General features: G+C 36.2%; 7 protein-coding genes and 3 pseudogenes across 9 annotated transcripts; 7 read left to right on the forward strand and 3 right to left on the reverse strand.

Annotated features, from left to right (window-relative positions):
- Positions 1-2,783: 2,783 nt before the first annotated feature.
- On the reverse strand, positions 2,784-3,737 carry LOC130873218 (olfactory receptor 145-like; annotated as a pseudogene).
- An 11,157-nt stretch (positions 3,738-14,894) lies between these two features.
- Positions 14,895-19,848, forward strand: LOC130872723 (olfactory receptor 8B8-like). Of its 2 annotated transcripts, none has more exons than XM_057766936.1 (2): positions 14,895-14,902; positions 18,909-19,848. In XM_057766936.1, the coding sequence occupies exons 1-2, from the start codon at positions 14,895-14,897 to the stop codon at positions 19,846-19,848; spliced, it is 948 nt and encodes a 315-aa protein (XP_057622919.1). The 2 variants fall into 2 exon arrangements, with proteins under 2 accessions (XP_057622919.1, XP_057622920.1); XM_057766937.1 differs by lacking the exon at positions 14,895-14,902 and adding an exon at positions 15,918-15,940.
- Positions 19,849-34,325: 14,477 nt separating this feature from the next.
- Positions 34,326-39,333, forward strand: LOC130873027 (olfactory receptor 145-like). Its single transcript, XM_057767527.1, has 2 exons — positions 34,326-34,335; positions 38,393-39,333. The coding sequence occupies exons 1-2, from the start codon at positions 34,326-34,328 to the stop codon at positions 39,331-39,333; spliced, it is 951 nt and encodes a 316-aa protein (XP_057623510.1).
- A 19,546-nt stretch (positions 39,334-58,879) lies between these two features.
- LOC130873658 (olfactory receptor 8D2-like) lies at positions 58,880-59,812 on the forward strand. The gene has a single exon (XM_057768529.1). The coding sequence runs from the start codon at positions 58,886-58,888 to the stop codon at positions 59,810-59,812; it is 927 nt and encodes a 308-aa protein (XP_057624512.1). The 5' UTR covers positions 58,880-58,885.
- A 5,549-nt stretch (positions 59,813-65,361) lies between these two features.
- Positions 65,362-66,289, forward strand: LOC130873706 (olfactory receptor 8D1-like). The gene is given in 2 exon segments (XM_057768605.1): positions 65,362-65,718; positions 65,720-66,289. Coding segments are annotated over 2 exon segments (927 nt in total).
- Positions 66,290-84,826: 18,537 nt separating this feature from the next.
- Positions 84,827-85,759, forward strand: LOC130873677 (olfactory receptor 8D2-like). Its single transcript, XM_057768560.1, has one exon. The coding sequence runs from the start codon at positions 84,833-84,835 to the stop codon at positions 85,757-85,759; it is 927 nt and encodes a 308-aa protein (XP_057624543.1). The 5' UTR covers positions 84,827-84,832.
- Positions 85,760-91,104: 5,345 nt separating this feature from the next.
- LOC130872744 (olfactory receptor 8D1-like) lies at positions 91,105-94,757 on the forward strand (annotated as a pseudogene).
- Positions 94,758-97,781: 3,024 nt separating this feature from the next.
- Positions 97,782-107,080, reverse strand: LOC130873417 (olfactory receptor 149-like). 2 transcript variants are annotated; one of them, XM_057768249.1, is made up of 2 exons: positions 106,184-107,080; positions 97,782-97,811 (listed from the first exon to the last, which is right to left on the reverse strand). In XM_057768249.1, exons 1-2 carry the CDS (start codon positions 107,078-107,080, stop codon positions 97,782-97,784), a joined length of 927 nt encoding a protein of 308 aa, XP_057624232.1. The 2 variants fall into 2 exon arrangements, with proteins under 2 accessions (XP_057624232.1, XP_057624231.1); XM_057768248.1 differs by lacking the exon at positions 97,782-97,811 and having other exon boundaries at positions 106,148-107,080.
- Positions 107,081-114,972: 7,892 nt separating this feature from the next.
- On the forward strand, positions 114,973-115,902 carry LOC130873679 (olfactory receptor 8D1-like). The gene has a single exon (XM_057768562.1). It carries the CDS (start codon positions 114,976-114,978, stop codon positions 115,900-115,902), a length of 927 nt encoding a protein of 308 aa, XP_057624545.1. The 5' UTR covers positions 114,973-114,975.
- Positions 115,903-138,189: 22,287 nt separating this feature from the next.
- Positions 138,190-139,125, reverse strand: LOC130872745 (olfactory receptor 149-like; annotated as a pseudogene).
- Between the last annotated feature and the right edge of the window lie 5,054 nt (positions 139,126-144,179).

A 144,179-nucleotide genomic window follows, 5' to 3' on the forward strand; every position in this document is an offset into this window, starting at 1 on the left:
AATTTACCCAAACTTATTTTCTAAAGATTTGTAGTTTAAGTTTTTGTGGCTTCATAAAAAGAATTAGGAAATGGTCCTTCAATGTATTTCTTATGGAATACTTTGAGGAACAAGATGTTAGTTTTGCTTTCTATATTTGGTAGAATTCTGCATTGAATTTAAGTGACTCAAGACTTTTTTTAGTTGAGATAATTTTAATTATCACTTTAATTTCAACATGAGTTATGGGTTTAAGTTGATTATCTGTTGCTAATCGACAGAAACTGAAAATCGTCTAGTCACTTTGTGAAATATCCAATTTAACAATAACAATGATATAACATGTATACATATATATATATTAAAGAACTGAACAATTATCAACAAAAATGAATAGTGTTCATAGGATTATCATCTTAATGTATAAAACCCAAGTATGTATCATTAAATGAATGAATAAACAAATTGTAGTATATAGATTTATATATTAGAATTTTATTCTGGCTTTTAAACAATAAATACTGTATTATTGTTCTATATGAATTAACTTTGAAAATATATTGCTGTATATAATGAGAAAATACAACACATATCATTTAACTTTAGAAATACAATAATAATATTCATCTTTGCTACAGGTTGGTAGTGGATTGGAGGTGAATGATAAGAATTGACTCCAAATTAACCTAAATTTTATTTGATTGATGATCATAAACATAGAAATTATAAAATGTAATGTTTTACAAGTTTATATATTAAGTATCACAGTTGTCTATGTATAATTTGAACAAGAGAGTTCTCCTTTCCTCATATCCTGGTCAAATTTTCTTTGGTTGCTTTCTCCCTCCTCCCTCCCTCCCTCCCTCCCTCCCTCCCTCCCTCCCTCCCTCCCTCCCTCCTTTCTTTCTTTCTTTCTTTCTTTCTTTCTTTCTTTCTTTCTTTCTTTCTATCTTTGTTTCCTTTTGCCTTTTTTTCCTTTCTTCTTTCTTTGTTCTTATTTTGTTGTTTTTCTTAGTTGTAGCCTAGTTTCTTAAAATTGTGACATTCAAATCTCTTAAGAGCATCCATTGTATTAAAAGGCCATTTCTAAAGCTTAAAACTGCTTACTTTTTTATGTCATAAGCCTTTCAATATGCTTCACCTGGTCAAGGTGGTTTCAATACTAACTTTTCACTAATTATTACTTAGAAATTCCATTAATCAAATTCAGAGTTTTGTTAGGAAATTTTCTTAAGGTTTTGTGAGACAGGGTTTCTCCGTGTTTGGCTGTCCTGGAACTCACTAAGTAGATAAGGCTGGCCTTGATCCCAAGGAGACCCACCTATCTCATCCTCCCAAGTGCTGAGATCAAAGGCATGTGTGATCACCACCCATCAGGACTGTCATATTCCTATTGAATCAGTAGTCAATTTTTCTTCAGTAAGTAGAAACATTCACCTCTGTTGATGGGCTGGGCTTCAGAGCTGATACCCCAATAAGCCAGGCCCAGCCATTGATCTTCCAAACCCAATTAACAAATACATATTAGAACACTATAACAATTGATAAACAAAGAGTCCATGAAGGGGAGCTGGGAGGGATATATAGAAGGGATTGGAGGGAGTAATGTCAAAATAAACAGAAACAGCCAAATTGATAGTAAAATGCAGAATACAGAGATCTTCAAATGAGGCAAGTTTGGGAAGATAGACAAAAAGTTTCAGTGACACTTGTTCCACAAATTCATCTTCAGGGGAACCTAACATGATATTATAGTAAAATTTAAACAAGAGACAAGAAACATGTATACCTAAGCAGCCTGGTTAATGTGTGATCCTACCTATCATAGTCTAAACTCTAAGTCTCTCTTTAAAATTCATTCTTTCTTACAACGTAATATGAAAATTGTTCATCTTTCTACATGAGACAATTCCTCTTCTGGCAGAAAAATATCTCCAATATTTCTATCATTTACTCTCCAAGCAGGAGTTTCCTAGAGAAACATTTATTGTAGTCTATTCTGACAATATTGTGATACCCCAAGAAATAGGGACAGGTGTCTGCTTAGAGTGCATTCAAAGGGTGGCCTGGAAATCCTAATTCTTCTGTTCCTTCCATATTTAGCATTCCTGATAGGCAGGTTGGGTGTATTACTTATGAATCTTGTCAAATGTTAATTATATGATTTCTAATGTAACTCTCAGATGGGATGGCTTCAGTGTAATTATATTTTCTTCATATTTTCTATAATGTCATTCAAACAACTAACAACAACAAAAAATATTATGTAACTCCCAACTATGAAGTGCCCCAGACTTGGCTCTTTGATTTTGCAAAGAACCTGAAAATATGAGATGGAACTGCTAAGAAATTTAACTCTGTTGCTTTCTATAAAATGTCTCAGACATTGAAAAATGAATGTGTGACATACTTTTTGCACCTACAAAAGTCAAGTCACTAATAGCATTATGTATCAATCACTAACATTTGAGAGTAATATATTCATGCACAGGAGAGGATGAAAAAACACAGACACATGTCAGATTACTATTTAATTTCTGCTGCTGTCATGACTGTTTTTTCACAAGGGCATTCTTCAGCCTAGCATTATTTGCAAAGATAGAGTAGTATTCTTTATATTATAGGGTAAAGTATATAATGATAATTACTAAAACATACCTTAAAATGAAGAGCATGCAAACAATGCAACTTCAAACTTATGAACCCATGGAAGAAAGAAATGTGACAATAAGGCTGCACTCAAAAAGCACTAGGCACTGATAATTTCTCCGAGGTTTAACTACAAAGTTTACATCGAATTCTGATCAAAACATTCTCCTATTCAGGGATCTCCTCAGGGCAACTTTAACATCTTTGTTCCTCAAACTGTAGATTAAGGGATTCATCATGGGAATTATGATAGTATAGAAGATTGAAGAAATTTTCCCCTCATTCATAGACTCAGTTGAGGAGGGTTGAAGATACATAAATGTGCTTGATCTGAAAAATAGAGAAACAGCAAATAAATGGGAACTGCAGGTACTGAACGCTTTGTACTTGCTCTCAGCTGACCTCACCTGGAATATGGTGCAAAGAATGAAGGCATAAGAGATTATAATGATGGCAGTAGGAACAACAATGTCCTTCCCTGCTACAATGACTAGCTCCATCTCATTAACATAGGTGTTGGTGCAAGAGAGCTGCAGCAAAGGGAGGATGTCACAGAAATAGTGGTTGATGGTGTTCAAATCACAGAATGTCAGTCTCAGCATGAATCCAGTATGGATCATGGCACCAGAAAATCCCATCAAGTATTAACCAAGCATCAGATAGAAGCACATCATAGGGGACATAGTTATTTTATACAAGAGTGGATTACAGATAGCCACATAACGATCATAGGCCATTGCTGTCAGTACATAATATTCAGAAATGGCAATAAAGCAGAACAAGTAGAGCTGGGTCATGCACCCAGTGTAAGAGATAACATTCTTCTCCAGTAAGAAGTTCATCAGCATTTTGGGTGTAATCACTGAAGAGTAACAGAGGTCTATAAGGGACAAGTTAAAGAGGAAAAAGTACATGGGAGTGTGAAGGTGAGAATTCAGCACAATTAGAATGATCAAGGCTAAATTTCCTAGTGTAGTTACCATATATATTGCTAGAAAGAGTAAGAAGAGGGGAATTTGGAGGCCAGGCTCTTCAGTTATCCCCAAAAGAATGAATTCCATCAACAAGGAGCCATTTGCTACAGCCATTGTTCTCCAAGAAAATCTGGGGAGACATAAAAGGCAAAATTATAGGAAAAAGCGTAACTGACAACTATCTGTGATGATCTTCAGGAATGTCCTGGAAATGCACTGACCCACTTGAAAACATTGTGCCCACCTTTGATTTTACCATGATATAAAGTGGCATCCTTCCCTAGTAAATATATATAAAGCCTGTCTTTACTATTAGTGTTGGGAAACAAAGGCAGATAGATATCTGTGAGTGTAACATTAGCCTGTTCTACAGAGTTACACAGTGATGCCTCCCTTCTATACATACAGACAAATATACGTGCAAATAAACACACACAATCTCTCAAGTAGTCTGCACAATTGGTCAATGCATTCTCATTTTAAAATTATTGTTAGAAAAATCAAGAGAAATAGTACAAACATGTAGCTACCTAACACTGACCCCAGTTTGTGTTCTATGACGTAAAAATCAAGAGAATTGTTTCTACATGAAACAAAAGAGCCAGAATCTAAGAACAGTTAATATACTCAGGAACATTCATGATCTGGAAAAATTTTAGATTTGTCATGGAAAAGTAACTTGTTAAGTAAGGCACTGGAACTTAAATGTCTACTGGATCTCTGGATGATATCAATTTACTCTTCTCAGACATTCTTCTTTGAATTTCACTTTTTAATCATAGGCCTGTCCTAAATAGAGAGAAAGATGTACAACATGGATCCTTGGACTAGTCTCAATCTGAACATACTGGGCAAACAGAAAAGGCAGCACACTCCAGGGGAAAGCCTGCATAATCTTCCCTGAATATGAAATTGGTAATGGGTGTATTCATATCAGGAGAAAGAAGAATGTTTATTGTTGAAACCCATAGGAAAGAAAAACAGTTGAGACTTGGCCAAGTTGAAGAATGCTCAATTATGAAACAAAAAAGGTTCTTGATTTCAAATGTTAACTATGTTAAACAAGTTAATAGTGCTATATTTTATACCTGAATTTGTTTAAACGTTTTCACTTTATATATACACATTGATCTCTACAAAAACACACAAACGTACAAAGAACATAGATGGACTAGCTTCATCATTGGGTCATTTCAACATTGCATTTCTTGGTAAAAGCTAAGAATTTTATGACATACATACTATTTTGCATATTAGTACTAATTCAATAAATATGTTTAATAAAAATCAAAATGCTAGTTTGAATACATTTTAAAACTTACCTTACTTAGAAGAGAAAAATGAGTGGATTAATTGTAATTATTATTTATTTTTTTGTCTTAGGAAGTCAATACCAGGTTAAATTCTATGAGAATGCTGAAAAACAATATTTTCATGCATTTCCCAGACACCTTTCTGAATTATTATTTTAGGTAATAATAATAATTTGTAATTTAGTAGAATAATACGAGGAAAACAAACCAATTTTCTTCCATCACATTTTTCATTTGAAACCCCAGGTTCTATAGGATTTAATTCGTAGTTCCTTCTCAGAATACTCCAGAAGCTTTCTCAGGCTCTTCCAAAGAACTGAAAACAGATATAAAAAAGAACTGAAGTGATTGTTTGTAGATGCTAGATCAATATGTATTCTTATTGCCTTGGAGATTCAATCAACACCTACCCTGGTCTTTTGGGACTGTATATCCTCAGCACTTGAGTCAAAATTAAATGCCCATCTTCTGATCACCTACTTCACAGAAATCCATTGCTGCTTCTTTCCCTCATCCCAGATTGTCACAGAACAGTTCCACATAAGTGACCCAATGGCTTTCTTACCTTATCATAACAATTATGCCAGGAGTATAGTAACGCTTCAGTTTAATATCCCTTGATAATTTTTCCAAATCATTTTTAATATGTGCTATTTTTGTTTGTTGTTCTAGGCATGTATCTTAAGTCTTTAAGGGTATTATATGAGAGTTCAAACATACAAATACTTTCCTCAGTCCACTAAAATTAAATTTTACATGTATATAGGCATCAAGTTATGCCAATATCTTAGCATATTCCATAAAATCTCCTAGAAGTTGCACCAGGCCTGGGGTAGTGACAGGTTTCTGTACTTGTAGCAAGTAAATTTTTAATACAGGCATATAAGAAACTTCCAATGAATTCTGGGCCAAATATTGAAAGTAAGTACCCCAAAACTCAAATGGGAAAAATAAATTTAGAGTAAAAATGGAATCATGTGGTTGTCTCCATACTGTAATAAAAATTACTAAAGTATATGTGCAAAAATCCAGAAAATGTCTAATTTGCACTTAATGAACCATAAAACCTGATTGCTGATTTTAAAGATTAGTTCCAAATAAAAGTAGATAAACTCTAAATAAATTTTTATTTTTCAAAGGTTCACTACATGAATTAAATACTGGCACAGTACATGTAGCCACTGTGGCTTTAGAACCATCTGTAAAGTTTCAACATGGAAACTAAATTATTTAATGACATTGGCTTACTCTTTTTTCTTTTTATTAAGAATTTCCACCTCTTCCCCTCCTCCCAATTCCTTCCCACTTCCTCTTTCCCCTCCCCCTCCCTCTCCACTTCAAAGAGCAGTCAGGGTTCCCTGCCCTGTGGGAAGTCCAAGGTCCTCCCCCCTCTATCCAGGTCTAGGAAGGTGAGCATACAAACTGGTTAGGCTCCCACAAAGCCAGTACATGCAGTAGAATCAAAACTCAGTGCCATTGTCCTTAGCTTCTCAGTCAGCCCTCATTGTCAGCCACATTCAGAGAGTCCGGTTTAATCACATGCTCCATCAGTCCCAGTCCAGCTGGCCTTGGTGAGCGCCCATTAGATCAGCCCCACTGTCTCAGTGCGCGGGCTCACCCCTCTCGGTCCTAACGTCCTTGCTCATGTTCTCCATCCTTCTGCTGCTCATTGGGACCTTGGAAGCTCAAATGTGGATCTCTGTCTCTATCTCCATCCATCGCCAGATGAAGCTTCTGTGGTGAAATGCAAGATATTCATCAGTGTGGCTATAGGATAGGGCCAGTTCAGGCATCCTCTCCTCAGCTGCCCAATGAACAAGCTGGGAACATCTCCTTGGACACCTGGGAACCTCTCTAGAGTCAAGTCTCTTGCCACCCCTAAAATTGCTCCCTTAATTAAGATATCTACTTCCCTGCTCCCATATCCACCCTTCCTCCATCTCAACCATTTCATTCCCCCAAGCTCTACCTATCCTCCCCTTCTCCCTTCTTTCTCCCCCTCTCCTCTTAACCCACCCCACCCCCAAGTTCCCATTTTTGCCTGACAATCTTGTCTACTTCCAATATCCAGGAGGATAACTATATGTTTTTCTTTGGATTCACCTTCTTATTTAGCTTCTCTAGGATCCCGAATTATAGGCTCAATGTCCTTTATTTATGGCTAGAATCCACTAAGGAGTGAGTACATACCATATTCATCTTTTTGGGTCTGGGTTACCTCACTTAGGATAGTGTTTTCTATTTCCATCCATTTGCATGCGAAATTCGAGATGTCATCGTTTTTTACCGCTGAGTAGTACTCTAATGCATATGTATTCCACAATTTCTTTATCCATTCTTCCATTGAGGGGCATCTAGGTCGCTTACAGGTTCTGGCTATTACAAATAATGTTGCTATGAACATAGTTGAACAAATGCTTTTGTGGTATGATAGGGCATCACTTGGGTATATTCCCAAGAGTGATATTGCTGGATCCTGAAGTAGGTTGATCCCGAATTTCCTGACAAACCGCCACAATGATTTCCAAAGTGGTTGCACAAGTTTGCATGATCACCAGCAATGGATAAGTGTTCCCCTTACTCCACATCCTCTCCAGAAAAGGCTATCATTAGTGTTTTATATTTTAGCCATTCTGACAGGAGTACCATGGTTAAGCATCATAAAAGTAGTAAGATTGTGTGATGTCAAAGTAAAGCTTTCTTTCTTATTGAAACAGATTATTTCCTTCTCTTTCTTTCTTCCCTCCCTCCATTCATCCATCCCTTCTTTCTTACGTTATTTGTTTTACATCCAGAGAGCAGGTTTCCTTTTTTCCTATCCTCCTAGTTCCCAAGTCACCCCCATTCCCTGCTCCTAAAACTTAATCCACTCCTCCTCCATTTATGTTTATAAAAGGGTAGGTTTCCAATCAGTCTCAAAAAAAAAAAAAAAAAGGCTGGGACGGGGTGCTGAGGGCAACTGGGCTAGCAGGAATTGCTTTGCTTCAATAGCCTCTCTGCAGCGAGGTAGGCCCTTTGTTAGTGAGGTTCCTGGCCACCAAGGGAACCTGATCCTGTTCCATAAGATCCATAGGATAGCATTTGAAGGAAGAGATGGGCAGGCACCAAGGCACGAATTCTTCCATCAATTTGAAAAACAACATGAAAACAGCAGAACCCAGTGATCAGACAACAGAAGGTCTTGAACACCCTAATCCAGAAGAAGGGGAAAAATTGACATTATGAAAGCGATAGAGTCCCTTAAACAGCATGTAAAAAACGCCCTTATAGAAATGGATGAGAAGTATAACAAAAAGTTTGAAGAAATGAATAAATACCTAAATGATACCCTGGGAAACCAAGAAAAAACAATCAAACAGGTAATGGAAACAATTCAAGAATTGAAAACTGAAATGGAGGCAAGGAAGAAAACACAAACCGAGGGCAGACTGGATATGGAAAATCTAGGGCAATGAACAAAGACTATAGAAAGAAGCATAACTAATAGAATACAAGAGACAGAAGAAAGAATGTCAGACTCTGAAGATACCATTGAGAAAATAAACACACTGATCAAAGAAAATAGCAAATCCATCAAATTCTCTTCACAAAACATTCAGGAAATATGGGACCCAATAAAAAGACCAAACCTAAGAATAATAGGGATAGAAGAAGGAGAAGAATTACAACTCAAAGTCCCAGAAAATCTATTTAACAAAATTATGGAAGAAAACTTTCCCAACATAAAGAAAGATATTCCTATGAATATTCAAGAAGCATACAAAACACCAAATAGACTGGATAAAAAAGAAATCCCCTCCCCATATAATAATCAAAACACAAAACATACAGATTAAAGAAAAAATATTAAGAGGTGCAAAGGAAAAAGTTCAAGTTACTTATAAAGGTAAACCTGTCAGACTTACACCGGACTTCTCTACAGAAACCACGAAAGCCAGAAGGTCCTGGATAGAGGTACTGCAGAAACTAAGAGACCATGGATGCAAGCCCAGACTACTCTACCAGGCCAAGCTATTGTTCACTATCAATGGAGAAAACAAAATATTCCAGGATAAGAACAAATTTAAACAATACATAGCCACAAACCCAGCCTTACAGAAAGTAATAGAAGGAAAATCACAACCCAAGGAATCCAACATTGCCAACACTGCCTATAATGACTTAGACAACTAGCGACCCTTCACCAGCACAATTCAAAGAAGGGAAACACACAAACTTTACTACCAAAAAAATAATAACAACTGGAGTCAACAACCACTGGTCATTAATATCACTTAATATCAATGGACTCAATTCACCTATAAAAAGGCACAGGCTAAGAAATTGGATATGAAAACAGGATCCAACATTCTGCTGTTTACAAGAAACACACCTCAACCACAAAGATAGATATCTACTCAGAGTCAAGGGTTGAGAAAAGGTTTTTCAAGCAAATGGACCTAAGAAACAAGCAGGTATAGCCATACTAATTTCTAACAAATCTGACTTCAAACTAAAATCAATCAGAAAAGATAGAGATGGTCATTTTTATACGTATAACAGGAACAATTTATCAAAATGAAGTCTCAATCCTGAATATCTATGCCCCTAATATAAAAGCACCCACTTATGTAAAAGAAACATTACTAGAACTCAAGGCAGATATCAAACCACACACACTGATATTAAGAGACTTCAACACACCTCTCTCACCAATGGACAGGTCAATCAGACAGAAACCTAATAGAGAAATAAGAGAATTAATGGAGGTAATGAAGCAAATGGACTTAACAGATATCTTAGGACATTCCACCCAAATAGGAAAGAATATACCTTTTTCTCTGCAGCCCATGGAACCTTCTCGAAAATTGACCACATACTCTGTTACAAAGCAAACCTCCACAGATAGAAAAAAATTTTAGTGACCACCTGTGGTTTATTGGATCACCATGGATTAAAGTTAGAATTCAACAATGAGGCTACCCCCAGAAAGCCGACAAACTCATGGAAACTGAAAGAAAAAAAAACATATGATCATTTCATTAGATGCTGAGAAAACATTTGACAAAATTGAACATTCCTTTATGATAAAGGTCTTGGAGACATTAGGGATACAAGGGTCATATCTAAATATAATAAAAGCTATTTACAGGAAGCCGACAGCTAACATCAAATTAAATGGAGAGCTACTCAAAGCCATCCCACTAAAATCAGGAACATGACAAGGCTGTCCACTCTCTTCATACCTCTTCAATATAGTGCTTGAAGTTCTAGCAATAGCAATAAGACAACATAAGGGGATCAAGGGAATTCGAATTGGAAATAATTTAAACTTTCATTATTTGCAGATGATATGATAGTATACATAAGCAACCCCAAAAACTCTACCAAAGAACTCCTACAGCTGATAAACACCTTTAGTGATGTGGCAGGATACAAGATCAACTCCAAAAAAATCAGTTGCCCTCCTATACACTATGGATAAGGATGCAGATAGGGAATTCAGAGAAGCATCACCTTTCACAATAGCCACAAATAGCATAAAATATCTTGGGGTAACTCTGACCAATGAGGTGAAAGATCTATTTGACAAGAACTTTAAGTCTTTGAAGAAAGAAATCGAAGAGGATACCAGAAAATGGAAGGATCTCCCTTGCTCTTGGATTGGGAGGATGAACATAGTAAAACTGGCAATTCTCCTAAAAGCAATCTATAGATTCAATACAATGCCCATTAAAATCCCATCAAAATTCTTCACAGACCTTGAGAGGACAATAATCAACTTTATATGTAAAAACAAAAAACCCAGGATAGCCAAAACAATCTTATACAATAAAGGATTGTCTGGAGGCATTACCATCCCTGACTTCAAACTCTATTACAGAGCTTCAGTATTGAAAACAGCTTAGTATTGGCATAAAAACAGAGAAGTTGATCAATGGAATCGAGTAGAAGACCCGGATTTTAACCCACAAACCTATGAACACCTGATTTTTGATAAAGGAGCTAAAAGCATAGGATGGAAGAAAGAGAGCATCTTCAACAAATGGTGCTGGCAGAACTGGTTGTCAACCTGTAGAAGAATGAAAATAGACCCATATCTATCACCATGCACAAAACTCAAGTCCAAATGGATTAAAGACCTCAATATCAGTCTGAACACACTGAACCTGATAGAAGAGAAAGTGGGAAGTACTCTACAACATATGGGCACAGGAGATCACTTCCTACGTATATCCCCAGCAGCACAGACATTAAGGGCAACATGGAATAAATGGAACCTCCTGAAACTGAGAAGCTTCTGTAAAGCAAAGGACACTGTCACTAAGACAGAAAGGCAACCCACTGACTGGGAGAAGATCTTCACCAACCCCGCAACAGACAAAGATCTGATCTCCAAAATATATAAAGAACTCAAGAAACTGGACATTAAAATGCTAATTAACCCAATTAAAAAATGGGACACTGAACTGAACAGAGAATTCTCAGCAGAAGAAGTTCAAATGGCCAAAAGACTCTTAAGGTCGTGCTCAACCTCCTTAGCTATCAGGGAAATGCAAATCAAAACAACTTTGAGATACGATCTTACACCTGTCAAAATGGCTAAAGTCAAAAACACCAACGATAGCCTTTGCTGGAGAGGTTGTGGAGTAAGGGGTACACTCATCCATTGCTAGTGGTCATGCAAACTTGTGCAACCACTATGGAAAGCAGTGTGGCGGTTTCTCAGGAAATTTGGGATCAGCCTACCCCAGGACCCAGCAATACCACTCTTGGGAATATACACAAGAGATGCCCTATCATACTACAAAAATATTTGTTCAACTATGTTCATAGCAGCATTATTTGTAATGGCCAGAACCTGGAAACAACCTAGATGCCCTTCCATGGAAGAATGGATGAAGAAAGTATGGAATATATACATATTAGAATACTACTCAGTGGTAAAAATCTATGACTTCTTGAATTTTACATGCAAATGGATGGAAATAGAAAACACTCTCCTGAGTGAGGTAACCCAGACCCCAAAAGATGAACATGGGATGTACTCACTCATAATTGGTTTTTAGCCATAAATATAGGACATTGATCTTATAATTCGCGATCCTAGAGAAGCTAAATAAGAAGGTGAACCCAAAGAAAAACATACAGTTATCGTCCTGGATATTGGAAGTAGACAATATTGCTGGGCCAAAATTGGGAACTGGGGGGTGGGGTGGGATGGGGGAAAGGGGAGATGCGGAGAGACAAGTGAGAAGGGGAGAATAGGGAGAGCTTGAGGGAATGGGATGGTTGGGATAATGGAAGGATAGATATGGGAGCAGGGAAGTAGATATCTTAATTAAGGGAGCCATTTTAGGGTTGGCAAGAGCCTTGACTCTAGAGGGGTTCCCAGGGGTCCAGAGAGATGTACTCAACTAGGTCTTTGGGCAGCTGAGGAGAGGGAGCCTGAAATGGCCCAATCCTATAGCCATACTAATGGATATCTTGCATATCACCATAGAACCTTCATCTGGCGATGGATGGAGATAGAGACAGAGACCCACATTGGAGCAATGGACTGAGCTCCCAAGGTCCAAATGAGGAACAGGAGGGAGAACATGAGCAAGGAAGTCAATACCGCGAGGGGGGCACCCACCCACTGAGACATTGTGGCTGATCTATTGGGAGATCACCAAGGCCAGTTGGACTGGGACTGAAAATGCATGGGATAAAAACGGACTCTCTGAATATGGTGGACAATGAGGGCTGTTGAGAAGCCAAGGACAATGGCACTGAGTTTTGACCCTACTGCATGTACTGGCTTTGTGGGAGCCTAGCCAGTTTGGATGTTCACCTTCCTAGAGCTGGATGGAGGGGGGAGGACCTTGGCCTGCCCACAGGGCAGGGAACTCTGACTGCTCTTTGGACTGGAGATGGAGGGGGAGGGGAGTGAGTGTGGGGAGTGGGGGAAGGGGGAGGGAAAAGGGAGGTGGGGAGGAGGCTGAAATTTTTTTTTCTACCATTTATCTTTTATAGGCTCTTGATAACTTTATAATGTAAAACATACAGTCCAGTATGAAAAGTCCCTATAGCTACTAAAAGTTTCAACAGTTTAAAGGTTAAAATTTCTTAATGTGAGCTCCAATAAAATAAAGAAAATTACATAACCAACATATAATGGCACAGAGTAAACATTCCTATTCCAAAATGAAAGAATCAGAGTACAGAAAGCAGTTGTATAAAATCTATTAAACAAAAGAAGTACAAAATTAATGATAATGTATTGGACATGCAAATTAAATTGGAAAAACAACTTAAATGCAAAGCAATTACTTACACTTTTAATATTAGCCAGACTAATAAAGAAGCAATTAGATCTCATTATATGGCTATAAAATTGGTTTGCTATAGATTGATTGTAGATTGATTGTACCAACTGTTTCTAGTGGGTTTTGATGGTCTAATGGACAGGAGGTCTATTCTTTCTTTTTTGTTTGCTTGTTTATTTGCTTCATCTTTATGGTCAACTTGAAAAGAACTCAGATTGAAACTTTTAGAATTTTTTCCTCCAAATAAAATAAGAGAAATATCCTATGTACTGGTGCGTATTTACTTTTCCTAAGGGATGATCACTTCTTTTAAAACCAATGAGACAGATTCATAGCTGGATGTCTATTTGTTCATACTTATGTATATTCATGCGCAATGGTGAATCAATTTTCTCAATCACACAATCAAATAACTGACTGAAAATTCCCAGCATCAGGTAATATGATCCTAGGGGACAAGAAAACCCCACAAATACACAATTCTCTCAAATATCCTGCCTTCCTTCCCAGACAGCACCAACCAAAATGGTAAAATTAACTGATCTGATATTAAATAGAGAGTAAAACATCAGGTCTGCCATGGTCGTAAAGTTCAGAGAAACATTTTCTTTTCTAGAAAAGGTAGTTAGGCTGACAAGACCCACATTTCGAATCCCCTCCCCATTTCCCATTCCACAAATTAGATTAGCCAATCACATCAGATTAAGAAATCAAGCTCCAGCCAGTGGGAGGAGAGGCAGTCATGACCTAGGTCATGGATTAAAGACAGAAGCCATTTTGACCAAGCATGCATTTTATTAGCCTAGTTTGGGTTCAAGAACTGTCCTTTTTACAAACAGTATTCCCTTGCCCAAACGACTTTAGCTTTATTCATGAGTGCCTTTGTCTAACAACGAGATTGTTCTTTTCTGACAGAGTAGCTTGGACAGGATTACCAAGACCTGTCTCAAGAGAAAGATTTTGAAATCAGTTCTTTACACTAAGACTTCCTGGAGTGACTGCATTCTTCTTAAACTTCCCCTGCCCTGTTTATCTCTCTTCCATACTTTTCCTACCTTGAAGCATGCTAGGACAAGGATGTTTTCTGGCTTATCTCTGTTTCTACAGAATATGACTTGAAAGGGAACTCTTATTGATTCTTTGAAGCATTTGGCATTCCCATATTTCCTCTGCAATGCCAACACTGCACATGGGCCTCTTAGAAAATAGGTTGCATTTCCCAGTGTACTTTAAAGCTCAGTGTGTTTATAAATTGAAGGGCTTTTGTTGGTGGTGGTGTTTTGTTGTTTGTTTAAGTAGGAAATAAAAACAGACTTGATAGTTTCTGGAATCAGGTTTCTTGTAATCTTCTCTACTGCTGAGAATGGGGCCATCAACATCCTAAGTCAAAGGCATGGAGATTGCTCCTTATGCATAACAGTGTGGTGGGACAGTGGTTAGGTTTCTGAGAGCTTCATAAAACTGAGCAACAAATCAGATTAGGAATGAATATCTCCAAGGTTTATACAACAGAAAATAAAATAGATGTTGTTTTATTTAAATCACTGATATTTGGGGTTTTCAAAATTTGGAATCTGATTCTGACTTATTTATGACAGATCTAGAACTGTCATAAATTTTATGTCAGTCCGCCTGATCTGGCCAACATATCCAACATACCCTTCCCCCCAAAAAAACTCATGTGGCAAATGATTCAGTGATCAGAGAAGTATTCTGTTTCTCACTGGCCAAAAGAAGTTTCCATGAGGATGGTAACTTAGTAATATTGACAAAGCTGTGTGTTGTAACAGGAGAACTCTATCTGGGCAGTATATCTTATACTCACATCTTGCAAAGTAGATTATATCATGGTCTGTAATATACTGTGTGTATGTACACATTCTATAGTGAAATATAAAGACCTTAAAAGTTATCCATATACTATTGATAAAATAAACTTTATAATTGTTAAAAAAAAAAAGAAAAGCAAAGAAAAAGAAAAAACATGAAATACCAAGTTGCAGTAAGACTAAGCACCTCACCAGGTAATGAGACTGGGCAAGGCGACTCATTATGAGGAGTAGGGTCCCAATAACCAATAAAAGGATGTTCCTACTCTTGGGAGTTCTATAAGTGGATAACGCTACACAACTATAACATATAACACAAATGCAGAGAGCCTAGGTCAGTCCCATGCAGACTTCCTGGTTAAAGGTTCTGTCTTTGTGAGTCCTTATGCGCCCAAGTGGAACAAAATAATTTTACAGTTGGGAGTCACTGCAACATGATGAACTATATTAAAAGACTGCAACATGAGGAAAGTTGAGAAGCTCTGCTCTAAAAGTTTTCTTGCAGTCTGATCTTATGGAGGCAATGTCTCAATTGAGGTCACTTCCTCTCAGGTGGCTCTAGCTTGTGTCAAATTGACATTAAAACAGTCAGTTACCTAAGGGCAGGTTGACTACATTGGACTACATCCTTCATAGAAAGGACAATACTTTGTCCATATTGGAGACTTAGATCGTTTTATGGTCTTCTGAGCACCTCTAAATGGCTTTCCACAGCATGTACAGCTTGTCTGATAGGCTCAGGCATACTCTACTTCTTGGCTACTGCTTTCCTTAGCAGTCATTCCATGGTTCTTGTAGGCTGCACTTTACCAATAATTTCTCTTGTGCTTTTTCCATAGTGCAAAACCTCAATGTCTCTGTATGTCCCCTTCTATCCTAGGGCTTCAACTGCTGCATCTTCAACAGTAGTCTCTTCTGGACTCTTACAGAGCCATCCATGAGCTCTAATATTTGGTTGTCCGATACAAAGTGCTCAAGAACAAAAAGATTCAGCAGGTTGTAATTTTGTGTGTGTGTGTGTGTGTGAGAGAGAGAGAGAGAGAGAGAGAGAGAGAGAGAGAGAGAGAGAGAGAGAGAGGCAATAATAATCTGGCAAGAAGTGGTTATCAGTTTGAGAAAGAGGGTGTAACGTGGAAGGTGTTGGCAGAAGTACATTTTAAAGGGAGACACTGGAGGGAGGAAAGAAAATGGGGAAATAATGTAGTTATATTTTAATTAAAATGTTTCCTTAAAGGAAACACATTGTTAAATAAAAAAAAATGTCATATTGGATGACTGTGAATGTAACCCAGTCATAGAAGGATCATATTCAAGAATTGAGTTTGACCCAGAACACTGTAAACATATTACTACAAACAATAGAAAAATTAACTTAAAAGTAATTTTGAAAAATGTCAGTGAGTTCCTTCCCTTAAATGTATTAATATAATGCTGGAAAGAAAACGTCGATGAAGTAATATGAAAATATGGGGACAGACTTTGAAGCATTACCAATTTCCTTTAATAAATAAAATATATTGGAAGATTGAAGTTCACTGTTGCTCATGACTGGACAATCCCTGAAGAGAAGATCAGACCAGATTAAAGTTTTGAGTCCCCAGGGAACTAAAGAGATGCAATTGCCCAGTATATAAATGCAACTGCATCATATTCTGTCTATATCGAACATCTCCTCTCTTGGAAGGCAAAACTCTTTACCGACCTTTCTCATAGTAAAAGGTACATTAGACATTTAATGTACCATGAAACTCTTTTTTCAGGGGGGCCTCATAAACTGTCATTAGTAATAATAAGAAAGGGTATTTCAATTTCCTATGCTTAATAATTTTCTTATATGTTAGGATTAGTAGCTCAAAAAATATCCTGGGATATGAGAGGTTATTTTATTCTGTATCATTTTATAATTAAAGGAATTGAAGACTCATAGCAAAATATGACACTTATAGAATGATAGGAGTGAATTTCAGATCTAAGGAAACATCAAAGTTTTCTCTTACATGAAGGATAAGTTTTCAATTAAAAATTTCAATTAGCAATTCATACTAATTATTGTGCTTTTTATTTACCAACTTTATTAATATACCACTAACATTTAAAATGATATATGTGACATTTAGATCATCATATTTTAACTAAAATATTCATTGTGAAGTGACTCAACAATAAAGTTAATTCAAATATGCTTCCCTGTTTATAAGATACTGTTTATGTATATTTTGTGCACACACTCAGTGAGAAGATATTTAAAGATATGTCTTGTTAGTCAATCTTAAATATATAATATCATTTTATCCATAGTCAACGTGCTGAACATTAGAACACAGTTATGTTACATTATTTGAAATTTTTAAATTTTGGTTTTTTTTAATTAACTTATTTCCTTACACCAGCAACCAACATTCTACTTTTTGCTTATGTAAATATAAGACTGCAATTCAGTGTATATCATGAGCTGTTTCTGCCTCAGTGTCTTATCTTTTATATTTGCATAGTAGTCCCAATGATATGATGTACATTGCTTTACGATACAAAGTTTACTTTCCATCATTTGCTAAAATTCTGTGGCTTTCCTGAGCATCATGCAGGTGATCAGAGAACATTCTGACTCTGAACAGAGTGTTTGCAGGGGTTTCAGCAGTAATTTTTAACTCCACAGGCATTTCTCACACTATTCCACATTCAAGACTTTCTTTGTAACAGACAGTACCTTAATGTTCCCTAAAATCAGTGTTCCTGCTTCTAACTCTATTGAGTCCAATCTGGTGCCTCATCATCAGGTTTTTATAATTTATATTTTTGCCAGGGAAGCTGTGGCAGGTTCTATAACTTACAACTTTGCCAAAGCAGAGGCATGAAACTATGGTAAGTGAGTGCTGTATGAACTTTTTCAAGGAATATGTGAACCAATGACTTCTTAGCTCAGAGAGGGCACCAAAACTGGACTAAAGTAATGATTCTACTAAAGTATAATTGGAATAAACAATGAATTCATTGGACTTACTTACTGCAGCATGGATAAAGTGTGTGACAAACAGAGATATAGATGACCCTGAACACATCTACATTAGGGAAAAGTTTATCACAGGCTGGATTATGACGTCTCCAAAGCTGCACAGGTGGAGTGCCCCTTTAGTTAACCTTCCACTCTACATAATGAGCACTTCAAAACACTGTGTAAAACTGAGGCAAAATTACACGCAGCTGAGAATTTAGCACAGAGTGAATAACTGGTATTTCATGTGATGGTCTGCTTACCCTCTCTTCATTCTTCTGTGAGGAGATGTCATGGCAGAAACTTGAGGATCATTCCCAGGTAATCGTAGCTTCTCTTAATAAGATAGTAAAGACTATTGTATTTTGAAGCCAGCATGCTACAACAAATAGATTAGGAGAACTCTGTTTTGGTCAATCCTACTTCATCCTTTTCACCTGAATTTTCTAGAAGTTACATTAGAATATTGCAAATGGCAACACCGGGATCATCTTTGAGGGTGAAATTAGTGATAATCTGTTGTTTCTAATGTTTAAGATGCTAACACGGGATGTAAGACATTATAATTAATATGTAACATGAAAGATTTCTCCAATGATTCTTTTTTGACACAGGATCTCTTTTAACCTATGCTGAACTTGAAGTTACTGCATAACCTAGGACAACTTTGGGTGCCTGTGTTTCCTGCGTCTACCTCTTGAGTACTGGAATAACAGGCATGTACCACCATACTTGGCATGGTATTCTTTAATTTCATGCTAAGCATTTTCAGATATTGACAGCTTATACTTCATTCTTTGGGGAGAATCTACTGCTAGAAGGTTTATTCTCTCCTCCAATTTTTCTATATTCTTTTCTCTCCACAAATTCTCTTAGGGAAGAATGGTTCTGGCAAATAGCTCTTCCGTGACTGAATTCATTCTTTTGGGATTAACAGACCAGCCACAACTCCAAATACCTCTATTCTTACTGTTTCTGTTAATGTATACAATCACAGTATTGGGGAATTTGACTTTAATAATTTTAATTGTGTTAAATGTTCATCTACACACTCCCATGTATTTTTTCCTCTTTAATTTGTCATTTGTAGATTTCTGTTATTCTTCTGTGATTACACCCAAAATGATGATGAATTTTGTACTAAAGAAAAATCTCATATCTTATATGGGCTGTATGTCCCAACTCTACTTCTTTTGTTTTTTTATAATTTCTGAGTGTTATGTACTGATGTCAATGGCTTATGATCGATATGTAGCTATCTGCAATCCACTCTTGTATAACACTACCATGTCCCCAAAGGTGTGTGTTTATCTTATGCTTGGTTCATATTTGATGGGATTTTCTGATGCAATGATTCACACTGGTTGCATGCTCAGACTGACGTTCTGTGATGGAAACATCATCAACCACTATTTCTGTGATGTCCTTCCTTTGCTGCAACTCTCCTGCACCAGCACCTATGTCAATGAAACGGAAATTTTCATTGTAGGGGGGAAAGACATAATTTTGCCTAGTGTTATCATCTTTGTCTCTTATGGCTTCATCCTCTCCAGCATCCTCCAAATAAAGTCCAATGTGGGCAGATCCAAGGCCTTTAGCACTTGCAGTTCCCACATAATTGCTGTGTCTCTGTTCTTTGGATCATGTGGATTTATGTACTTGAAACCCTCATCTGCTATATCAATTGATCAAGGAAAAATATCTTCCATTTTTTATACCATTGTCGTTCCAATGTTGAACCCCTTAATATATAGCTTGAGAAACAAAGATGTTAAAGTTGCCCTAAGAAAGATCCTGAACAGGAAGAAGTTTCTTACATAGTTACAACATAGATATTTTCGGTGTTTCACACATATTTTTAGTCACACCTTTTATATAGGACTCATAGATATTCCCATCATTATTGTTCTTTATTAGCTTTTTGCCTTTTTATAAATACAAATAAGTGAATGTTTTTTCTTAATGTTATTATAAACAATTTCTAAGAAAATAAGAATGAATCTGATTTCGAGTTAAGTAACAATTGGTTGCCAACATTTCACTGAAGATAGTTCTTATTTTCATTTGAAATGAATTCCAGATCAGGCATTCTTCCTGTACCATTCTCTACCTTTCCTTTACGAGGGAAGAATATGTTGCTTTCAAATATGAGAATAGAATTGACAGAGATCCTTCCTCATTCAGTTAAATACAGCATACCTTAAAACTGTAAATTCTGTGAAGTCAATATTCTTGTGAGATGTATTATACTTACCCTATGCAGGTAAAACAATGTTTATTACAATGTGAATATATGTCTACTTTATAAACAGGATTTTGAAACTTAAGAGAGATTGGCAGCTTCATTATCTCATACAGCTATTTATGGTAAAAAAAAATCAAGAAGAACTATCATTCGTCAGAATTCAAGCCCACCATATTGTTTATTATATACTGTGTCTGCTTTTCCTGCAAATCAATTAAAAGACAGATTTAAATATTTCTGCTTAATAATTTAATTTCTTTGTTTTATAAGTTAAAATTCACTAAATAACTATAACATTTCCAACTTATTATTTGACTGTCCTTTTGGTTTTTATAAATCCATATAAGAGTTTCGTCAAGGTGAGAGGGCCTGGGAGGAGTGGAAAAAGAAAACACTGTGGTTGGTATGTATTATATGAGAGAAATATTTCACTTTATACATTGACCAGGGGAAAGAGTTGCATCACTTTTGGTTGAAGAAAGCTTTTTTATTGGAGGTCCCTTTCTTTTGGAAAAAGAATGAATGTGACTAAGTATAGTTCTGGGATGACTGACTCAAGTTAGAAACAGAGTTCTTTTGTGAATGTGTTTTCAGCCTGTTTTCATTATGATAATAAAGACACGGAAGAAAAAGAGCACATTGTATGCAGGTGCAAGAGATATACAGTGTGAAAATAAAAGATCTCAATGTAGAGAATCACCTGTGAAAATTGAAACAGCATTTTGATCTGATTTTGTGTTACTTTGTGAATCTTCAGTTACTGTAATTTCTCTCTTCAAGTGTTTACAGAAGCCCCTGATGTGATTCAAATCTCAGCACACTTTAATTTTTTTCTCAAATTTTATTTATTTAAAAGAGTCGAATTTTAGAGTAGTTTCTTTTCATTTTTTCCCTTTACATACAATAACTTTTGGTAAAAATCATTTTCATTATCCCTGGTTAATTTACAAATGATGTTAAGGTAAAGTTGGTCTTAAAATTAATTGGATTAGCCTAATATAGAGCTTGAGGACTAATATAGAATTTCTCTATGATTCTGACATGGGTGGGTTTTGGGTCTATTTTGGGATATTTCATTACTAAGGCCAGCAAGTTGAAGGGAATAGACAGGTCATCAGATGGTTTCTGGTGTACAAATATGTGCCTTTATACATTAAAATCCCACCCAGCAACGATTTACATCCTGAAGGCAGGTGCACTGTTCTCCTCAGTGTGGAATCTAATGTAATCATCTGCAAGATTTAAAATCTTTCTCAGAGAGAATTAAGCTAACCACTGACAAACATCATTGGCCTACACTACTAATATATTGTCCCAGAAGGAATGTTATGCACTGCTTCCATTTCAGTAACTTATCTGTCAATCTTTGTGCTAACTAGGAACATTTCAGAAGTTAAAGCAGAAGAGAGTCTCACCCAGCTTCTTAAATGCTGAATGATGCTCAGAGATGTCCCGAACTTGCTCTAAATCACAATCAATAGTGCTATGATTGAGACATACACTTTGCATTCAAAATCAACAGTTTATAAAACAAAATAAAGGAATTGTAATTAACACAGAAGTCCACATATGGTTTAAGTTCAGAGAATTAGAAACCATGGAATGCTCAGCCCTATTGGAACAACTAAATCACATTCCTCCCCCCAAGGCTCAGAGGTCATTCTAGAAAAAGCAGAATTATTTTAAGAACAAGAGGTGGTAGATGACTATAAGAAAAGCATATTTTATGAACATAGAAGGGCAGTTATACATTAATTCCAACTAATTGTGACAGTACAATATGCCCAAGAACTGGTAAGACAGAATCCCGGCATTAAGAAAAAAAGTGGATGTGAAGTCTCTTTATTACCCATCAACCTGTTAGATCCTAATAGCTGAAGAGATAAAGTTTTCTTTGGGAGGGCGGCTGAAAGGTTGAATATGTTCCAGTGGAAAGCCACACACCTCAGAATGTATGGGCAGCACAAACTGGATGTGATGGACTTAAAAAAATACAAAGGAAAAGGGGAAATTGAAATGGTAAGGAAGGGGAAGTGAGGCTTGGAGAACTTGGGGGAAGAGAGTTAACATGGTCAAAATACATTATGTAAAAGTTGCAACTAATATTATAAAAATAATAAATTAGGGTAGTAATAACTGTTTAAGGAATAAAAGTGCTGATGTGAACAGTTAAGAACAAATACAAACCTAGAAAAATGTTAAGGAAGCAGTTTTAGTAGTTCATATGTTAGAACTTTATTTCTCAATTTTGACGAATGAAATATCCATAATTTACACTGGCAGGCATGATAAATGGAAATATAAGGTAACATATGTCATCATCCTTTCTTTGTGTTTTTACCCTATCCTAGAATCAGCAATATATACTTGAGTACAATATTTCACTTTATTTCCTATCACAGTTATAACAGCTATATGATATAATATCATATCAGCCCAAATGAGGCTAACATGGCTGCTTCTCTCTTTCCTCTAGAACATATATTTATTCCAAGAGTCCTACAGTGATGTGGCTTACAACAGCCACACATTTCATAGATGCCATTCCTAGTATACTGCCTTTTCTACATTTTCTTTATATTTGTAACTTGAGGACAGATGACAATCAGGACTTGTTTGAGTGATGACACTCCAAAAATTCCAGAGAAGCTTTTGAGTAGAATCAACATGGAAAAATAAAAAGAATAGATTTAGCTGTGTTCACAAAGAAATACAGAGAGGATTGTGGATTTATGCTACCATTCTAGTTATAGGTTTGAATGGTGGTTAAAAGTTTTCATCTTCTCACACATGGAAACATGTTTATATTTTAAATAATTTTATACATATGATATTTTATAATATAATGAGGTTAAATCTTTAGTTAGAAATCTATTCAAATGAGCAACATATAAATCCATCGATATTAGAAAAAGGCACTAATATTTGAAATGTATAAATGTCAATTAGAATGTGTCTCACCTTAGAATAGAACAATAAAAAAAGTCCATTGAGAAATCTACACTGAGTAAAGGCACTGAATTATTCCTTGTACCATGACAGGTATGGATTCACAGGACACTCAGATTCTGTAATGGAAAGAAAATCGTTGCATCAGTGTTGTAGCTTTGTACCATGTTTAGAGCAAAGATGTAGTAAAAAGGGTGTTTGACATGTTCAATGATTATATTTTCTCAACTGCTTCATCATGCTTGATAAATCTCATTATGTATATACACAAACATTGCTGCAACTTTTCTAACCTTTTTTTCAACCTTTGCCTGATGCTTTCTCTTTTGTCTGTTATTTTCACTTTGCTGTTGTTGTTTGTTTATTTTAAATACCAAAGATTTCTTTATGTCAAAATCTTCCTGTCCTGAATATTCTACTGCTCAGATTATTTATACATGCCACTATATTGAGCTTGAAATAACCTAGTGTGAAAGCACACATACACACACATACACTAAATAAAATTTATAACATTATCTATTTTGTATTTTTATTGAAATATATTTATTCATATAATATATTCTGATTATGGTTCCCCCTCTAAAAATTCCTCCTAGACCATAAAACATTTTGTCTACCCAAATACATGTTTTTATCTTTCTCTTACATTAGAAAACAAAGTTATCTTTAAAATATAGAAAAAATAATAAAATAAGATAAAAACAAACACAAAAGCCTAGGACAAAACTAAAAATTAAATAGAAATACAAAAAGCCTGATGTGGAGTCCCCTCCGTGTGCTGTGATTAGCCTTAATGAATAAAGAAACTGCTTGGAACCTATAGCAAAGCAGAACTTAGGTAAACAGGGAAAGCTAGGCTGAATGCTGGGAGAATGAAGGGCAGAGTCAGGGAGAAGCCATGGAAGTTTGACAGCCAGAGTCAGACATGTCAAAACTTTGTTAGTAAGCCACTGCCACGTCGTGATACCCAGATTAATAGAAATGGGTTAAATTAATATGTAAGAGCCAATAAAAAGCTAAAGCTAATGGGCCAAGTGGTGATTTAATTAATACAGTTTCTGTGTGATTATTTCTCATCTAAGCTAGTCAGGTAGCTGGAAACCAGCAAGCAGCCTCCTACTACATGCAACAACATGGTCAACTAAATCTATGTAAAACCTTTAAAAAAAAAAGCTGGAAAAGGAACCCTAGATACAGGAAAAACAAAGTTTAGCCTCATTTTTTTCAGCTGGCAGCATGCTGCTGCTCCTTTAAGGGAGGTTTTCCTGATTCAGCTATAGTAGGGGGAAAAACCCACACCATTTTGAAATTCCAGCTTTCTGGGCCTTGATGCCAGTGTGACCTCTGGCTCTTTCAGGAGATGGAGCATTTGGATGAGGTTTGCGAGCTAACTGCTGAAGCTTGTTTGATCATGACATGAACTGGCTGTGTGCCTGAGAATGGGGCTGTGTTCACGGTTCTCAGAGGCAGGAGTGGCTATCCATGCTGGATTGGGCAGACAAGCAGGAAGTACCTTATTTACCATAGTAACGGTACAGCTTAAGTTTTAGACTGGGTGGGAAAGTAGGTAGTACTTTATATACCATAGTAATGATGCAGCTTAAGTTTTATGAAGCACTTAGCATTTTAAAGACCATACCTAGACAGTAAAGAATTACAGATATCCAATAAAGATTAATCCAGATGAGTCATAGTGTTTGCTAAATGTACATAGGCTTGGAAAAGAGAAGAAAAAAGTATAAAGATTCATAAAATAAAGTTAATGCTTTAAAAAAAGGAGTAAAGTCTTTAAAGATTCAGAGTACAGATAGTCATAGAAAGATAATAAAATAAATATTAAGAAGTAATAAAGTAAAAAAAAATAAGCCATGCATTGGACTATAAACAGAATCTGGATTATGTATATTATTGTGTTTTCTTTATATTTTTAACTGTATAGGAGCTAAGTACAGAAAGACATTTCATTGTATGGGATGCTAAATTAAACCAACATAAAGATATCTTGACTTCGGAATTCAGAAATAAGGATTTATAAATGAGATTCTTCTTTTGTTTCCACACAGAATGAAAACCTGTGGATTCATTCCAGGCTAATATGGTTTGATGGTCCAAAATCCCCTGAAAGGCTGCCTTGAACACCCTCAAAAAATTACTTTACCCAATAAACAGCAAGAAGAAGTTCGGACAGAACTATGCTCATATTTCTAAATATTGTCTATAAATGTTTGCTTATATTTAAAGGGGGATATGATATAAATATTAATAATTTGCATTGGTATGGATCTTGATTTAGTTACACAAATTTAAAGTCAATTTTGTTATATGTATATTTCTGCCCTTGATTAAGGTATTGTACTTGTGCAGCTCTTTTAAAAAATGTAATGTATAATTAAGAAATACAGGTTAATAAATACTCATCTATAAAAGTCAAGCTTGTAGTCATATTAATTAGATTTTCTAAATGTACAGAGATATATTTTGGATAGATAGGTTTTCTTCAAATCTTGCAAAGACTACAGAATATGGAGTTTTAAATGTTTTAAGAACTTAGAACTTTTCATGACAGTGAGACACCTGGCAGCAAGCTACTTCAAGAGGATGATGGGCATTGAAGATGCTCCTTATGGAGTTTTTTGACTATTTGGCAGGAAAGTGCCCTTGCATGTACTGCTTAATAAGATGGACATGCTTGACCCACAGAGAAATGACTGCTAAACTTACCTAAAGGTGAGACAATCCTTTGGGGTTCCTGTTTCATGAAAGCATCTGCTACACATTCTATAGGACACAGAAAAATGTGATGGTGATTTAATTAATATGGTTTCTGTGGGTTATTTCAGTCTAAGCTAGCCAGGCAGCCAGGAACCAACAAGCATCCTCCCATTACAAAAGCCAAAGAAAACTCAGAAGAAGATATAGATGTAAAGACACACAAAACGAGAAACAGTAGTATGTAAAGAATGTACATGTATGTCAAGGAAAACATACTCAAAGCAGTATGAAAAAAATACAAAGGAAGGAAGTAAAATGAATAAATAATGCTGGATTTATTTTGTGTTTCTATCTAAGGCCAAGCATGGTGCCTGATATTAAGAGTTTCTTTTTTTTTTTGAACTTAGTAAGAACCCGTTAGAGAAAATTAATTTTTTTATCAGTACAGATAGTAGTAGTTATCAGTAGTGATAGCATCTGGGTTAGGGATATTGGATCTGTGCAGGCCCTATGCATACTGCTATAGTCTCTTTGAATTCAAATGTGTCTGTCTTGATGGATTTAAAAGCCCCTGTTTCCTTGGCATTCTCCTTACCCTCTGGCTCTTAAAATCTTTCAGTCAACTTCTTCCTAGGGTTTCCTGAGCAGTGAGAGGGAAGTAACTGTCAGAGACATTCCACTTGGGACCAAGTGTTCTGTGGTTTCTCACAGAACCATCTGTGAGTCTTTGTATTTATTCCTACCTACTTCAGGAAGAAGTTTCTCTAATGATGTCTGACCAAGACATTAATTGATGAGTATATCATTAGGAGTCATTTTGTTGTAGCATTCCTTTAGTGGGACAGCAATATTTGGTTTTTCCTAGGTCTCTAGCCTATCTTGCCCTCAAGTTTTGGCCAAGAAAGCAGTGTTCGTGATGGGTCCCATCTCATAGAGTCTTAAATCCAAATGGATATTGGATAGTTAATCCCATAGACTTTGAGTCAGTAATTGTCTGAATATTCTTCTTACTCTACATCCTTGTTACCATGAGTTGTCATTTGTTTTGTTGAACTTAGTCATTCTGTTATATTCAAGATGAAATGTCAAAGTAGTTTTTTTTTGATTTGCATTTCCCTGATAGCTAAGATAGTGAACAATTTTTTGGACATTTCTCAGTTTGGATTTTCTCTATTTAGATATACCTCACTTAAATTTGGTTATTTACATTCTTGAAGTCCAGTTTTTTAGTTCTTTATATATTTGTAAAATGAGTCAACTAATGGATTTGTAGTTGGTAAAAAAAAAAAATTGCCCATTCAATGAGCTGCTGTTTTGTTCAAATGATGGTGTTCTTTACTGTGTAGAAGCTTCAAAGTTTCATGAAGTCCCATTAACTGTTGTTCTTAGTGCCTGTATATTGGTGTTCTGTTCAGAAAGTCCCTTCTTGCACCAGTGAGTTCAAGAGTATTCTCCATGTTCTCCTCTGTCAGATTCAGCGCACTTGGTTTTATTTTGAGGACTTTTATACGTTTAGAGTTGAGTTCTGTGCAGGGTGATAAGTATCAACAACTTGGATTCTTATACATGCACCCAGTCAGTTCAACTAGCACCATTTGTTGAGGATGGTATCTATTTTACAGTGTGTATTTCTGACTTCTTTGACAAAAATAGGTTTATGGATTTACACCTGCATCTTCAGTTTGATTCACTTGACCAATGTGTCTGCTTTTTGCCAAGACCATGTTGTTTCACTACCATAGTTGTTGTAGGAGGCCACTTGTTTATTCCTGGCTGCTCACCTCTGAAATAATCACACAGAAACTATATTATTTAAATACTGCTTGTCCAATCACTATAGCATATTCCTATCAAGCTCTTAGATATTAAATTAACACATTTCTATTATTTTACATTTTACCACAAGGTTCGTGGCCTTCCCTGCAAGGTTCCAGCTGGTAGCTTGCATCTTTCTCATCTTGCGGCTCCATGGTGTCTCACTGACTCTGCCTTCTTTCTCCCAGCATTCAGCTTAGGTTTCCCCACGTACCTCTGTTTTTCACCGCTAAGCCACTGGCCAAAACAGATTCTTTATTCATTAACCAATAAAAGCAACACATATACAGAAGAAATTCCCATACCACATCACTTTATAGTAAAATTTCAGGGATGAAGATATCTGGCAGTTATCCTATTATTCAGATCTTTTTAGCTCTTGTGCTTCTGTTTGTTTGCTTGTTTTTCTATGAAGCTGAAAATTGTCCTTTCATGATCTGTAAAAAATTGTATTGGAATTTGATTGGGATTGCTTTGAATCTGTAGATTGCTTTTGGTAGGATGGTCATTTTTATTGTATCAATCCTACTAATCCATCTTCTTATAACTTCTTCAATTTCTTTCTTAAATGGCTTGAAATTTTTATTTTTCAAGTTTTTCATTTGTTTGGTTAGAATCACCTTAAAATATGCTATGTTTCTGAGACTACTGTGAAATATATTGCTTCTCTGATTTCCTTCTTAGTCTGTTTTCCTTTTTACATATGATTTCTTTTGCTATTGCTTATTTTATATTAATTTTGTATCTTGATACTTTAATGAAAGTGTTTTTAGGTTTAAGTATTTTTTTTTAATTTTTAGGGCCACCCATGTATACTATCATATTATCTTAAGATGAAGATGCTTGTCCTTTTCCTTTTTTTTTTTTTGTTTTTTTTATTATTTTTATTCTTTTTTTAATTAAAATTTCCACCTGCTCCCCGTTTCCCATTTCCCTCTCCTCCTCCCAAATATTGCCCCCTCCCCCACTTCCCTCCCCCTATCCCCACTCCTCTTCTCCTCCCCCCACACCATTCCCCCTCCCTCTCGATACTGAAGAGCAGTCCAAATTCTCTGCCCTGCGGGAAGACGAAGGTCTTCTATCTACTTCCAGGAAGGTGAGCGTCTAAACAGGCTAAGCTCCCACAAAGCCGGTTCATGTATTAGGATCGAAACCTAGTGCCATTGTCCATGTCCTTTGTTATCTTCAATTCTGTTAATTTGAACCTCCTCCCTATGCCTTTTAGTTAATTTGGATAAGGGTTTGTCAGTCTTATTAGTTTTCTCAAAGAATCAACTCTTCATTTAACTGATTATTTGAAATATTTTATTTATTTGTTTCTGTTTTATTGATTTCAGAACCAAGTTTCATTTTTCTTACTCTCTCATCCTTTTGGACGTTAGCTACTTGGTTTGTTTAAGAGATTTTAAGTATACCATTAAGTTTCTAATTTTTTCAATGTAGGCCCTTAATGCTTTGAACTTGACTCATAACTACCTTCATTATGTCCCATAAATTTGGATAGTTTTATTTTAATTTTTTAAAATTACAAAAAGGTTTTAATTTTTTACATTCTATCTTGAACAATATTTCATACACTAGTGAGTTTTTCAGTATTAACATGTTTATAAATCTTTCATTGATTCTGTAATTGTTGATATTCAGCTTTAATTGGTAGTAGTCAGAGAAGATACAGGATGTTATTTCAATTTTCTTATATCTATTGAGACTTGCTTTATGTCTAGGTATGTAATTAGCTTTGGAGGAGTTTCCCTGACCTGCTAAAAAGAAGTTAGAATTTTGGGGGGAAGTGAAATAATCTGTAAATATTTGTTATGTGCATTTATTTTATTATGTAATTTAAATAAAGCAATTCTCTATTTTTGTGTGGATGACCTATTTATTGGCTAGAGTTGTGTATTGGATGCAGACATTATCTCTGTATGAGGGTCAGTATATGATTTTAACTCTCATAGTGTTTCTTTTTATGAACTTGGGCACTCGTGTTTGTTGCATGGATGTTTAGAATTGTAATACCCTCTTAGTGATGTTTTCCTTTGAAGAATATATAGTGTCCTTCCCTATATCTTTGATTTAGTTTTAATTTGAATCCTAATTTGTCAGGTATCACAATGGTTAAACCAGCTTTATTTTAGTATCCGTTTGCTTAGAGTATCTTTTCCATGCTTTTACTCTAAGGTGATTTTACTCTGTTCTTGATGTGGAGATGTGGTTCTTGGATGCAGCATAAGGATGGCTTCTGCCTCCATTTCCAATCTGTTGGTCTGTGTCTTTTTATTGGAGGATTTGAGTCCAATGATATTTAGAGTTTTTCATGAACACTATTTGTGGATTCCCATTATTTTGCCATTGTCATGTGGTCCCCTTCCCTTTTTGAAATGTTATTCTGAGATTATTTATTCCTTGTGTTTTCTTGAGTGTAGTTAAGTGGTCAATCTTTTCAGCTTGAAGTTTTCTTTCTAGTACCTCCTGTAAAGATTGATTTGTAGAATATACTATTTAAATTTGTTACTATATGGTAGCCTTTATTTCTCCATTTATTGTGATTGAAAATTTGTCTGAGTATTGTAGTACAGGCTGGCATCAGTGGTCTCTTGAGTTCATAGGAAATTGATCCAGGCTTTTCTGACTTTTAGGGTTTTCATTGAAAAGTTAAATGTTCTTCTAATAGATCTGTCTTTGTATGTTATGTGGGATTTTTTCCTTTAGAGATTTTAGCATTCTTTCTTTTTTCTGTACATACATTGTTTTGGTTATTATCTGTCATGGGGAATTCTTTTTCTGTTCCATTCTATTTGGTATACTGTATGCTTCTTATCCATTGATAGAAAACTTCTTCTTTAGGTTATGGAAACTTTCTTTTATAATTTTGGTAAAAATATTTCCTGTCTTTGATTTGGATTTGTCTCCGTCATTTATTCTTATTATTCTTAGGTTTTGTCCTTTCACAGTATTCCACATTTCCTGGCTGCTTTGTGCCAGGAATTTTTTAGATTTAACCTTTATTTTGAGCTATTGATTTTTGTTATCAAGTCTTCAATGCCTGTGATTCTCTTTTCCATCTTTGTCAGGAATGTTTAATATGAGCTATTGTGGGCCATGAAGAAATTGCATTATTTATAGCATTGATAATTGAGATGTCAATCTGCCAGAGGAATTACTTCCGAGTGGGGAAACCTCAAGCAAGGCTCACAGACCACTGAATCTGAAAGCTGTTGCTTTTGTCTGTAATTTCTCTTCTGCAATAATAGGTATATTACCTCTCAATTACCATGCATTTTCTTGTAATGTGTACAAGTAATCTTATAGTTACATCTCAATCTTAAGGGCACACATATTTGTGATTGATCAGAAATATGATTTCTCTCTACACTGTATTCTCCCCATTACAGTGAGAAACTTAGAAGCTTGTTCTCAATCATTAACCTTAGTGACAGAGCACTAAGACAGAGTTGGCTAGACATCTGTCCTTCTGAACAGATCACACACAGAACTTTCATAGATATTTCTCATGAAATTGCAGGTGTCTGGACTTGTAGGATCTAAATCCTTCAGATGACTTACAGTAAACTAGGGCAGTATTGCAGGTATCTGTCCTTGTTACAGCACAGTCCTCTTGGAGCTCTGTAACACCTACATTTTCCTAAGTTTCCTTCAGTGAGGTGAACCAATTCAAAATAGCAATTAACACTTTGTACTAGCTTTAAAGACAAGATTTGATTCAGTAGACAATACTTTTGTTTAGTTCCTGAGAGTCAGGTGATAAGAAAGACTGTTAACTGACTATATCTAGTTATTATTAGTCATACTTAATAAATGTAATAAATGTGTGTATTCTTTGACTTCTTTTTAAACCTCTCAATGGTTTAGTTTTCCCTTTGTAATCTGTAGTGGCCCCTTTCAAAGATGTCTAGGACCTCCCCATAACTGCAGCTGTGGTTAGCTACAAACTAGCTGATAAGTTTTTCTACCCATCTTTTAAAAATTCCTGTGTCCCAGAGAATTTTCCTTGTAGTGATTTATTTACTAATAATTTTCCAATAAATGGAGGTGTATATACTTAGGGTTTTATAACAGCAAAAAGAATGAGAATAGAGAAATAAAATTAAGAATGTAAAAGAATAAGATTGGAAGAATAAGATTGGAAGAATATAGAATGTAGAGAAATAAGAATGTATAATAAATAAGTGTGCTAGAATTGGAACAGAATATTAGAGCTAAAAAATTTAGAGAGGACAAGAAAATTTGAACTAAAGAAGAAATAAAGAAAATTACCTCTGATGCTGTGTCAAGTTATTATAGAAGTCATTCCATCTCCACTTTTGAGGAACACTACTCTGATAAACCCTGGACATGGGGCTGAGAGTTGGTCTCTTGACCTTTATTCTTCTCTTACACTTCTGGTAAGCCTTCCCTCTGAGATTCCCTATCAAGTGTCTATTTTTGTTTTTATTTTCAGTTTCCTCAATTTGGGATTTCTTAATTGATTTTATTTATACTTTCATGTCTTGAACAGTTTTTTTTATTTCATTCCACTGTTTTTATTTTGAAGACTTTATTAATGTTTCATTCATATCCTTTTTGAGGTCCTTGAACATATTCATAATAGTTGTTTTGAAGTCTTTTTCTTGTACATCAGAAATGAAATTACATTTAATTTCTCAGAACCTATTATAGTACAATTACCAGGCTCCAGTGGAGACATGCTGTGAAATAATCCTTTTGTACATTGTGAAACTGTGTATTGCTATGATTGCTAACTAATCAATAGCTAAAGTTAGGTGGGAAAGAAAAACTGAGAATGATGGGATAAGGATGAGCAAAGTCAAAAGAGTTGTGAGCCAGACTGAGAATGAGTCAGGCACACAAAATGGGATAGAGGTAAAATCCCCAAGCCTTGGGCCAGCACAACAGATTAATAGAAATGTGTTAAGTTCTAAGAGCTAGTTAGTAATAAGCTAGAGCTATTGGCCAAGCATTTATAATTTATATCTCTGAGGAAGTTATGGGAAGCAGATGATAGTTACTTGGGAGTTGACAATTAGGACAGGAAAATCCTGCCTATAAATGTTACTCACTGTCTAGTGTAACTCCACATAAGACATTAAAAAACTTTAAAAAGTTTCTAAACACATAAAAATGGAGTTAAACTCAACTTCCTATTTTTCTATCTCTCATGCCATCCACAGAACAGAGACACATCTCTTGACAGCTGTCTTTGAGTTGTAGAGATTGGGTGTAGGAGGATACTTGGATAAAGAAGGAGTTACCAGTGAGATGGAGAGGAAACAGGACATGCCAGAGAGATAAATTACTTGACCCTTAGGGCATCAGATAGATGAATAGAAATTGATTAAGTTTGAAGAGTTAGTTAATAATATGCCTGAGCTATTGACTAAGTATTTATAATTAAAATGTCTTAGTTTGTTTATTTGGGAGCTGCAGTACAGAAACTCTCACCTACAGACATGTTCAAGCTGTTACTGTGTTTTTAAACAGCTGTCTAGGCATCTAAGTTTGCAATAATTGTAACTCTAGAAGTTCATTTCTGATCTTGTCTTTTTTGTTTAGTTTTCTGATCCTTGGGTTTGGCTTTGCTTTCTCAATCTCAATAGCATGTTGTGGTTCTGGGTTGCTTGGTTTGGAGTAACTCTGTGTCCTTGCCAGATATGACTGCTAGGAGTACTGGATAGAACTTGTTTTTAAATACTAGGAGCTGTTTGTTTTTAGTTGTTGGAATATGGGGATGGGTTAGAAGGAAAGGGAGAATGCTTGAGAGGATCTGTATGAAGGAGGGGAGATGGCTCTTCTATGAGGATCTGTAAGTCTATAGAGAATGGAGAAAGAAAGGGAAGACATTCCCTTATCAGTGGTCTGCTGCTGGAGAATTGGAATTGAAGAAATGGAAGGGGAGTGAAGATCACTTACCTGTTTCCCTGACCAGGTGTGCTCCTACCAGGATTGGGTATTTCACCTACTGGGAAAAGAGAAAATCCTTCCACATCTTCTTCCATCTCTTGGCTTCTCTTGACTGTTAGACATTTAAGGAATTGAAAGTAATTAATTCTTTAGTGGAGAGTGAGAAACCTCCCTAACACCTCAGAAAGAAATGTACTAGAACAGAAGTTCCATGGTGTCAGGAACTGCACTTGATGGATAGGTTTTAGTATTGGAAGAAATTGTAGCTGGAAGGGGAAAAACTCAGCACAAGAAGAAGAAAATTTTCAACCTTGTCATGGAGAGAGACATGAGAGATATTACACAATGTATTTTAAGTTTCTTATTTGTCTTCTATTACCAATATTAGTTTCTCTTTTTCCAGGTCTTTTTTTATTTTTATTTTTTTCTGAACGTAATATTTCTTTTTTTAACTTTTTAAAATTGATTTTATTGAGTTATATATTTTTATTTGTTCCCCTCTTTTCCTCCCCCTTCCCCTCTACCCCATTCTCCCAATTTACTCAGCAGATCTTGTCTTTTTCTACTCCTTGTGTAGGTTAGATCCATGTATGTCTCTCTTAGGGTTCTCATTGTTTTCTGGGATTGTTAATTGTAGGCTGGTTTTCTTTGCTTTATGTCTAAAAGTCACTTATGAGTGAGTACATATGATTTTTGTCTTTCATTCTTCTCCACATTGAGATTTCAATTTTCCAAAGTATTTTGTACAACAAATCTCTGCAGATGATTCACTCCTTAGTGTTCAGCTTAACAGTGAAATGTCCCAGTCCTTGAGACAAAACTGAACCAGACTTACTTTAAGCAAAAAGAAAGAAAAAGGTGGGAGAGGAAGGGGAGAAGGGGAGCGAAGCAGGGGAGAAAGAGAAAGAAAGAAAGAGAGAGAGAGAGAGAGAGAGAGAGAGAGAGAGAGAGAAGAAAGAAAGGAAGGAAGGAAGGAAGGAAGGAAGGAAGGAAGAAAGAAAGAAAGAAAGAAAGAAAGAAAGAAAGAAAGAAAGAAAGAAAGAAAGAAAGGAAGGAAGAAAACCTAGGGCTCAGGAGATAGTTAAGTCAGTATACTTCCCACGACACAAGAATGAGAACTTGAGGTCAAGTGTCAGCACACACATGAGGTGTTTTCATGGTGGCATAAACTCTAAGAGGTCTGTAAAGGGGAAACAAAAGCTCTGGCTTTGTACTTAGGATTTATTTAAACAAAGTCATTTGTTAATTTTATGCTTTTCATGTTCTCAACTCTGATGTAGAGCTATTGTGGGGATTTAATTACAAACACAAAGACCCTATCCATATTTATATATAAGACCTTCTTTTAAAAAAATGAAATTAAAATTTCTGATACACACAGGATGGAGCGGAAGGAGCAGGAAATTTAAAAATCAAAGACTTGTCTTTTTTCTTTCCTATCTACCATCTCCTGGATGAAAACATAGAGGTAGACCTGGAGGCTTATTGGAAGGGAAAGAACAACCCTACAGGCCTGTTACCACATAACTTTTATTTTAAGATTAAAATATTGCGCAATGGTGGCACTTAATCTCAGCACTCAAGAGGCAGAGGCAGGCAGATCTCTGTGAATTCTAGGTCAGTCTGGTCTACAGAGTGAGTTCCTGGACTTCCAGCACTGCTGCACGGAGAAACCCTGTCTCAAAAATTCAAAAACAAAACAAAACAAAAACAACAACAAAAATCACTATTTACTGCTAGTTTTTAAGTGTTATCCTGAACTAGAATATTTTATATTCAAATAAATCAACATTTAAAGTCACAAGCCACTATCTCTCCTATGTCCTCTGAGAGGGAAAATGGACCCCCAAACAGGGACAGTCCATACCAAAGATGACAGGCTGAAAATGTAAAGATAGATTTTTTTTTACATCAAAATGAGAACATGTCATTTAAGCAGCTTAATAAGAAAATAGCTTTTTACATCAGTAATGGAAATAAAAACAGCAAGGTGAAACTGTGCATTCTGTTGTGAATGCAATAAGTGAGTGAGAGTTGGGGGAATGGAGAAGAGATGGAATGTAAGACAGGCAATTTTGGATGCTGTGGACTTTTGTAACACTTGGGAGTTTTCCTTAAGTGCATGGCAGTGCCAGGGATTAAACCACATTCTGATTTAATGATTTAAAAAAAAAGAAAGAAAAGATCCTGACTGCTATTTGGGGAATAAAGAAAGAAAGCAATATATGAAGCAGGTATTTAGTTTTGAAGGCTTTATAGTAATGTAGACAAGAGGCAATGACCTACCAAATAAATGTTAGATTATCCAATAAGTGATTTTAAGTTAATCATGTGCATATTTCAAACGGTTCAAGGCATGCATCTGATGCTAGGGTTTAAAAACTTTTACTTAATATAAAAAGATTATATAGCTCAGTAGACTGATGACAACTTAGGAAAATACATAGTTTGATTGCAGGTGACATTTGGCATCCTTGATTTTTATCATTCTAATGTACAAAGACAGAATGATTCTAGAGAAATCAGTAATAAACATAAGAAGTCAATACATCTAAAAAATTTCATAAGTTTACAGGTTTATGAAAAAATATGCAAGCTTAGTAACAGATAGAACAAATAGGGTAATTTGGTGTAAAGGAATAGTGATATGTCACTTGCTATATAGTCACACTTTTAAAAAAATTGTTCCTTTTATTTTTTTCAAATTATAATATAATTAGATCAATTTCCCCTTCTTTTTCATCTCCTAGCCCTCCAATATACTTTTACATGCTCTCTTCAATATTCATGACTTTTTTCATTAACTGTTGTTATATACATATGTTAATATATACAACATATACATATTCCTAAATACATAAGTACAATCTCTTTAGTGCGTATAATTTTACCTGAATGCATATTTCCAGAGTTGAACATTTGATAGTGGATAATCAATTGTGCTCATCTCTGGGAGAGACTAATTCTTCTGTTTTCAGCATTTCTTAGTTCTTGTAGTTCTTTGTGTAGGATTGAGGTTGTGTGTACAAGTTCAAAGATAATGAATAATCATTTCATATGTTCCATTTGGTGACTTCATTATAGCATTTACAAAACAGTTTAATATCAAGCTGAAAGACAAATTCTGAACATTTATTACAGAGAAAAACAGGCATGGGCATATTGATATCTATAGAAAAATCTGAGTGCATAATTTTAATGATAAAATGGAAAAAGCTCGTTCTATTTTGACATAGATTAATTGGTTAAGTTATAATTTTGGCAACACATTAGTTAAGTTCTTTTAGATCATGAAAGTAACCGATCAATTGTTAATTTTGTAAAGTAAGTGCAATGCCCAATAAAAGTATTTGGTTATATGAAAAAACTGGAAAATACAGAATGTGTGTGCTAAGATATAAAAAGGAATAACTGGAGAGAGCTTGCAAAGGAAAATTCTAAGGCAAAATTAAAATAAAGTGCCTGTTATAAAATATGCATCATCTAATCATATTGGACTCACCATGATATTATACGTGGAAAGATGCTCATGAGCCTCTAATGTTTTAATAGTTGTTTACAATGGCATTAGTCATGTACAATTGCATTTTTAGCTATAAATCAAAGAAACCCAATGAGAAAGATGAGGGAAGTGCAAAGTTTTCTACCACTCCTGCTCTGGGGAATGTATAATCCCTGAAGTGAGATTTGAGTTGAATATTATCTCCAAGGACACCAGGGTGAAATCATCTTCATTTCTGTATAAATAATAACTTGGAATTGTCCTTCCTAAAGCATTTTAATTAAGGAAGAGGATCTTAGAGAGGTTTTTATATTAAATCCTAAAGATAATACACTTAGATAAAATTATTTGTGTAATGCTACATGGATGGTATTATGTAGAGACAAGAAATGAGAATGATTTACATTTATGTTCTCTAATGTAGAAAGTAGTTTGACAAAAATCATAGCAAAGCATGATTGCCTTTAACTCTCATATGGTGTCAGAGATTGTGATTCACAAATGCTCGGAGCCTTTCTGTAGAAAAAGGGAGAGGCATTAGTTGAGAATTGCCATTTATTTTTCCAGAGGCAGAGGCAGAGCTGTTTCTGTGCAGAGAGCAAGGACAAGGGGCAGAGATTTCTAGACAGAAGGGTAAGCATCATCTTTATGCTTGTATTTCCTTTCATGTGCTTCACTTTGTGCATCTTTGGCTATGAAGTTTAGATGGTTGAAAGGTTCATGTACACGTAGTGCAGATCCAAAGTTTGTCATTTCTCCAGGATGTTTTGAAATCAGAGAATGCTCTGTGAAGGTGATTCCAATCTCCTGCCAACTATACATGCTTGCTATACATGCTGATGAAACCAATGGACTATTGTCAGTCTCTGCTCTAGTTCAGGTCTCCAGATCTCCATCCATAATGACACACAATCTTAATAGGCTGTAACACACGGTAACTAGACTGTAGTGAGGGAAGGTTGACAAGCATAAACTGGAATGAGAGAGACAAATAGAAGCAGAAGGATGAGAATGCCTGTGTGTATTCTTGGCACATTGCTCACATGTGTTTTCTCTATTCTTAACTTTCCATATATATCTCCCTCATAGGACTAGCAATAAAACCAAAAATTAGGCAAGCTTCAGACAAAATTCTCTGGGCTTCTGGATTCAGAGTGACTATGTACAGCATCTTGTCGCAGTTCTGAATATGACTCTTCTGCCTTTCAGATCCTGAGAAGAGAGAATGCACACGAAGAATATTTCCTTCATTACTGAGTTTATCCTGGTGGGTTTAACAGAACATTCAGAGACCCAGTTTCCCTTCTTCTTCCTCTTCCTTGGCATCTATGTTGTCACTGTGGCAGGAAACCTGGGGTTGCTCACTCTAATTGGACTGAATTCTCCCCTTCACACTCCTATGTACTACTTCCTCTTTAATTTGTCTTTCATTGATCTCTGTTACTCTACTGTCATCACTCCAAAACTGTTGGTAAACTTTGTTTCAGCCATGAACACAATTTCCTATGAAGGATGCATGACTCAGCTCTTTTTCTACTGCTTCTTTGTCAGTGCAGAATGCTATGTGTTGACAGTCACGGCATATGATCGCTATGTGGCCATCTGTAAGCCCCTGATGTACACAGTTACCATGTCCCCTCAGGTTTGTTCTCTATTGACACTCATTGTGTACATGGGGGCATTTATTGGTGCATGGGCCCACACAGGGTGCATGCTGAGGTTGACCTTCTGTAAGGACAACATCATCAACCATTACATGTGTGACATTCTTCCACTGTTGGAGCTCTCCTGCACCAGCACTTACGTCAATGAAGTGGTAGTATTCATTGTTGTAGGTTTTGATGTAGCTGTGCCCAGCATCACCATCATCGTTTCTTACACATTCATTCTTTCTAGCATACTTCGGATTCATTCCACTGAAGGAAGGTCCAAGGCTTTCAGCACTTGTAGCTCACATATAATTGTGGTTTCTGTTTTCTTTGGGTCAGGGGCTTTCATGTACCTCCATCCTTCCTCTGTTCTCTCCATGGATCAAGGGAAAGTGTCCACTGTATTCTATACCATTGTGGTGCCCATGCTCAATCCTTTAATCTACAGCTTCAGGAACAAGGAAGTCAAGGTTGCCTTGAGAAAAACCTTAAGCAACAAAATATTCTCCTGAGCTGATGGTAGTATTAGTTATTAAAAGGCTTCTCTTGAAATGTGAAAAGAAAGGCATTGGAATTGACCTGGCCTGAAACTTTGGAAAAGTAAGGATATCCTATCATCTGACAGGGTTATTAGAAAAAAATAAGTTATTACTACATCATATTAATTGTGGAATTTATTTCTTTCTCCTTTCTTTTGTCATTTTTCTTATTTTAATCCTCACAGTAAGCCTCCTGCTTTGGTCTACTGAATGAAGGGATTATACTCATGAAACATCATGCCTGGCTGTTTTTCTTTCATTATATTCTATGTTTTCCTCAGTGTTTCTGGGTAATTTTCATATCTTGTAATGCATAATTGCCAGTTAATTATACATTAAAATATTTTTTTAATTATTAATTAATTAATTTAATTATTAAAGATTTCTGCCTCTTCCCCGCCACCACCTCCCATTCCCTCCCCCTCCCCCAATCAAGTCTTCCTTCCTCCTCAGCCCAAAGAGCAAGCAGGTTTCTCTGCCCTGTGGGAGGTCCAAGGACCACCCACCTCCATCCAGGTCTATTAAGGTGAGCATCCAAACTACCTGGGCTCCCACAAAGCCATTACGTGCAATAGGATCAAGAACCCATTGCCATTGTTCTTCAGTTCTCAGTAGTCCTCATTGTCCATTATGTTCAGCGAGACCGGTTTTGTCCCATACATTAAAATATTATCATTTAAAGAATCCCTTTGGAGAAAATAATTTTATATATACTTTATAACTATACATTTCATTGTTGTGAAGGTGAATTCTCTCTAAGCACCTGAACTCAACATACAAAAATCTTTAAAATATGTATAATTTTGTAAAATTTTATTATTATTATTTTCATGTTAGCAAAACATTTTATATATTACAGTATATATTCAAAGTACATAAAAATGTTATTTTTAAATACATATAAGTGCAGGGTAGTAAAATAAATTTTATGATGAAACTAGTGATCTCATGTATTTAGCCTTTTATATTTATAATATATAAAATATCTGAAAATTTTTCAATTATATAATATGTTAAATATTTTTATTTAATAAACTATGATCATGTATATTCTATTTCTTCATGTATTTCTATTTCTTCTCCTAGATCTTCCATACCACCCTACCATCTCAACGTTTTATTTTTTTCTCTGTCTCAAAAAATGGAAGTCAAAACAAAGAGAAAAAAGCAAATAATACAAAAATTTTTCAACAAACAAAACAAAAAGCTTATGATCATCATTTAGCTCATTTGGTGTTGGTTAACTATTTCTGGGCATGGACCTGCCCTGGAGTCTTATTAGCTATACTTACCATGTTGGGCAACTTGTCTTTTGAATATTTTCCTCTATTGTAACTGAAACTTTGTATTTTTTAATCCACATTTCCCCATTCCCTTCCCTCTTGTTCCTTTAGGAAGCACTATTATATTCTATTTGATTTCAACATTTTCAGAATTCACATATAATTGCTAACTCAAGCTGTTTGGCTTTCTGGAATTACCAAATTTCTTTTGGTGTAATGCATTCTAGGTTCATCCATATTGCACAGTCTTATCTTAACTAACTTCTATTGTGTTACAGATTACATAAGTTTTGTATCCTTTCATCTTTTGATAAGAAATCTAGGTTGACTGCACATGTTGACAGAGGTGAATAATTCTGTACATACCATGGAGGAAAGAAGAGTCTTTTTAACACAAAGATTTCTTTTTCTTTGTGTATTTACTTTCAGATACATACAGTTCATATAACAGTTTCATTAAGGCTCTTTTATATTGATTATTTTGATGCAATATAATCTGATCAAGTTTTTTTCAGTCTTCCAACTCATTCTGATTAACCTCACCTTCCCAACCTCACAACTCTACCCTCTTCTCTCTCTCTCTTTCTCTCACTCTCTCTCTCTCTCTCTGTCTGTCTCTCTCTCTTTCTCTCTCTCTCTCCCTCTTTCCCCCCCTCTCTGAATCAAACCAATTAAAAAGTAAAACAAGAAACACTCTTTTATACACAGCCAAAACATGCCTAAGCAAAACATAATGATACAAAAACTCTAGAAAAATACTGTTGATTTTATTTTGTGGTAGATAATTACTCCTAGGCATGATCAAATTCCTTATTATATTTTATAATGTCTCTGTATACTTAGAACCACACAATATATAAGGATTTCTTTTTCTTTCACATCCTTCTAAATGCTTGTCTTGTTTTCCTTGTGGATAATAGTTATTCTAATAGTCATAATGGGTTTGTAGTATTGGTTTTATATGGAATTGCTTTCTAATTCATGCTGTAGCTGAATTTTTACAATATACCTATGATCATTTAAGTTCTCAACAAATTTTAGATACTGATCTTTAATCAAGTTTATAGTCTGTGTATATTTCCTTAATATCTGCAGGTTATCTTGTAATTTTGGTTAATTTCCCTTTTTGTGGAGAGTTTCTAAATTTGATGTGATTATGTAGGCTACATCATTGCTGTCGTTCCCTATTCATTTAAGATTATATATTTTAAATTTCAGAAAAATGTCACAAAGTCTGTGAAGAAAAACAAACGATATTTTGATCAAGTGAACTAATAATTACACTCCCCGATAAATGTCTAATAAAAAATGAAGCTAAAAAGCATCACCAAACATGCACTCAGGTATTTAGAAGTAATAATTAGTAAAAAAGAATACATGGTTGTGTGGAAACTAGAATATTTTTCATTATGTGAAGTCATAAATAATTCTTGGTGCATTTACACAAAGCAGTTTTCTTTAATTAAAAAGAAATTTGTCAAACCACAAAAACACATGGAGGAAACTCAAAGGTATGTTACTAAATGAAAAAAGTCAATCTGAAAAGTATACAAATACATTGCATAATTCTAAATACATAACCACCAGACAAAGTGAACTATAGTGCCTACATTCTTCACTGTTACTGGAGATTATGGGTAGGAAACAAAAAATAAGTGACATCTATGAAATTTCTTAGGGCAATAAGCTAATCATAGTAGACACTTGTCAAAACCTAAAGAATTATAGCATCTAGAATAAGTCACAATTTAATCATGGACTTTGGTTGATAATTGGTGTGTCAAACTTGGTTTCTCTCTTACAATAGAGGTTCCATTCTAGAGCTGCAAGTTGGTAGGAATGAAATATGAGCCAAGTTAGGCCAATAGCTTAATTTGTACTGTCTACTTAACTTTACTGTGAGCCCACAAACTGCTCTAAAGTTATATATGGGTGTTACATATATATATATATATATATATATATATATATATATATATATATATTCCATGCTGTGTATGGTACCACATGCTTAATATTCTTTTTTTGTTTTTTTTATTTTTATTGAACTATATACTTTTCTCCACTCCACTCCCTTCTTCTCCCCTCCCTTTCTGCCCTCTCCTATGATCTCCACAACCTACCTTAAGACCCAGAAATACCACTTTTATGTATATACCCAAAGGATGCTCAATTATGCCACATGGACATGTGCTAACCATGTTCATAGCAGCATTGTTTGCATTTATTGAACTGCAATAAAACACATTTTGAGAAAGAGAAAGTGGAAGACCTCAGCACACTCACATATTTAAAAACTGTAAGACCAAGACAGCTCCCAGCAATAAGTATATTATCATCTCATTTGTTCTTTGTGAGTATTGTATATTGTATATTGTGTTTTAGGTTAATGATCATACTTTTTAATTGTTTTTATTGAGTCATACATTTTTCTCTGCTCCCCTCCTTCTTCTTTCCCATTCTATCCTCTTCTATGATCTTCCTGTCCCCAATTTACTCAGAAGATTTTGTCTTTTTCTACTTCCCATGTAGATTAGATCCATGTATTTCTCTCTTGGATCGTTTTTGTTGTCTAGGTACTCTGGAGTTGTGAATTATAGGCTTGTTTTTGTTTTGCTTTATGTCAAATAGACACTTATGGATGAGTACATGCTATATTTGTTTTTCTGGATTTGGGTTACCTCTAAATATGATGTTTTCAGATCTGTCCATTTGCCTTTAAATTTCAAGATGTCATTAGTTTTTTTTTTTCCTGTGTTTTTTCCATTGTGTAAATGTACGTTTTTCCTTATCCATTCTTCAGTAAATGGACCTTTAGGTTCTTTGGATCCAGTCTATTTGGTGTTCTGTAAGCTTCTTGTATCTTCATAGGCATGTCTTTCTTTAGGTTGGGAAAGTTTTCTTCTATGATTTTGTTAAATATATTTTCTGTGCTTTTGAGTTGAACTTCTTTTTCTTCTATATCTATTATTCTTAGGTTTGGCCTTTTCATGGTGCCCATATTTCCTGGATATTTTGGGTTACGTTTTTATTAGAGTTAATGTTTGATTGACAAGTCTATTTCCTCTATTGTATTTTCAGTACTTGAGATTGTCTCTTCCATCTTTTGTATTGTGCTGTTCATGTTTGCCTTTGTTGTTCCTGATTGTTTTCTCATGCTTCTGTTTCTATTTCTTCAGCTTGTGTTTTCTTTATTGTCTCTATTTCAGTTTTCAATATTTGAAAGTTTCTTTACTATGTTTGATTTCTTTTACTTGGTTGCCTTTAAGGGATTTGCTGATGTCTTCCAATTTTTTGTTTGTCTTTTCCTCCATTTCTTTGAGGGAATTTCTCATTGCCTCTAAAAATTTCAAACATTCTCTTGAAGTTATTTTTTTAGTTCATTTATCTCTGCTTAATCTATATTTAGTTGTTCAAGTCTTGCCGTTGTAGGGTCTTTAGATTTTACTGATGTCGTGTTGTTCTTTGTGGTGTTGTGTGTGTTCTTACCTTTTCTATGCAACTTTTCCTTTAATTGGTGCCGTTGGGGCTGTCTGTGATTCTGGTGATTAGTCTTCTAGGTGCCAGTGAATCCAAAGCTCAAATGGTTGTTCCTCATGGTGCAGTTAGTGCCACAGTTTTAGTTACTCCTTTGGTCACTCCGTGTTTCTGGAGGTTGCTCAGTGCTTGGGGGCTTTGCTTCACTCTCTTAGAGTTTGCTCTCTCAGACCTGCTCTAGCCTAGGTTGTCGGCATTGATCATTTTCTGTAAATCCTGGTCTGGGTATGCTCCTGCAGAGGTCTCTGGCTTGGAGTTGGTGCTGCAAAGATCTCGGGCTCTGGTCTATTCCCTTGGGTTCCCAGGCTCAGGTGCGCTCAGACCCACAGAGGATCTAGCTCAAACTTTCTCCCTGAGAGGTCCCAGACACAAGCTCAGACCCACAGAGGTTTCTGGTTCCTGCCTATTCCATTTGATGTACCAGACCAATGCCTTGAACAGAGGACCTGGCTCAAGCCTACTCCCTCTCAGGTTCCTGACTCATGCCTGGACCTGCACTGATCTCTGGTTCTTGCCTCCTCCCTTGGAGGTCCTAGATTCAGATCCAGACCCACAGGGGACCTGACTCAGGCCTAGTTCCTCATATGTTCTAGGCTCATGCCCAGACCCACAGGTGTTCTGGCTTAGGTCTAACCCTTGAAGATCCCAGATTCATGTCCAGACCCACAGTGGTCTCTGTCTCTGGTTCACTTGCTCAGCAGTTGCTTCCCTGTAGCTGTTCTTTTGGAGTTCCCTGTCTTAGGTCTGTTCTGGCCTAGGTTGCTGGCTCAATCCTTATCCTGCAATGTCCCTGAAGTGGGTCCGCTCCCACTCTGGTGGAGCTTGCTCCCTTAGGCCCACTCTGGATAAGGTAGCTTGTTCAGTGATGTGTGTTTCTTGAATGCAGAAGAAAATTGGATTCTGTTTTCATATCTAATCTGTTTGCCCATGTCTCTTTATAAGTGAGTTGAGTCCATTTATATTAAAGGATATTAATGACCATGATTGCTAGTTCTTGTTATTTTAGTGTTCACTGTTGGTGATGTTATTGTGTGTGTTTTTCAGTATTCTAGTTCTTGTTATGTACAGATAAGAGTTCAATGACTAGACTAGCTTGACCTAAATATACAGACCCTAAATAAATAACTAAGTAGCTCTGATAAATTATTGCTTAAGTAGGGAAATACCACCAAGAAGAGAATGCAAAACAAATAGCAAATGCTTCCTAAGTAACAAAGTGCAAAACCAGTTTTCTGTGTGGTTTCTATTGAGTGTGGTGACATGTTGAATAGGCTGAGAAATAAATGGCTGCAGAGAAGGCAGCATCTGAATTTAAGGCATTAGAGAAAAGATTGTTGTATGATGTTACTTAAGAAAATGTGGAAAAAAAAGAGTTTATTCTTCCAAGACAGTGCTCCAGCAACAGATCAGACATTTCATTCTGTTCATGAGGATGAGTTTGATGAAAGAGTAGGTTACTTCTACTGATAGAAACAAATATTTTAAACAGCATGGTCATACAAGGCAACAACTTCATTGAATCCACTCCTGAATGAGGAATGACTCACAACTCAAAAAAACTTTGTGTTGAATTTTCCTGACTAGCTCCCCTGAAAAATCTCCCCTGCCCATAAATAAATTACTGTTTATAAAATCTCAAGTAGAACCCTTGGCAATCTTTTCACTTTTTTGTGAGTTTTCTGAGATATGTAGGTTTTGTTAGTTACCCTGTTTTCTACTTTCCTTCAGGAGGAGCTAACTTGGCACACGAAAGACATTTACAAATTCACATAGTTGGATACAGAGAGAATCAGAGCCAGAAAGGCAGATCATTCAAGATAACAGGGAAATATCTTTAATACTTTTTCAGTACCTGCAGATTTGCTTCCTGCATCAAATCAGAGACCTGTGGATAGCAGCGCCAGAGATGTCTTGCAGAATCTCTGCATCTAGGGGAAAAATGGAGATGGTTCACTGTAGATGTGAAACTCACATCAAGTTCAGAAGAAAACACTAGCTGAGATTAGTGCCTTTATCAACACAGAGTTTCAATATTCATCAACTGGAGGGAATGGTGGGAAATTTAAAGGCCTGATTTGAATCAAATATGCCTCAAAGGAAGTGGAAGAGGAATGGAGTTAGAGACAGTATCTGTGGTTTAAAATTGTATCTATGGCCAAATTAAAGACCACTTAAATGCTAATAACTCATTTCAACACAAATTCATTCTGAACAATGTTCACAACATGATATTTAGCTTTCCTAAGTTATTGAATATCTATAAACTTTTATATTTTTGTGCTGTTGCATGACATTTGTTCTTAAAAATGGTTATAGCTCATAAATATATCATTATTAAATACATTTTGTACAACTACAAAATGTACATATCACATGTAAATTTAAGGTTGTATTTAACCATGAAATTAAAAATTAAATTCTCTTTCTCTCCCTCTCTCTCACACACACAGCCTAGAGCTCCCAGGGCTTTTCGAAAAAACTAATAATAAATTTTTATTGTATCTCTAAGATAAAAAGATATAATTTTTTTCTGTGGAATAATGCTTTTGTATACAAATAAAGATTTGTCAGTCATAGAGACTTAATAAAAAGCTTCCTATCATAATCTCTTCAGCATTTCCACAAACATTGTAGTTATGTTCATTGTAGTTATGAACATATGCTTCAGACCTAATATTTACAATTCACAAGATTTGCAGAGCAGATGTAAACCTCCATTCTGTTATACCTCCTATACTTCTGTGATAAGACTGGTACATTTAGGACAGCATTTGTCTTTGACATACACTCAGTCTAAAGTTTAAAGTGAAGTCTCAATTTCTTAGTCAATAACAACAGAAAGAAGAAAATGTTAAATAACTTTTTTAAAATTTAGAACATAGTCTTAAATAGCCAATGTTAAAAGTATAGAATGGTTGACTTTTGTTTCTCAGTAAATACTAATTACACTTTCATCAATTTTAATATGAAACACAGATTCATTTTGTTTTCTAAATATCCAGCATATAAGGCACAAATAAGTCAGATTCAAAGAAAATGAATAATTACAAAATTTTTTATGTATCAAATGACATATTGGATACTTTCTTAGAAGTGAAATAGTACAAGTTTTATATGTGAAACAGCAACCAGAACAAGTGACGACACAGGAAGGGGAGAAAGAATAGAAATGTATACAATGGCCAGTACTCTAAAAATCCTAAACCCCAAGTCCAGCTGCATTTCATTAGAATGGCTAAACTTGCCAGTCATTTCATTTCTGAATTATTTTATTACATCATTTATAGTTCAAAGTTATGTAGCAAAGCAACTGTGCTTCCTAAAAAAAATATTGAGTTGTTATTAGTCTCTTATAATGTGAACCTTTTGCACTCTTTGATATATTGACAAAGAACGTACCAGACTGACAATTTTATAAACAGACACTGAAATCCTGCCCACCATAAAAATACTCTTGAAGATGGGAAGAATTTCTTGACCTCCTAGGATTTTGCTAAAGTACACAGTTGATGTCCCTTTCAGCGGGCAAGGGAGTTAAGAAAGTGATTTTTAGATATTTTTGGATATAAAATGTACAAGGATACAATCAAATAGACTTTGGTACACACTGTCTCAAATAGCTATCATTTATTTATGGGAAATGTATTCAAAATCCTTCCAATAAGCAATTTTGAAAATCATAAAATTAAACTAAAAGAAATATAAATGGAATTAATAAGTGGAAAATAATGCAGTTTCCACATCATTTGAATCTTAATTTGGAAGTTTTTGAGTCTGACTTTGATTCCTTGGAGAAGAAATCCCTTCAGAGGTTTGACAGAGAAACTAAATTATCTCCACATTTTGTGTTATTTATATGTGAACTCTTTAAGCCTTCAAAGGAATCGTGGATTTTTAATAAATCCATGAAGAATTCATCTCCTTCAGGACAAGAAACAAGTTTACCTTGTGGGACTTAGATTATGTTTAAAGTGAGAGAATTATGGGTTTCTTTCCTGTTCAATGGTGTGGGGAATTAGCCTCGGGATTTGAGAGATCCAACTGAAGTACTCAGAGATTTCTAATCTATAACTACACAGTTACTGATTATTTCAGAGATGGCACTTTTTCTTGACCTTGTTCATTATGCTTTTAAGCTGTTGTTACCTAGTGTAAATTTTATAATTAAAATTAGTAAGTCTAAACTTAAAAAAGTATAATCTGACAGCAAAGAAAAGGTTTCTGAAATTTTATGGATACAATGCTGTAGCCTAAATATTTTTGAAAAAATATTTTGGTACAAAAGGCAACCATAACAAAAAAAATCAATCCATAACTGGATTAAAGACATTTTAAAGCAAATTATTTCAATATATCATTCTGAAGTATACTCATTTAGTCTCTCAAAAAAATTATCAGGACTCCTTACTACATATCCCTGAATACACAGTCTCAATTTTTGAAGCACTATGATGAAAAACCTAGTACATTTCTTGGCCTTCCGTTCACATGCAGGTAATTATTGGTCAATCTTTCCAACCTAATGCTGAATAAAGTGTTTTTAATTCTGTGTGTGCCCATGAAACAGAAATTTTGTGTGGTTTATTTCCCCATTTTTGTTGTAAAAATAGACATACACAATACTGATTTTGAAATTACACATATTAGACAGATAATCTGTGACAATTCTCCATTGTAGGTACAAATAACATCAGATGAGTACATATAACACTTGTCCTGTTGATTTATAACAGACACTACTATTTGTTGATTTCCCTTAATAGTCTTTGTTTATGATTAAATGTTATGATAAGTATATAGTATCTCAAACAGATCTTAAACCTTCAAATGGCTAAGATTTTGTATGAAGAAGATAAATGGGACTTCCAAAACTAATCAGAAAAATGAAGGGGGTACATTATGTACTTTTTTTTTTTATTTTTATTCTTTTTTAATTAAAATTTCCACCTGCTCCCCATTTCCCATTTCCCTCCCCTCCTCCCAAATATTGCCCTCCCCCCACTTCCCTCCCCCTATCCCCACTCCTCTTCTCCTCCCCCCACTCCATTCCCCCTCCCTCTCGATACTGAAGAGCAGTCCAAATTCCCTGCCCTGCGGGAAGACCAAGGTACTTTTGAGCATTTTGCTGTCTTTCAAAATAGGTCTAATCTGAATTTCTGCTTGCTATGTGTCCTTTGTATATGCCCTGAAATGACCTTATTCACCTCACTTACTTTTAAGAATAACTTCTATTAGAGCAAATCTCACTGATCGTATTGGTACACGTGTCTACTTCCAACACTTAGCAGCCTGAAGTTAAATGCAAATTGGGCTATTGGATGATCTTGTCTCAAAACAAACTCTTTTTTTTTTTTTTTTTTTTTTTTGGTTTTTCGAAACAGGGTTTCTCTGTGGTTTTGGAGCCTGTCCTGGAACTAACTCTTGTAGACCAGGGTCAAAACAAACTCTTAATTCTGTTTTGATGGTACTGTGCTTTCCCATGTCCACAAACAACTTCACTATACTCACCATCACAAATTCTTTCAGTAAGCTCTGGGGGGTTTGAAAAATGTTACATAAGTTTCTTTGATCAGAGCATGTTTTCATTTATTAAAGAGCTTTTGGTATAGAAAGAAAAGTCAGTAAAAGACTACCACAAAAGATTCCATGGTCTCTGGTAAATTCTCCCAGTCGTTAACAGCTCATAGATGTACAGGGAGAGGATCCAAGTATATTAACCCCTTAGCATGGAGGACTTCTTGCAGAAGGTAGTATGTGGAGACCTGCATGAAGCAAGGGCTTAACTAATTATGAAGGAAAGTCATAAAGATGGTTGGTTAGGAGGGGGATTTCCATACCTATATTTTCATGTGTCTATCCATGCATGCCAAATACAAATAACTTGTTTGTTATTTTTCTATTAACAGTAGCAAATTCATTAACTTCCTCTCATAAAGTAGTTCCTGTGGGTAACTTAATAATTTTTGTCAATGCAATATCATTTTCTCTATGTTCTAAGGTCTCCAAATATAGTTTTATTCTCTAATTTTAGTTTTCCTTATGAACTTTTCTTAAATCCCCAAATCACATTATTGTTTCTGTTGACTATTCATAGCACTCAACCTTTATTTAATAATTGTTATAAAAAATTTTTTTCTAAGTTTTGTGAATTTTCATTTTTCTTTACATGAACTCTAGGACCCAGTAAAAAGGCTTGCCTATTTCCCCTCAGTACCTTTTATAATTGTGTGCCACGCCTTCTTGATTCACAATATAGTTTATATGTTTCTTCTCATTTTTTCAAGTTTTATGTCTTTAAAATTAACAATGATTTTGCAAATAATGTTGTGACTATGATATGTAATTTTGTATTCATAGTATACAGCTTGGTAATACAACTTAAACGGTTTGCATATTACTCTGTCCATTTGGTAAGTACATTAAAAACAATATCTAAAAATTTTCTAATCTTCTAATCTTTACATGCAACTGTTATTATTCTACAACTCCTCTCCTGTAAGTGCATCAAAAATAAAACAAAGTCAGAAAACATCTAGATCTACAAAACATATTTACACTTGCATGTTAATGGAGACACTCTTCACAATAGTAGCATATTCAAGCTACCAAATGTCTAATCATGAAAGAATGAATCAAGTATGGCAAAGACATAGAATGAAATATAATGAAAGCTTTAAAAGAAAGAAATTCTATTGCTGACATGGGTTATATTGGAAAATAACATGGTAAAGGAAATAAGTCATTTTCAAAATAGTTGCTGCATGGATTCTCATCCATAAGATATCCAAGACAGATAAGCACAAGAATTAGAGAATAGAACTGTGAAAACTAGAGGAGAAATGAAGGAATGAGGAAAGTGTTCAATGAGTATAAAGTTAGTCATAAGCAAGTGGCTTACCGATGTCAACTGTGCAACATAGTACAGTATATTCAGTTGACAATATGGAAATATTCATTTAAACTTCTGTTAGAAGGTATGTTTAATATTGCATATTCATACATTAAACTTAAAACTAAACAAAACAAATCCAAAGAAACTGAAGTTATTACCTTAATAATGGTAATAATTAATGTATACAGAAATCCCCATTCACAAAATTATATGCATAAGTTGTATATAATTTTAGGGTACCATCAATATTTCAATAAATTTGGATAAATTAATATGTAACTTAAATGGAAATTTCTATCTATATTCTTGCAAGAGAACATAAGATACTTTACCTCTAATCTAAAGAAAATATATAACTTGTACCATTTTGTTGGAATGATTCTGAAACTACGGTGTTCATTAGTAGCCCTTATGCTCACTATGGAACAGTACAATGCTGATAAATACAACCAGAGACACTCTGCAATCATAAAAGAGACATCTGATATTTCAGGGAATATGTGAACAAACTTGAAAAGCACGTCTATATTTCTATAGCCCGCCCATTGAAATAATATTATGGATAAAGCAGTTTAGTATGACTTGTATTATTAATATTCTTTTTATCTGTTGCTTTATACGTGTTCATTATTATTCAAGCAGTTTGTCATGCTATTTCTCTATTGGTTAGCAATGCTTTGTGAAGCACTGAAAAGGAGAAAACAGCCTTTCTTATGCCTTTGCCAAGAGCATAAAGCTTCATTTGTGCCTCGGCTGTCCACACCAAACTTCATTCCTGTTAGGAAAACAACTTAGTTGCTTTTAATGTTGTGGGAATTCAATGAGGTTTATATAAGTTTTATTTTATATTGTTAATTTAACCAGAACATTTACATATTTGAAATGTACTATGTTATTTTCGTTCTAAGAATATTCCGATTCTGTTCTGAAAATGTTCAGACATTGTTATTTAGGTTCAGTAAGAATTTTTAATAAAGTTTGTCTTCTCAGGTGGAAATATTGATACTGCAGCTAACTGAAGCATTCTCGAGGGTGAGACATCTCATCCCTGTGTTCTCAGTAAAGATCCGAGTTATGCTATACCAAACAGACTATGAGTTATGCTATACTAAACAGACTATGAGTTATGCTATACCAAACAGACTATGAGTTATGCTATACCAAACAGACTATGAGTTATGCTATACCAAACAGACTATGAGTTATGCTATACCAAACAGACTATGAGTTATGCTATACTAAACAGACTATGAGTTATGCTATACTAAACAGACTATGAGTTATGCTATACTAAACAGACTATGAGTTATGCTATACTAAACAGACTATGAGTTATGCTATACTAAACAGACTATGACTAGGTTGGGGCTGGTGTGCAGATGAGCCAAGCTTGGAGAATATTGGTTCTATAAATCTAGTTTCACTGTTTTCTACTTTAATATAAACCCAGAACATGATCATTTAGCAAATGACTGGCACTAAAGGCACTTGACTTCTGAGTCAAGACCTAAGAGCATCTAGAGGGGCCACTGCAGGTAACACCTCCTACATGTAATTTAGAGAAGGAAGTAATGAATGTGAAGATGCATTCTGGGAGGAAGACATTGTTTCTATGCTCACCATTCTTCAGTTGTAAATTGCTTATCAGTTTCCTGTTAAAAACTCTCTCGGGATACTAACTAGTCATATAATTTAAAGTTTTAGAAAGTCTTTTTAGGACAGGTTAGTATTATTACCATCAATTTTCTATATTTGTGTTTAATGTATCCTGTGCCTCACAGTTTGGTATCTTAAATGTCTGCTGCATACAAAAATTGAAGAAATAAATTACATAATTGCCAGATATTTTTGTAGTATTTTCATTTTTATAAGAAATTGTAATGAAGAGAGACCAGCATATATATTATACATATGAACACAGGTCATATTAAACATTAACTACTTTAATAGCAAATATTTGAGTATTCATCAAAGCACAAAAAATGAATGGTCATACAGTTTTCAAGGATACATTTGACTAAGTGTTGAAGCATTCTTCTTTACTTAATTGGATGTTGGGAGCTGCTGGTTGTCAGCTACTGGGTAGAGGCCAGGGTTCTGACACATTTCTTAAGAAGCACTGAATACCCACATCAGATTAGAAGTTTATGTTAGAAATCTTTTTAATGATCCCTTAACTGTGATATGATAATCCATATAGCTAATACAATAAATATTGTGACAAATAAAAAATAAAATAAAACTAAGGGTTGTCTATCTTCAATTTTTAAAAATAAGTTTACCAATATCATCATTTCTAAAATCATATATAAATATACAAGTAACATTAGATGCACCAGGCAGTTTGAATTTGTAATTTAGAAATAAATATGTTTTGTGTGTGTTTGTGCATTTTCAACTATTCAAGAAAAAGAGGTCATAAATTAAAGAAAGAAGAAGAGGGAAATTTTGGAGTAAGAAAAGGGAAGAGGAAATGGTGTAATAACATTTTAATCTCAGAAATGAAAATAAAAATAAGAACATTTAGAGAATAGTTTCATAATGGAAATTATAGCAATTAATACAGCATGTACGAGGCTTGGGCAAACCCATGCCAGGCCAAATCTTAGCCTAGAGAGAAGTTAAACACAAATTCCTATGCCTAGCCATGGAACTCTTGGTAGTTGTCAACTGCTAAGGAGGCAAAGACAGTTTTCTCTAAGAATGTAGACCTTGGTAAGTCAAGCATACTAATGAATATTTGTGCATCACCAATTAATTTTGAGGTCAAAATAAATATATAATTGTAAAGAAAACTGACACGAAATCTTATCGACAGGAAATGAGCTGATTTCAAAAGATTTGGGGAGGGGTTGAATATGATGAAAACAGTCTCAAAGAACTAATTATTTTTAAAATTGAAGCCAAGTATGATGGTGCATGCTTTCATTGGAGGATGAGAAAGGAGTATCATGACTTTCAGGTGAGCTTAGATAACAATCAAATCCTGGTTCAGAATATATTTTCTTTCAACTAAGTAATTAAATATCAGATAGGGATACTAGTACCAGGATCTCACATGTTTTGAGTGGCCAATGATTTCACACAATGTTAAGGATTATGTGGTTCTAGGTTATAAAGCAGAAAGTTGGAATTTGAATAAGGAGTCGAAACTAATAAACTTACTGAGGCAAGTCTTGTTACAGGAAAGGATGCTTTAATTACATTAGACTTTTAGCAGTAATTGAGTAATTGAGGCCCTGTGTATCTTCACAAATTCTGTGATAGCAGACTAGTAAATAGGAAAATCTATTATTTCCCCAGCGAGCAAATCCCTTTAAGACTGACTGTCATCTACTTGAGTAGAATTTAGACAATAAATAGAAAGAAAAATAAATAATTTGTAAATACTAAATTATTAAAGGAAGACAGCATGGGATTAATTATTGAATGGTGTTAATGTTTTCGATTCCCTGAGATAGTGAAATGTTACTGAGATCGTCAATGCCCTTATTTGTTTTCATTATTAATTTTATATTACACAAGTGCCAAATCTTCAGAGAGTTTATGTACCTTTGGAAAGGAATTGCTTGTGTATTTCTAAATTCTAGCTCAACATTTCCAAATAATATAGAATCTCTGTGTTTGAAGCAAACATCTTAAGGTAAGTGGATCAAATTTCTCAGAAAGTTGAATAACTCTTGAATTATAACTGAATGGTACTGCTCAAATTGTATTAAAAATTATTAATCCATCAAATCTGCAGGTTCATTTTGCTCACCATAGCACTGTACATACCAAACTTTAAAAATTAACTTCAAAACTACATTGACTCATTTAATTCTTTAAAAGAAATCCCACAAAATATAGGTACCACTAAGGTAATTAATTTATAGTTAATTAATAAGCTGAAATCACCCACAATTTGATGCCATGTAGAATATTTTTTAAATTATCTTAAAATTCATAACACTATGATAAATCATTTGTGATGAAGCATTTGTTTTTAGATTATATTCATTTACTTCCTAAGTGACTTCAAACACAAAACTTGCAAAAACAAAACAATTGCTCTAAAAACAGCATAAGGAAGGGAAATCATGGATTTAATATATTCTCATTCGCTCATTTTCTGCCTGAAGGTACACTGTTCATATGTTTAAAAGCTAGAGACTTATAGAAATGATTTCCATATTTTATGTTAAACAGAGAAGTAAAACATCAAATTTTATTTTCATTTACACACATATATATTTGCTCTCTAAATATCATATAAATATTATTTAAATATGTATATTTAAATGCTGATTATTTTGTCAGTAACTTAATATACCCTGTGAGCACCTGTGTTCTTACATATTAAATATCACTTTTCTTAGATGCTCATTCATGCATATCAAGAATTGCAGCAGACAACTGTTTTGTCAGATACCATTGTGTATTACAGAACAACAAGGACAGTAGAATTGCAGAAGATGCAATAGGGGAGAAAACAGTAAGTGCCAACAATCTGTATCTTTCTCTGACTGCAGAAAGCACCTAACCTGCACAATTGAAAGTTGCTCATTTCACTCATCCTATATAATAATTCATTTCCAGTCAAAGATTAGTTATGTAATATCTTTCTTCATCTGTGACATTCACTATGGATTACTTTGTTAAGAATTTTAAATACTGTGTCAGGCTCTTCTGCCCCTTTGAGATGACAATGTCAAAACGCATTCATCTATAGTATTTACATGAGGTATTTGAACTTACCTATGTGTATTCTTTTTTTCTTTTTCTTTTTTCGAGACAAGGTTTCTCTGTGGTTTTGGAGCCTGTTCTGGAACTAGCTCTTGTAGACCAGGCTGGTCTCTAACTCCCAGAGATCCGCCTGCCTCTGCCTCCCAAGTGCTGGGATTAAAGGCGTGCGCCACCACTGTTCGGCTATCTATGTGTATTCTAACATGACCAAACTTTCTGATGTCTAGATAATATTGTGTTTCAAAGACATGATTTTATTGATTTTTCAGCTCCTTTCATTACTGTTACCTGCTGTTCTTCCAATAGTCAGCCGGACTTAATGGCTTTCATATGACTCCCTACATTTTTCTATCTTTTCTCTTTAATTTTGAACTCCTCTATATGCATCAAAAGTATTTCGTAAGAAAGCTTGAAGCTACAAGTAAACAAGCATGGATGCATAAAATGAAGAATCTTAGTACATGTTTTGTATAGATATTCTCTCATATTGTTTTGTAACCCTGAGGTTTTAACTCACCAAATGTGCATCCCAAGGCAAGTAAGTATTCCTGCTCTTTTCCTATTGGGTTCTGCCAAAACATACAAATATAGGGTTTGTTTGCTCAGTCAATACAGCAATTTAACCTCAAATTCTTTTGTAGTATATCTGGATGGCTATTGCTTACAAACGGGAACTCAGTAAGTAATGTATGCACCTAAAATAAATAAATAAATTAATTAATTAAAAAAAAAAACCCTGTGGTACCTACTAAATGTCAAAGCATGGCATTTGTTTCTTTCTGCTGTGCTGCATGGTGTGAGGGGCTTTGTATGGGTAGAAACTAAAAGTCTCTCAGTCTGATTCATATGGTTAACTCATCAAGATAAGAGCATCCATCTGAAGGTATTCTACTCTTAACAGGGCTCAACACCTTTGTAATTCTGAAACTGTTCTCAAAGCACAGTCTGTTGTGCTTTGTTTTCTGGGACAGGCTATCGCTATGCAGCCCAGGCTAGAGGATCCCTTATTTCCATGATTCACATTCATTATTTTATTGTACCCTGTGCAATAATATCTCATCAAATCTTGCTTTAAAATACACATATACACTGAATCCTCTTAGGAAGTTGTACAAGGCTTTTAAAAGTATAGTGAAATATCTTTCTCTGTTATTTTTGCATCATAGGAATGTTTTTCAAGCAAAATAAAGTTAGTTTACTTATTGCTTTCATGAATGTTTCCTCCATTTATTTTTGTCACATTTAAAAAATGGTTTAAAACCATATCCATTTCATGACATGATAACTTTTCCTCTTTGGTGAAATTTCTAGCAATATATTACTAGCATTTCTATAGTATATAACTTATTATAGTAATTTGACATGCTTGGGTGTTTTATCTGCATGTATGTCAATGTGTCAAATGTAGGTCTGGTGCCTGCAGAGGCCATTAGAAAAAACTCTGGGCCTAGAGTTTAAAAAGAATGTAAACTGGCATGTGAGATTTAGGAAATGAACCTAGGGCCTCTGGAAGAGTAGTCAGCACTTGTATCTGGGTGACATTCCTACTACCTACAAGAACATTTCAATACCAAATTAGTCAATAAAATTATCAACATTAACATTTAAGAAACATTTATTTCAACTATGTTTGAGCTTCAGGAGACATGAAATAAATAAATAAGGAATCATGGAGCTCTGAGCTAATAGATTAGGAAGAAGGTCAGTGAAAGAATGCCTTCAAATCCTGCAAGGAAAGAAAGTCCCTAAAGAAAAAATTGATTTATTGCTGTTTCAGATATTACACTAAGAGTCAGCACTACTTTGCTCTTTCAAGGACAGGGATGACCTCATCTGTACTTTATGGTCAGAGAGCAGCAGCACATTTCCCTTTCTTTCATCAATACCAAAGAGAAAGCCTTATCCTATTTTAGCTTCCTCTTCTGAGAAGAAATGGGAAAGATTTCAATAGATGACAATTTTCTATTGTGAATAGAAATTTTTCTATAATCTCTTCATTTAAACTCAGAATCACTTTTTCTTTTGGTTGTTTTGTTTCTTTTGTTGTTTTGTTGTTTTTCAAGACAAGGTTTCTCTGTAGCTTTAGACCCTGTCCTTGAATTAAATCTAGTAGAGAAAGCTATCCTCGAACTCACAGAGATCTGTTGCCGCTGTCTGTTGAGTGCTGGGATTAAAGGTGTGCACTATCACCACTCAGTCAAACCCAGAATCATTTTATTGTGTCTGTGCTTCCAGCTTTAGATAACCATGTGATTGCATTGTGCTCCCAGGTTTAGAGACTGTGATATTGACTTATATAAATGCATTGAAAGATAGAAAGGGATGGTATTTTAAATTATCAAATCTGTTTTGTAAATTAAATTTCATAAAGTTGATGATTTCTTTGGCAAGTATTAAGGTAAAAATGATAAGTATCTTTATGTTAATTATACCAATGCAATAATTGGCCTGAATTTGTGCTTATTCTTAATCTTCAATACTTAAAGAGTTAAGTTTATGTACAAACTTAGGTGACATGGGCATAAGAATGGGCAGTCTATAAGGTGGTGTGAAAACCCAAATGCTAAAGTCATTCTTTTTTCTATATGCCTTTATAAACCATGAGATCTCAAATCTATACAAAAAAAATCACAGGCAAGGAAATAATGCTGAAATCAAGAGAAAGAGTCTTACCTAAGGAACAACACCTTGTTTTCCTATACAGTATCAAATTGACATCCATGAAAACATGCATGCAAGTAACATAATACAGACTGAATAGGTTGTAAAAAGGGCTGTGTATGTATACACATATTCATATATACATATGGCAATAATTAATGAAAATTGGGTCATGAATTTTAAACAAAACAAGGAAAAGTATATGGGAAGAATTTAAGGGAGGAAAGGCGAAAGAGGAATGATGTTATAATATAATATCAAAAGCTTAAAAAGTAATTTTAATATTGTTTATGCAGTGCACAAAGATTTCGAGGGAAATGAGGATATCAGAGAAGCAATCTGTCGATGAGAAACAGAAATGAAGAGTGACCAGCAACCCTTTCTTTTCTTTCTTCTTGTAGATAATATTTTATAAGTACTGGATATTATGAACCACTCTTCAATGACTGACTTCATCCTTGAAGGACTAACAAAACGCCCAGAGCTTCAGGTCCCACTGTTCATCTTGTTTTTGGTGATATATGTGAGCACAGTGGTGGGAAACTTGGGCATGATCCTTTTAATCACCATCAGTTCTCAACTTCACTCTCCAATGTATTATTTTCTCAGTCACTTATCCTTCATTGACCTCTGCTACTCCTCTGTCATCACGCCCAAGATGTTGGTGAACTTTGTATCTGAGAAGAACATCATCTCTTTTTCGGGGTGCATGACTCAGTTTTACTTCTTCCTCCTTTTTGCTATTTCAGAAGGCTACCTCCTTACAGCCATGGCCTATGACCGCTATGTTGCCATCTGTAGCCCACTGCTTTACAACATTGTCATGTCCCAAAGGGTCTGTTCCATAATGATGACTGTGGTATACTCATTGGGTTTCTTTGGGGCTACTGTTCATACAACACGCTTGACAATGTTGTCCTTCTGTGGGTCTCATAGTATCAGCCATTATTTTTGTGACATTCTTCCCTTGTTGTCTCTATCTTGCTCCAGCACTCATATCAATGAAATACTGCTATTTATTATTGGTGGAATTAATACCCTAGTGCCTACACTGGCTGTCATCATCTCTTATGCTTTCATCCTAACTAGTATTCTTCGTATCCGCTCCACTGAAGGACGTTCCAAAGCCTTTGGCACTTGTAGCTCCCATATTTTGGCTGTGGGAATCTTCTTTGGGTCTATAACATTCATGTATTTCAAGCCACCTTCCAGCAATAATACGGAAGATGATAAAGTGTCCTCTGTGTTCTACACCACAGTGACCCCAATGCTGAATCCCCTAATATACAGCCTGAGAAACAAGGATGTACAAAATGCACTGAAAAAGGTGGTTAGGGGAAGGCAGTCATCTTAAAATTGAGAGGAAAAAAAATAAAACAAAATAAGTTCTCACTGTTTCTTTGTATATTTTCTTTCCTCCCGGGAAAATAGTCATCATAACTTTAGAAATGGTTATTTTAGCTTTGACAATGTTTAAGGTATTTTTGAAGATTATCAAGCAAGATAATTTACTGATGGATAGGGATCTTTATAAATGTAGGCAGGGAATATAAATTGATGGAAGAGGAGTAGTTACACACTGAAAATATTTTGATTATAGTAAAAATGCTGCTCTCATTGGCTGGACCGTAATGATAGAATAGGCATGTTTAAAGAAAGGTCTTCCTGAATATTGGAAAAGTGAACTAATTCATATCCATATTTGTTTCTTTTGACCACAAGGTTGAAACTGCAGTGATGGAAGTACATAACAAGGCATTCTAGGAGCCGCAAGAAGCTCAGAAGTATTTCTCTATTTCTTTACTTGGAATGTCTTTGGGGATTGAGTAAAGTCCAATCATCATTTGGGACAGTTAAAATTAATTTTAGACATATCTCTATACTTGTAGCTTAGCAGTTACTATAAATTTAACCCCCTATATTTAAGGAAAGCATTATAACAACTGTAATAATTAATACAGAATTCAAGAAATGCTTTGTTAGTTTGTGATTGCTTCCTTATGAAGAGTGGTTTCTCTCACATTGCACAAGATAATACAAGCTGTGTTAGACTAAAAGAGCTGCTGTGATGGACGCAGTATCATGGAATGCAGTAGACAATAGCTTAGAAACGGGAACTGTGAGAAAATTCTTCATGTCCTTAAAATGAAACTATATTCTACACATACCTCTGACGTTGAGTAAAGCTGAAATTATTTTCTGCAGATTATGTCCCATCTCTTGTTTTTCCGTCTTCAACTGTTGGTCCACTCGTGTATATTGCAGTTATCCAACCTCACCAAATTGTGGTTAAAATGAAATCGTAGAACTATAGTGTGGTTAAATTCACAGTTTTCTTTTGAATAAAAAGATAGTTATGACTGAAGATTTCAGATACCTAAGGAAAAATATCTATAAAATATCTATTTATACTTAATTAAACACCATATTGGAAAGTCTTCTTTGAAGTAGAAAAGGAAGCAAAAAGAGTAGAGGAGCCAGAGGAGATAAAGAACTCATAGATAAGGAGGCCTTCTAAATTGGCATGACTGTCTGATATAGGATCTCATAAAGACCAAAGCAACATGTATGCACAGGGCACTCAGAGGTTTTCAACAGATGATATCATAGTGCTGAAAAAGTGGACACATGCCCTATACCTAACCCAGAAGCTAAATTCAATTGATAACCACTCACAAATGAAAATTTGGTTTAAGCAAGGGAGCCTCACTGGGGAAAAAAAACACCCCCTTCCCACAGCCAACAAAAAATGAACTCAGTTACATTTGGGCATTCCTTGTCTAGTAACGTTAAGACAGGGCTTTTTAAAACTCCGTTTTTAATTTATAGCATACAAGTATACAGGTATTTGGCATATTTGTTGTTTTCCAGTTTAGTGTTTTTATGGGATTCCTGATTATGCAAAAGAGTGAGTCTCTGCATCTATTTCTGTTTTTTTTGTTATTTTTCTTGGGTCCTTTTCCTTTTGTTTGTTTAATTTGTCTTGTTCACTGTTTTTCTATCTTATTTTATGTTATTATTATCCATTAGAAGCCTGTGTGTCTTCTCCAGAGACAGAAAGTGGGTGAATGTGAATTCAGATGGGAAGGTATATGGGAGGAATTGTTAGGAGTTGAGGAAAGAGAAACCCTAATCAGAATATATTATATGGTAAATTATATTTTCAGTAAATGAAATTAACAACTAGAACAAAAGCAGTCAGGCTTATGTATGATCCAAGTACATGGATGCTTTGGGAAAAAAATTAAAGCATAGTGCTGAGCTACACAGTAAGATTTTACCTCAACAGCAACCACAAGCTACAAAAACTTGAGAGAATGAGATAAGACAAATTCTGTGTATAATGGTAGAATGACAAATCTCTAAATATGTTGTTGAAGGAAAATCTTCAAAAACTCTTGGAATTTGATCTTGAGATTGGGAAACAGTCTGCATGTTTCTCCCCTGGTCATATGGTAATGATTCCTTGAGTACCTCAGACCTTGTTTACTTCCCCTTCATAAACAAAGCTCCTCTCTCAAGGCTGCTCAAATAAACATAAACTTACTTGTATTGTTTGAGTTACTGAATGCCAAACAAAAGAAATTATTTTCTGTATAAGAAAATAAAATATACTCTTAGTCAAAAACTAGCAATTGACATCTAACTTAATTTTGACTCTTCATAGATAACTTGTGAATACATAATAGAACTTTTTTTCCCCAGCCATCATTACTTTTGGGACAGATGTTAACATGAGAGCCTGATGTAATTCTTACTGGTTCTTCTTAAATGCTGGTGACTCTAGGGAATTGGTGCAAGTATGAGCGTTTTCTATTCCTAATAAGAACAAAGTCCCAGAAGTATCACCTAAAAACTTCATATTACACAACACTCATGATTATGGAGCTTGGAAACCAGAGGTAATCTGTTACAGGACACTGATAGTTTGTTCTTTTAGATAAACATTGATAATTCATGCTAGCTTAAAAAAAATGTTAATTCACTCTTTGACTCTAATGTGTGTAAAAAAGCAGGAAGATTTTTTTTTTGAAAATCATATTAATTATCTGTTACATGAAAAAGAAACCAAGCAATTTTTAAGAAATTCACTTTCTGTGCAGGACCTAGGTAAGTGCTCAGTCTCATTTATGGCAACAGTCTGATAGAGGAAGAATTCACATAACAACCTTGTTCACTCACACGTAATACCTCAGTTTTACTGGAAGTATTTGTTTCAGTATTCTTTCCAGTAAATAATGTCTTCCTGTCTCTCTTCCTGTTATGCTTACTCATTATTTTTATATAATCTTATGAAGGAATAACTCTGGGTACAAATGTAGCCAATTGTGGTACAGAGAACCTCACTGGAGTTTCCACGATGCTGAAGCTTTTGGTTTCTGTAAACACTTCTGTAGGATGTATGTACTAGTGCCTCTGTACCATGCTCATTAGCGCACATGTATCTCCCAGAGACAGCAAGCAAGGGTAAAGTCAACTTTAAACATGTCATTCCTTACTAAAGATAAATTCCTGCTTTCTCATTAATATTGAAACAGGAATCTCAGACCATGAGGAAAAGATCATGAATAAATGCCAAACAGTCCTATTTGTTTCCTCTGAGTTTCACAAGCTCTAGCAAGAGTTCACCCTATGACATAAAGATTGCTCAATGTGACAGTTTCTCTCAGGCCCCCAGAATACTGCTTGGTACGACTGGTCTTACTCCAAACACTCCAAGCTTCCAAAATTAGGAAATTTGAAAAATCCAAATAACCTAAATAGTTAATATATTTTTATCATTGTCATTAGGTGAAAAGTTTAGTATGAGGAAGAAATACTCAAATCTATAGTCCCCATTTCATGCTAATATATTTTCACCTCTCCACATTGTCTGACCATATCCAAATTTTTGATGTATAGGAAATATTGATTACATTTTTTAATGTTGAATATTTAAGTTGCTGGCTCTGGACGGTCTTAGGAATTCTTAGAAAGTTTTGTTGTAGTCTCACTTTCCACCGAAACTCATTCGATGACTTCTCAAAGATGGAAAATGATCAGCAATGAAGTTAAGCCTCTGTTGATGCTGAATCTCTCTATAATTTCAGCTTTTTAACGTAATTTGTACTTTTGTTTTCCAAAGGATATGGGAAATATGGAGGTTACTAAATTGAACTACTTTATTTCCAGATGGGCTGTTTTGTGGTTTCAGTATACACTCTGTCAAAGTAATAAGGAAACAGTCATCTGAATCTTGAGTACCTGTCTGTTTGTTTTGTTCTTTGCCTTCTCAGATCATCTTAGGACTACAGTGTGAAACATGTACCTCAAAGCTGTTCATCAAGGGGTTCTTTCCATTGAGAGGTGTTTCAGAAGAATATTCCTTCATCATTCCCAAATATGTAATATCCCTTTTGACAAACTCTGTTAAAGCCAAGCATACTTATTTTCCCTTTTCTGTTTTTTCCAAACCAATTTTTCTCTAAATTGGGTAAAATTCTGGGATTAAGTATTTTTTGCATAACCCTTCAATTTTTTGTTGTTGTTTTGTTTTATAATTCAGTGCCATAACTCAGGTAAAACATATGGAGTCAACACGTAATGTGTGAGGAAGGAAGAGATATGAAAGAGGGAAAGGAAGAAGTGGGGACTGGAGGAGTTTAATCATTAACTCTGTCTGCCTTTTCAAACTGTACTCCAAAATCACAAATTGTCATCTTATATGGTTCCACCTGAAAAAGATTTCACACTGAAAAATGGTGGAGCCATTGGATTTGATATCTCTTGAAGGAAGAAATGTAGCATATGGTTTTATTTGTTCAGATCCTGGGTCAAAAGCACTGTGGGAATCAATTACTAGAATGTTCAAGCTTATAACAATGAGTTATAAGCATGTTCTGCAGTAAATATTCCTTTCTTATAATGATGATCTATAGGTTTTATATGTGATGCCTTTTTGTTTATGAGTGGGGTACAAAGCAGCTGACAATTTTGACAACTGCTAGCAAGAGGAAACTCTCCTTGATAACCTTGGGGTAAGCAACTAAATCTCAGTTGGCCATGCTTCCCATGAGTGCAGTATGGGAAAAGCAGTGTCTGCAAACTTTGCCAACATCTTAGGGATCCGGGAGGAGTTGCTTGAGTATCTTGGTGAGGGTCATTTTCCATCTAGGAGTGATTAATTATTTTTATACATGTGAATATCTATATTCTGTCCAGCTGGATATAAAATCTATTTTTAGTACAGTCCGACTGGGGAATCATCATTTCTTTTTATGTGTAGTTATTTTTGAAGACATCTGTGTGAAAAGAAATCAGAGAAACAGTGTTAGAATATTCCACAATCTTATCTACTTTTTAATCTTGCTTGATTTATTTTATTGAAATTTTGTGTGGTTGAATCACTTAGCTTTATTTTTGTTGTTTGTTTGTTTTTCAGAAATATTTAATACTAAAATCCAAGCTTATGCAAAACCCTATCCCATCAAAACTTGTCTTCAAAGCAACAGAAGTCCTCTGTCTCAGCTTCTTGAGCAGCGATGTTAAATCCATGAGCAAACAGACTGCATTTCTCCTCTTCACCTATCAGTAAATATTTTCTTCTCAAAGCAGAACAAATTATTTTATTTTGCTCTTAAGCCCAAGAAGCAAATGTTTCTTAATCAATAAGAAAGCATTTTGTTTTGTAATCTAAAATCACAACCAACTTAGAGAGTTAAAGGAGATATATTAGACATTCATTGAACATAGATAAAAAATAAGTTGGCAATTTTCTAATTTCTATTTCAAGCTTTAGTTTCATTGGAAGAAGAGTGCTAGTCTTTCTTAATGTAATTTTTAGTTGTATAAGAGATCAGGCAGGTTTATGGTCATATAATGGTAAACTAATGTCTTGTTTTCAATTCCACAGAAATCTTCAAAATGAGCACTGGAAATAATTCTGCAACAACAGTGTTTGTCCTGGTGGGATTAACTCAGCAGTCAGAGCTCTTGCTGCCCCTCTTCCTTCTGTTCCTGGGAATCTATACTATGACAGTATTGGCGAACTCGGGCATGATTCTGCTAATCACAGTCAGCCCACTGCTGCATACTCCCATGTATTATTTTCTCAGCAGCTTGTCCTTTGTTGATCTCTGCTATTCCACTGTTATTACACCTAAAATGTTGGTGAACTTTCTTGGGAAGAAAAATCTGATCTTGTATTCTGAGTGCATGGCCCAGCTCTTTTTCTTTGTGATCTTTGTGGTGGCTGAGTGTTACCTCCTGACTGCCATGGCATTATGATCGCTATGTGGCCATCTGCAGACCATTATTGTATAATGTGATCATGTCGTCTAGGCTCTGTTTACTGTTAGTTCTGGTTTCCTTCATCCTAGGCCTTTTGTCTGCCATTGCACACACAAGCGCTATGATGAAACTGAGCTTTTGTAAATCCCACATTATAAACCATTACTTCTGTGATGTTCTCCCCCTCCTCAACCTCTCCTGCTCCAGCACACGTCTCAATGAGCTTCTCGTATTTATTATTGCAGGACTCAACACCTTGGTGCCTACCATAGCTGTTATTGCTTCTTATATCTTCATCTTCTCCAACATCCTTCACATCAGCTCATCAGAGGGTCGGCCCAAAGCTTTTGGAACCTGCAGCTCTCATCTTGTGGCTGTGGGGATCTTTTTTGGTTCTATCACCTTCATGTATTTCAAACCTCCTTCTAGTAATACTTTGGAGGGAGAGAAAGTGTCCTCTGTATTTTATACCACAGTGATCCCCTTGTTGAATCCATTAATATATAGTTTGAGGAACAAAGATGTGAAGAAAGCTTTGGGAAGATTCTTGGTGGGTAGATAAGTCTTAGTGCTGGCAAATGAAAGATGGGAGAAATGAGTTGTTCTACTGAAATTATGTACTTTTTGTTCATCTTTTCTTCTTTCTTGTAATATATCCTTATCAATGTTTGTGGTTCTGGGCAACCTCTATATTAGGTAAGCACTATACCAACCTCCTATATCCAGAGTCTATAATTTTTCAATTGTTTTCCCCAGTATTGTTGATTCAATTTTACCATATAAGGGAAAATTATTTTGTAAAGCATTTATTAGTCCATTGACTGGAAAACTGATCTTTTTGTCATATAAATACAATGGCAATTCAGATTTTTCTTTAACATCAGTCTTTTCCTCCTATGTTCAATCATTGCTTATTAAATCCTTTCTGTGTCTATAGTTCTGAAGTAAAGGTATGGTTCCTTCCACTCTCCATGAATAACTATGAATAGATCTCTCTTGTGTAAACTCAGTAGGAGTAGTTCAAGTTCTTTTAGTTCATGAGCACGATGGTTGTGTTTTAGAAATGTACTTTTACTGCTTTTCTCTCTACCTTCTACCTCTTACATTCCTTCGTTTCTCATCTGCAATGTTTCTTCAGCCTTAAAGCATATAGTAATACAAAGCATTGTTTAGGGCTTCAGCTCTTATCTATCACTTATTCTCAATTCCCATGCAGTCATGAGTCTCTAATCATCAACTTTCTGTGTAAATGAAAACTCTTTCAGTGTTGAAAGGAGTTTTACCTAAGGGTATAAAAATAAATATTTAGAAAGCAGTTTAGAATTATGTCTCCTTGAATAATCAATCATTTGTTATAACTTTCCTCGCAGAACTAATCTGCAGACTACTGATGGAATCTGTGAGTGTGTGAGTAGCTATTGAGTTGAGTTACTACTGTGTCTACCAGACTCCAGTTCTAAATCCAAGGACAAAGATTCTCCTGGTCATAACCAATGGACAATAATAGATACACACAAATGTGAGAGATTAATATTAGAAGAAAGAGTAGACATGAGATGAGACAAACAAAATGCAAAATGCATGATACAAATGTAAAAAACTGCCAAATACATATTTTTTTTCTTTTTTAAAAAGAAAACCTGCAGCATGAGAAGTATTGGGTTGCTCACTAATGTGAAATGTTTAGAAACATGAACTGGATCCTAGGTTCATCCATTAATTCTTGAGAGAACAAAAGAAATTTATGGGAAAATCAAGAGACATGTAGAGAAAAAAAAAACAGTTGTCAAAAAGATTGGCAGTTTCAGTCTGCAGGGTCTGCTCAATGTGTTTTAACATTTCTTTTCTATTCAGAATATGCAAGATACCTTGGTTTCCATTTGGAGAGTATCATAAGTTAATAGGTCATTATATCAAGTGAGGTAGAGGAAGTGTATTTCCATCCCATCATAATTTATTATTAGGTATAAATTGTTATTCAATTAGCTGTGATATAAGAAGTGCCTTGGGATTATAACATTAAGAAAGAAGTAGAATCACCTGTAATTGCAGATGATAAAATAACCAAATCCCAAGTCTTTAGAGTATCTGTAATAATACTAACTGAAGATTTCAGTAAGGAATGTAAGAGTGGTAAGAAAGATAGCCTAAATACAGCCAAAATTTGTATTGCCAAGCTGACACACACACTGTGGTTCACAATTATTGAGCACTTTAGAGAGTGGCATATGGCAATTATAGTGTACAGTAAACATTCAGTACAACCAAAGAAATTGTTGAAGAAAAGCTGGCACATGCAGCCTGAAGAGAAGACTGTTTGGCTATTTCCTGAGAGGGGAAACAGCGTCTTGGAAGATTTCACCAAAAGGAAAACTATGTCACACACAGAGAGCTGGCAGAGCAAGAAGTACATGGGAGTGTGAAGCTGAGTGGAGGAGACAATTGCGAGGAGTTTGAGTGAATTCCTCAGCAGGGTAAATATATAGAAAAACTAAAACAGGACAAAACATAGTTCCCAGATCCTCTGCTCGTGGGATGCCCATTAGAATAACCTGAGTCATGATATAGAGATTCCTCATAGCTTTGAGATTTTGTAACTTCAAAGCAAAACACAGACGTCCAGACACACACATCAAATATTGAAGCTAAACTATGGAGTTATCGCACGCACATGTTGGTTTAATTTTTTTAAAGGAACTCTTTACACGGAATTGTTTAGAGATCTCTTTGTATTTGGAAAAAAGGGATGTAGCATTTTGGAAATTGTCTTATTCCACAAGAACAATGATATTCTTTGTATGATTAAAAAAACGCTTATAGGAGCAGGTCTATATGGATTAAATATACTTTAAGAGTGTAATTGGAGAATGTGATATTTTGGGGAGTTTACTTCCTTTTCATGTCTGCTTTTTTATTACTTAGTAAAGTATTTAAGAAAATGAAGTGCTTTCTACCTAACAACTTAATTATATTTTTTGGCAAATTGATTTTATAGGACAACAGTCCAACTCAGTAAAACGTAAAGACTCACCAATTCCCTAAACGTTTCTGGCCATTCAGCGGGGTGTCTCTCTGGCTACTGGCTTTCTCTATTTACCCCATTTCATCTTGCCACCCAGCACTCCTTTCCATCTGCTGGACACTAGGATCCCCAAACTCAGCCTGCTTCGGGCCTGAGGGTTTGGGGACCCAGTGGTGAGTGTTCCTACCCCAGGGGCTCCTTTACTCCACAGGACCCTGCTCCTACAAGCCCACCTTTTTGTCTGCAAGGTCCTTGGCTTAGGAAGAGGCCCTGCTGTTGTAACAAGATCCATCCAGAGGGATAAGTGTGTGCCTGCCTAGCCTGACGGTCCCAGAAATGGAGTACAGGCCCCCTCCAATTTCTTAAACATTTATTGCCATTCAGCAGGGTGCCTACCTGGCTACTAGCTTTCTCTATTTACCTCCATCCCATTTTGCCCCCAAGCACTCCTTTCCATCTAAGGAATCCTTAGATGCACCAGAAGAGCCTGATTCAAGGCAGAAGGGATCTGAGAGCCAGCTCCAGTGCTGAGGGGACCTAAGAGAGGGCAGACCAAGAAAATCCCCAAGTACACAGTCAGCCACAGCAAAGATTGGAACAAGACACCAAGATTGTCCTGGATGCGTTTGAAGGAAGAAATGGGCAGGTGCCAATGCAAGAAATCATCCAACAACCTGAAAAGTAACATAATAACACCAGAATGCAGCGAGCACCCAACAGGAAGACTTGAACACCCTAATCCAGAAGAAGTAGAAGAAATAGCCTTTAAACATAACATTATAAAAATGATAGAGACCTTTAAACAGGATGTGAAAAACTCCCTTAAATAAATGTAAGAGAAGTCAAACAAAAGGTTAGAAGAAAGGAAAAAATCCCTCAAAGATACCCCCCCAAAAAATACAAGAAAAAGCAATCAAACAGGTAAAGAAAACAGTTCAATACTTGAAGACAGAAATGGAGGTAATAAAGAAAACACAAACTGAGGGATGGCTGGATATGGAAAACCTGAACAAACAGGAACTACAGAGACAAGTATTACCAACAGAATACAAGAGATAGGAGAAAGGATCTAAGGCACTGAAGATACTATCGAAGAAATAAACTCATTGATCAAAGAAAACAGCAAATCCAACAAATGCTTAACACAAAACATCCAGGAAATCTGGGACACCATGAAAAAACCAAACCTAAGAATAACGGGGTAGAAGAAGGAGAAGAATTACAGCTCAAAGGCCCAGAAAATATATTCAACAGAAGTATACAGAACACCAAATAGACTGGATAAAAAAAAAAAAAAAAAAAAAAAACCAACATCCCCTCGCCATATAATAATCCAAACACAAGACATACAGAATATAGAAAGAATATTAAGAGCTGCAAAGGAAAAAGGTCAACTAACATATAAAGGAAAACCTATCAGAATTACACCTGGCTTCTCTGTGGAAACCTTGAAAGCCAGAAGGTCTTGGATAGATGTGCTGCAGACACTAAGAGACTATACCCAACAAAGCTTTCTTTCAGCATTGATGGAGAAAACAAGAAATTCCAGGACAAAAACAGATTTAAACAATACATAGCCACAAGTCCAGCCTTACAGAAAGTACTAGAAAGAAAACCAAAACCCAAGGAAGCCAACAACACCCATAATAACACAACAACACAGACATTTCACAACCCTCCACCAGCACAACTAAAAGAAGGGAAAAAAAAACAGAGTTAACACTGGTCATTAATATCACTTAATATCAATGGACTCAATTCACCTATAAAAAGGCACAGGTTCCTTGCCTGTGCTCTCTCTCCTTCTGCTCCTCATTTGGGCCTTGGGATTTCAGTCCCTTGCTCCAATGTGGGTCTCTGTCTCTGTCTCCTTTCGTCGCCTGATGAAGGTTAATATTCAGGAGGATAACTATATGTTTTTCACGAGCAAGGAACCCAGGACCGCGAGGGATACACCCACACACTGAGACAATGGGGATGTTCTATCGGGAACTCACCAAGGCCAGCTGACTGGGTCTAAAAAAAGCATGGGATAAAACCGGACTCGCTGAACATAGCAGACAATGAGGGCTGTTGAGAATTCAAGAACAATGGTCCTGGGTTTTGATCCGACTGCATATACTGGCTTTGTGGGAGCCTAGGCTGTTTGGATACTCACCTTACTAGACCTGGAAGGAGGTGGGAGATCCTTGGACTTCCCACAAGGCAGGAAACCCTGACTGCTCTTCAGGCTGCTGAGGGAAGGGGAGTTGATTGGGGGAGGGGGAGGGAAATGGGAGGCGGTGGAGGAGAGGAGGCAGAAATCTTTAATAAATAAATAAATAAATAAAGGCACAGGTTAAGAGAATGGATATGAAAACAGGATCCAACATTCTGCTGTTTACAAGAAAAACACCTCAACCTCAAAGACAGACACTACCTCAGAGTAAAGGATTGGGAAAAGGTTTTTCAGTCAAACAGACCTAAGAAACAAGTGGGTGTGGCTATACTAGAATCTAGCATAACTGTTGACTAAAATCAATTAGAAGATGTTGTAATAGGAGGAGCGGAGGGCTGTGTCCCCGGCACCCGGCCGCCCGCATAGCTTATGCCCTAAAATAATTACACGGAAACTGTATTGTTTTGAACACTGCCTAGCCCATTAGTTCCAGCCTCTTATTGGCTAGATCTTACATATTGATCTAACCCATTTCTAATATTCTGTGTAGCACCATGAGCTGGCTTACCAGGAAAGATCTTAACCTGCATCTGTCTGGAGTGGGAGAATCATGGCGACTCACTGACTCGGCTTCTTTCTCCCAGCCTTCTGTTCTGTTTACTCCACTCACCTAAGGGTTGGCCTATCAAATGGGCCTAGGCAGTTTCTTTATTAATTAACCAATGAAAGCAACAGATTAATACAAGACCCACCTCCATCAAGAAGAGATGGAAAAGGATACTTTATACTTATAACAGGAACAATTCATCAGGATGAAGAAGTCTGAATACTGAATATCTGTGCCCCTAATATAAAAGCACTGACATATGTAAAAGAAACATTATTAGAACTCAAAGCACATATCAAACCCCACACACTAATAGTAGGAGATTTCAACACTCCTCTCTCACTGATGGACAGGTCAACCAGACTTAAATTTAACAGAGAAATGAGAGAAATAACAGATGTAATGAATCAAATGGACTTAACAAACATCTGTAGAACATTCCACCCAAACGGGAAAGAATATGCCTTCTTCTCAGCAACTCATGGAACCCTCTCAAAAATTGATCACATACTCTGTAATAAAGCAAATATCCATAGATACAAAAAAATTGGAGTGTCTTGTCGGATCACCATGGAGTAAACTTAGAATTTAACAAGAATTCCACCCCGAAAAGGCCTACAAACTCATGGAAACTAAGCAGTCAACTACAGAACCACCACTGGGTCAAAAAAGAAGTAAAGAATTAAAGTTTTCCTTGAATTCAACGAAAATAAAGACACAACATTCCCAAAGCTATTAGACACTATAAAAGCAGTGCTAAGAGGAAAGTGCCCACATAAGAAAATGGAGAAAGCTCACAATAGAGAATTAGCAGCACACCTGAAAGTTCTAGAAAATAAAAAAGAAGCAGGCTCACCCAGGAGGAGTAGAAGACTGGAAATAATCAAATTGAGGGCTGAAATCAACAAAATAGAAACAGAGAAACTTTAGAAAAGAGGTAAAAACTGTAATCATAGAAATTAAAAGGCACATAGGTAAATTTAACATGGATCTAAGGAACATATAGTACCCAGAGGATAAAATCAGAGTATATAAAATAACAAAATACAGTGGTATGTGTGTGTATACATACACATATATGAATAATAAAGTAAAATACAAGAAAATCAAAATAATAAATTGAAAATTTGAAAGACAATTATACTAAAGAACAAGATGAAATTAATAAAATAATTGAGAATTTTTAATAATATTAATATAAAAAGGGAAACATACTCAGAACAAGCAGTTATGCATCATATATCTGTAATATAACAAGAAATTGGAAAGCATAGATATGATGGCAAAGTTTTAATAAACCATTACTTTTTAAACTATAATTTTAAATTGTCTGAATAAACTTATAATCAATAAAGGAATGGATGGTTTAGAATCCCTATAACTCCACCTCATATGCTAGGCATAGTTTAATTTGAAATTGTAATAAACTATAAAATAATATTATTTTAATCTTTAAAATAAAGGATTGGCTATCATGTATTTTTAAATTAAATTTTAAATAAATTCACCAATATTATCATCCCTGAAACCCTTATAACCTTAGATGGACCTAGCTGGTTACATTTGTAAATTTAGTACTATGTATATTTATTATGGGTATTGTGTGTGTGTGTGTGTCTGTGTGTGTGTGAATGTGTCTGTCTGTGAATATTTAATTATTAGATAAAAAGAGGCCAGGAATTAAAGAAAGAGGAAGAATGAAATATATGGTAGATATTAGTATGAGGTGAGGGAAAATGGCATAATAAAGGTAAATTATAAAATGATTAGAGCACAAGTCAGCTAACAGTGATTATGACATCTTGTACAAAACTTGTGCCAACCCAATCCAGTCCAAATCCTAACCTGCAGAGGAGAGTCGAAAACAAACTCCTGCCTTTAGCCTTAGAACTGTTGGCAATGGCTAGCTGCTATAGAGGGAGAGATATCTTTCTCTAAGAATTGACTCCCTGCTGAACCACACCTGGATCAAGGAAGAAATAAAGAAAGAAATTAAAGTCTTTCTTGAATTCAATGAAAACAAAGACTCAACATACTCAAACCTATGGGACACTATGAAAGCAGTGCTAAGAGGAAAGTTCATAGTACTAAGTGCCCACTTAAAGAAAACGGAGAAAGCACACATTGGAGACTTAACAGCACACCTGAAAGCTCTAGAAAAAAAAAGAAGCAGACTCACCTAGGAGGAGTAGAAGACTGGAAATAATCAAACTGAGGGCTGAAATCAACAAAATAGAAACACAGAAAAAAATCCAAAGAATCAATGAAAGAAAAAGCTGGTTCTTGGAGACAATCAACAAGATTGATAAACCCCTATCCAAACTAATCAAAGGGCGGAGAGAGAATAGGCAAATTAATAAGATCAGAAATGAAAAAGGGGACATAACCACAAACACAGAGGAAATTCAGTCTGATATGGCATCCCCCGTTTGTAAGGGGGGGTCCAGGTGCGTCTGGGAGAAAATGTCCTCCACATGCATGGCTTTCCATCAAGCTGGGATTTGTAGTCCAGTTAGGGATGCTGTATTCTCTGTGCATGTGTGGCCTTGTCTCCAAAAGGAACAACATTTCACCCTTTTGGTTTTATTTTTAAAAATTGGGGGGAGGGGTTGAGGGTCTTCACGGGTAGGAAATAGGGGCATAGCCCAGTCTCTCATGACTGCTTCCTGTTGGCTTTGGGCGTCGAGGGATCCAGGGAGTGTCTGATTGTCCTGATGATGTCCTGTTGATTATGTCCTGTCCGCTGGCGTTTTGATTGGCTGATTGAAGAAATCGCATCTGTCTGGAAATCGTATCTGTCTGGCTCTTGAGTAGCTGGGTCATCGTTAAGATGCTGGAAAACTAAAGTTGCATTAGTAGAGAGAAAAAAATTAAAGGGGAGAGGAGGTCTGGGAAATTAAAGGGGAAATTTGGGGTGGGGGGGACTTTAGGAGGTCTGAGGTTAAGAATGATAAAAAATTAAATGATACTTATTCCGTTAATTGAATGACACTTATTCCATTAATGATCCGCTTGTGTCTGCTTTGTTCAGGTGGGTCGGGCTGGTGTCTTGGAGCTTAAAGAGAATGTCTTAAAAGAAATACATTTTAAAAGAGAATGTCTTAAAAGAAATAGATTTTAACCGTATATTTCTTAACATTTTAGGGGTCACTGCTGCAGTCAGTGATGAACCTGTTATGTTAAGGAACTTAGTTAAGAATTTGCTTATCACCTGAACCTTTGGCTCCGTGTTTGATGATGATTTCTGTAACGACAACTGAATGATTATTTAGGAATTTAAAGAAGAGAGGTTGTGTTAGCACGGGAGGATGAAGTGAAGGATGGGATCACTGTTTTCCTTAGACTGCAGTAGAGGGGGCTGAACCTGGTGTCCTTTGGAACTAGAGAGAACAAGGTCCTGTCTGAGTTACCGTGTAAGGAGGATTGTCTTGAGCTGTGGGGATGAACAGTTTCAGATGTGACAGGTGAATCCAGTGAGGAATTCCCTCGAGCTTGGCAGCTGTGGGAGTTAGAAGAATTACTCTGAGGGGACCCTGCCATTTAGGGGGAAGGTGTGAGGGACGTTGGCCTGGAGGTGAAAATAATACCTTATCTCCTATTTTAACCGGTGGTGGACATGTGTTAGCACATGGTTGAGGTAGTGAGTGATCTGTGAAGTCCCACAGTAGTGAGCGTAGGTGGAAAAGGAGGGGAGTGAGCAGGTGATCAGGAAGGGGAGAGGTTCCCGATGGGAGGCCGGGGGTTAAAACATGAGTTCGAAGGATAAAATGAAAAGAGGACCCTTTGGGAGGGCCCGAAGCCTGAGAAGAGCCAGAGGTAGAAGCCTTGCCCAGTCAAGGTAAAGTTCTTGTGACATCTTAACAAGGGCATCCTTTAAAGAATGGTTAGTCCATTCTACCTTACCTGAAGACTGAGGGTGGTATGGTATGTGGAAATTCCAGGGGATTCCAAGTGCTCTTGACAGATTTTGAGAAATCTGGGAAGTAAACTCTGGGCCATTATCTGACTGAAAAGAAGTTGGAAGTCCAAACCAGGAAAAACATCAGAATAACAACAGGGGAATGGTGATTAGTGACAGCAGGATGTTGGGTGTCCCACACGAGACTCCACAGCAGCATGTGAACACATGAGTGGAGGGGTGAAAGAAGGTGCAAGGCGGCAGGTGGGAGAGGATCTCAGAGGGGCTTTGGAAGATCTAGGGGGAGGCGTAGGGCTGGAGGGGGATGGGGAAGAATCCGAAGACACTTCTGGCTGCCTGTGTGACCTGTGGTGGGGGTAGGGGGAAGCTTCCAGTTGCCTGTGTGACCTATTGTGGGGAGAATGGGGGGAAGCCAAGTCAGAGGAGCTAGGCGAGGTCCTTGTAGATCTGGAATGGGAGTTTCTGGGGGACCTAGAAGGAGAACGGTTAGGTGACCTGGAAGAAGATTTACGTGGGACTCTGTCAGAGGGACTAGGCGAGGTCCTTGTAGATCTGGAATGGGAGTTTCTGGGGGACCTAGAAGGAGAACGGTTAGGTGACCTGGAAGAAGATTTACGCGGGACTCTGTCGGAGGGGCTAGGCGAGGTCCTTGTAGATCTGGAATGGGAATTTCTTGGGGACCTAGAAGGAGAATGGTTAGGTGAGTCCTTCCTGTGCCTAAAAGAAACTTTGGAGGAAAGAGGAGCTGTCATTCGATCGGGCAGACCGGGAAGGGGTGGCCCCTCGAGGCTGGGGAGGTGGAGGTTCGTCTGTGGGGTCCATGGCAGGAGCAGAAGGTTCCTGGAGGGGCGGCATTGCTAAGAACATGTGCACAGGTGAACAGTGAGAAGCAGCGGAGGGGTCAGTTTTAAGGGCCATGTAAAAGAATGCCATAATGTACATCATTTCTTTCCATTTAGCTGAACGGTGACAAAAGTTAGCTAGCTCCTGTAAAATATCGGGGTCAAAGGAACCCTGGGGAGGCCATTTGTAGTTACTGTATTTGGGCCATGTCTTTGAGCAAAGACAGATGAGTGTAGATAACTTAACGGAAGGAATTAAGGTGTGAGGCTGTAGAGCTTCCAACAGCTGTCCCAGGGGAGAGGATGGGGGAACTGTTTTTGAAGGCTTAGCACCCATGGCTAGAACCATGTAAATATCCGAAAAAGGCAACCAGAGGATGCCACGAACACCAGCAGCTCTGGACACAGGTGTCCGAGTGACAAGAGGGCAGTATTAAAAGGCCTTAGTGAACCGATCCTAGCCTCCGACGGGAATCGGGGTCCCGAGTAGGAGAGAACAGTGAGGCCTGAAGGCCACCTGTTGCAGCCGAGGTGCTCGCACCATAACGAGCCCGTACTTAAAGAGGACAGAAAAAGAGCAGAAAGAAGAGGAGAAAACTGGAAGCTCCGAGCCTCCAGGCACGGATAAAAAAAGGTCTAGCCGAGGGTGGAAGGCCAGGGGGTGAGGGTGGAAGGCCGGGGGGGGGGAGGTTAACGCCCCTACTCAGGACACGCCAGAGAGAGCCGGGAGCTCAGACAGCCAACTCCGGGTGAGAGGAGACGATATGCCAACCCAGGTAAACTCACGAATTAGCCACTGTTGGTCGCAGAGGGCCGCGATCAGATAAGATGAACACGTGGGTGGTCGCAGGTTGTTGGTTCTGACCTCATCCCGGGAGGCCCCGGGCTCCAGGAGGCACCAACCTGGAGCCGTGGCCTCAGGTGAAGATACCGGGATGGAAGGTTCCCAGCAGACGGCACCAAAATTGATGTTCTTTCTGTGGGGTTGGAAAGGAAACACGAGACACGCGGGGTCCCACGTGGGTAAACTTTAATGGGGGGGGGTGATGACAGATGAGGGAAGGGGGTTAAGAGACGAAAGGGGAAAAGGGGTGAGTTATGGCATCCCCCATTTATAAGGGGTGGTCCAGGTGCGTCTGGGAGAAAATGTCCTGCGTATGTGTGGCTTTCCATCAAGCTGGGATTTGTAGACCAGTGAGGGATGCTGAATTCTCTGCGCATGTGCGGCCTTGTCTCCAAAAGGAACAACACAGGGAGATGTCCCCAGCTAGTACCTTGGGCAACTGAGGAAAGGGAACCTGAAATGACCCTATCCTATAGCCATACTGATGAATATCTTGCATATCACCTTAGAACCTTCATCTGGCGATGGATCGAGATAGAGACAGAGACCCAATTTGGAGCAATGGACTGAGCTCTTAAGGTCCAAATGAGGAGCAGAAGGAGGGAGAACATGAACAAGGAAGTCAGGACCACAAGGGGTGCACCCACCCACTGTGACAGTGGAACTGATATATTGGGAGTTCACCAAGGCCAGTTGGACTGGGACTGAATAAGTATGGGATGAAACCGGACTCTCTGAACATGGCTGATAATGAAGGCTGATGAGAAGCCAAGGACAATGGCACTTGGTTTCGATCCTAATACATGAACTGGCTTTGTAGGAGCCTAGCCTGTTTGGATGCTCACCTTCCTGGACCTAGATAGAAGTGGGAGAACCTTGGACTTCCCACAGGGCAGGGAATTTGGATTGCTCTTCAGTACCTAGAGAGAGAGGGAATGGAGTGGGGGGAGTAGGAGAGGAGTGGGGAGAGTGGGAGAGGAGTGGGGGGAGGGGCGATGTGTGGGAAGAGGGGGAGGGAAATGGTAAACGGGGAGGAGGCGAAAATTTTAATTAAAAGAGAATGAGAAAAAAAAAAGAATTGACTCCCTGGTAAGTCAACCATACCAATGGAAGACAACTCCCAAGAATATTTGGGCATCATTAATTACTCGTGAGGTTACAATAAATAAATAAAAGATAGATGATAGATAGAAAGATAGATAGATGATAGATAGATAGATAGATAGATAGATAGATAGATAGATAGATGGATGATAGATAAAACTGAACACAAAATTATATTGATAGGAAATTAGTTGATCACCAAAGATTTTTGGGGGGGGAGGGGAGATATAAACGTGTTCAAAACAATCTCAAAGACCTAATTAGTATTTTTTTTTTAAGTGAAGCTAAGTATCATGGTGCATGCCTTCTTTGGAAGATGAGCAAAGAGTATCATGAATTTTAGTTGAGCTTAGATAACAATAAAATCCTGGCTCTGAATATATTTTGTTTAAACCAAGTAAGAAAATTTAAGACATGTTTTGAGTGACGAAAGGTCTCATATAATGTTAAGGATTATGTGGTTCTGGGTCTTAAAGCAGAAAATTGGGATTTGAACAAGTAGTCTAAACTAACAAAATTCTGTAAGCAAGTTTTGTCATACAGAAGAGAATGTTCTAATTACATTTAGATGTTTGGCAATAATAGTTGAGGCCCTGTGTATCTTCCCAGATTCTGTGATAGAAAACATAGGCTAGTGAATAGGAAAATCTAGAATTTCCCCAGAGAGTAAATTCCTTTAAGACTGACTGACATCTACTAAAGTAGAATTCAGATAATACATAAAAAAGTAAATAAATAAAATAATTTAAAATCTCTAGAGTATTATAGTAAGACAGCATGAGATTTATTTACTGAACTTTGTTAATAATGTTGAATCTCTGAGGTAGTAAAATGCTTCCTGAGATCATCAAAGCCCTCATTTTTTAAAATTAATTGTGTATTACACATGAGTAAAATCTTTGGAGAATTTGTGTACCTTTGGGAATGAATTACTTGTGTATTTCTAAATCCTAGCTCAACATTTCCAAATAATATAGAATCTCTGTGTTTGAAGCAAACATCTTCAGGTAAGTAGATTCAAATTTCTCTGAAGTTTGAATAAATCTTAACTGATATCTAATTAGTACTACTCAAATTGTCTTAACAACAATAAGCTCATCCATATTGTAGATTTATCTTGCTAACCGTAAGACTGTATATACCAAACTTTAAAATTAATTTAAAATTTACATTGTCTCATTTAATTATATAAAGGTAATTCCTCACAATATATTTACTATGAAGGATTTAGTAGGTAGTTACTAACGTGAAATTGTCTACAATTTGATGCCATGTAGAATAGTTCCACAATGTTGTTAGAATTTTATCACTATGCTCTACCATTTGTGAAACACCATTTGTTTTTAAGATTATTTTTAATGTGATTTCAAACATAGCCATTGCATAAAAAAGGACAACTGCTCTAAAAATATAGCTTTAAAAAGGAAACCATGGGTTTAATATATTCTTTTTTTTTTTTTTTTTTTTTTTTTTGGATTTTTCGAGACAGGGTTTCTCCATAGCTTTTTTGTTCCTGTCCTGGAACTAGCTCTTGTAGACCAGGCTGGCCTCGAACTCACAGAGATCCACCTGCCTCTGTCTCCTGAGTGCTGGGATTAAAGGCATGCACCATCACCGCCCAGCTTAATATATTCTTATTTGTTCATTGTCTACCTGAACAAGCACTGCATTAGTCATATGTTTAAAAATTAGAGATTTGTAGAAATTATTTCCATATTTTATGCTAAACAAAGAAGCAAAACCACAAATTATATTTTCATTCTATAGACACATACATTTCCTCTCTAAATATATTATATATACATATATTTATATTTATTTAAATACTGATTATTTCATGGATAACTTTATAAACTTTGTTAACATCTATATTATTCTATATTGAACATCAGTTACTTTTCTTGGATACCCACTCGTGCATATTGAGAATTGTAACAGATAACTCTTCTGTCAGATACCACTGTGTATTATAGAACTACAAAACAGTAGAATTATGGAAGCCAAAACAGGGGAGGAAACAGTAAGTGCCAAAAGTCAGTACCTCATTCTCTGACTAAAGAAAGCCCATGACCTGTGCAATTGGAAGCTGCTCATTTTCACTTTCATTGTATATTATATTTCATTTCCCATCAAAGACCCATCAAAGACTGCTTATATATCTTATTTTTGCTCATCTGTGACTTCCACTATGAATTCCATTACTTTGGTAGGAATTTTGAATACTGTGTCAGAGTCTCTTGCCCGTTTGAGATTACAATGACAAAACACATTCATACAAAAGTTTTTTTACATGAATTATTTGGACATACCTGTGCATATTTTAACATGAACAAGATTTCTATTATCTAGATAACATTACATTTTGAAGAGTTATGATTTTATTGATTTTTCAATGGACTTCATAGTCCTTTTTGATTGCTGTTAAATTGCTCTTTTTGCAATGCTTAGCTGGGCTGAATGGCTTTCACACCTATCCCTGAATCTTTCTCATTTTGTTCTTTCATTTTGACTTCTATATGCACCAAAATAATTCCCAAAGAAAGCAAGATGCTCAGAGTAAACAAGTGTGGGTGGACAAAAAAATGAATCTTAGCACATGGATATTATGATCTCTATATTGATTTTATATATATTTTCTTATAATGTTTTGTATCTCTGAGGTTTTTAACTCACTAAATAATCATCCCCAGAAAAGTGAAATATTCCTGCTCATCTCTTATTGGATTCTGCAAAAATAAGCAATGGTGGGGTTAATTTGCTCTATCTGATGAGTAATTTAAACCTCAAAATCATCTATAGTTTATCTGGATTACTCTTTCATACAAAAGTAAATTTAGTCAGTAATATTTGCATCTAAACAAAACTGTGGTATGATGTGGGCCATGTTCCCAAATATTGTTTATAAATGTTCTTTTACATTTAAAGGGGGATATGATATAGATATGAATAATTTGCATTGGTATGAATTTTAAGGTCAATTTTGTTATATGTATATGTATTTCTGATCTTGATTAAGGTATTGTGATTGTGTAATTCATTTAAAAATGTAATGCATAATTAGGAAATATAGGTTGCTAGTGGATAATCAACAATAACAGTAAAGCTTGTAGTCATGTTAGTTAGATTTTCTGGATATATAGAGATATATTACAGTTAAATAGGCATTCTTCATATCTTTCAAAGACTAAAGAATATGGCATTTAATGTTTTAATAACTTAGGGCTTTTCATGACAATGAGATATGCCTGCTCCTGGCAGCACCAATCTACTTCAAGAAGAAGATGGGCATCGAAGAGGCTCCTTATGGAGTTTGATAGTCATTTGGGCAAGAAACTTCTCTTGCTTGAACTGTTGCATAAACTAGACACAGAGAAACCTCAGAGAGAGGACTGCTAAACTTGCTTAAAGGTAGGATGGTCTTTCGGGGTTCCTGATTCATGAAAGAGTCCGCAAGACATTCTGCAAGACACAGAAGAAAGTGACTGAACTGTCTTTGAATTTTCCTGCTTCATGAAAATGTCTGCTGAATACTATGAGCCTGTAGGCTGAAGATGGATGCCCCAACGGTACAAAAGAACTTTGGGTGACTGTCCAGGCAGCGAGATGTCTCTGTCATTTCTAGAGCTTTGGACATCTTGTTTGCTTAGTTAATATTATTTCCTTCTGGAGTCTTTGATGGAGTTGAAGAATGGTTAGCTATAGTTATAGTTTTCCTTAGTTATGATAAAAGATAAAATAGATATAAATATTGTAACTGTAATTCTTGCTTGATAACTGTTTTGTTATATGTAATCTTACTATATTAAAGTGAAAGCCTTTCTTTTTGTTTAAATAGAAAAAAGGGAAATGATGTGGGAGTGATTTCTTTCTAATCTGTTACTTTCATTGGTTAATTAATAAAGAAACTGCCTAGGCCCATTTGATAGGTCAACCCTTACGTGGGTGAAGTAAACAGAACAGAATGCTGGGAGAAAAAAGCCAAGTCAGTGAGTTGCCATGATTCTCTCACTCCAGACAGATGCAGGTTAAGATCTTTCCTGGTAAGCTAGCTTTTGGTACTACATAGAATATTAGAAATGGGTTAGATCAAAATGTAAGAGGTAGCCAATAAGAGGCTGGAACTAATGGGCCAGGCAGTGTTTAAAAGAATACAGTTTCCATGTAATTATTTTATTTTGGGTATAAAGCTAGCCATGCGGGCGACCGGGTGCCAGAAACATAGCCCCGCTGCTCTTATTACTACAGTGGTATCTACTAAGTGCCACAAACTGCTGCATGCTTCTTTCTGCTGTGCTACATGGTATGATGGCCTTTCTATCAATATAAGTTAAAAAATCTCCCTAGCAGTGGGACCAGGATCCATTCATGATACTACAGTAGAATGCCTTTTTCAGCCTTGATGCAGTGGAGAGGGCTTTGATTCTGCCTCAACTTATAGTGCCAGGCTTTGTTGACTCTTTCTATGGAAGGCCCTACCATTTTGGAGGAATGGATGGGGGATGGGTTGGGGAAGGAGGTAGTGGGAGAGCCGGAGGAGAAGAGGGAGGGGGAACTGTGGTTAATCTATAAAATTAATACAAAATTAAAAAAAAAAATCTCAGTCTGATTCATCTGGTCATTGATCAAGTTCAGGACATCTATCTGAAGATATTTCACACCTTAAGAGCTGAACACATTAGTAACTGTTCTAAGTATTGTCAGTGTTTGTTTGTTTGTTTGTTTTGGGGGCAACAGGCTATTGCTATGCAGTTCAGGCTAGAGAATCACTTTTTTTCATCATTCAGATAGATTATTCTAGAAAATATATTGTATTCTGTGCAAGAAGATCTCATCAAATCTTGCTTTAAGATACACTTATATATGAAAGACTCTTAGAAAGTTGTAGAAAGATTTCAAAAACATATATTGAGATAACTTTCTATATTATTTTTGAATATTAAGAATGTTTTCATATAAAATAAAGGTAGTTTATTTATTGTATGCATGAATGTTCTCTCAATATATTTTTGACATTTTCTTTAAAATATATGTAATTTAAAGTCATATAAATTTTCTGATGTATTCACCTTTTTCATGAAATTAGAAATTTTACCTTATTATAGTAATTTTATGTACATGCATGTATTTTTCTGCATGAATGTCAATTCATAATACACATACCAGGTGCATGCAAAGGTCACAGAATAAACCCTGGAACTGAAGTTACAAATGGCTGTAAGCTGGCAGGTAGGTATTAGGAAGTGAACCCGTGTTCTTTGGAAGAGTAGTCAGCACTCTTAACTGCTAGTCATTCCTACATCCTACAGAGACAGTTTCAATACAAAGTTACTCAATAAAAATTATCAGTATTAATTTTTAAGAGGCACATATTTTAGCTATATTTGCATTTTAAGAGACACTAAATAAGTAAACAAACAAGCTTGGAGTTTTAATCTAAGAAATTTGAAAGAAGGTCGTGAGAGGTTGGCTTCAAATGCTAAGAGGTGAAGTCCCTAAGGAAACATTGATTTATTAGTGTTCTGGATATTACACCTCGAAGTCAGCCCTACTGTCCTCTTTTAAGGACAGGGCTGGCCTCAGATGTAGTTTATGGTCAGACAGTAACAGTATTTTTCTCTTTCTTATATCTATAACAAGGAGAATTCCTTAATATATTCAATCTTTCTATTATGAGAAGAAGCATGTTCTCTAGGGAGAACAGACTTGCAATTTCTATAATCTGTTCTTTTAAACTCTAAGAATCTCTTTTATTGTGTCTGTGCTCCCAGCTTTAGAAACTCACCTTATTGTCCACACAGTCTCCCTGTTTTAGAGACTGTGATCTTGACTCATATAAATGCATTGTAGGATTGAAAGGGATTAATTTTAGATTATCTAAGTTATATTGGATGCGACAATTTCATAAAGTTGATGACTTCTTTGTCATGTACTCAGGTGAAAGTAGTCTTATCTTAAATGCACAAAGTAATAATGTCTGAGTTTTTGATATTCTTAATTTGCAGTACTTATACAACCAAGTATATTTGCAAAATTACAAGACTCCGACATAAGAATGAGCAGTTAATAAGGTGGTGTGCAACCAAGAAGGTTAAACTCAGTCTTTGTCTGTAAGTCTTTAAAGAAAAAGACTTTAAAGACTCAAACCTACACAAAGAATAACAGATAACTAAGGAATGCTGAAAGCAGGAGAAACAGCCTTATCTAGGGAAGAGCACAATGTTTTTCTATCCAATTACAAATGGTCGTCCTTGCATCCTTACATACGAGTAACATAATACAGGGTGTATAGGATGTAATAAGGACTCTTTATGTATATACATATATGCATATAAAAATTAATGAAAATGGGCCATGAATTTTATATAGAACAAGGAGAATCATATAGGAGCGCTTTCAGAGAGAAACAGTAGAGGAAAATGATGTCATTGTATTATAATTTCATAAAATAAAAGAAGTAGTTTTTAAAGCTGCTTATGGAGTGCACAAAGGTAGAGAGAAAATCAGGTTATCAGGGATGCAATCCGTAAATGAGAATCAGAAATTAAGAGTGATCATCAACCCTTTCTCTCCCTTCTCCTTGTAGATAATATTTTATAAGTACTGGATATTATGAACCACTCTTCAATGACTGACTTCATCCTTGAAGGACTAACAAAACGCCCAGAGCTTCAGGTCCCACTGTTCATCTTGTTTTTGGTGATATATGTGAGCACAGTGGTGGGAAACTTGGGCATGATCCTTTTAATCACCATCAGTTCTCAACTTCACTCTCCAATGTATTATTTTCTCAGTCACTTATCCTTCATTGACCTCTGCTACTCCTCTGTCATCACACCTAAGATGTTGGTGAACTTTGTATCTGAGAAGAACATCATCTCTTTTTTGGAGTGCATGACTCAGCTTTACTTCTTCCTCATTTTTGTCATTGCCGAAGGCTACCTCCTTACAGCCATGGCCTATGACCGCTATGTTGCCATCTGTAGCCCACTGCTTTATAACATTGTCATGTCCCAAAGAGTCTGTTCCATAATGATGGCTGTGGTATACTCACTGGGTTTCTTTGGGGCTACTGTTCATACAACACGCATGACAATGTTGTCCTTCTGTGGGTCTCATGTTGTCAGCCATTATTTCTGTGATATTTTGCCCTTGTTGTCCCTCTCTTGCTCCAGCACCAGTATCAATGAAATACTGCTATTTATTATTGGTGGAATTAATACCCTAGCGCCTACACTGGCTGTCATCATCTCTTATGCTTTCATCCTAACTAGTATTCTTCGTATCCGCTCCACTGAAGGACGTTCCAAAGCCTTTGGCACTTGTAGCTCCCACATTTTAGCTGTGGGAATCTTCTTTGGGTCTATAACATTCATGTATTTCAAGCCACCTTCGAGCAATAATATGGAAGAGGAGAAAGTGTCCTCTGTGTTCTACACCACAGTGATCCCAATGCTGAATCCCCTAATATACAGCCTGAGGAACAAGGATGTAAAGAATGCACTGAAAAAGGTGATTGATAGAAAGCAGTTATCTTAAAATTGAGAGGAAGAAAAAAGCAACACATGAGAAGTTCTCTTTTCATTTTATTTTTTTTCCTTTAGAGAAAGCCACCATTATGTGAGAAATTGTTATGTCTCGTGAGAATGTCTGAGACATTTTTCTGCATTATCAATCAATATAATTTACTGATGGATAGTGTAATCTTTGTAAATATTTAAGAGGAATAGAAATTGATGGAGACAAAAGGGTTTAACACACTGAAACAGTTTGATTATAACAAAGATACTGCTGTCACTGACTGGACAATGGAGATAGCAAAGCTACGTTTGAATAAAAGTCTTCCATAGTGTTGGGCACATGGGCTCATTCATACACATACTTGTTTCTCTACAGCCACAGGTAGAACCTGGAGTGATGCAAGCTCATGACAGAATTCCAGCAGCTGCAAGAAGCTCAGAAATATTTGTGTGTCTCTTCTCTTGAAACATCTAGGAAGAGCATAGTGCAGTTCAAGCATTAGCTTTGGCCAGTTAAATCTAGTTTAATTAGATCTAGTTGATCTAGTTTAACTAGCATATAGCCACAATTTCAGCTTAACAAGTTCCTTACATTTAAACCACTACATTTAAGGAAATCATTACTCCAACTATAAAATTCAATATTAAATTCAACACATGCTTTGTCATTTTGTCATTACTTCTTTATGAAGAGTGGTTTCTCTCATATTTCACATCATAATATAAGCTGTATATAGACAAGAAGAGTTGCAGTGATGGAAGAAATATCACTGAATGTATTAGATAATGATATATAAATGGGAAATACCAGCCAGGTGGTGGTGGCACACACCTTTAATCCTAGCACTCAGGAGGTCGAGGCATTTGGATCGCTGTGAGTTCAAGGCCAGCCTGGTCTACAAGAGCTAGTTCCAGGACAGACTCCAAAACTACAGAGAAACCCTTTCTAAAAAAAAAAAATAGCAGAAAATGCCTTGGTGTCCTCAAAATAAAAGCATACTCTACATCTATGCCTCTTACATTTGGATAAACTAAAAATATTTTCTGCAAGTTATCTTCCATTTGTTCTTTTTAGCCTTCAAAATTTTATCTTGGGTCTTGTTTTCTAGCCTCATCAAATTGTGCTTAAAATAATATATATATGTATGTAAAGTGTGGTTAAATTTATTTGGATTTCTCATAAATAAAAAGATACTTAAGACTGAAGATTTCACTAAGTTACCCAAGAAAATCAGTATTGGCAAAATGTCTCTTTACAATGAATAAAGCACCATATATTGGGAAAGCATCCTGGAAGAGGAAGAGGAAGCAGAAAGAGCAGAAAAGCCTGAGGGGAGAAAGGACCTTTAGACAATGAAGCTTTCTAAATCAACATGATTGGCTTATATATGAACTTAGAGAGTGAGGAAGCACCACAAGGCATTAAGAAATATGTAACAGAGGAACCCTAGAGCTGAAAGGGAAAGTGGACACATGCCCGGTTCCTAACCCAGAAGCTATTGCCAGTTGATAAGCACTTGCAAGTGAAAATTTGCTTTCAGCAAGAGAGTCTCACTGGGAAAACAAATTACTCTTAAAAAATAGGCCCTTTCCCAGAAGTAGATGGCCAATAGAAAATGAACTCAATTCCATCTTTGAATTGTCTCATAATGTTATGACAGGGCTTTAACAACGTAGTTTTTAATTTATAATCTACAGGTATACAGGCCCTTGTCATATACTTCATATATATCATAGCTTCCAGATTAGTGTTTTTATTGGTTTCCTGAGTATGCAAATAAGTGAGTCTCTGCGTGTGTATCTTTTCCTTCTGCCTTTTCTTGGGCTCTTTTCCTTTTGTTTAATTTGTATTATTTAATGCTTTTCTGTCTTACTTTCTATTATAATATTTTCCCTTAGAACCCTGTTTATTTTATGAAAGACAGAAAGGGGGTGAATTCCAAAGGGAAGAGTGGTGAAGAAGTTAGGAGTGCAGGAAAGGAAAGCCCAAATCAGGATATACTATGGGGGGATAGTAATTATACAGTAAGTAAAATTAACAAAAATAAAAAAGCAGTCAGGCCTATGTGTGTTTCAAGCACTTGGATGCTGAGGCAAGAAAATTTTAAAGCTGAGTCATTGGGTTATATGCAAGATTCTACCTCAGTTACAACCACAACAAGCTATGAAAAATGAGAGACTGAGGGAAGGAGAAGAATTCTGTATATAATGGTGGGATGACAAATCTCTAAAGATATTGTTGGAATAAAATATTCAAAAACACAGGAACCTGATCTTGAGATTGGGAAGAGCCAACTTGCTTCTTCCCCAGTTACATGGTAATGATTCCTTGGGTGGCGAAGACCTTGTTTATTTCTTCTTCATGAACAAATCTCTTCTTCATGAACAAATCTCTTCTCCAAAGGCAGCTCAAATAAAATATTAGCAGACGTACTGGCGTTTTTTTTTTTTTTTTTTTTTTTTTTTCTGTTAACTTGCCACAAGCTAGAGTCATCAGAGAGGAAGGATCATCAGTTGAGGAAATGCATTCCTGAGATCCAGCTGTAAGGTGTTTTCTCATTTAGTGATCAATGGGGAGGGCCGAGCCTTTGTTGGGTAGTGCTCCTCCTGGGCAGATGGTCCTGGGTTCTATAAGAAAGGTGACCTGAGCATGCCAGGTGAAGCAAGCAAGTAAGCAGCTCCCCTCTCTGACTTCTCCAACTCTTGTCTCTGGGATCCTGCCTTTCTTGAGTAATTCTCCTTAATTCTTTCAGTGATGAACAACAAAGCTGAAGTGTAAGCCAAATAAACCCTTTCCTCTCCAACTTGCCTTTTGTTCTTGTTTTTTTATGGCAGCGATAGAAACCGTAACTAAGAGAACAGTTTTGTTTTGTTTAAGTTACTCAAAACCAAAGAAATTATTTCTCTAAATAAAAAATAAGATAAAATCGTAGTAAATAACCAGCAATTGACATCTCACTTAATTTTGTATCTTCACAGAGAACTGACAAATACATAATAAGGACTGTAAACCATTATTACTCTTTGGACAGATGTTAACACGAGGCCAAGAAGTCATTCTTGCAGGCTGCTCTTAAATGCTGGGGACTCTAGTGGACTGGTGTAGATAAGAATGGTTTCTATTCCTAATAAGTTCCAAGTCCCAGAAGTATCACATAAAAGCCGCGCATCACACCACACAAATGCTAATGAATCTGGCAGCTAGAGTTGGTCTGCCTCAAGACACTGATAGTTTGAATTCTGAAAAAATGTTAATTTGTCTTTTGATTCTAATGTGTGTAAGAAAGCAGAGGGCACTTCTTTGAACATCATAATGATTATCTGTTACATGGAAAAGAAACCAAGCAATTTCTAAGAACTTTGCTTTCTGTTCAGTATCTATGTAAGTGCCCAGTCTCCTTTATGGCAACAGTCTAATAAAGGAAGAGTTAGCATAAAAACCATGTTCACACATATGCAATACCTCAGCTTTACTGAAAGTATTTCTTTCAGTGTTCTCTCCAGTAGATAATATCTTTCTTTCTCTTTTCCTGTCATCCTTTCTTATTTTTATGACTATGTCACAAATCATCTGAAGGAATGATCTTTGTCATGGTTGTGGTACATGTTATGTACATATTGTACAGAAAACCTCATTGGGGTTTCCACGATTCTGAAGCGTTTGATTTCCTTAAGTAGTTCTGTTGGATGTATGTCCTAGTACCTCTGGATCTTGCTCATTAGCCCCGACATATCTCCCAGAGAAAGAAAGCAAGGGTAAAGTCAACCTAATATGTCTCCCATGGTAAACAGTAGCTTGCTTCTTGTTAATGGTGAAGCAGGAATCTCAGACCATGATGAGAGATATCATTAATTCATCCATCTCAAACAATCCTTTGGTTCCTCCTGACTTCAGAAGCTCTAGCAAGAGTATGCCTCATGAGGTAAAAGCTATTCAATGTGACAATTTCTCTCAGTCCTCCATAACACTGCTTGTTACTGTCGGACCCTCACCCCTTATTCTCAAAGAGGCAAGAAGAAATTTCCTAGCATAATGTTTTCCCAGGAAGATAGTGGCCTTTCCCTCTCCCATACAGGAGATTCTGAACACAAGGTCACTTAGCTCAGCCCAGCCAGCCACCTGGTACAGGCTGATAAAGATGGCCTAACTCAAGAACAGTGGCCTTGCCCTAAGAACAAGGAGAAAGCTGACTTAACAGAATGGGGGGGAGCAAAATCCTTGTACCCATGTCAAAGCAACTTCAACGATTCTCTTTGTAGTTATGCCTTTAAAAGCTTACCCCACAGAGGAGATAGAACTCCTCTCTACACCTCACTGTAACAGGAATGGAGATGAGTTCCAAACATGTTTGTATTATGCTGATTAAACCTTGCTTATTACAGTCTGGGCCTCCCTGGTGGTCTCTCTCTGGGGGTTGTAATCTGGGCCCAACAGTTATTACTGTCCTTATGCTAAAATTCCAAAATTAAGAAATGTACAAAATCTAAATAATCTAAAAAGTTAATAATAATCTAAATAATAATAAATTTTCATCATTCTAGGTGAAGAGTTTAGCATGTAGAAGAAATACACAAATCTGTACTAGTTTCCAGCTGGTATATTTTCACCTCTCCTGCCTGTATGACCATATTCTAATTTTTTAATGTATAGGAAATATTGATACTCTTTTATATGTTGAATATTTACATTACTGAATTGGTTGGTCTTAGGTATTCTTAGAAAGTTGCATTGCATTCTTACTTTAAATTAAAACTCATTCAATGACTTCTCCAAATATTCAGACTGATCAGCAATAAAGTTAAGACTCTGTTGATGTTGAATCTATCCATAATTTCAGCTTTTTAACCTAATTCGCCTTTATGCTTTCCAAAGATATGGGAAAACACAGAGGTTATGAAATTATACAGTTTTATTTCCAGATGATTTTGGTACACACATGTTCACTCTGACTGGCAAAGTAATATGGAAATGTTTATCTGAAATCTTGAGTACTTCTCTGTTTGCTTTATTCTTTGTATTCTCAGATCATCTTGAGACTACAGTGTGGAGCATGTACCTCAAAGTTGTTCACACAAGTGGTTCTTTCCTTTGAGATGTGCTTTAGGGAAATATTTTTCATCATTCCTCAATATTTTATAACCCTGTTAATAAGCTCTGTTAAAATCAGAATCATCATTTTTCTTTTCTGTTTTTTGCAAACCAAATTTACTCCAAATTATAAAAAATCCTGGTACAAATTATTGTTTGCTGCAATAATTCTCTTGCTGTGGTAAGCTGTCTATGATGAACTCCATTCCTAGGTAATTCACTGCAAGGGGACTGTCTGTTCCTGCTCTTGCACATATAATATAGAATTCCCCTTTATGCGAGTCTTTAGAAATCTGGACCAACCTTATACATCTGAAGTGATTCACATTGGCAATCACTCATCCTCTCAGGTTTGTGATGATTTATATGACAAATGTCAGTAAAATATCAGCTATGACTTATATAAATTGGTGAATGAATTGTTCTGGAGCCATATACTCATGTCTCACATCACAAATACAGTCACATTATTTGATCCTGGATATCGACATCAGAAATGCAGAATCCTTCAGATTTTTTAAAAAGAATTCAATACCATAAAAAGTTAAAGTATATGGAAATAGCATGTAATGTGAGTGGAAGAAAGAGGTGGGAAAGAGGGAAAGGAAGAAGAGGAAACCAGTGGAAGCTAGTCATTCTCTCCAGCCGCCCTTTCTAACTGTCCTCCACACTGTACACACACTGTCATCCAATATGGCTCCATCAGAAAACCATTTGACACTGAAAAACAGTGGATTTGCTGGCTTGTGATGTTTCTTAAGGGAAGAATTGCAGCATGTGACTTGTGACTGTAAGTTTTCAAGCCAGGGTCAAAAGCACTGTGGGTTTCAATTACTGAATTGGTCATGTTTATAGTAATAGATGTCTTCTTAGCATGTTCAACAGCAAATGCTCCTGTCTTATGATGATTATCTCTCTATAAACAACAGCATCTTTGCTTATGACCAGGGTGCTAAGCAGCTTACAATATTGAGAATGGTTAGGTGGGAGGAAAGTCTTGTTAATTACCTTTGGGTAAGCAACTATATCCCGGGAACCTGTTTCACCAGGGTGAAGTGGGGGAATGGATGTGTCTTCAGCCTTTACCAACATTGTAGGGAACCAGAAGGAGTTGTTTGAGTGTCTTGCTGAGAGTCATTTTCCTTCTTGGAGTGACTCATTATTTTTATACATGTTCATATCTACCTTTGTCCATCTGGATATAAAATCTATTTCCAGTGTAGTGAGATTAGGGAGTCATCATTTCTTATTTTGTGTGGATATTTTGAATAGATACAAATATAGATAGATAGATATAGATATAGATGTATATCGAAAAAAGAAAATCTGTGTAAGAATCTCCTGCAATCTTGTCTACTTCTTATCGTTATTTCACTTATTTTACTGAAATTTTGTATGGTTGACTCTGGTAAGATATGGTGCCAGAGGAACCTTTGCAGAGAACCATAGTAGATTGGGCCCAAACTACAGATGGTGACAGAATATGCATTGCAGACATACTTAGAGTGTGGAGTTCATTAAAATGGTGGGAAGAGAGAAGGAGAGAGAGAGATGGAAACAGAGAGATGGGGAGAGGGAGTGGTAGAGGGAAGAGGGAGAAAGGCAGAGACAAGCCTCTTCAGAACAAAATCAGGGAAAGAGGGAAATATCTGAAGAAGGCAGAGCTTGCCTGTTACAAGGACCTTTGCACCTGCATACAGTCAGGGTACTGATTGCCATAGGCAGAGAGGTGCCCAGTACACACACAAGGGTCAGGGCCAAGGTCTGCCCCAATACTAACAGAACCATTTAGCTTATTTTTGTTGTTTATTTTATTTTCAGAAAGGGTTTAACACTAAAACCCACATGGATGCTATATCCTATGCAGCCAAAACTGATCTCACAGCCGCAGCAGTCCTCAGTCTGAGCTCCTCAAGCTATTGATGTTAAATGAGTGAGCAAAACCACATAACACTCCTACTCTTCACCTGTCAACAAATGCTTCTTTCTCTCCATAGAAGTAAAAAGAATATTTTACTAATATCCAGGAGGCAAATATTTCTAAGCCAATAAGGAAACACCCCATTTTGTGATTGGAAATCACAACCTATTTTGAAAGATAAAGGGGATATCTAGAGGCTTACTGAACATAGATTTAAACAATTACCTGGAAATTTTCTAATCCCTATTTAAAACTTTTTTGGAAGAAGAGTAAAGGTCTTCCATAATATAATTTTAGTTGCATATGAGATCAGGTATGGTCATGGGGTTATTGACGAGTATCATATTTTCTATTTCCACAGAAATCTTCAAAGAGTGGGAACTGAAAATAATTTTGCAGCAGCTGTGTTTGTCTTGGTGGGATTATCACATTAGCTAGAGCTTGTACTGCACCTTTTTTCTTCTGTTCCTGAAAATCTATGTGGTGACAGTAGTGGGGAACTTGGGCATGATCTTGTTCATCATACTCAGTCAACTGCTGCATGCTCCCATGTATTATTTCCTCCGCAGTTCCACTGCCATTATATCCAACATACTGGTGAAATTTCCCAGGAGGGCAAATTTAATCTTCCGTTCCATGTGTGTGGCTCAGTTCTTTTTCTTTGTGATCGTTATAGTTTGCTGAGTGTTTCCTCCTAACTGCCATGGTTTATGATCACTGTGTGGCCATTTGCAGACCATTACTGTATAGTGTGATCATGTCCTCTAGGCTCTGTTCACTGTTTTGGTTGCCTTCATTCTAGGCCTTTTGTCCACCATTACACACAAAACTGCTATTATTATGAAGCTGTTTTCTAAATCCCACATCATAAGCCATTACTTCTGTAACTTTCTCCCCTCTCTTGGACCACTCCTGCTCTAACATACATCTCAAAGAATTTCTTCTACTTATTATTGCCAGCGTCCCCAGCTTGGTTTCTATCCTATCTGTTTCTATCTCTTTTGTCTTCATCTTCTACAACTTCCTGCATATCAGATCATCAGAGAGTCAGTCAGTCCAAAGCTTTTGGAAACTGCAGCTCTCATCTAATAACTGGAGAACTTTTTTGGCTCTATCACCTTCATGTATTTCAAACCTCCTTCAGGTAATGCTCTGTCAGAAGAGATGGTGTTCCCTGTATTTTATACCACAGTGGTCCCCTTACTGAATGTATAGTTTCAGTAACAAATATGTCAAAAAAGTATTGGGCAGCCTTGGTGGGGAGAGAAGTCTTAATGGGCAAATGATAGATGTGAGAAGTAATTTGTTCTACTTTAAAGATGTACATTCTGCTTATTTTTACTTCACCCTTATAATCTATTCTATATTACTGTTTGTGTTTCTGGGGTTGACAGCAGAGCAACCTCTATATTAGGCAAACACTATATTACCAGGCAACTTCTAGAATCTATTTTTTAAGCTATTTTACCATGTAATGTTGAATAAATTTTTCCAATAAAGTAGAAAAATTATTTTGTAAAACATTTATTAGTGCATTGACTGGAAAACTCATCTTTTGTCATATAAATGGTATGATATTACTTATTTTTCTCCAATATCCAGCTTTTCCTCCTATGTTCAGTTATTACTTTTCTGTGTCTGCAATAAAGGTTGTGAACCCACAAATTCTTCCTCTATCTATGAGTAGCTGTGAGTGGATCACTCTTGTATAACCTCAGTAATAGTCACAGGTTCTTTTTGTTCATGAATACAATGATTGTGTTTTAGAGGATATGCTTTTCCTGGCTTTTCCCCTATGTTCTACCCCTTACTTTTTTTCTGTCCCTCATGCAATATTTCTTGATCCTTAAAGTGTGTAGTAGTACAAATGCTTTGTTTTATTTTTCAGATCATATCTTTCACTTATTCTCAGAATCCCGGACAACCATGAATCTCTACTTGGCACTGTTCAGCATAAATGAAAATTTCTCTTTTAGTGTTGATAGGAATTTTGGCTTAAGGACATAAACGTAAATATTTAGAAAGCAGTTTAAGTCAGGCAGTGGTGGTGCCCACCTTTAAACCTAGCACTTGGGAGGCAGACACAGGAGGATCTCTGTGAGTGTAAGGCCAGTCTGGTTTACAAGAGCTAGTTCCAGAGCAGCTAGGACTGTTACATAGAGAAACCTTGTCTCAAGAAAAATAGAAAATAAAAATAGAAAGCAGTTTAGAATTATGTCTATGTAGATAATAAACTTTAGTCATAATTTCCCTCACAGAACTTATCTATAGACTACTGATGGGACCTGTGAATTTGAAAGCAACTATCCAGGTGTGTTACTATTGTGTCTACTAGATTCTAGGTTTAAACCCTAGGACACAAATGTTCTTGGTCATAACCAATGAACAAAAATAAATATACACAAATGTGAAAAGGAGATTAGTATGTTAAAGGGGATTAGACATGACTCAGAGGGAGATGAGACACACTAAAGTTAAGACATTTCCATGAAGCAGGATTTTAAAGACAGTTTAGTCACTTTCTTCTGTATCTTGCAGAATGTCTCACAGACTCTTTCATGAAGCAGAAACTCGGAAGGACCATCTCACCTTTAGGCAAGGTCAGCAGTCCTCTCTCTGTGGGTTCTTCATGTCCAGTTTATGCAACAGTCCAGGCAAGAGTAGTTTCTTGCCCAAATGAATAACTAACTCCATTAGGAGCCTCTTCGATGCCCATTGTCCTCTTGAAGTAGATTGGTGCTGCCAGGAGCAGACGTGGCTCATTGTCATGAAAAGTCCTAAGTTATTAAAACATTTTAAGTGCCAAATTCTGTAGTCTTTGAAAGATATGAAGAGTGCCTATCTAACTGAAATATATATCTATATATCTAGAAAGTCTAACTAACATGACTACAAGCTTGACTATTATCAATAATTATTCATTAACAACCTATATTTCCTAATTATGTATTACATTTTTTTAAATTAATTAATTAATTTAATTATTAAAGATTTCTGCCTCTTCCCCGCCACCACCTCCCATTCCCTCCCCCTCCCCCAATCAAGTCTTCCTTCCTCCTCAGCCCAAAGAGCAAGCAGGTTTCTCTGCCCTGTGGGAGGTCCAAGGACCACCCACCTCCATCCAGGTCTATTAAGGTGAGCATCCAAACTACCTGGGCTCCCACAAAGCCATTACATGCAATAGGATCAAGAACCCATTGCCATTGTTCTTCAGTTCTCAGTAGTCCTCACTGTCCATTATGTTCAGCGAGACCGGTTTTGTCCCATGCTTTTTCAGTCCCCGGCCAGCTGGCCTTGGTGAGTTCCCGATAGATCATCCCCATTGCCTCAGTGTGTGGGTGCACCCCTCGCCGTCCTGAGTTCCTTGCTCGTGCTCACTCTCCTTCTGCTCCTCCTTTGGATCGTGAGACTTCAGTCCAGTGCTCCAATGTTGGTCTCTGTCTCTGTCTTCTTTCATCGCCTGATGAAGGTTAATATTCAGGGGGATGCTTATATGTTTTTCTTTGGGTTCACCTTCTTATTTAGCTTCTCTAGAGTCACGAATTGTAGTCTCAATGTCCTTTATTTATGGCTAGAAACCAAATATGAGTGAGTACATCCCATGTTCCTCTTTTTGGGTCTGGCTTACCTCACTCAGGATAGTGTTTTCAATTTCCGTCCATTTGTATGCAAAATTCAAGAAGTCATTGTTTTTTACTGCTGAGTAGTACTCTAATATGTATATATTCCATACTTTCTTCATCCATTTTTCCATTGAAGGACATCTAGGTTGTTTCCAGGTTCTGGCAATTACAAACAATGCTGCTATGAACATAGTTGAGCATATACTTTTGTTGTATGTTTGGGCATCTCTTGGGTATATTCCCAATAGTGGTATTGCTGGGTCAAGAGGTAGGTTGAACCCGACTTTCCTGAGAAACCGCCACACTGCTTTCCAAAGTGGTTGCACAAGTTTGCATTCCCACCAGCAATGGATGAGAGTGCCCCTTTCTCCACAACCTCTCCAGCAGAGGCTATCATTGGTGTTTTTGCTTTTAGCCATTCTGACCGGTGTAAGATGGTATCTTAATGTTGTCTTGATTTGCATTTCCCTGATTGCTAAGGAAGTTGAGCATGATCTTAAGTGACTTTTGGCCATTTGAACTTCTTCTGTTGAAAAGTCTCTGTTCAGCTCAGTGCCCCATTTTATAATTGGATTGATTAACCTTTTACGGTCTAATTTCTTGAGTTCTTTGTATATTTTGGATATCAGACCTTTGTCAGTTGCGGGGTTGGTGAAGATCTTCTCCCAGTCAGTGGGTTGCCTTTCTGTCTTAGTGACAGTGTCCTTTGCTTTACAGAAGCTTCTCAGTCTCAGGAGGTCCCATTTATTCAATGATGTCCTTAGTGTTTGTGCTGCTGGGGTTGTACGTAGGAAGTGTTCTCCTGTGCCCATGTGTTGTAGAGTACTTCCCACTTTCTCTTCTATCAGATTCAGTGTGTTTGGACTGATATTGAGGTCTTTAATCCATTTGGACTTGAGTTTTGTGCATGGTGATATATATGGATCTATTTTCATTCTTCTACAGATTGACTTCCAGTTTTGCCAGCACAATTTGTTGAAGATGCTCTCTTTTTTCCATTGTATACTTTTAGCTCCTTTATCGAAAATCAGGTGTTCATAGGTTTGTGGGCTAAAGTCAGGGTCTTCTATTCTATTCCATTGGTCGACTTCTCTGTTTTTATGCCAGTACCAAGCCGTTTTCAGTACTGTAGCTCTGTAATAGAGTTTGAAGTCAGGGATGGTAATGCCTCCAGACAATCCTTTATTGTATAAGATTGTTTTGGCTATCCTGGGTTTTTTGTTTTTCCATATAAAGTTGATTATTGTCTTCTCCAGATCTGTGAAGAATTTTGATGGGATTTTGATGGGGATTGCATTGAATCTATAGATTGCTTTTGGTAGAATTGCCATTTTTACTATGTTGATCCTCCCAATCCAAGAGCAAGGGAGGTCCTTCCATTTTCTGGTGTCCTCTTCAATTTCTTTCTTCAAAGACTTAAAGTTCTTGTCAAATAGATCTTTCACTTCCTTGGTCAGAGTTACCCCAAGGTATTTTATGCTATTTGTGGCTATCGTGAAAGGTGATGCTTCTCTGATTTCCCTCTCTGCTTCCTTATCCTTAGTGTATAGGAAGGCAACTGATTTTTTGGAGTTGATTTTGTATCCTGCCACATTACCAAAGGTGTTTATCAGCTGTAGGAGTTCTTTGGTAGAGTTTTTGGGGTCGGTTATGTATACTATCATATCATCTGCAAATAATGAAAGCTTAACTTCTTCCTTTCCAATACGGATCCCCTTGATCCCCTTATGTTGTCTTATTGCTATTGCTAGAACTTCAAGCACTATATTGAAGAGGTATGGAGAGAGTGGACATCCTTGTCGTGTTCCTGATTTAATGGGATGGCTTTGAGTTTTTCTCCATTTAATTTAATGTTAGCTGTCGGCTTGCTGTAAATAGCTTTTATTATATTTAGGTATGACCCTTGTATCCCTAATCTCTCCAAGACCTTTATCATAAAGGAGTGTTGAATTTTGTCGAATGCTTTTTCAGCATCTAATGAAATGATCATATGGTTTTTTTCTTTCAGTTTATTTATATGGTTGATTACATTGATAGATTTGTGTATGTTGAACCAGCCCTGCATCTCTGGAATGAAGCCTACTTGATCATAATGGATAACTTTTCTAATGTGTTCTTGGATTCGGTTTGCCAGTATTTTATTGAGAATTTTTGCGTCGATGTTCATGAGTGAGATAGGCCTGTAATTCTCTTTCTTGGTTGGGTCTTTGTGTGGTTTTGGTATCAGGGTAACTGTAGCTTCATAAAAGGAATTTGGCAATGACTCTTCTGTTTCTATATTGTGAAATACATTAAGAAGTATAGGTATTAGCTCTTCTTGGAAGTTCTGGTAGAATTCTGCATTGAAACCATCTGGCCCTGGGCTTTTTTTGGAAGGGAGATTTTTGATAACTGTTTCTAATTCTTCGCGACTAACAGGTCTATTTAGATCTTTCACCTGGTGTTGGTTTAGGTTTGGTATATGGTACTTATCTAAAAAAGTGTCCATTTCTTTTGCATTTTCCAGTTTTGTGGCATACAGGCTTTTGTAGTAAGATCTAATGATTCTCTGAATTTCCTCTGTGTCTGTGGTTATGTCCCCCTTTTCATTTCTGATCTTATTTATTTGCGTGTTCTCTCTCTGTCGTTTAATTAGTTTGGATAGGGGTTTGTCAATCTTGTTGATTTTCTCCAAGAACCAACTTTTTGTTTCATTGATTCTTTGGACTGTTTTCTGTGTTTCTATTTTGTTGATTTCTGCCCTCAGTTTGATTATTTCCAGTCTTCTACTCCTCCTGGGCGCGTCTGCTTCTTTTTTTTCTAGAGCTTTCAGGTGTGCTGTTAAGTCCCCAATGTATGCTTTCTCCATTTTCTTTAAGTGGGCACTTAGTGCTATGCACTTTCCTCTTAGCACTGCTTTCATCGTGTCCCATAGGTTTGAGTATGTTGTCTCTTTGTTTTCATTAAATTCAAGGAAGACTTTAATTTCTTTCTCAATTTCTTCCTTGACCCAGGTGTGGTTCAGTAGTTGACTGTTCAGTTTCCATGAGTTTGTCAGCTTTCTGGGGGTAGCTTTGTTGGTGGCTTCTAACTTTAATCCGTGGTGATCTGATAAGACACAGGTGGACACTGATATTTTTTTGTATCTGTGGAGGTTTCCTTTGTTTCCAAGTATGTGGTCAATTTTCGAGAAGGTTCCATGAGCTGCAGAGAAGAAGGTGTATTCTTTCCTATTTGGGTGGAGTGTTCTATAGATGTCTGTTAAGTCCATTTGATTCATTACCTCCAACAATTCTCTTAATTCTCTATTAGTTTTCTGTCTGATTGACCTGTCCATTGGTGAGAGAGGTGTGTTGAAGTCTCCTACTACTAGTGTGTGTGATTTGATGTCTGCCTTGAGTTTTAGCAATATTTCTTTTACATAAGTGGGTGCTTTTATATTAGGGGCATAGATATTCAGCATTGAGACTTCATCCTGCTGAATCGTTCCTGTTATGAGTATAAAGTGTCCCTGTCGATCTCTTCTGATTGATTTTAGTTTGAAGTCAGTTTTGTTAGAAATTAGTATGGCCACACCTACTTTTTTCTTAGGACCATTTGCTTGAAAAACCTTTTCCCAACCCTTTACTCTGAGTAGATGCCTGTCTTTGTGGTTGAGATGAGTTTCTTGCAAACAGCAGACTGTTGGATCCTGTTTTCGTATCCAGTCTCTTAGCCTGTGCCTTTTTATTGGTGAATTGAGACCATTAATATTAAGTGATATTAATGACCAGTGGTTGTTAACTCCGGTTATTCTTACTGCTTTTGGTAGAAGAGTTTGTGTGTCTCCCTTCTTTGAGTTGTGCTGTTGAAGGGTCGCTAGATGCCTGGGTTATTGTAGGCAGTGTTGGCAATGTTGGATTCCTTGGGTTGTGATTTTCCTTCTATTACTTTCTGTAGGGCTGGATTTGTGGCAACGTATTGTTTAAATTTGGTCTTATCCTGGAATGTCTTGTTTTCTCCATTGATAGTGAACGATAGCTTGGCTGGGTATAGTATTTTGGGTTTGCATCCATGGTCTCTTAGTTTCTGTAGTACCTCTATCCAGGACCTTCTGGCTTTCATGGTTTCCATAGAGAAGTCAGGTGTAAGTCTGATCGGTTTACCTTTATAAGTTACTTGGCCTTTTTCCTTTGCAGCTCTTAATATTCTTTCTTTAATCTGTATATTTTGTGTTTTGAATATTATATGGCGAGGGGACGTTTTTTTTTGATCCAGTCTGTTTGGTGTTCTGTATGCTTCTTGAATATTCAAAGGAATATCTTTCTTTATGTTGGGGAAGTTTTCTTCCATAATTTTGTTAAAAATGTTTTCTGGACCTTTGAGCTGTGCCTCTTCTCCTTCTTCTATCCCTATTATTCTTAGGTTTGGTCTTTTTATTGTGTCCCATATTTCCTGAATGTTTTGTGATGAGAATTTGTTGGTTTTGGTGTTTTCTTTGATCAGTCCGTTTATTTTCTCTATGTTGTCTTCAGAATCTGAGATTCTTTCTTCTATCTCTTGTATTCTATTGATTATGCTTGTTTCTGTAGTCTCTGCTCGTTGACCTATATTTGCCATATCCAGCTGGTCCTCAGTTTGTGTTTTCTTCCTTGCTTCCATTTCAGTTTTCAATTCTTGGACTGTTTCCATTACCTGTTTGATCGTTTTTTCTTGGCTTCCCAGGGTATCATTTACGTATTTACTCATTTCTTCAAACTTTTTGTTATACTTCTCATCCATTTCTATGAGGGCGTTTTTTACATGTTGTTTAAGGGACTCTATTGCTTTCAAAAAGTCAGTTTTTTCCTCTTCTCCTGTGATAGGGTGTTCAAGTCCTTGTGTTGTAAGATCATTGGGTTCTGGTGTTTTCATGTTGTTTTTCAGATTGTTGGGTGAATTCTTGCCTTGGCGTCTGCCCATCTCCTCTTACCGATGCTATCTATTGGGTTTGATTTAATTGTAGCGGGGCAATCTGTTCTCAGTGCAGGCTTCACTGTTTCTTGCCCGCACTATCCTGTATCCAGTGCCTCCGCCGCCCGGGCCTGCCTGCCGGTGCCTCCGCCGCCCGGAACTGTCTGTGCGCCGGTGTTTCCGCCGCCTAGGCCTGTCTGCCGGTGCCTCCGCCACCTGGGCCTGCCTGCGCGCCGGTGCTTCCGCCGCCTATAGATGACTAATTTCAGAACCTTGGGCAACTGAGGAGAGGGAACCTGAAATGACCCTATCCTATACTGATGAATATCTTACATATCACCTTAGAACCTTCATCTGGCGATGGATCGAGGTAGAGACAGAGACTCAATTTGGAGCAACGGTCTGAGCTCTTAAGGTCCAAATGAGGAGCAGAAGGAGGGAGAACATGAGCAAGGAAATCAGGACCACGAGGGATGCACCCACCCACTGTGACAGTGGAACTGATTTATTGGGAGCCCACCAAGGCCAGCTGGTCTGGGACTGAATAAGCATGGGTTGAAACTGGACTCTCTGAGCATGGCGGACAATGAAGGCTGATGAGAAGCCAAGGACAATGGCCCTAGGTTTCGATCCTAATACATGAACTGGTTTTGTGGGAGCTTAGCCTGTTTAGACGCTCACCTTCCTGGACGTAGATAGAAGACCTTCGTCTTCCCGCAGGGCAGAGAATTTGGACTGCTCTTCAGTATTGAGAGGGAGGGGGAATGGTGTGGGGGGTGGAGAAGAGGAGTGGGGATAGGGGGAGGGGAGTGGGGGGGGCAATATTTGGGAGGAGGGGAGGGAAATGGGAAACGGGGAGCAGGTGGAAATATTAATTAAAAAAGAATAAAAAAAAGAAAAAAGAAAGAAAATCAAGAGAAATAGGGGAAAAAACAGTACCAGATAAGTATCATAATTTCAGTCTTCAGATTCTACTCAATGTGTTTTAACCTTTCTTTTCAATTCAGAGTATGTGAGATCACTTGATTTTCATCTGTCTCCTGACTATCATGAGTCAATATCTTCTTATACAAAGACACTGTAAAGGAAATATATCCCCAGACCATCATGATGTATTTTTAAGTAAAATTTGTCATTCAATTAGCTGTGATATAAGAAGTCTCCTGAGAGTTTAGCAATTAGGAAAGAAAGATAACAGTTGTCTTTAATACCGGAAAATATAAGAGCTTTCTCCAAATTCTCCAATGAATGAATGATCAAACTAACTCAAAAATTCTTTAAATTACTGAGAAGTAAAACAACACTGAGAATTCAGTAGAAAATAAATCCAGCTACATTCCATAAACTGTTAAAGAAAGGTAATGAAGAGAAAGACTATATGTGTATGTACGAGCCAAAGGAGAGAAGATCTTAACTGAGATGTCTAATACTCCCAAAAGTTCAAGAAGCAGACTCGAAAAAGTGAAAACATAATACTTGATATAGAATGAGTCAACATTTGCAGATACTATTTTTCACAATAAATTTGAAAGTTTTGCAAAATACTAACAAAATCCCCATAACTTTTTGGTTCCAACTGATTTGTTTTATTTAGTGAAATATCATCATGCTCAAATTCATCCAGGGGAGGGTGAAATATGTGAAACTGAGCATAGGTAGGAAGGACAAGATCATTTTGACACATTATAAATTAAGAATTATTGCTGCAGTCAAAATAACAAATAGTTGATTATGTTTCATGACTCTTCTTTTGACATCTTCCCATAGACAACACTGATTTTCACATTGTCATAGTGAACTGGTGATTGGCATTTCTAAAATTTAATGTAAATAGAAACTTTATTTATATGTTCTTAGCTTCTATTTATTCAAAATAATCTTTTAAATATTTATCAATAAATTCATTTTATTGTTTAGAATACTATTGTATGATCTATCGACCTGATTATTGGTGATCACTTGGGGTTTTTTTTAGTCTACTCTAAATAAATTTTTTATCTCTTCCATACTGTTGTGATCACATATATTATTTAACCTAAAAAAAATCTAGTTGAAATATTTGTATATTATATTAAATGATCTTTAGCCATCCCTCAAACTGCAAATCTGTTTCTGAATGAAATAAATTTTAAACTTTGAACAGTTATAGATAAGAGCTACAGTTGGTCTAAAGTCAAAACTTATTACCATATTTCTATTGTATTCATATTTTATGTTTTTAAATTTGCTTTCCTCAGTGATAAATATACAAATGGGTTTTTATGTGCATATCGTTAATTTATTTCATTTTATCAGTTCTGTTGCTATAGATAAGATTGACTAATTCTACAATAGGAAGGTGATCTCTCACAGGGCCCCACAAATCTCAACTGAAATATTAGATATTGATATGATTTGTTATGATTAAGGTCAATCAAGATTTATTCATCTATGTTATGAATCAATATACTACCAAAAACGATGACTCTGTTATGATAAAAAGGATGTGTTATTATTCAGATAAGAACAACTCAGCTTTTCTTATTTTTACAAAAGTTTTGATGTATAGGTGCTTCAGAAAAGTAGCAAATGTGGAATCTAGGTTAAAGGCTTAATGTTTCACAAAGCCTTCAACTAAATTTTTAAGAAAAAAATAAGACAAATTAAAATAAACATCTTAAGGGAAATATTATTATATCGTAGTCACTAGGAGAAATATAATGCAAAAACTATGACAGGAAAAGTAAAATAAATCCCTTCTTCTATCTTCTATATATATTATGTTCTTTGTACATGCTACAAAATCAAGATGGCTTTACACCAGGCCATGCTATCTCTAGGCTCCACAGAGTGCCAGAACTAGTCCCTAACACCTCAGTAGTTACCACTGTATTTCCCTCTGTCAAAATCCTATGTAGTGACCAAGTACTGCCCAAAGTTTATGGGTTCAATAAATAGAAAATATCACTTCAATCATATTTCTTTTATTAATAAACACTTTTTGGAAATATTTACTCTAATTTTGATAGTATATTAAATCATTTTCTCCATCCCTTTGCTCTATCCAAACCTTCATACATACTGTTCCTTCTTTACTCTCTTTCTAAATCATATCATCTACTGTTCATTAATTATTCTTACATAGAGCTAGTGAAGTCATGGGCCTGGGAGAATAACTAACAATTACCACTTTACTACATCAACAAAAGATTTAACTACATTATAGTTTTCTTCATACACACAGTTAATAAATGTTCTTTTAAAGAGGAAAACTATCAGTATAATTTAAAAAAATGTACTAGAGATATGGCTCAGAATCCAGAACATACTTTAGACATCTCTCAAATTCCTTTAACCAAAGGATCTGAGGTTATATTTCGGACTCCAAATCACCTTCAAATATGCATATACTCACACAGGTACAGACATACTCACACACACAAAGTACATATATACATACTTACATACATACATAGATTTAAAAAATACAAGGACTCTACATGGACATCATTGATGCAAATACAAGGAATGGAAAGTTACAGGAAGATGCACATACCACATGTTTGTAAGCAAAGCATATGGAATGAAAAATCACCTGCGGCTTCGACTTTACATAAACATTTAGGAGTGCTGATGATTTCACACCAAAATTCAACTTTTTTTAGAAATGGAAAAGAAAAGATTCTTTCTTGTCCTTACACAGTCTCCCTCTCTACTCTCCCTACATTATCTCTCAACACTCTTGGTGTAAGACTAATACAACGGTTCATAGGTTGCTCAACATATCAGTACTCTGCTTCATTGAAAAGAGCATGACAAGGTCCCATCCAGGAGTAGGTTTTTGATACATGACTTAGTCATGTCTCAGCAACTACAAATGGATGGCAAAGCCAAAACTTCATAATTAATTGTAAATAATTAGTGAGATAATTAGAAAATCATGAGATAATTAGAAAACAATAGAATAAGGAAGAAATAAAGAAAACTAGTTGTTCAACTGGATTTTGGCAGCTCAGCCCAGTGCTCCAACTTCAGGTCTCTGCCTCTTTTTCCATCAGTTTCTGGATGAAGGTTCTATGGTGGCATTTAAGATACATATCATTCTGACTACAGGGCAAGGCCAGTTCAAGCACCCTGTCCTCTATTGCTTAAGGTTTTAGCTGGGGTCATCCTTGTGAATTCCTGGGAATTTCTCTAGTACCAGGTTTCTTAATAGGCATATAATGACTCCCTCAATCAAAATATCTCTATCCTTGTTCTTATCTCTGTCCTTCCTCCATCTTGACTATCCCACTCCCTCCTTGTTCTCCTCCCCCATCCCCTTCTCCACTCTTCTTCCCCTTCCACACTCTCTTCTCCCCCAATCCCCCTGCTCCCAATCTTGTCTATTTGCCCTTTCAGGTTGAATCTATGTACGGTTTTCTTGGGGTTCACCTTGTTTCTTAGCTTCTCTAGGATCATGAACCATAGGTTCCATATCCTTTACTTTATAATTAGTATCCATTTATAAATGAGTATATACCATGTTCATTTTTCTGGGCCTGGGTTATGCCACTCAGGATGGTTTTTCTAATTCCATCCATTTGCATGCAAATTTCAAGAAGTCATTGTTTTTTACTGCTTAGTAGTATTCCAACGCATAAAAGAAAACAAAATTAGTTGTAGTGATAATAGCATAAATCAAGCAAAGGAAGAGAAAAATTAAAACAATTTGATTGTCCTTGATGATAAAATAATTTATTAGTTCACCTTGAGTAATTTGCCCTCCATACCCATCTTCGAAACAGTAGTGTGATGTCTGTGTTACCCCTTGTAGAGAAAGGAAAATTATTTGAAGAAGAAACCACCACGTTTTTAAGGTAAAGGGATCTAAGCTTTTCTCTATCACTTCTTAGACAGAACTGACACTTGCTGTAGCACTTTCTTCAGAGAAGATTTGACTTCCTTATTTCTCAGGCTATAGATCAAAGGATTAAGCATAGGTGTGACCAGGTTATTCAAGACCTGAACAGCTGCATTAAGCCAGGGATTGGGAGTAGGCTGGAGGTATATGAGGACCACTGGCATAAAGGCGAGGAGGATGGCAGTGAGGTGGGCACTGCAGGTAGAGAAGGCTCGATGCCGACCCTCAGCTGATCGGATTTGCAGAATGGAGCAGAGGATGCAGCTGTAGGAGGTGAGGATGAGCAGGAAGCAGCTGAGAGGCATCAGGCCCACACTGATGAGCCCCACCATCTCCAGGGCTGATGTGTCTGCACAAGCCAGCTTTAACATAGCAGGGATATCACAGAAGTAATAGTCCACCACATTGGGACCACAGTAGGGCAACTGGAAAGTGAGTGTGGTCAGAAACGTAGCCTGAATACTGCCAAAAAATGATGTCCCTGTTGCCAGGACAGCACATACCTTGTAGTTCATGATTGCTGAGTACCTTAGAGGATGACATATGGCCACAAAACGGTCATAGGCCATTACTGTGTACAGAAAACATTCTGTACAACCCAGGAAATGGTAGAAGAAGAGCTGGCACACACAGCCTGCATAGGAGATGGCTCGGCTGTTTCCTGAGAGGTAGAATAGCATCTTGGGAGAACTCACAGAAGGAAAAAATACATCACACACAGACAATTGGCACAGGAAGAAGTACATGGGAGTGTGAAGCCGAGTGGAGGAGACAATTGCGAGGAGTATGAGGAGATTCCCCACCAGGGTGAAGATGTAGAAAGACAAAAACAGAACAAAGAGTGTGGTCTCCAGACCCTCTGTGTGCGGGATGCCGAGCAGGACAAACTGAGTCACCACAGAGAGATTTCTCATGGTTATGATAATGTCTGACTTCAAAGCAGAACACAGATCTCCAAGATACAAAAACTGAAGTCAAACCATATAGTTTTATCATATATATAATGGTTTCGTTTTTAACCAAAACCCTTATATTATAGGAGCAGATCTACATGGAGGCGAAAAAAATCCATGATGAGTATAACTGGGGATGTTAGTTTTTGCGGAGTTGGACAATAGTTTCTACAACATACACACAGTAGTTCTCAACCTGTGATCACACACCCTTTGGGAATTGCATATCAGATATCTTATATCTGAGATATTTAAGCTATGATTCATAACAGTAGAAAAATTAAAGTCTTGAAATTGTAAGAAAAGAATTTTATAGTTGGGGCTCTTCAAAACATGAGGAACTGTATTAAAAGTTGCAGCATTAGGAAGTTGGAGAATCACTGCTTTAAGACATACAGATTGGCCAGCCAGATGGTTCCAGGGATAAAGACACTTGCTCCATGGACTGAGGACATGGATTCAATTCACAGGACTCATATGTCAGATGGAGAAAATCCACTCCCTCAAGTATCCCTCTAATGTCCACATGCACACAGCATGCGTGCTACTACATACATAGACAAATGTACAGGCAAAGAAAAATAAAAGAAATAAAAGTAATTAAGTTAAAGATAAATAAAAATACACATAAACTGTTTATTGAACTTATTTTGAAAAAAGGTTAGCCAAATGTATATATTCTGAAGTATATTTTAAACAATGCTTTGCACAAAACAGACAGAAAAGACACCTATAATTTAAGGAAAATTACACTTTCATGGATAGGAAAACTCAATTTGCTAAGAAATTACTTTATTCAAACTACAATCAATACAATTTCAATTTGAGCTATATTAGAATTTTTAATAATAAAGAGTTAATTCTATATCTGACGTTAAAACAGAATGATTATATTAGAAAAAGCTTTTCTTCCTTATTTATCCTAATTAAAATGCAATTAAATCATTTCCTTCTTTCATATATAAAACAAAGCGGTAGGCTGAAACTACCAAATTTTATGTATATATTATTTATTTATTTCATCTTATCTCATACATTACATCCTGACTACAATTTCCCCTTCCTCTGTTCCGCCCAGTTCTCTCCCCACCCCCACTACCTCCCCTATCCACCAGATCAACTCCGCCTCTATATCAGACCTCCCAGGTATAATAACCAAATACAGAATAACAAGTTACAAAAAATCTAGGAGCAAACCCTCATGCTTGATGTAGCAACAGGGTAGGAGGAAAGAGTCACAAGAGCAAGAAAAAGAGTCAAGGACAACCTTAATTCCACTGTTAGGAATTCCACAAGAACACCATGCTTCCCAATTGCAATTTAATACCAGATTAAATTACTTACTTTAGCCTTGCATTATTGAGTTCATGTGGAGAAGGTAGAGGCTTATCTCATCAGAACCAAATAGTTATTTCATATAACAGATTCTCATATACACGATTAATTTATTTTTGGCAAACTGTAAAAAGAAAGCAGACCAATAATAACTCTAGAATAACTTGAACAATTATATAGAAAGGAAAAATAAAAATTCAATTATCTTAGATCATGACTAACAGCTTATACAAAAATATACTTACATATATCATGGATTAATTGAATATTTTTAAATATACAATTCTTCTAGAAAATAACAAAAATAATTTATTATGATCTTAGTTTCAGACATATTACAATTGCAGCTCATAATTTTCTTTCAAATAAAACAAACTTAACCACCTGAAAATTAAATTTTTCTATATCAAGATCATGACAGAGAATAAAAAAATATATAGATCAATTAATTAACAGTAGGGCAGTGAAGAGCGAAAACAAAGAAATTCAATGAGAAATTCATGATAGTTTAGTGAAACCATAATAGTTCAGTAGATGACAAATGAGTAAAATTAAAATTAGGTCACTAGGCAGTAATAATTATAACAGTATTAATGTACTGATAATAAATAAAGGGAATAAATTATATATGTTACATGTTGCCATCAAGATAGTCTGGGTACTGGATATTTGTAAATTACAGTAATTTTGGAAACTTAATTCCATAACTAATTATAATTAAAAGTTAAAGAATTAAAAATATTGTAGTACTTCCTTACAACTAGAAAAAAATAGAAAAATATTTTTCACTTATAGAAAAATATTTACAAATTACATATCCAATGACAAATAGTATACATATACAATTTTTAATGCAAACATAAAAAGCCAGGCAATTCCAAAAAAGGGCAGCTTTAATAAAACGGTTAAGTAAATGTAAATAAGTTATAGGAATATGTTGAACATTATCAATCAAAAGAAATGGAATTTAAATCACAGTGGGGACTATTATGCACCAATAATTTTAAGGTTAAATACAAAATTAGAAAACCAAATGCCTCAGAAGACAGATGACCACTTTTCCACGCTTATGAGAAAGGATAATTTATTCCTATGTAAAAACATGGACCTAAGAAAATAGTTCTGTGATATTCTTAATTAGAACTTATTTTCAGAAAAATAAAACAGTATTTGGAAAATTCCTGCTATTAGAAACAAGGAAAAAAATAAAAACATATTTTCTACCATAATCAAGTTGGATTTTATTCCTGTGTAAAGAATTAGACCCACTGTCAAAGGTTTCTAGGTCAGTTTTCTATTGCTGAGCTGTATAACAGGCCCTGGGTTTTCTGAAATAGTATCTAGCCAGTTTAGACTGACCTTGAACTTACTATGATGCTCTCACTGATCATATCCAACCCAGTTCCCGCAAGACCACTGGAACTGTAGATACTTGCCACTTTGCACTGGAACTTTCTACAAAATTGTAATATAACCCAAGTCTACTTCTTTGTTCTGGGATTGAGATTCGGTGTTTATACAGCAATGTTCATGACATGGGCGTGCTTTCAAGTTTTGAACATGTTTATTACCCCCACAAGATCCCTTCTTTCAGATGCCCTTGGAGATTTTTTATGATTTAGTCATTGGTATCCCTGAGGAACCAATTAGATGTATGTTCACTACATTATTCATTAAATTTAAACAATAGAGCTTTAGAAACAGAAATAATTTTTCCCATATTCCAGACTGCCTGATAAACTAATCTCAGATTGAAGACTGAAAGGTACTTGATAATATCAATGCCTCTCTTACATATTAAAGACTTTGCCTGGGGCAAAAACCCAAAACTCTCAATTCAATTATATAAACATTTTCATGACTCTGTGACTATCTATAATTCACATTTAAAACAGAATTTAATGAATAGGACAGAAATATTCAATCACTATATGCGTCCTTACAGTAAGGCTCTTTAAATATGTTAATATAGTATATTCAAAGTTATAAATCAGTGTTGTAGATGTAAACTCTTCCATGTAGCTATGATTTAATTTAAAGATCAGTATTGATCAAACATTTGTAAGGCACTTCAGTATTACCTTAAATTTAATGGTTAGTTTTTCTATTAATTAAACTATCTAATTGAGTAGGAGAGGGAAATAAAACACTGATACTTAATAACTCAGTCACACAGTGAGAACTGACCTAAACTAGTTCTGATTTCAAAACCAAGCCTCTTATTTTTTCGTGCTGCTACCTGTTATTATTGACTGATGTGAGACTTCATGTCTGATTCCTGGTCTACTTACGAAAGTTTCCATGGAGTAAACAATAAGGCATACGGGATTACAAAACGTTTCCTATGCATTGCAGCACAGCAAGAAAGAAAAATCTTCAGCGAAATCATTTTTCATGGGAAGGAGTGAGCTCCATAGTGTTGTAAGCATCTAAGCATTTTCAAGGCCTTCTTTTACATCCATAAAGAGAGAGATTTTTATTTGGAATGAGTCCTTTGTTCACACATTTTACTTTAATCCAGAGATTACTTGGTTTTATTACATATTCCATGTTGTTAAATAAATATTAGTAAGATCAACATTAAATAATAGTAAGTTTCCTTCATGGAGAAGTTAGAATAATAAACAGTTTAGTAGCAGGTTAACTCACATGAATTCTGAAGAATGAACAGCATATCCCATGGAGAAGACCAGGACACAGCTGAACTAGATTCCCGTTAGGTTGGTCAAATTCATAAGAATGTTTTGTATGTAGACTCTAGCTTAAAACCCTGCCTTAGGGTTTTCTATTGCTGTGAAGAGGCACCATGACTGCAGCAACTCTTACAAAAAGGAAGCATTTAATTGAGGGTGGCTTGCTTATAAATTTCCAGATTCACTTAGTTATGATCATGAAGGGGAGCATGGCAGTGTATAAGCAGCTCTGTGCTTGAACTAAGAGTTCTACAATTGCAGGCAATCGGAATACAGTTTAGTCTCACACTAAGGGAGGTTTGAGAAAAACAAACAAACAAACAAACAAAAAACAAAGCCCAGACCGACAGTGACACACTTCTTCCAACTAGTCTATACCCCTTAACAGTGCCACTCTTTTTGGGAGTCACTTTCTTTCAAACTATCACAAACTCAAACAAAATTTCAAGTTATATGACCAGATACTGAGCCTAAAACTTTACACACATTAACTCTTTCAGTCTTTAGTAAAATTCAATGAAACTCTTTGAGTTTATTTAAGTTTTACATTTTGACTACAAGAATTACATCAACTGACAAAGATTGTATATTTTTTAGTAGGTAGGTTGGGCACCATCTTCGAACACTATAAACAACTTTCTAAATACTTCTGTACACTGACTTTCTAATACTTGCAATGATAATAGCTTAAATATTGAAAATGTCATATGACCTATGTAGAGAAGAAGTGGACTCTTCTAATGAGTCTATGCATTTATAGTAAATTAAAAGCTTTTGTATGAAAATAAGTAACTGTTAATTTTGTATATATTAGAGAAAGTGAGTAAATGGTTGTTATCAAAGGAGACTATTGGTAACAATTAGACCTGGATCCGTGAATTCCGTTACTGCAAAACTTGATGAACTGAATGAATATAAGTTAAGACAGAAAGATCAGTTTTTACATAAAATGTGCTATCCCCATGCAGTGAGTCCTGCAAAGGCTTAGATAGGAAAGATTAGGCTTTGATCCAGAAATGTGTCCAGTTGTGTAGATCTATTAGTTACGCTCAAGCATTTATGATTTTCATGTTGAAGGGAATTATTGTATACTTAATGTTACTTCTTATTTTGTTTCTAGCTATAAGATTTTCTTGATAGTAAGAAGAAGTCAGTGGAGACTAATCTTTCTTGGTAATTTGGAAGAACCTGATTTATCATTATCCCAACCAGTATTTAACAAATTTCTAACAATTGAATTCGGCAATATGTAAAATATAATATGTAAAATAGCAATTGAGACTAGATGATTGTAAATTCAATTTGAAAAAAAATCAATACAAACATATTCCAACAAATTATACAACATCATCTGATCATGTCTATAGTTTTTGTTTGTTTTCATCTTTTCCTAGACTTGTGTATTTTATATTATGTATTATGGACTTTACCTCAGGAATGCAATTATCTGGAATATGTCTCTGGGTATGTAAAATGGTCAGCTCTGAAAACAGCATACAGGTAGCATATTATGGATTGAACGGGTTAAATTTTTAAAAATATAAATGTATATACATATATGCCTGAATACAGATATTTAAATAAGGTTATGAATTTTAAAAAGTTGGAAGTTTATATGGAAGGATTTGAGTGGAGAAAAGGAAGGCAGAAATGTAATAATTAAAATATAATAATGAAAATAAAATAAAACTAATACAAATACCTGTACTATGATAAGTGATTTTACTTGATTTTAATTGTGAAATTTTAATTTCCTAGATATTTGTGTCATACTCTCCTAAATTTTGGCTACTTGGGCTCTTAAATAAATAAAGCATTCCATTATCTGATAGGTGGAAAATATTCACCAAATGTACTTGTTAGAGTTATAATTTTGTGTGTAAACAATGTACCTATCTGTGTCTATTAAGATAGATCTAGATCTTGATATAACCCTTTAAGTTTGCATGATATCAATATTTTCTTATTTATTTTGTGAACTGTAATGTATCCTGATTCCATGAAACTACACACACAAGAGGTCATGTGAAAAATACAAATAACTCTTAAGAACTTCTGATTATTTTTATTGAGTAACTGGCATTTTGATAACATCAATAAAATACAAAAAGTAGGTTAAAAGAGTTGTGGCAATGCCAGTGTCGACTGGGAGTATTCACAGGCTGATTGACTAGCAGCCAGAGTGTTTCTTTACTTAAACAGAATTCAGGAAGTAGAGGTAAATTCATGCTGGTCCAAAAAAATAGATATCATTTTTGCTTTTAGACATGTGTTTCACTTCCTGTTGCATATTTTTTAGTCATTATTGATAGAATTGTGACAGAACAGTTATCTTTACAACCATTTTACTTTAAATTTAATCATCATTGGTAAAGTTATCTTTTACAATAATTTTTACTCACCAATCCCACAATAAGAATCTAGAAACATATGACAGCCTGTTTCAAGCTAGTAGCTTTTGTGAATTCAAGGATTCTAGTCTAAAACAAAATCTCCATTCCAGCTTTGGCAGATTGCCATATCCCAAACAGTATATAATTAACTCTTCATGATCAAAGTGTCCAAGAAGAATTCTCAGCCCAAAGATGCTGCAGTTATTATAAAACTCTGAGATGATAAAATGCTTACATTTTATATCTTTATAGAAACTGTTTATGTGTCTAGTTATTCCATTTTTTATTCCTTGATCAAACGGTATCTCAGTACTTCTTCATGAGCCAACTTTTATTTTTAAAAAAAGGAAGTCCTGACATCTCATTCTTTTATCATCTTTCTACATTATTCTTTGCCTATCAATATAAGTATCTCTGTGTAGGACAGAGGCCACTTCAGCTAATCTAACTTGGGAAGAAACTTGCGATCTGATCTGTGTCCAACTTCTCTAGTCTATCAAATCTTGGTGAGCCTTTTAAATTTACTTAGTTTTGATTATCTTTTTCCTGAATAAGTACATGGACAGATGATTCAAGAATATCTCATTGACTCATAAATAGACCTGTGGCTTCTTTATGTATGTCTCAACTTTCAAGACATAAGGAAGATCTTCAAGTAAAAAAGAATATTTCCCTAAAAGCAGCAAGGGTACTATATTCAGAACTTTCCTGGAGAAGCTTAGAAGTAGTACTCCTGGGAGAGAGCATAAATGATTTATAAAGAATTTTCCATCAATCCAGTATCACCAAACTGTAAAAATATTAAAGGCTCCCCAAGTATAAAATAGGAGGAGATCAAAACCAAAAGTGGCACAGCAGTTATCATGTGCCTCCACTTTGTTGGATTTTTACAAGCAGCTGTGATGGCTTTATGACTTTTTCCGTTCCCATCAGATATGCCTATGACACTGGTTTCAGAAGCACTAGCCTTAGTACACCCTAGAAGATAAAGAGTGTTTGATGTCACAGTTTATCTCAGGCATCCTGATCATTGAGCTGTAATGTTAAATGCATGAACAAACACACACAGCTATTCTACTCTTCACATGTTAACAAATGTTTCCTTCTCTCAATAGAAGAAAATTTTAATTATGCTGCTAAATCCAGAAGGCAAATGTGTCTAAGCCAGTAAGGAAACACTTCATTTTGTGATGTAAAACTCACAATTGACTTAGAGGTAAATTTAAATAGACATATTAAAGGTCCATGAACCATAGATGAAAACAATACATTTGCAATTTTCTAAACTCTTGTTGAAGTTTTGGTTTTACTTGAAAGAAGAATGAAGTATTCCATATGTAATTTTAAGTTGCATATGAAATTTGGGATGTTCTTGGCAGTATGATAGTAAACTAAAGGCTTTTTCTTTTTCTACTTTCACAGATATCTTCAAAGAATGGGCATTGGAAATCATTCTAGAACAGCTGTGTTTGCCTTGGTGGGATTAACCCAGCAGCCAGACCTCCTGCTGCCTCTCTTCCTCCTGTTCCTGGGAATCTATGTGGTGACAGTAGTGGGGAACTTGGGCATGAGCCTGCTCATCACAGTCAGCCCACTGCTGCGCACTCCCATGTATTATTTCCTCCGCAGCTTATCCATTGTTGATCTCTGCTATTCCACTGTCATTACACCCAAAATGCTGGTGAACTTTCTTGGGAAGAAAAATTTGATCTTCTACTCTGAATGTCTGGCCCAGCTCTTCTTCTTTGTGATCTTTGTGGTGGCTGAGGGTTACCTCCTGACTGCTATGGCATATGATCGCTATGTGGCCATCTGCAGACCATTACTGTATAATGTGATCATGTCGTCTAGGCTCTGTTCACTGTTAGTTCTGGTTTCCTTCATCCTAGGCCTTTTGTCTGCCATTGCACACACAAGCGCTATGATGAAGCTGAACTTTTGTAAATCCCATATCATAAGCCATTACTTCTGTGATGTTCTCCCCCTCCTCAACCTCTCCTGCTCTAATACACATCTCAATGAACTTCTCCTATTTATCATTGGAGGGATAAACACCCTGGTGCCAACCCTAGCTGTTGCAATCTCCTATGTCTTCATCTTTAGCAGCATCCTTCGCATCAGGTCATCAGAGGGCCGGTTCAAAGCCTTTGGAACCTGCAGTTCTCATCTCATGGCCGTGGGAATCTTCTTTGGATCTATCACATTTATGTATTTCAAGCCTTCTTCAAGTAATACTCTTGAGCAAGAGAAGGTGTCTTCTGTGTTCTATACCACAGTGATCCCCTTGTTGAACCCATTAATATATAGTTTGAGGAACAAAGATGTGAAGAAAGCATTGGGCAGATTCTTGTTGAGGAGATAGGTCTTATTTTTTGGTAAACAATATATGGTAGGAGATAATTTTTCTGAGGAAACCATGATCTTTCTACTCTCTTGTATTATCCAATATATCTCTGTATGTGGTTCTGGGATTGATCTCAGAGTATTCTGTATGTCAGGCAAACACTATGCCATAGGTATACATGCAATATCTAATACTTTAGAAAATGCCTTACCATATATAGCTGATTAACTTTTTCCAATAAAATAGAACATTATTTTACAAAAGGTTTTATTGTTTGTATAGGAAACCTGATCTTTTTCTGTCATATAAATGAAATTTTTGTTTCTAACAACAGTCACACATTCTTTAGTTCATGATTACAATGATTGTGTTATCCAGGGTATTCTTTTACTGCTTTTCTCCCTATCTTTTGCACCTTATATTCCTTCTGACCCTCATCTGAAATGTTTCTTGAGCCATAGAGGGAAACTTGTTTAGGCTACAAATCTTGTCTATCATATATTCTCAGCATTCCAGGCAGCTGTGAGTCTCTATTTACCACTCTTCACTCTAAATGAAAACTTTTCTCATTAGCGCAGAGAGAAAATTTGCCTAAGGGTACAAACATAAAAAATTAGAATGTAGTTTGGGATTGTCAAATTAGATAATCATTAGCCATTATCTTCCTCCCATAACTGATCTATAGACTGCTGATGGGATCTGGGAGTTGGGGAATCAATATCTTTAGTTGTATCCCCAATGTGCCCATCAGACTACAAGGCACAGTTCTAATTACAAGGATTCAGATGTTCCTGGTCATATAAAAGTGATAGAAATCAATCAATTACACACAAATATAAAAGGGGATTAGTGGGGGAAAGGGGAATAGATAAGAGAGGGATGGAGAAGAGATAGGTTAGAGTTAAGAACAATCAAACTGCAAAACTCATGGTCTACTTGTACAGAACTGTCAAAGTATAAATGTTAATTTTCAAAAAGAAAACCAGCAGTATGAGAAGGTTTTTGGGTGTTCACTAATATGAAATGTTTGGAAGCATGAAACTGGATCCTAGGTTTATTCCTTAGTCCTTGACAAGACAAGACAACTACACAAGAAAATCAAAAGAAACAGGGGTAAAAGCAGTAGCAGAAAAGGTTGGCTGATATAGTCTGTATGTTCTGTTAAATTAGTTTTAATTTTTTTCTATCCCGAGTTTGTGAGATTACTTGATTTTCACTTGTCTCCTGACTACCATAAGTCAATATCTCCATATTCCAAAGCAATGTGAATGAAGTGTGTCCCCAGACCATCCTGATCTATTATTAAATATAAATTGTTATTCAATTATATGTGACATAACGAATACCCTAGGATTATAATAATTAGGAAAGAAGGAAAACAGTTTTCTTTAACTGTAGAAAATATAATATCTTACCCCAAATCTCAAAGGCATTGGTGATGCTAATAAGACTTCAGTAAATGACTAAAAGATAAATTAACCTTCAGAATTCAGAATGAATTTTATCTAGCTACAAGACATAGACCCTGCTAGAAGGAATAAAAGACAGGATATTTGTGCATGCACTAAACAGAAGGAGTGAAGTTCTTTCTCTAGGGAAACTCACTTACTCCTAAAATATACAAAAGTAAATATGAACAAGTGTGAACTTAATTCTTGAATAGAATGAATCAACATTCAAAAGTACTAGTTTTTACAATTAATTTACAAGTTTGGTAGTATACTGACAAAATCTTCATATTATATATTCTGAATATAACCATTAATTTTTTATGTTTATGAGATAACATCATACAAATTTTTTGAGGGAAATTGAAATACATAAAACTGCACATATGTGAGAAGTAAAAAGATTATTTTTTGCACATTTATGAATTTTGGAACTATTACGGCAGTAAAAATAACAAATAGTTGATTATGCTTCATGACTAGTCTTTTAGTCTCTAACCAAAGATAAGAGCTGATTTTCACATTGTCACAGTTGTTTGGTGATTGACATTTCTATAATTTCATGTAGATAGATATTTTATTAAGATATCCTTAGCTTTTTTATTCAAAATAATAATTTAATTATTTATCTACATTTCCATTTTTATTTTTCAGAATGCTATTATATGGACTTATTATCATCTAACCACTTAGTTATTGTCAATCACTTGAAGTCTTTTAGTCTATTACAAATAAAGTTGTTATCAGTTCTATACTGTTATAATCATGTTATTTAATGTAAAACTATCTAGCCAAAATATTTGTAAATTATGTTAACTTTATATTATGTTAAAGTTTTAGCCATCCATCTAACTGCCAATCTGATTCTGAATAAAGTAAAATTTAAACTATAACAGTTATAGATATGAGTTGCAATTGGTCCATTTTAAAGCCAAAACCTGATTTCATATTTTTATTTTAATTTTAACAGTTCTGATATTGGATATTTTATACTTTTGAACTTGCTTATAAAAGATAAATCAGTTTTCATGTGCATACTGTTCCTTTATTTCATTCTATCAGTTCTGTTCTTATAGGTAATATTGACCTGAAAAGGGTTTACTCACAGGACCCCACTCATCTCTACTGAACTAAAGGGTATGGATATAATTTGTTACCATTAAGGTCAATCAAGATTTATTACCCTGTATCGTGAACAAATAAATATATTATCAATAACATTGGTGACTCTGTTATGGTACAAAACACATTTGCTGCCATAATAAATGTAAATTTCTTTCAGTGCTGAGGATTAGACCCACTGTCTAATATTTCTAGGTCAGTACTATATCACTGAGCTCTAGAACAGGCTCTGGGTTTTTTGAGATAATGTCTCACCAGTTCAGGCTGACATTGAACTTACTATCTTTCTCTTACTGGTGATGTCCAACCCACTTCCTGCAAGAGCACTGGACTGGAGGTACTTGCTGCTTTACACTGCATGGGACTTTCTTTTTTCTTTTTTTTTTTTTTTTTTTTTTTTTTTTTTACTTATTTATTTTTATTCTTTTTTAATTAAAATTTCCACCTGCTCCCCATTTCCCATTTCCCTCCCCTCCTCCCAAATATTGCCCTCCCCCCACTTCCCTCCCCATATCCCCACTCCTCTTCTCCTCCCCCCACTCCATTCCCCCTCCCTCTCGATACTGAAGAGCAGTCCAAATTCCCTGCCCTGCGGGAAGACCAAGGTCCTTCTATCTACGTCCAGAAAGGTGAGCGTCCAAACAGGCTAAGCTCCCACAAAGCCAGTTCATGTATTAGGATTGAAACCTAGTGCCATTGTCCTTGGCTTCTCATCAGTCTTCATTGACCGCCATGCTCAGAGAGTCCGGAATCAACCCATGCTTATTCAGTCCCAGACCAGCTGGCCTTGGTGGGCTCCCAATAAATCAGTTCCACTGTCACAGTGGGTGGGTGCATCCCTCGTGGTCCTGATTTTTTGCTCATGTTCTCCCTCCTTCTGCTCCTCATTTGGGCCTTAAGAGCTCAGACCGTTGCTCCAAATTGAGACTCTGTCTCTACCTCGATCCGTCGCCAGATGAAGGTTCTAAGGTGATATGCAAGATATTCATCAGTATAGGATAGGGTCATTTCAGGTTCCCTCTCCTTAGTTGCCCAAGGTACAAGCTGGGGACATATTCCTGGACACCTGCGAACCCCTCAAGAGTCAAGTCTCTTGCCAACCCTAAGATGGCTCCCTTAGATAGGATATATACTTCGCTGCTCCCGTATCCATCCTTCCTATATCCCAACCATCCCAATCCTCCGAGCTCCTCCCATCCTCCCCTTCTCATATTTCTCATCCCATTTCCCCTTTGCCCCATGCCACCTCACCCGCAAGTTCCCAGTTTTTGCCCTGGAATCTTGTCTACTTCCCCCTCTCCATGCGGATGACTATATGATTTTCTTTGGGTTCACTTTCTTATTTAGCTTCTATAGGATCACACATTATATGCTTAATGTCTTTTATTTTATGGCTAGAAACCGATTATGAGTGAGTACATCCCATGTTCCTCTTTTTGAGTCTGGGATACCTCACTCAGGATAGTGTTTTCTATTTCCATCCATTTGCATGCAAAATTCGAGAAGTCATTGTTTTTTACTGCTGAGTAGTACTCTAATATGTATATATTCCACACTTTCTTCATCCATTCCTCCATTGAAGGGCATCTAGGTTGTTTCCAGGTTTTGGCTATTACAAACAATGCTGCTATGAACATAGTTGAACAGATACTTTTGTCATTTGATGTGGCATCTCTTGGGTATATTCCCAATAGTGGTATTACTGGATCTTGGGGTAGGTTGATCCCAAATTTCCTGAGAAATCGCCACACTGATTTCCAAAGTAGTTGCACAAGTTTGCATTCCCACCAGCAATGAATGAGTGTGCCTCTTTCTCCACAACCTCTCCAGCAAAGGCTATCATTGGTGTTCTTGATTTTAGCCATTCTGACAGGTGTAAGATGGTATCTCAAAGTTGTTTTAATTTGCATTTCCCTTATCGCTAAGGAGGTTGAGCATGACCTTAGGTGTCTTTTGGCCATTTGAATTTCTTCTGTTGAGAATTCTCTGTTCAGATCAGTGCCCCATTTTTTTATTGGGTTCATTAGCATTTTAAAGTTTAGTTTCTTGAGTTCTTTATATATTTTGGTGATCAGACCTTTGTCTGTTGCAGGGTTGGTGAAGATCTTCTCCCAGTCAGTGGGTTGCCTTTTTGTCTTAGTGACAGTGTCCTTTGCTTTACAGAAGCTACTCAGTTTCAGGAGGTCCCATTTATTCAATGTTGCCCTTAATGTCTGTGCTGCTGGGGATAAACGTAGGAAGTGATCTCCTGTACCCATATGTTGTAGAGTACTTCCAACTTTTTCTTCTATCAGGTTCAGTGTGTTCAGACTAATATTGAGGTCTTTAATCCATTTGGACTTGAGTTTTGTGCATGGTGATAGATATGGATCTATTTTCATTCTTCTACACGTTGACAACCAGTTCTGCCAGCACCATTTGTTGAAGATGCTCTCTTTTTTCCATTGAATACTTTTAGCTCCTTTATCAAAAATTAGGTGTTCATAAGTTTGTGGGTTAAAATCAGGGTCTTCTACTCGGTTCCATTGGTCGACTTCTCTGTTTTTATGCCAATACCAAACTGTTTTCAATACTGAGGCTCTGTAATAGAGTTTGAGGTCAGGGATGGTAATGCCTCCAGACGATCCTTTATTATATAAGATTGTTTTGGCTATCCTGGGTTTTTTGTTTCTCCATATAAAGTTGATTATTGTCCTCTCAAGATCTGTGAAGAATTTTGATGGGATTTTGATGGGGATTGCATTGAATCTATAAATTGCCCTTGGTAGAATTGCCATTTTTACTATGTTAATCCTCCCTATCCAACAGCAAGGGAGATCCTTCCATTTTCTGGTATCCTCCTCAATTTCTTTCTTCATTGACTTAAAGTTCTTGTCAAATAGATCCTTTACTTCCTTGGTTAGGGTTACCCCAAGATATTTTATGCTATTTGTGGCTATCGTGAAGGGTGATGCTTCTCTGATTTCCATCTCTGCTTCCTTATCCTTTGTGTATAGGAGGGCAACTGATTTTTTGGAATTGATCTTGTATCCTGCAACGCTACTAAAGGTGTTTATCAGCTGAAGGAGTTCTTTGCTGGAGTTTTTGGGGTCGCTTATGTACACTATCATATCGTCTGCAAATAATGAAAGTTTAACTTCTTCCTTTCCGATTTGAATCCCTTTGATCCCCTTATGTTGTCTTATTGCTATTGCTAGAATTTCAAGCACTATATTAAAGAGGTATGGAGAGAGTGGACAACCTTGTCGTGTTCCTGATTTTAGTGGAATAGCTTTGAGTTTCTCTCCATTTAATTTGATGTTAGCTGACGGCTTGCTATAAATAGCTTTTATTATAGTTAGGAACGACCCTTGTATTCCTAATCTCTCTAAGACCTTTATCATAAAGGGATGTTGAATTTTGTCAAATGCTTTTTCAGCATCTAATGAAATGATCATATGGTTTTTTTCTTTCAGTTTATTTATATGATGGATTACATTGATAGATTTTCGTATGTTGAACCAGCCCTGCATCTCTGGGATGAAGCCTACTTGATCATAATGGATAATTTTTCTGATGTGTTCTTGGATTCGGTTTGCCAGTATTTTATTGAGTATTTTTGCGTCGATGTTCATGAGTGAGATTGGCCTGTAGTTCTCTTTCTTGGTTGTGTCTTTGTGTGGTTTTGGTATCAGAGTAACTTCAGCTTCATAAAAGGAATTTGGCAATGACTTCTCTGTTTCAATATTGTGAAATACATTAAGGAGTATAGGTATTAGGTCTTCTTGGAAGTTCTGGTAGAATTCTGCATTGAAGCCATCTGGACCTGGGCTTTTTTTGGTGGGGAGGTTTTTTATAACAACTTCTAATTCTTCGCGACTAACAGGTCTATTTAGATTGTTCACCTGGTCCTGGTTTAACTTTGGTATATGGTACTTATCTAAAAAAGTGTCCATTTCTATAACATTTTCCAATTTTGTGGCATACAGATTTTTGTAGTATGGTCTAATGATTCTCTGAATTTCCTCTGAGTCTGTGGTTATGTCTCCCTTTTCGTTTCTGATTTTGTTAATTTGCGTATTCTCTCTCCGCCGTTTGATTAGTTTGGATAGGGGTTTATCAATCTTATTGATTTTCTCCATGAACCAGCTTTTTGTTTCATTGATTCTTTGGATTGCTTTCTGTGTTTCTATTTTGTTGATTTCAGCCCTCAATTTGATTATTTCCAGTCTTCTACTTCTCCTAGGTGAGTCTGCTTCTTTTTTTTCTAAAGCTTTCAGGTGGGCTATTAAGTCTCCAATGTGTGCTTTCTCCGTTTTCTTTAAGTGGGCACTTAATGCTATGAATTTTCCTCTTAGCACTGCTTTCATAGTGTCCCATAGGTTTGAGTATGTTGAGTCTTCGTTTTCATTGAATTCAAGAAAGACTTTAATTTCTTTCTTTATTTCTTCCTTGATCCAGGTGAGGTTCAATAGTTGACTGTCCAGTTTCCATGAGTTCATAGGCTTTCTGGGGATAGCATTGTTGTTGAATTCTAACTTTAATCCATGGTGATCTGATAAGACACAGGTGGTTACCGATATTTTTTTGTAACTGTGTAAGTTTGCTTTGTTACCGAGTATGTGGTCTATTTTCGAGAAGGTTCCATGAGCTGCAGAGAAGAAGGTATATTCTTTCCTATTTGGGTGGAATGTTCTATAGATGTCTGTTAAGTCCATTTGATTCATTACCTCCCTTAATCCTCTTATTTCTCTGTTAGGTTTCTGTTTGATTGACCTGTCCATTGGTGAGAGAGGAGTGTTGAAATCTCCTACTATTAGTGTGTGTGGTTTGATGACTGCCTTGAGTTTTAGTAACGTTTCTTTTACATAAGTGGGTGCTTTTATATTAGGGGCATATATATTCAGGATTGAGATTTCATCCTGGTGAATTGTTCCTGTTATGAGTAAAAAATGTCCATCTCCATCTCTTTTGATTGATTTTAGTTTGAAGTCAACTTTCTTAGAAATTAGTATGGCCACACCTGCTTGTTTCTTAGGTCCGTTTGCTTGATAAACCTTTTCCCAGCCCTTTACTCTGAGTAGATGTCTGTCTTTGTGGTTGAGGTGTGTTTCTTGTAAGCAGCAGAATGTTGGATCCTGTTTTCGTATCCAATCTCTTAGCCTGTGCCTCTTTATAGGTGAGTTGAGTCCATTGATATTAAGTGATATTAATGACCAGTGGTTGTTAACTCCGGTCATTTTTCCTTTCTTTCTTTCTTTTCTTTGGTAGTAGAGTTTGTGTGTTTTCCTTCTTCAAGTTGTGCTGGTGAAGGGTCTTTAGATGTCTGAGTTATTGTGGGCATTGTTGGACTCCTTGGTTTGTAATTTTCCTTCAATTACTTTCTGAAGGGCTGGATTTGTGGCTACGTATTGTTTAAATTTGTTTTTATCCTGGAAAACTTTGTTTTCTCCATTTATAGTGAATGAAAGCTTGGCTGGGTATAGTAGTCTGGGCTTGCATCCATGGTCTCGTAGTTTCTGCAGTATATCTATCCAGGACCTTCTGGCTTTCATGGTTTCCATAGAGAAATCAGGTGTAAGTCTGATAGGTTTACCTTTATAGGTAACTTGACCTTTTTCCTTTGCAGCTCCTAATATTCTTTCTTTATTCTGTATGTTTTGTGTTTTGATTATTATATGACGAGGAGATGTTTTTTTTTGATCCAGTCGATTTGGTGTTCTGTATGCTTCTTGGACCTTCAAAGGAATATCTTTCTTAAGGTTGGGAAAGTTTTCTTCTATAATTTTATTAAATATATTTTCAGGACCATTGAGCTGTACTTCTTCTCCTTCTTCTATCCCTATTATTCTTAGGTTTGGTCTTTTTATTGTGTCCCAGATTTCCTGAATGTTTTGTGATGAGAATTTGTTGGTTATGCTGTTTTCTTTGATGAGAGTGTTTATTTTCTCTATGGTATCTTCAGTGTCTGAGATTCTTTCTTCTATCTCTTGTAATCTGTTGGTGGTACTTGTCTCTGTAGTTCCTGTTCGTTTATTCAAATTTTCCATCTCCATCCTTCCCTCGGTTTGTGTTTTCTTTATTACTTCCACTTCGTTCTTCAAGTCTTGAACCATTTCCCTTACCTGTTTGATTACTTTTTCTTGTTTCTCTTGGTTTTCTTGGGTATCTTTGAGATATTTATTCATTTCCTCTACCTTTTTGTTTGTAATCTCTAATTGGTTGTGGCAGTTTTTCACCTCCTGTTTAAGGTCCTCTATTATTTTCATAAAATTCACTTTTGAGTCGAATTCTTCTAGTTCTTCTGTATTAGGGTTTAGACTTCTCATTTCAGGATTCCTGGATCCTGGTGATGTCACGTTGCCTTTCAAGTTGTTGGAGGAATTCTTGCATTGGCGCCTGCCCATCTTTTCCTTCAAATGGAGCCAGGAGAGGCCTGATGTCTTGGACCAGTCTTTGCTGTGACTAACTCTCTAGGTGTATCTCCTCAGTGTAGGGGCAGGAACCGTTCCCTTCCAGGTGAACTCCTCAACACCAAAACATGGATGCGTGGTATTCCAATGACCCGCGTAAAGAAGGCCGAATGCAAGGGGTCGGGCGGGGTCCAGTAGAACACAGGCGACACTGCAGTACAAGCTGGAGGTGCCTGCGCTCCCTTTCGGGGGTTGCTGAGGCCTGCCCACTGCTCTGGTTGGGTAGCCTTAGTGTAGGGGCGTTTGTGCTCTCTACCGGGACCGTCCGCCCCAGGATAGTACACACTCACCCGTCCCGATGAAACTTCTTGGCACCTACACAGGAACTCCTGGATGCCCCAATGAGCCAGGGACTAATGGAAGTAGGGCAGTAGGGCGCAGGCAGAGCAGGTCCAGCAGATCACATCAGAGACTGCAGCCCCAGCAGCAGGGGCCCGCTTTCCCTGGCGGGGACCTTGAGGCCTGCCCTCTAGTCAGGGACTCACTGCTCTGGGTTGGTAGCCTTAGTGAAATGGCAGGAAACTGTTCCACAGCTAAGGACCTTGCAGACAAGGCAGGTTTGGGGGTGGGGGTGGGGGCGGGTGTGTAGGAGAGCAAGCCCTGCAGCAGGAGCTGGGGGAGGGGTGTTTGTGCTCTCTACCTGGACAGTCCGCCCCAGGATAGCACACACTCACCCGTCCCGATGAAACTTCTTGGCACCTACACAGGAACTCCTGGATGCCCCAATGAGCCAGGGACTAAGGGAAGTAGGGCGCAGGCAGAGCAGGTCCAGCAGATCACAGCAGAGACTGCAGCCCCAGCAGCAGGGGCCCGCTTTCCCTGGCGGGGACCTTGAGGCCTGCCCTCTGGTCAGGGACTCACTGCTCTGGGTTGGTAGCCTTAGTGAAATGGCAGGAAACTGTTCCACAGCTAAGGACCTTGCAGACAAGGCAGGTTTGGGGGTGGGGGTGGGGGCGGGTGTGTAGGAGAGCAAGCCCTGCAGCAGGAGCTGGGGGAGGGGTGTTTGTGCTCTCTACCTGGACAGTCCGCCCCAGGATAGCACACACTCACCCGTCCCGATGAAACTTCTCGGCACCTACACAGGAACTCCTGGATGCCCCAATGAGCCAGGGACTAATGGAAGTAGGGCGCAGGCAGAGCAGGTCCAGCAGATCACAGCAGAGACTGCAGCCCCAGCAGCAGGGGCCCGCTTTCCCTGGCGGGGACCTTTCTTTTTTTTTTTTTTTTTTTTTTTTTTCGAGACAGGGTTTCTCTGTGGTTTTTGGAGCCTGTCCTGGAACTAGCTCTTGTAGACCAGGCTGGTCTCGAACTCACAGAGATCCTCCTGTCTCTGCCTCCCGAGTGCTGGGATTAAAGGCGTGCACCACCACCACCGCCCAGCTGCATGGGACTTTCTATGGTATTGTAAATGTAACCGAAATCATGTTCTTTGGTATGTAGAATAGTTCAAGGTCTCTCAGCCTTGGGTTCTGAGATTCAGTGTATATGCAGCTATGTTCATGGCATGCATTTTCTTTCAAGTCTTGAACACCATCATTGCCCACTAGATCATTTCATGCAGACTCCCATGGGGATTTTTTTTTTTTTTATGATTTAGTCATTGCTATCTCTGAGAGACTAATTAGACTTAAGTTTACTACATTCTTCACCAAATTTAAACAACAGAGTTTTGGAAAGAGAAGAAAAGAAGTGTTTTCCAGTGTGCCAGATTGCCCAATAGACTAATCTCAGACTGGAAGTTCCTATTGAATTTCTCTCATTTTTTATGTCTTTGCTTAGAACAACATTCCCACATCAATTAGATAAACATTTCCATAATTCTGTAACTATATAAAATACACATTGTAATTTAAAATAGAATTTAATGAATGGGATAGAAATATTCAATTACCCTATGTGTCCTTATAATAAGGCACTCTAAAAAATGTTAATGCAGTATGTTCAAAGGAAAATTATAAATGTTCACTGTGGATATATAGTCTTAAATGAAGATGGGATTTAATTTAAAGATCAGTAATGATTGATTCTTTATAAGGTAATGCAGTATTATCTTAAGTTCAATGATGACTTTCACAGTTAATTAAAAGCATCCTTTAGCAGGGAAGGAAAATATAACACTGAGAGCACTGATAGCCCTGATGCTTAATAACCCAATCACACAACTAGGGACCCTGATCCAAACCAGGTCTGATTCTAGAATCAAGGCCTCTTAACCGTCTGTGCTGATAATTGTTATTATTGAATAATGTAATACTTGATATCTGATACCCGAAAATGTCAGTAATGATTCCATAGAGTAAATAATAACGCTGGGGAGATTGCTTAAAGCTTTCATTTCATTGCAGAATAAAAAGGAAGAAAAATCTTCCATAAAATAAACTGTCCTGGGAAGAAATGAATTTGACCATGCTGTAAGTTTTTAAGCATTTCCAACATGATTTCTTTCGCACACATAGAGAGAGATTTGTCAGATTCCATTCCTTATGGTTGGATGCAATTCTCCGCCTTAATGTGGGGGAGGGGGTGAGGGTCTGAATCCTCCCTCAACTTAATGGGCCATGTTTTGTTTACTTTCTCTGGGAGTCCTTAATCTTTGAGAAGGAATGGATGAGGGATAGACTGGAAGGCCAGTGGGGATGGGAATAGGGCTGTGCCAGGGAAATGTGGTCAGAATGTAAATGAAACTAAAAAACAAATCATAAAAATAGAGATTTTTATTTGGAATGAGATAATTCTGTTCTCAAATATTTTATTACAGAGATTACTTATTTTTTTTACATATTCCATGCTTTTAAATATGTTACTAAGAACAATGCTTTGGTCTAAAGGCTATGTTTAATTATAATTCAAATAATGTTTTTTCTTTCATGAAGGGTTTACAGTAAGAACAGTTTAGCAGCTTTTTAACTCATGTAATTTGAAGAAAGACCTGCATATCTAGTGAAGAAAGCTAGAACACAGCTGAAACAGAGTCACCCAGGATGAGAGAACACATAAGGATGTTTTGTATGAAGACCCAAACAAAAAATTAGGGTTCTATTGAAAAACAATGACGAAATTTTTAGCTAATGCTTTACATATATTAACTATTTTAGCACAATTCCATAAAACTATTAAAAGTCATTTGTGTTTTTATTATGGTTTAATAATTTAAGTCAATTTACCAAGATTCTACATTTTTTAATATTTTCTTTTTTTACAGTTTCTTTATTATTACTTTTATTGAGATATATATTTTCTCCCCTCCCCTCCCTTCATCCCTCCTGCCATTTACCCTCTCTGTGTTTCCCCAGCTCCCAATTAACTCAGGAGATCTTGTCTCTTTCTCTATTCCATGTGGATTAGATCCATGTATGTCTCTCTTAGGGTTCTCCTTGTTGTCTAGATTCTTTGGGGTTGCAAATTGTAGGCTGATTTTTCTTTGCTTTATGTCTAAAAGCCACTTGAGAGTGAGAATATAATATATTTATCTTTCTGTGTCTGAGTTACCTCATTCAATATGATGTTTTTTAGATTTATTTGCTTGCAAAATTAAAGAATCCACTGCATAAATATACCACATTTTCTTTATCCATTCTTGAGTAGAGGAGCATCTAGATTGATTATACATTCTTGATATTATGAATAATGCTGCTATGAACATAGTTGAGCACATATCTTTGTGGGATGATTGAGCATTCTTTGGGTATATACCCAAAAGGGGTACTACTGGGTCTTGAGGTAGGTTGTTTCCTAATTTTCTGAAAATTCATCATACTGATTTCCAAAGTAGTTATTATTTTGAGGTTTGTGAAGAATTTTGCTGGAATTTGGAAGGGCATTGCCTTCAATTTGTAGATTGCTTTTGATAAGATTGTCTTCTTTACTATGTTAATTCTACCTTCCCAAGAGTGTGGGAATTCTTTCTTTTTTTCTGTTGTCATCTTCAATTTCCTTTTTCAAAGATTTAAATTCTTGTCATATAGGTCTTCCACTTGTTTGGTTAGAGTTACTCCAAGATATTTTATGCTATTTGTGGCTGTTATAAAGAGTGATATTTCTCTGATTTCTTTTTCAGCCTATTTATCATCTGTATAAAGCAGGGATACCTATTTTTTGAGTTAATCTTATATCCTGCTACATTACTGAAATTGTTTATGAGTTGTAGAAGAATTTGATAGAATTTTTGGGATCATTTATGTAACCTATCATATCACTAGCAAATAGTGAGAGTTTGACTTATTTTCTGATTTCTATCTCCTTGATGTCCTTTTGTAGTTTTAATGCTCCAGAGACAAAATCAAGTACTATATTGAACAGATATGAAGAGAGTAGGCAACCTTGTCTTGTTCCTTAATTCAATGGGATAGCTTTGGGTTTCTCTTCATTTATTTTTATGTTGGCTGTTGACTTGCTGTATATTGCCTTTATTGTGTTTAGGTATGTTCCTTGTATCCCTGCTCTCTCCAAGACCTTTATCATGAAGGGGTATTGTATTTTGTTAAAGACTTTTCAGCATCCAATGAGATGATCATGTTTTCTTTTTTTCTTCTGTTTCTTTATATGGTGGATTACATTGACAGATTTCATATGTTGAACCATCCATGCATCTCTGGGATGAAGCCTACTAGGTCATGGTGGATGATTTTTCTGATGTGTTCTTGCATTCAGTTTGCCAGTATTTTATTTTATTTTTTAAATTTTGCATCAACGTGCTATAATTCTGTTTCTTAGTATTGAGTTTGTGGAGTTTGGGTACAGGGTAGTTGTAACCTCATAAAAAGTCATAAAAAAAGTTTGGTAATGTTCCTTCTGTTTCTATTGTATGGTACAATTTGAGGAGCATTGGTATTAGTTATTCTTTGAAAATCTTGTAGAATTCTGCACTGACACCATCTGGTCCTTGGCTTATTTTTTTTTTAAAAATTTGGAAACCTTTGATTACTGTTTCTATTTCTTTAGCAGATAAGGTCTATTTCATTCGCTTATCTGGTAAATGATATTTATCCAGAAAATTGTCCATTGTCGTTATGCTTTCCAATTTTGTTGAGTACATGTTTTTGAGTATGACCTGATGATTTTCTGGATTTCCTCCATGTCTGTTGTTATGTCCTCATTTTTCTTTCTAATTTTTTTAAATTTGGATATTCTCTCTCTGTCTTTTTGTTATTTTGGCTAAAGGTTTGTCTATTTTGTTGATGTTTTAGAAGAATCAACTCTTTGTCTCATTGATTCTTTGTATATTGTTTTGTTTTTATTTTGTTGATTTCAGCTCTAAAATTTGATCATATCCTGCCATCTAGTCTTTCTGCTAAAAAGTTTGCTTCTTTTTATTCTAGAGCTTTCAGTTGTTCTGTAAACTCACTGGTGTGGGATTTTTCTAGATTCTTTATGTAGGCTTTTTGTGCTATGAATTTTCCTCTTAACATTGCTTTCATTGTATTCCATAAATTTGGGTGTATTATGTGGTCATTTTCATTGAAATTTAGGAAGTCTTTACTTTCTTTATTTCTTCCTTTATCTACAGATGATCTGATAAGATAAATGGGTTTATTCCATTTTTTTAATCTGTTGAGGTTTGCTTTGTTACCTAGCAAAGATTGCTGGCTTGTGCCAGCTCCTGCAGAACACAGTTGCTGACTAAGGCCTGTCCCAGGAAGGTAGTGCTCCCTCCTACCTGTTCCTGCAGAGGTTGCTTACTTGGAGCTGGTCCCAAGACAGAGGTGATTTGCTCCAACTCTACATTTGTTTGTGAGCATGTAGGCCCTACCATAGAACAATAGAAACTGCATTCTAAATACTTATGGACTCTGATTTTCTAATATTTGAAATTATATTAACTTAAATACTGATAGTTACTTTTGACTTTACTTTTAAGCAATTTATGAGCAGATAATTAAATCTAGCAAAATCAAAAAGCAATTCTGGCAACGAACTCCAATTGGCAGTCAAAGGCTTTTGCAAAGCAATCATTTTAGTAGTGAAAACTTAAGAAAAAAATGTAAGGCTCATTGTGGTTGGTTTAATGAGGAGGTCTTCGATCCATTTGGACTTGAGTTTTGTGCATGGCAATAGATAAGGATCTATTTGCATTATTTCACATGTTGATATCCAGTTATGCCAGCATCATTTGTTGAATATGCTTTCTTTTTTCCATTTTATATTTTTAGCTTTTTTGTCAAAATCAGGTGTTTGTAGTTGTGTGGATTGACATATGTGTCTTTGATTTGATTCCATTGGTACTTCTGTTTGTTTTTAAGACAATACCAGGTTGTCTTCATTACTGTAGCTCTGTAGTAAAGTTTGAAGTCAGGGATTGTGATGCCTCTAGAAGTTCCTTTAGTGTATAGGATTGTTTTGGCTATCCTGGGTTTTTTGTTTTAACATATGAAGTTGAGTATTATTCTTTTGAGATCTGTGAAGAATCTTGCTGGGATTTTGATGGGCCCTATATCTAATTTGTAGATGACTTTTGATAAGATTGCCATTTTTACTATGTTAATTCTACCTACTCAAGAACATAGGAGGTCTTTCCATATTCTGGTGTCTTTAATTTATTCTTCAAAGATTTAAAGTACTTATCATACAAGTCTTCTACTTGTTTGGTTAGAGTTACCCCAAGATACTTTGTATTATTTGTAACTTTGTGAAGCGTGATGTTAATCTGTTTTCTTTCTCAGAGCGTTTATCAACAGATGTAGGACCCCTCCCCCCCATATACTGTGAATACCATTGGTTAATAAAGAAACTGCCTTTAGCCCCTGACATAGTGGAATAGAGGTAAGTGGGGGCAAACTAAATTGAATTCTGGGAGAAAGTAAGCAGAGTCGAGGAAAAGCCATGGAGCCCTGCCAGAGACATATGATGGAACTTTGCCCAGTAAGCCACAGCATATTGGTGATACACAGATTAATGGAAATGGGTTAGATTCAGATTCAAGAGTTAGCCAATAAGAAGCTTCAGCTAATGGTCTAAACAGTGATTTAATTAATAGAGTTTCTTTGTGGTTATTTCAAGTCTGAGCAGCTGGGAACAAACAAGTGGCCTCCTACTACAATCATCTATATAAAAGATGGCTACTATTTCTTTGAGTTAACCTTCTATCCTGCTAAATTGGATCAGAGATGTAAACATAAAACCAACCATACTAAACCTCATAGAAGAAAAATTGGTAAGTATACCACTGGCACAGAAGACTACTTCCTAAATATAACCCCAGTAGCACAGACACAGAGAGCAACATTTAATAATTGGGACCTCCTACAACTAAGAAGTTTCTGTAAAGCAAAGAACATGTTCAAGAAGACAAAATTATAACCTAAGAATGGGAATATCTTAATCAACCTCACATTTGACAGAGGACTGATCTCTAAATTATACAAAGAACTCAAGAACTTAGACATCAAAAGAACAAATCATCCAACAAAGAAAATGGGGTACAGACATAAACATAGAACTCTCAACAGATGAATCTCAAATGGCTGGAAGACACGTAAGGAAATATTCAACTTCCTTAGCCATCAGAGAAATGCAAATTACAGACAACCCTGTAATCCCATCTTAAACCTGTCAGAATGGCCAAGAACAAAACCACGGATGACAGCTTATGCTGGAGAGGTTGTGGGGAAAAGAAACGCTACTGCCTTGCTGGTGAGAATGCAAGCTGGAACAGCCCCTTTGGATGTCAGTGCTGTCATTTCTCAGAAAATTAAGAAACAACCTCCTTCAAGACACAGTAATTCTACTTTTAGGTATACATCCAAAGGATGCTCAATCTTGCCAGAAGGATATGTGCTCAACTATGTTCATAGCAGTATTGTTTTTTATAGCCAGAACCTAGAAACAACCTGAATGCCCCTCAACTGAAGAATGGATAAGGAAAATGTGGTACATTTACATGATGTAGTATTACTCAATGGTAAAAAATAATGTCATCTTTAAATATGCAGGCCAAATGATTGGTCTAGAAAAGCCATATTGCGTAAGGCAACCCAGACGCAAAAAGACAAATATAATATGTACTCACTCATAAGTGGCTTTTCAACATAAAGCAAAGCAAAACCAGCCTACAATCTATAACCCTGAGAACCTAGACAACAAAGAAGACTCTAGTAGAGACATACATAGACCTATGTAAGAAGAAGAAAAATTAAAGAGCTCCTCTGTAAATTGGGAATGTGAAGGTCATGACAAGGATAGAAAGGAAAAGTGGAGGAAAGGAAGGTAACAGTAAAAAACATATAGCTCAAAAAAAAATGAAAGCATAAAATTATTTTAAATCTTTGTTAAATTTTATTTTCATTAAACATTTGCTTTGCTGCCTCTAGAAATGTTTAATAGTAAAACATAAAGAAATAACTTTAGGAGAGGGAAAATCATTGAAAATCTGTTCCTTAGAGTTGGTGGCATCTTTGTGGCACCCTTGTTAGATCTATTTTATCTGCTTTTCTCTTAGTTGTTTGATGCTCCAGATTAAAGCAGGAAAGGGATTCAAGTCTTTCAAGTTCACTTTATATTGTAGTCAAGAGTTACCAGTGCATCAAAGAAACTCTACCTTCTGAAGATGACTCTCAAGAATCCATCTTGGATTATGGTGTACTGTAAAGAAAATTTGTAAGATAAATTGTCCCACTGAGAAATAATAGCCTGTGTCTTTAACGCCAAAGTTCCAATGTGGGAGTAAACTCTCAGATGTTCCTATCTGATATGACTTTTCCAAAAAAGTAATCACACCTACCTAGAAGAAGAGCAAATCCTCTTCTTTTGAGTCTGTGTATTTCTATTAAAGTAAAAATTTTTGTATAAAAGTAAGTACCTGCTAGTTTTGAATTTATAAAAAAAAAAGTGGGTAAATGGCTATTGTTTTCATGGCTGTTGGTAACAGTCAGGCCTGTATCCTTGAATCCCACTACTGCCAAGCATGTTGACTGCGTGCAAGTGTACAGGGTAAGGTTTATATAAAACATGGCATCCCCATGCAACTGTTTCATCAAAGGCTTAGATAGGAAAGTTTAGGCTCTGATTTGGAAATATGTCTGTTGGTTTGATCTCTGAGTTAGGTTAAAAGCTTTATGACTTTCATGGTTGGTAAATTTTTGTAAACTAGCAGTTCACTTCTTATTGGACTTGTACTTAAAGGATTTCTGGGTAGTAAGAAGAAGACACACAGACTAATTTTGAGAGAACCCTATTCATCACTACCCCAATTAGTACTTAACAAAATATTAAAAAGTGGCTCCATTAACTTGCACATTAAAAGATATATAATAAAAATTTGAGATCAGAGATTTGTTATTTCAATTTATCATTATATGTGTGTGTGTATTGTAACAAGTTATACAACATCATCTAATCATGCTGGTAGTTTACATCTGTTTTCATTTTTTGCCTAGACTTGTGCATTTTATATTATGTTTAGTGGAATTTTATGTAAATCTCCAGAGTATGCTCCCTGAGTATGCTATAGTGAGCACTGAAAGCATACAAACAGGTAGCAAAATATTGATTAAATAGGTCAAATTTATGAACATATATATGCATCTTTGTGAATATACATATGCATGTAATACAAGTAGTGAAAAAAGACATTATTGATTTTAAAGATTAAGGAAGTTAGCCGGGCGGTGATGGCACACGCCTTTAATCCCAGCACTTGGGAAGCAGAGGCAGGTGAATCTCTGTGAGTTCGAGACCAGCCTGGTCTACAAGACCTAGTGCCAGGACAGGCTCCAAAGTCACAGAGAAACCCTGTCTCGAAAACCAAAAAAAAAAAAAAGATTAAGGAAGTGTATGTAGAAGGATTTGAAGGGAGAAATAGAAAATTTTTAAATCAAAATATAATCCAAATACCTCTAATACAAAGAGTGATTTTCATGACTTAATTTGGGTTAGTATCGAATTTCCTATATATTTCTGCGTTATTTTATTAAATTTTGAATGGTAATATCTCTTGTTCCTCAAAAGTATTCATAATTATTAGAGTATCCCATTGGCTGATACATAGAAAGTATCCATCAAATGTTACTTATTAAAATTACAAGTTCGTGTGCTTATGATACGCATATCTGTATATGCTAAGGTAGACCAGGCCATCGACGAAACAAAGTCCTTCAATTTTTTTGGATAACTATTTCTTTCCTATTTATCTTGTAAACTGGAATGAATCTTGACTCTTCGAAACTATGTACACAAGAAATCATGGGAAATATAAATAATTCTTAACAATAAAATATAAAAAGAAAATGTTACATTTGTTGTGAGGTAGATTATATTGTAAATGTGAGCTCCTCTGATTAAATGTTATTTTGCTAAGGGTTCTTACCTGTTATAGAACTCAGTTTCCACATTTAAAGAGAGTATGGATTCTAATGCAAACTTTCATCAAGCAGTGTGAGGATTTAATATACTATACACATGGATCTTAAAGTTGACTTGGCACAGGGTTGGGAGATTAAAAACATGTCTCCTATCCCTTTTTCTTAGAAGTGTTACCAACACCAACATCCATGCTATTATTCAATTTTATACACTGTTGTTAGCAGTTCATGTGTCTCATAATAATCAGCACGATAACTATCCCTGTTAGGTAGAGTAAAAGCCACAGTTGTATGGCTAATTAGCCTTCTGTTTTAAAGAAATTGTTTTAGATAGTCTTCATTGTGATCAATGAATGAAACATGTCTGAGCGCAAAAGAAGAAAAACAATTGTTTATTCTGGAGCAAAATATGAATAGATATAGCCTAAGAACATCGATCTAGGATTCCTCAAACATCATGATACAAAGAGCTAGCAGTTTCATAAACATTTTAGAATAAAGGAACAAAGAAAGTCATAAATTAACATGGTATTCAATTGAATTTATGGGTACATAGGTAGGTCATAGCCGAGTAGAGGTGAGAGTACTATACTGTAGCTTTAGAAGTTAGTGGACAGCGTTTTTAGCAGTTTGGTTAGTAGATACTAGTGATTTTCTCAGACATTGCAAAAGATTTACCCAATGGTCACAAAAGTTGTTAAGAAATTGATAAATGCCTCCTAAGCAAACTAAATATGTCCCAGTATAAATTAGCTATGAACATGCAATGTCCCAACCACTCGACATCACTGATGTTCTAATCAGCTGCCTCTTTAGTCACGGTTTCTTTTCTTAAACTCTCATGCATAGGAGTCTGAACTGTTTAAGATAGAGATTAGGATAAATCGGTGCTAAAATACAAGTTTTTAGAAAGGGAAAGGATGAAGAATTGCAGCCCACAACTATTTCAAAAAGAAGGGGACACGGAAAAAATGATCATTACCTTAAGAAAAAAGTCAAAAGTGTGATTTGAAAACTTCATATTCTATTTTCTCTAAAATTTGATTAAATAATGTGTGATTCTTTAGGTAAAACAGTAAGCAGCATAAGAAAAGCTCCTAATTCATTGTTTATATTTTAGTGGAGAGAGAAAGAATAGCAACGTGAAACAAGAAAAGTGTTTCCATTAGTTTCACATGTCAGAGATTCGAAGACAGAAAAATGAGCTGAAAAAGTGTGATGTGAACATACATGAACAGTGCTTAATAGTACAAGTATGACATGTAGTACAAAGCCTTAGACATGGGAAGGTACAGCTACTAAAATGTCGAGTAAAGGAATGGGGACACAACACATGATCGGTGTTGAAAAGCATTTGCTGCTCCTCCATGTAAACCAAGTTGGGTTCACATCACCCACACTGGAGTGCTAACAACCACCTGCAACTACAGGTCCAAGGCATCTCATAACCTTTCTGGCCCTCGCTCTGTGATTACTGACATAAATATGACATACACTAACACAGACACATACACACACATAATTGCTTGAATATTGAGGAAGACAACAAAAAAGTTATCTTTTTCAATATCTTTAATAAGTGAGTGAGAATTTTTTTCTTATTAATATCAATATGAAACAAATGCAAGAAAAAATTGCTATCCTCAAAATACTGAGAGATAAAAGTTGATGCAACCTGTAATGACAAAAATAAAAACATTACCTCTTCCTAAATATACTGTTTCTTTCTAAACAATAATTTGAAATTTCATTAATTATAACTCATTTGGAGCTCTTAATTGACTTATCAGGTAAAGATAGCAATACATAGAGGGCCTTGACATCATCAGCATCCGCTGATGCCAGTACTGGCCCACTAATCACTTCTCTTTTGTTATGCTTTCCTAACAATTCACTATCTTACACTTGGTCCAAAGGAGTGAGAACTCCAAAAATGTTTGCTTGTTGCATGACTAGAAAATAATACTACCACCTTCTTTATTTTATTTAATAAAAGTTCTTTTCTAAACAAGAACTATGACTACCATTGCAAACTGTATGGCGAAAAACCTACATACCTTCAACCCTACAAAAAGAACTCAACAGGGTACATTTAGGGATAGATATGTATATATAAACACATATAAGCATGCAATAAAAATTAATGAAATCCAAGGCCATGAATTTGAAGAAGGTGGGGAAGTGTATATGGTATGGTTTGGAGGGAGAGAAAAGAAGAAGGAAATACTGTAATTAAATTATAATCTCATAAATAAACAAAAAGAAAAAAGTGTTTTATGAGGGGAAAACAGTAAAGTCATGCCTTGCATGTAAAGAATATCCAGAGCCACAAACCAACTACTGATCGGAGTTTTCATGGACTTTTGCTTTTGCTTAGGATACCAAAACAAAATTAAAATAGTAAAAAGACCAATAGAGCCAGCCTTCCATTCTCAGGAACTTCCTGATTGCAGCCTCCGCACTTCCATCACTCTGAGAATGAGACCAGCAGATGGCTACATATGCCACACGAGGTCCCTGATTAAAGCATCTGTAGGAAACCTGGATCATGTCATATCTAGAGGCACTTGACTGTTGTATTCATTTTTACTGAACAGTTGCTTTGGTTTCAAATCATAAGAAAGTTCCCAAAGTCATTGGCTTGATCTGCTCTTAGTTCTTTTGCAGCAACTTCTAGACTTTGAAAGGAAAATATATTCCATGCAGACATTTGAAGAGATATTTAAATAATTACAACAAAGGATGGTGGAGAAAATATCCATAGGAAGATGATCTGAAGATTAAAAAAAGGAAGAGAAATTTGAGAAAAGTATCATACTTTCTGGTAGAAGAATTTATTAGTAATTTAATCTTTAGTGATTTACTCTTTTTCGTCAAGTCCTGATCACTGGTAAAATGAGCAATGGTAACATCTTGTTTTTGGTTATACAAAATGAATTACATTTTGTAGGAAGTGTGATAGCAAAGTAATAGTTTCTGATACTTTCTCTAGAATTTCTCAAGTAGGAAGGCCACTTTCCATAGTACTTTCTTCAGAGAACCTTTTACTTCCTTATTCCTCAAACTATAGATCAAAGGATTCAGCATGGGGATAACCAAGTTGTTAAAAATTTGAATGGCTGCATCTAAACAAGGGCTTGTGGTTGGCCTTATGTATATGAGGACAACTGGCATAAAGTAAAGCAGGACAGCAGTGAGGTGGGCACTGCAGGTAGTAAAGGCTTTGTGTCTACCTTCAGCTGACTGGATCTTCAAGATGGAATAGACTATATAGCTGTAGGAGGTAAGGATGAGTAAGAAGCAGCCAAGAGGCATGAGGCCAACATTGATGAAACCCACCATTTCCTGGGCTGATGTGTTTACACAAGCCAGCTTCAACTATACTAGCATCTCACAGAAAGAATAGGCCACCTCGTTAGGACCACAGTAGGGCAACTGGAAAGTGATAGTGGTTAAGAACGTAGCCTGAATGCAGGCAAAAAATGATGTCCCGATAGCAAGAATGGCACACATTCTGTTGTTCATAATTATTCTGTACCTTAGAGGGTGACATATGGCTACAAAGCTGTCATAGGCCATCACTGTGTACAGGAAACATTCTGTACAACCCAGGAAATGGTAGAAGAAGAGCTGGCACACACAGCCTGCATAGGAAATGGCTCGGCTGTTTCCTGAGAGGTAGAACAGCATCTTGGGAGAAGTCACTGAAGGGAAAAATATGTCACACACAGAGAGCTGGCAGAGGAAGAAGTACATGGGAGTGTGAAGCCTTGTGGAGGAGGCAATTGCAAGGAGTATGAGCAGATTCCCCAGCAAGGTGAAGATGTAGAAAGTTAAAAAAAGGGTAAAGAGAATGGTCTCTAGTCCCTCTGTTTGTGGGATGCCCATCAGGATAAACTGAGTCACCTCTGAGAGATTCCTCATTGTTTTGAGAATGTCTGATGTCAAAACAGAACATAGACCAACCTCTCCAGGACATGAATCCTGAAGTCAAACCCACATGCTCTCTGGTAGAAGTATGTATTTTGTTTTTGCACAATTGATCTTCTTATATGGAAAAAATCTACATAAAACATAAAAACAATAAAGTTTTAGATTATATTTTGGAATGATTAAGTGCTCTTAGAAAGTTAAATTTACATCAGATCTAGATTTAGATAAAAAATAAAAATCATTTTTCTGAGGACCTTGAAGTTAACAGATAGAACAAAATCTGGAAACCCCCAGATATACAAGTTTGCCATCCACTATACTCTTGATTTTTGTTGTTGATATTGTTATTGTTGTTGCTGTTTTATTTTGTTTCTGTTTGAGATAAAAATTCAAATTGATTATGCCTACTCAGGAGAATGACACTCTAATATTTCAGTGATTTTTTTGATTTGCCAACAAGAAAATGAAAAAATAACCTTACAGTGACTAAATAAATAGATTGCATATCCAACATTTACAAGAATAACATTTATACTATTTTTAATTCAATAAAAATCAAGTAATACCTTGGCTTCAAAAAGACTGGAAAACTATTCTTAAACATGTATATTATCAAGTAAGGTACATGAATGTATATAAACAGTGTGGAAGGGATCCATCTTCCTTGCCAAAGAAGTACAAATAAAACCATAATTAGATACTACTGTGCACCTAATATGAAGGATGATCAACAAAGTGAGGGAACCAAGTGTAACATAATGTAGACTACTACTTCTATGGGTTTATATAAGAACAACAACTATTAATTCGGGTTATAGGAAGAAATTACAAGATTTTGGACCTTGAGCCTCATTTATATGAGTCATGAACTTCTCCATTAAGCTGCATTAATTTTGGTCATTTATTTTGACATCAAAGCATATGTCTTAGAAAATGAGTCTCCAATTTTTTTCACTTGAAAATCTTGAGCAAAAATGCATTAGGAAAAACCTGAAAATCTAGAAACTTCCTTCTGTTAGATATCAGTACTTCATGAATAAAGGACAAAGGTGTCAGAGAAAAGAGAAAAAATAAAAACACTTTTTCACCAGGATTTAGGTATTTTTTTCTCCAAAAATCAAGGATACACCTAGTGTCTTAGACAAGTGTTCTGCCACGAACTGCATCTCAACCCTTGGTGTTCTACTATAGGTTGTCACAACCTTGCTAGTTTTCTTTTATTTTTTATTTTTTAAAACAGGATTTCTCTGTAGTTTTGGAGCCTATCCTGGAACTACCTCTTGTAGACCAGGCTGGCCTCAAACTCACAGAGGTCTGCCCACCTAATCCTCCCAAGTGCTGGGATTAAAAACATGTGCCACCACTACCCAGCCCAGCACTCTAGTCTTGTTGTCAGTGTGGAGCCCTCCAGGATGTCCTACACACATCTCTCTGATAGGATACTGGAATTGCAGCCATGTGCTGCCTATTCTAGAGTCGGATTTCCTACAGTACTCTAAAGATGACTCAGGTACCTTCTTTTGTTTTTAGAAGAGTTTAGAGTACTTCAAACTCAGGAACTGAGAATTGTTTTTTTGCATAAAATATCCATGTGCATACTACCAGGTCTTGAACACATTCATTTCCCCTTGGATCACTTCTTTCATATCCCTTTGGGCATTTTCTTGATTCAGTCATTTATAGCTCTGAGGGACCAATTAGATTAAAGTTAGAAATCTCTTCTAAAATAAAATAAACTTTTGAAATAGATAATATCTATATCCTCCTCTTTTCTGTGTACCACCATGGAAAAAGGACTCCAATCTCTCTACCTTGAGACATCATGCCAGCTGCTTTCTTTGTCTTTCTTATTTGTTCAAGTATTAGCATGTGGCAATATTACAATACTCTGCTTCAGCCATATAAACATTTTAGGAGTTCTATAGCTATATAGCATGCATATGCAACCTAAAACAGAATTTAATGAATAGGTCGATTATTTAATAATTTTATGTGTCCTTCTAGTACAGCTTTACAAAACAATAATGTACTTCACAAGTAATTTTATAAATCAGTAATGAGGATATCAACTACCCCATATGGAATTGAATTAATAAAACAATAAATACATGAATCGAACATTTGTGAGGCATTATAAAAATTTTAATGGATTAATAGGTATATTTGAAAGCACAGAGGTCGGGGAGAGGGGGTTGTTCTCTCTTCTGGGACAGGCCGCCCCGGGATAGCACACAGTCACCTGTCCAGATGGAACTCCTCAGCACTGAAACAGGGATGACTGGTAGCCCAAGGACACCGCGGACAAAAGGGCTAACATGGGGAGCAGGGCGGGGTCGAGTAGGACACAGGAGACCCTGCAGCACAAGCTGAAGGTGCCCACACTCCCTTGAGGTGTCCTTGGGCTACCAGGCATCCCTGTTTCAGTGCTGAGGAGTTCCATCTAGACAGGAACAGTTCCTGCTCCTGCGCTGAAGAGATCCACCCAGAGAGTCAGTCACAGCAAAGACTGGACCAAGACACCAGGCATCTCCCGGTTCCATTTGAAGGAAGAGATGGGCAGGCGCCAATGCAAGAATTCCTCCAACAATCTGAAATGCAACATGGCATCACCAGAATCCAGGGATCCTGAAATAAGAAGAATTGAACACCCTACTCCAGAGGAAATAGAAGAAATCGACTTTAAACAGAACTATGTGAAAATAATAGAGGACCTTAAACAGGAGGTGAAAAACTGCCATAAAGAAATAGAGATGACAAACAAAAAGGTGGAGGAAATGAATAAATCTCTCAAAGATACCCAAGAAAAACAAGAAAAAGCAATCAAACAGGTAAGGGAAACAGTACAAGACTTGGAGAATGAAATGGAGGTAATAAAGAAAACACAAACCGAGGGATGGCTGGATATGGAAAATCTGTGTAAACGAACAGGAACTACAGAGACAAGTATTACCAACAGAATACAAGAGATAGAAGAAAGGATCTAAGGCACTGAAGATACTATCGAGGAAATAAACTCATTGATCAAAGAAAACAGCAAATCCAACAAGTTCTTAACACAAAACATCCAGGAAATCTGGGACACCATGAAAAGAACAAACCTAGGAATAATAGGGGTAGCAGAAGGAGAAGAATTACAGCTCAAAGGCCCAGAAAATATATTCGACAAAATTATAGAAGAAAACTTTCCCAACCTAAAGAAAGATATTCCTATGAGGGTACAAGAAGCATACAGAACACCAAATAGACTGGATCAAAAAATCTTCTTGTCTGAAAATGGTCTGTCAGTTACTCTAGGCTTAGGCAAAGTTGGTTGATTTAACATTGTAAATGAGACTTTGGGTGATTGCCAAGGTCTCTGTCATCTACTGTACATTTTGAAAGCTGCTTGATTGCACTTGCTGCCTACTCAAGAAATATTACCTCCCTTCTCAGAACTTTGATGGGGTTGAAGATTAGATAGTCATGGTTACTTTCCTCTTAAGCCATTTCTAATACTAAACTTGGACTCCTTAGGGTAGAATACTTATTGAAACACTTAATGTAAGTTTCTTGCTTAATATAGTTTGTGCTGGTTGTAATTCTAATTTTTATACTGATATCTGTTCTTACGCATATAGTTTTATATTAGGTTTAGAACCCTGTTATTTAGACAAAAAGGGGTGATGATGTGAAACCTCCTTTACTCAAAGGCCTTTGTGAGGATGGACAAAGTAGGGCATGACTTTTGGGTACAAAACTGCCCCAGGAGCACCTGCTCTGCCCATCTTCTTCCCATGTGCCACGCCTCAATGTTGGACTTCATTCCTGTTTTCTTGTTGTGATTCATGAGTTTCTCTTTTAATAAAGAAAACCTTTAATATACCTTATTTGGAGTTAGGGTAGAATTATTTGATTCACGTGTCTCCCATCTGGCATGTTCCACTTATATGTATATATAAAAAATGAATTATAGCAATAATACAAGACTGAGACATCTTTCCGGCCCTAAAACTATGCTAGTTTTTCAGTTAGTAGTAGCTTTACTCCTAGGGCTTATTGTCTACCCAACCATATGTTCATGACTCTATTACTGGTACTGGGCATAACTTTTATCTTGTAGAGAAGACCATAGATCCAATTATTGGTTATTACCATAACATTTTTGTTACTACTGCAACACTGAACAAAACGTTTTAGGCCAGCCATGGATCACAACCTGGCAATACCAGTGATTACTTTGTTCATGCAGTAGAATGGATAGAATCCTTAAACATTCTAAAAGAAAGGTAATTGGGTTGATATTTCCAGGTTAGTATCCACATGACTTTTCCATGTCCTATGACTCATCAAGTATGTGGTGTCTTCAGTAATAAGGTCTTACAATCAGATTCTGGATGGAAACTTTCTTAATTGTCATGTTGAAATACCATAGCAAACTTGCCATAATAAGTGCTGATACCTCAAGCCTTGCTTGGATATCCTGAGGGTTTCTGATTATTGATATTTAATCTTAGTTTTTCAGTTTTGATGAAGAAGAGAGAAATTGTATTGAATTCTGTGACTATTTTTGAAAGAATGCATTTATTTTTACAATGTTGGCCCTACTAATGTAAGAGTATGGGAGGTCTTTCAATCATTTGTTATTTTCTTTGTCCACACCTTTTATGTCATAAACTTGTATTGTACAAGTCTTACATTTCCTTATGTAAATTTATTTCAACATATTTCACTATGGGACCCTACCATGAATCATTTCCCTGATTTACTTTATTTTTGTATATAGGAAGTTTACTGATCTTTGTGTGTTGATTTTGTATTTTTATACATTGATAGATGTTTCATCAACTGTATGTGCTTTCCTGTGGGTTTTTAAGGTTCTCCTTTGTATAAAATTATTTCACCAGCAAATAAGGATACTTTGATTTCCTTCTCTCCTATTTGTACCTATTCTATACCTGTTGTATTGCTTTGGCTAAGATGTAAAGGTCTATACTTCACAGGAAAGAGTAGAAATCCTTGTCTTATTCATGATTTTATTGAAAATATTTGAATTTTCTCCATCTAAC

This window comes from Chionomys nivalis, chromosome 4 (assembly GCF_950005125.1).
Source record: "Chionomys nivalis chromosome 4, mChiNiv1.1, whole genome shotgun sequence".
In the NCBI taxonomy this organism is placed as follows: Eukaryota; Metazoa; Chordata; class Mammalia; order Rodentia; family Cricetidae; genus Chionomys; species Chionomys nivalis.

What these genes read in the sequence shown, in the direction of transcription:
- LOC130873679 (XM_057768562.1), top strand. Translation starts at nt 114,976, where the DNA reads ATGGGCATTGGAAATCATTCTAGAACAGCTGTGTTTGCCTTGGTGGGA.
- LOC130873677 (XM_057768560.1), top strand. Translation starts at nt 84,833, where the DNA reads ATGAACCACTCTTCAATGACTGACTTCATCCTTGAAGGACTAACAAAA.
- LOC130873417 (XM_057768248.1), bottom strand. Translation starts at nt 107,080, where the DNA reads ATGAGAAATCTCTCTGTGGTGACTCAGTTTGTCCTGCTCGGCATCCCG.
- LOC130873658 (XM_057768529.1), top strand. Translation starts at nt 58,886, where the DNA reads ATGAACCACTCTTCAATGACTGACTTCATCCTTGAAGGACTAACAAAA.